This window comes from Magnolia sinica, chromosome 5 (assembly GCF_029962835.1).
Source record: "Magnolia sinica isolate HGM2019 chromosome 5, MsV1, whole genome shotgun sequence".
Classification (NCBI taxonomy): domain Eukaryota; kingdom Viridiplantae; phylum Streptophyta; class Magnoliopsida; order Magnoliales; family Magnoliaceae; genus Magnolia; species Magnolia sinica.
Window position 1 is genome coordinate 28,576,814 of NC_080577.1, and position 144,179 is coordinate 28,720,992.

Consider the following 144,179-nt stretch of genomic DNA (forward strand, 5'->3'; position numbering starts at 1 on the left):
GGGTGGTGTTTTAAAATACCATCCCAGGTGGGAATGAGTAGCTAACTCAGTGGTTCCATTAGTTCTAAGTTACACATGTTATCAACCTAATCAACGCAATTGATGATAAACAACCAAACAAGCACTTCCTAAATACTCTTGTTAAATGCGCATATGAATATGTGACATGATGCATGCTCTCTTTAAACAACACTCCCTCAAGCGACTCCATCTATACATTCGTATATGACTAACACTCCCTCAATTGGACCTCGACTGCCGAGCCACCAACCTAAACTAATGCGATGAAAGTTCATATTAGCCTAATAATTATTAAGTTTTATTCATCTAGCATATTGGAGAAGCTAGGATATCCTCATTTTATCATGGTCTCAACTGAATCACTAGGCTCGGGGCGGCCGAAGTGGCTCCTCACCTATGTCCCTTGATCCATATTCGGGTTTACCACCCAGACGACAATTCCCCAATCTATGTGAGGTTAACACTGGCCTGACCAACTGGCCCTACCGATCACTAAGGACCCGAATGATACAGTCTTGATGCACAGGGTTAGGTGGCCTATCGACGGGTGGGTATACTAACCAGACGACAACTCCTCAATTAATGCGAGGCTAACATTGGCCCGACCAACTGGCCTGACCAATCCCACTTCAAGGAATCGGATGACACAGTTCGGACGTATAAGGTTAGGTGGTGTATCAACAAGTGGAGGGAGCCTACAAATGATATAAGAATCATCTCCCAAATACAAATGTGGAGCGGTCGTTGCATCATTACAGTTCGATGTACTAGGTTTATAGCCTTCTTAGTTGTTCATTGGTCACTACGAGGAGGCTCGTCACCCCAGCGTAGACCAACAGCTCGAACACGGTATCCCATACCAGCATGCCAGCCCATGAGTCTTATGGATTGTACCACTAACATTTAAAAGTAGACTCATTAAATGGAAACAAGGTATCCTAGATTCTATTCGTTGTTGTCATACATTACGAATACACATGGTCAGTCGACTATTAGGCTAATTCGATTGACTTGGAGAACTCCGTATAGTCCATATATTGTCGGTTGTGTGTTTAACCCAGGTCAATCGAACAAGCTTAGGGTGGCCGACCTAACTCAGGCAACCCCTTAGTTCGGGCGGTTAGCCGACTTTCCCAACGTTGTAAGTAACCTAACAATTCATCATGTCATCATAGTATGGATTTAACAACATTGCCATTTCGGCACTTCATCAAATATGTGAGCATCATTAGCACAACACAACTACTTAGGCAATTTATTAAACACGTAAGCATTGATAGAACCACACATGTACTTAGGCATTTTTATCAAACATTTGTGCATCAATAAAACCACACATCTACCTAGGCATTCCATCAAGCATGTGAGCATAAATAGATCAATACTTTCAATCACTTAGACATTTTATTAAACACATGAACATTAATAAATGACTAACCATACATGTTGCAATCATGTAACGCCCTGAAATTCGGGGGTCGAGCATAACTCAGCTCCCGAGTTCCAAAACATTACTTATGCAACATATTTAATGATGAATGTATGTTGACCGTATTAGTGCATAAAACATGGAATAGATTAAGCCAAAACACAGATATGATTCAGGGATAAGTGAATAAAGCAAGCGGAAGACTTATAGTAAAATGTGTACAAGTGTAAATCCCTGAATTACATATACAACCAGATCGTGTAAAAGTGTTATTTATCAAAATTATAAGTACAAGTTACATCATTTCAGTTCCCAAAATAGTAATCCCATAGATCCCGCGCAACAGACCGAGGCTCGCTAGAACCCGTCTGAAAACTGCATATAGGAGAAGGCAGCCTCGTCGTCATCTAGCTCCCGCTCTGCCTCAGACGTCGCATCCACATCTGCAACATCAGGGCCTAAGACAGAGTCTGGTGGGTGTGTAACACCGTCCCAGAAACGTGGGAGTGAGTGATCAACTCAGTGGAACAATAAAGCACTGGTTAACATGTTATCAGTTCAATCAAACAGTAATGATAAAGCAGGATAAGTAATTAAATCCTAAGTGCTCTTGTTAATGCAAGTATGAATGTAATATGATGCGTGCCCTCACGCGTACACCCTCAGCGTCTTTATCTTACGTCACGCATGACATCGCCTCAAAGTGCGCCACATCTACAAAGCACATGCAAATGCGGTGCATGGATATGATTACCAAGTTGTTATTAGTCCGTTTCACACAACAGGATTGGGAAGCTAAGATACCTTCCTCATATCACCATCCAAACAGTGATCCATACTAGGGTCGTCAATCTTAGACATCTCATACGATTTTATGTTTGAGGTCGTAGCAAAGGGCTCGTCACCAATCAATGCACGCCTTTCATGCCCTTACTACCACAGATCGGCTCGTCACCTCCTTGCGGTATCCAGGTATGCTCGAGGTCACTAAAAAGGGCTCGTCACCAATCAATGTAGGCCGACAGCACGAATATAGTGTCCCATACCACCATAATCGGCTCACGAGTTTAGTTGCTCATTGGTCACTACGGGGAGGCTCGTCACCCCAGCGTAGGCCGACAGCTCGACCACGGTGTCCCATACCACCATGTCCGGCTCATGAGTCTTGGTGGATCGTGGTACCAAGGTTATTAGGATTTCACTGGTAAGTTCGGTACCCTAGATTCAAGCATAGCGTCCATACATGGTTAACATACATCGGACAATCGGGTTACTTGACGAACTCGACTAGCACGGCGCACGTTGAGTTTAAGCGACATAGAGTGCGCAAACACTCGCGTGGCCAAACCACTGCCGCCAACTCTAATACGGCTCGGGTTCGTCTAATACGTCCTACGTGGCGAAAGCAATCTCAACCACGAATATAGGGTCAATTACCGATCTCCTGGACTAAGGCATAGTCCCAAATATCCTACACTACTACAGATATTCATATGGAATGTAAATCAGTAATGGAACAATAACTCAAATCATGTTGCATACACATCTGAAGAATATCAACTTAACATAACTGTAAACATAGGAGATGCTTGAATTTAAATAACTTGGAATGTAAATGCATAAAGGAAATCATGCGCATCCATAGAAGTATTGAGAACCACTTCTCAACGCCCACACTTAGTGTAATCAGTTACACTTAGGTCATTCATGCATTTCTACAAACACTTAGCATACAAGGAATAACATACATGACGTATGTTGGAATACATGCACTTAGACAATTCCCTTTACCAAGGAGTTGTCATACATGCATCTAGCATACATACACGACCAATAATCATGGCAAGCACAAGTGCGTATTTTATACGTATACGGTACTTTATAAATACACTTAAAATACACAAATCTCAATATAGCACATGCATATCAGGAAAGCAATGTAAACATAACATTTGACATGTGAAATCTCATCCATAACAAGAATAAATCACTAACTGGGATTGAAAGCCTTGAAAACCATAACCTATACACTTAAAGTCCGCACCTTAAGCAAAGAAAGAACCGCCGAACTGATTTAGACGAGTTGTCTTCGTCAACGGCGCTAGAATACCCTAAAATAAGGATAGAAATGAGATACAACAACACCAAGTCGACAGGTTAGGGTTAGGTTAACTTACCCCAAAAGAACTCAGAATCGTCAGAGGAACGATTCAAAGTAAAGGTTCAAAGGTGAAGAAGAACAAGGAAGAATCAAGATGATTCACCAACCAATCTCTCTCACTAACTCTCTCTTTTCCACTCTCTTTCCAAGCTAGGGTTAGAGAAAATTCGTATGGAAATGAGAGCTAGGGTTTAAGGACTATATATAGACCTTAAAATGATGGAAATAACCCGGTCAAGGTATACTTAGGTTATAACCAAAGTACGCCTTTCTCGATCCAACGAAGCACTTCGGTGGGCCTATAACCACGAAAGGTCGGACTTAAGCTCACTGACCATGGATCTAGGTCAGGTTGAGTTTTCGTCCCGATCGGCTTTCAGATCAGGCGTGGCGGACCACACTCAATTCAACGGTCACGGAAACTCGATCGGTCCACAAGCTAGGATATGCAGGGCCAACCATCCCGATCGAGAGGGTGAAATTAGGTCGAATCCAACGGTCGGATAGCTTAAAATCGTCGCAAAAGGACACGACTCAATTTCATAAAAGCTTATTAAATTCCAACCGTTCTCACACTCTTCACTCCGAGCTCAACCAAATCGACCCAGAACATCAGATCGACTTGATTTTCGAGGTGAAGATCAAGCCCAACTCGGTGACCGCAACAGCCTAAGATCATCGCCATCGGACTTTCGACGCGCGGTCTAGGTCCGATCCAGATCTTCCAAAAAATCCCCAGAACAACTGGATTTAGCGATGGATCCCAGATTTCAGAGTAACGTAGCGCTCACTAATCTACAAGTTTAGAGCCATGCAGATACAATTTAAAGTGATTGATGCGAATTTCACAAGCAATCAAGTAAAGCGCTAATTACCCCAAAAACAACTACTTAAGGAAAGATAAGCACAAAAAATTCCAAGGTCGTTACAAATCAAACTCGGAATATGAACATGCTAACAATCAATAAAACATTCACCACAAAAAGATCGTTAACTGGGACCCTCAAGGGTCGATAAAAAGTAACCTAGGGATAATGGTCTGCACCTTTACAATAATTCGCCCGACTCAAAGCGCTCCTACGATTAGGGTGATAGGAAAAATCCACCAAAGCCTAAACAATTATACAAACAATTATAAGGATTAGAAAACCTAACCCAAAAGACTAGATTAAAGAGTAAAATCTATTTCTTATCTTCAATCACCGCCGAGAGAACTCCGCAAATGATCCATGAGTGGTGAGGTGGCTAGAGAGGGGATGAGAGGATGGAAGTGTACTAACACCCACTCCCCAAGCTCTCTCTCTCCTCCTTTCTCCTCTTTTTTTCATCCCCCTTTCTCCCCTTTTCTCTTGTTGAAATTTGTATGAGATGAGGGGGTGCCCAAATGAAGGCTTTATATAGTGTTAGATTTTGTGTAAATGGCCCTAGGGGATGAGTTTTTACTATACTAGCCCAAGGGGAGTGTTTTTCTAACTTCTACGGCCCATTACGTATACACTGTAGGATATTTAGCTCTAATAATGATCTATATATGGATATGATCGGCCTGCCATTTGAATGTGCCGATCAATAGATATGATCAAAAGTCTATTCAACGGTCACCGATGGTTGATCGGGGTCGTGGCTATACGAATATGTGTGGGAAAATATCTTTAATTAGTACCTCGAAATTTTACCATGAATCGACGGTCCGAAAGTTACAACTTCGCGAAAGACTAAATGGACTTATTTCACTTAAATTCCATATTTTTATATAAGGTATTCACACAACCCAAGCACTCGACTTGCGAGTCCAAGTTGAACGATTCGAGACGCGATCTCAGCTCGATGTCCCGCGATGGATGTCAAGCCCACTAAGAAAAATATTTTTTTATAGCCTCAGGTTTAATGGCCCACTAATGAGTGGTCTATAGCTTATTTGAATAATCAGGGCATTTTTGTAATGAATTGGGTAGCGAGATTTCTCGTGTGTAATAATTATGTTCTAGATTAGCTAAGTTCATAGTGTGGCCTTTTCGCAACTAACGGAAATAATAATTTGATTATAATCATTATAAATCATTGGTTTTGGGCTTAAAAGATAACTGGGTCAGTTTAGTTTGTTGATTTTGATCTGACCCCTACTTGTCTCGACTTTCTGTAGCTCTTTATTTAGATGCGATTGTCTTGATTAGTCAGTGGTAGGTCAGCTAAATTCAAGCCCTAGATGAATAAATCATGAGGCTAAATTCGAGGTTTATGTGATCGGGCGGATTTGTTAGCTTCTTACGGTTGATTAATTGGATTTATGTGGTTCTTCACTGGTACCACTGCTTATAGGCTAACATTGAGTGTTAATAGTCAGTAAGTAACAATTGTTAGCGCACAAAATATGTATGAAGTTTTTATCATGCAAAGGGATTAGAGACAAAGAAGAAAGAAGAAGAAAAAAATAGAAGAGAAAGGAAACTACAGAAGGAAGGAATGAAGAAAAATAAGAGAATGAAGGAATCCATGGTGTTGTGCTAACTCGCGCAAGGTGTACTAATTGCGCGGGTCTGCACAAACCCTCTCATTGGTTGCGTGCACCCGCACAATGTAGGTATGATCAGGAAGAATGGGATGGCTGGGATTTGATGAAAGGTGGGCCCCATGGCACAAAGATCGAAGGTTCACATATGTGGAGGCATATAAATACGCCACTCCCCCTCTCATTTCAGGGGTCAAAGATTCTGAAGAAGATCAGAGCTCTAGAGAAGAAGAGGGATCTGAAGGTATCTAGAAGAGAAGGGAGGAGGAAGAAAGAGGAGGCTTAGTGTCAGACTGCGCCACAACATGGCATTACAAGGCAATAAATCCAAGGGAGTCGGAATGCTGCCGAAATGGTTGAAGGGAATTGGATCTTTCCTCCATACAGGAATATGATCTTAAGAAAGAGATAGAGGATGATCATATATGTACAACATTCCTCTCAATGAGATGAACAAATCACAAGCTGAAATGCTGTCGGATTTGATATCCGGACTTGATATTCAAATTCTTTCAATACTTGTATTCTGGATAGTCTATCTTATGATCAAGGGAAATCAGAGGATGTAAATGAACTTATAATGAATAAATATGATGAATGTTCTTCTCCTATTTTCTCTTTGTTATAATTAAATGAGATAATCCTCCAAACCAAAATACATTTGTTTATTGTCGAAACAACAATATAAGTTAATTATATAAAAAATAAATAAAAAATGAAGGATTTTTGAAAATTCAAAACAACGAAAATCTAGGACGTTACACTTATTTATAGGTGAGGAGAGGCAGTGTCATAGAGGGCTCTCATCCCGATTTGGTAGTCATTTGATTATAGTGGGATTCGGATTCCTTGCACAACGGATCTTTCTAAATCCTTGGCTAGAATCTCGAGGTGATCCGTGTGGAAATCGGTGTCCGTGATCATCGGCCGAGAACATGGACAGAGCTGGTTGAGGTTCAACCTGACCTCGTGGAGGGCGGGTTCAGTCGTCCCGGGGTGGTTTGAGCTAGGTCACAGCCAGCGGCCGAGAACATGGACAGAGCTGGTTGAGGTTCGACCTGACCTCATGGAGGGCAGGTTCAGTCGTCCTGGGGTGGTTCGAGCTAGGTCACAGCCAGTGCCAATGGCAATACTGTGTTCATCTAAGGATGGGTCTCGTCGACCTAAGGTGGGATAGTTTACATCACGTTGCAGTTGACTAGCGAATGCCTCATCCTTGTACAGAGAGGTTGAGCTCACCTTTCCCCATACTTAGTCAAGGAGGTCGAGCTCACCCTTTCCCTATACTTAAGTCGAGGAGACTAAGGTTTAGCCACTAGATTACACCGGTCGCTTGTTTGAGTTGTGGACTTGGCCCATGATTAGTTGGTCGGTCTGTTTCCCCCATAACAGGTTTTATTGCTCATCCAACAATGATCCAAGAGGCTAGGTACGGTTTTATTGACAGTTTGCCAGCTGGTTCAAGAGTAATGTCTTTGTGATGGGGGTGGGGTGTCTACAATGTTGGATTGTCATGTAGACTTGGAACTTCCTAACTTTATAAGTGTAAAGTGAACCTGCGAGCTATCGAGCTCACACTTAATAAACATTTTAGGCACATGATTGGAGTATTACGAGGATGTCGGTTATTATTGTTAGTGCTTGGACTGTTGGGCGTGATTAGGCTTTGCATAATAGATTAATTTTCATTTAGGAATAGTTTAATTTTCTTAAAGTCATTGAATGTAATGGAATTGTCCCATACTTTGAGTTAATATTACTTTTATGTTTAAGATTAGTTGATGTTTGGAGTGGAATTAATAGAGGGCCTAGAATTATTTCATAATAGTGCATGATTGGTTTAATTTTACAAAATATTGATGGAATGTGAATGTGTGTGGAATGAAACGATATTTCTTTGCATTAAAAATTGAAATATTTAATTTCACGGGTATGGAATTCAGGTCTCAAACTACTCTATTTAGGTACCTGAATTTCAAGGCGTGACATTTACAATGGTCGAAATGGATCTTGATTAGATTTTATCCAGGAAGCTACGATAAGCACTTCTTAGCGATGAAGATGGTGAACAATGATGGCGAATTTTCACCCAGTGCTGATCTCGACGTCCATAACTTATGTATAATTCTGATAGGTGCAAGGGAGCTTGAGGAGCATAGAAATCAAGGGCCTAGATTGATTGATCCAATGGGTTTCGAGGTTAAAGCCTCCGCACGTTATAGACAATTGCCACATAATAGAGCTTGGAACATTGTTTTATGGTTTCCTCACATTATGTCATAGTTTTTTAAGGTCATATTGATGGAATTTGGATGGTCTGGATTATTTGAAATTTCCTGTAGTTTCTAAATGCAACGTGTAGAAGAAAAGGAAAGAATGTGTGCATAATGATATTCAATTTTCTTGGCGTCGTCCGATTGTTTTGAGTGTTGAGATCTCCCATACAAACGGTGTAGATCTGTCAAGACTAATCTCTCATGGATAGTGGGCATATTGAATTTCCAAAATAAGAAAAATGGGGAAGAAGGATTTTATGATTTTTCAAAATGAGAAAAACGGAGAAGAAGGATTTCATGCGAACGCTAGGGAAGACAGTTTACACACGTGTGTGGTGGTTGTTTCCTCTTGTTGATGCTTACAGTCAAGATGGAGTTTGGACGGTCTTAATTGATGGGATCTTAATGTAGCGAGTTTTCGTGATATAGTTTATATCTTGTAAGGAGAAGAATTTGACATTGATTTTCTTGACATGTTGTGACCTTCAAAATTGGGAACGGATGGATGGCTAGGATCGAGAGATCCTGAAGGATGGTCTATATGAGGGGTTCAAGCCTCGTTGTGATGGAGGGTGTGGATCTGTAAACACCCCACCTCAGGCCGAATAGCTTGATTGAACATGAACCCTAATCCATATACTTATCCCTGATCTAAACCCCTATCCATACCCTTAATCCTGATCCAAACCCTATAACACTAGAAATTGACCATAAAACTAGTCCTAAACTCAAACTTTAAAAAAAACCTAAATTATGGAGTCAACCCCCGAGTCAACTCACTTAGTCCGCCTATATAGCCTACCCAGTCAACTCACCTTGTCAAACCAAGTCCATAAACACATTTTAGCTCAAGCCCATTCCAAAGCCCAATTCAGAGAAAATGGGAGACAAAAAGGCAACTTTTGTGGACCAAACATGTCCACGTGTATAGGGGGAGCCTCCCTCCGAAGATGAAGCAAAAAGGAATGGCAAGCGGCACATAAGGTGTCGCTCGCCATGTGGCACTGGCCATACTCCACTCAGTTGCTTACTCATGTGCTACTATCCTCCATGTCTACTTCATGCATATGCAAATCTCGACAATTACTCCGATCCCCCCCCCCCCCCCCTCAATTGAGCCAAAATTACACCTTATGCCATCAAAACCAATACATGAGATCTTGCCACATGGCAATCTCAAATCTTAGCCATCCAAACCCTTCCTCTCAAGCCTTAGCTTAGCCACTCCATCCCCTCCACCAAGGAGGGAAAGAGCTATGGGAAAGAGTCCAGCCCAGGTCCAGTTAAGTTCAATCAAATCTAAACACACTTGAGTCATCCAGGTCTCGATCTAACCCTTCTATCCCAACCTTTGCGACACTAACGTCCATCCAACTGTTCAATCTTCAACTGAGCTTCATCTAGCCATAGCATTTGCATAGTGCAACATTTATCTCATTATAGCACACTGCACCTAATTGGCTTGGAAGTATGCTTTGAGGCTTGCTGATTTAATCGGATCCCACCCAACAGAAAACCTGCCAATTACTTCATATTTTGTCACAAGAATTGCCATACATTGATACATGAGAATTGAATCCCAACCCTCAAGAACAGACATATCCTGTGAAGTAGGGACTGTACACATGTACAGGCAAAGTGGGTGCCTGATACCTTCCCTCTCTGTAACCACGGTCCCTTACTCGAAATCTCTGATCGCAAAACCAAAGAGTCGTATTATGGTAAGAAATAATTGGATCTCTAACCTAATGTTTTTATAGGGTTTTGTTGACTGTAGAGACAAATAAATTGGCTAGTGGTGGCTCTACTTGAACATAATCAACCAATCACGTTGCAAAGCTCTCGAAAGAGGCAACCCATGGAGAAAGCGGCCCTCGAGTCGATTCCAGCCCGGGATCCCAGTGTCCACAGAATGATGACTCTGCTGGGGATGTTCTAGCCACACCAGTAATAACCCGACTCAAAAAACAAGATCTCACTAATTCACGAGGATTAACAGTTCTTGTGCATTCGCATAAGCATTTAACATTCATCTCATCTAAAAAATAAAAATGAAACCAAAACCATTGCTCCCGGGCATTCTAAAGCAAACCTTTCCTACCACAACTCGATCCATAACAGTCATGGCTCTCTCCTTCCTTACCCTTGAGATGCCTGAGGCCACTTCTTCACAATCACATCTGACCGAATTGGTGCTAGCTGCCTGCATCAAGGAGTTAGCACAACACATGAAAGCCATGCAATAATAACTTCTACAAATTATACAAAGCAAAAGTGCTCCAATTTCGGTAGTCAACATTCAGGTTGGTCCATCTCAGCAATAACACCAACTATTGTGTTTCTCCCGACTTCTAATACAGTCCAACCACGACCATCAAGATTCATGCAAGACTTTCGATACACTCCCAATAGAGACCTTCAGCTAAAACGACTATCTACCTTAGGTCATCTCTTCTAAGTATCCTCTCACAAATGGGAGCCAATTCCAGTCACATCTCGCAGCAGGGAATCCCAGTCAATGTCAACATAATTATGCAGCTGGAATTTCTTTGCATTCACAATCTCCCTTCACAGTTCTAGTCCAGCAAACTCATAGGGGCATTAATAAGGCCAATTATTATGAGAGGGGGCCAATTATGACTTGGCAAGGGGCAAAATCCCTCCCACCCGGTCCATCTGAAATCGAACAAATCCGAGAAAAAATACAGGAGATGAAGAGGAAGCAATAGAAGCAACAGAGGTTAGATCTTCCATCCACCAAGTTTTGGGACCTTTGTCCCTTTCTTGATACAAAAGCTACCTTGAGGCTTTGATGTCCGAAAATTTAAAAGATATGATGGTACAATGTGTCATATAGACCCCTAAGAGCATTATGTGGAGAGCTTAATGCCGTGGTAAGCAATGACGGAGCATTGATCCATTTGTTTCAGAAGAAATCCTTGAAAGGCGACGCGTTAAATTAGTATACGTCACTAGATTACCATCGAATCAGGACTTGAGAACAACTCTCTCAAGTATTTGTTGATCATTTCGCATATAATCTTAATTCAGCACCCAAAAGGGCGGATCTTGCTCCTTTAAGGTAAGAGGATGATTAATCATTATCAACTTACATTGGATGGTGGCGGGCCATAGATGCCAGAATAAAGATAATGGAGCGAATTTTCATAATTGTCTATTCGGCAAGCCCAGGTATATCTGGATAACTTGTCTCGCTCCATATGCGAACTTTACCCAACTCATCCGTGCTGGGGAATAATTTGAAGTCAGAATAAGGGTGAGAACAATCTTCCCTTGGTGCCCTCATCAAGCTTCCCTGGTACAACCAATAGTAGAAAAAAAGCCTACTGGATATAAGAATAGTGATGAAAGTGTTCTCATCCCCCACTCAATGGAAGAATATAATTTGGTCGCATCCGCTGAAGGCATACCATTCACTCATCAACAAGGACAACCCAACAACATCTAACCTAAGATGAAATCATAGTATCCCAATCACAGTTAGCAAATGGAACCCATAATACCCCCAATCCATTATGTCGTTACATACCTTTATCATCAATTATCTAAGAAGAGCTTCCTCTCCATGTAGTCCAATTTATTCATCTTTTTGTCCATCGACCATCAACTATCGTTCAGAGTTTAATTTATTCATCTTTTTGTCCATCGACCATCAACTATCGTTCAGAGTTTAAGCCTCGGCTTGCAGTGGACACCCTGGGAAGTTCAGTGCATGCAACCATAAATATTCAGGGGCATATGCGGTTAATGTAATTTTCAAAATCCCACGTAATATGCTCAACATAGTGGGCCGGCAGGTGTAATTAGGCGAACAAGCAGGAACGAGGTGAATGGCAGGCCAATAAGCTTATTTCACATGGACTTCTCAAGAAACGGTCTCATTTAAGGAGAGATGAATGAATCACCATTAAACTTTTATAAATCCTGATTTGGGTGGCTATGATATTTCAATCGTGAAATCTTCTCGGCACAGTCAATCTGCGACGAGGAGCAACATACCAATGGTCCGGATTACTCAACCATGGCCCCGGTGGTCATAATTGGATTTCAGGTGCTGCATAAGGCCCTGTTAGCCATTTTGGCTTAGAAGGGTATTTAGGTAATTATGACGCAGGGGTTTATTTCTCCCTCCATACATCAAAGGGTTAACGAGAAGCTATAAAAACCTCCCCACTCAATCCAATCAAACTCCGCTCACTCCAATCAGTCTTCTTCTCTAGAGAAAAATCCCCACCCATAGAAACCCTAAAGAAGATGCAGCGATGTTCGGGAGGAACGGTCGATCTCTCTCAGCTCCAAGCAACCATGCAAGCAATCGAGCAAGCCTGCAGTTCGATCCAGGTCCTTGTTCTAATCCCCTGCAATCTCACTCCAATACCTATTAAATTGATTGAGTTTACCTGATTTTAGATTAATCTGCAATTATCCTGTTTTGGATTTTCAATGAGTTCGCTTTCGAATTCGTTTAGTTGGATTATGCCAAAGATGGGTCTTTTACTGATCCTCAGGGTTTTATTTTTCAAAATTTTTGGTTGACTGTATACATTTGGATTGGCTGTTTTGTTATCTGATTCTCAATGCATTTGCATTGTTGCCGACAGACTGTGAGGTTAGAGTGTAGCACTGCTTATTTTCCAATCTTCATCAGAAGTGAAACTAAGCTGTCTTATGCAGTCAAATTTTGAATACCCACACATGTGTGTATATGTATATATGAGTAGGAGAATGCTCGCATGGTACCCGTATCAGAGCTATTGTGGTGGGTGACACCACGAGGAGCAGTTGGGAGGGGACGCCCAACCAATAAATCTGTCCAAATTTGTTTTGCGGCCAACTGTGTTGTGTATGTGTCATCCAATCCATGCATCTAACATGCCCCAGCAGGATGAATGTATTAGCCAACCCGCGATCCACTCATTCAAGATCCCTCTCAAGATCCCTCTAAGATGGGAAGATCAGCTCAAGATCTATCCAAGAGAGAAAGATTATCTCCCTTAGATGGTTTTCTTCTTATCACAGACTCAGAGAGATAATATCGGTGGAAGATATTGATGCTGATCTGTACATTGTAACTGACTGTTCTACAAAAAAGTTGAGAGAGAGAAAACCGTATCCTTGTGTGTCTCTCAGTTTATAGAACGGATATAATTCAGGCCATTTTGATACTTAGGTGGGCCATACCATATGAATTTAGCGGTTTTATGCATGATTTGACATTGTTCCCCACGGTGTGCTTGATTGAGGCTGGACTTGCTTGATTCTTGGGTTCTATAGAGAACATGAGGGGTTGAACGTGATGGATGGTGTGGATCCGATGCACACATAATATGGGTGGTGGGCACCATTATCTCCCTGTAGCATCACAGGTTTTGGTGGTACCAGTACCATTGGAGCATGCATTCACCTTCTTACACACTATTGCGAATGTGGGGCCCACCGTGTTGCGTGTATGCCATCCAACCTGCACATTAAGTGGACCCTACATTGACGATGGGATGCCCCCAAAATCAAGCATATCCAATAATTATGTAGGGTGCATTCACTTGATACTGGAACAAACCAACCCACTGCAACTTGTGGTGGTTCCGGGCTATTGTTGGGCCCACATGATGTGTGCGTCTGATCTGCTCCATCCATCATATTAACCCCCTCATGTTTTTTGTAGAGCCCAAAAATCAGGTCAATCCAAGTCTTGGGTGAGCCACACCATGTGGAGCATCTTCAAATCATGTGTAAAATGTCTAAGTTCACGTGGTGTGACCCACGTGAGTTTGCAATGGCCTTTTTTGTGTTCCTTCATCCTGGTGAGGCGTGTCTGATGAATGGCTTGGATGACATACACACAACATGGTGCTCCCCACAAACCTCCAGGTTGGTTTTATTGGTCGCTTGCCCCTCTCAATTGCCCCCTATGGTGCGGTTCACTTGAGTTTCCATTTAGGCCAAATTTTCATCCCATGGCCTAAGATTGAAAGGTGATCCCAATGGATGAGGCGGATTTGATGCATACATCATATGGGGCCTCACAATGGCCAAGTAGCATCACTAATAGTGGTTGTACTGAATCATGTGAGCATTTTCTATGGGTGCATGCATGTGATCATCATCATCATCATCATCTTACAGAGACAAAAATTCATGGAGAGATGGAGAAATCACACCAATGTGGAGAAATGTGTGTACGTTTGTGTGTGATCATCGTCATCATCTTACACGTATACACAAGCACATGGAGAAATGGAGAAATGACACCAATGTGGAGAAATGTTCACATAAATGATAAAACGCTGTATGTTAACATACAATGTTTTTATTGTCTGCTGATATGTCACTTGAGCTTAACATTCAAGCTGTGAAATGGTGGACAAACGTGGAGCTGAAATAGGGACAATCCACTCATCAGGTGAGCCACATGCAATATGTCTAGTCAGACCATTGGCTGTCAATTTATTTCAACAGTGCAGCCCTACTGGTGAATGGATCATTCTGGTGTTTGGTCCAAGTGATGTTTATGATGTGGCCCACATTTTGCGTGCTTGGATGCCATACAGAAGTGACACTTCTTCGGAAAATAAAAACATTGTATGTAAAGTTAGCATACAGCATTGTATGTGAACATTTCTCTTATATCTATAAAAATAATTTCATGTAATTAGACATTGCATCCATTTTCGGATGTCAAAGTTCCAGCAACCGTACCAAGAAAAAAAAAGTCCGAGTGAGGAAGCATCAAGCACTTGCTTCAAGCTCAGGTAGTCAGGTTATATATGTCTGTAAGGCAATGTTTGGATACCATGAATTCAATGTCAAACGATGGAAAAGAAAAAAGATTTTTCTTTAAAGTGATAATTTGTGTCATATGGATGGCAAAGGAAAAGGTGGATTCCACAAAATAATCATTACATTTTTCTATGATTTGAATTCTTGGCACCAGAAACTAGGTGACTTTCCTTATTCTTCAACCAAAAAAAAGGTGACTTCTGTGAGAAGACTATAAGATTCCCAGTTGCTATCCAAACAAGAACTCTTAAATGGAATCCATGTTTTGATTAGTGCTCATGGAAATCATCATTGAATTATTATAAAGTTTCCTTCTTTTTTTTTTTTTTCCCATACCAAAGAGGTCCTAAGGGAAAAATGGTGTGGTAGGTTTCATCCATGCGTATCTGCCCAAAAGAAGAAATAGAAAGACAACAAAAACTTTTGTTGCCTGGGTTGAGGTGATTCATAATGAATTTTTATTTTTTTTTATGAGTGAGACTGAAATGCTTTTCAAAAGGACAAGGAAAAATACGAAAGAGAGAAAAAAAAAAAAAACAAGGATACAACGAAGAGAGCCAAAAACTCAATCCCTCTAAGAGATAAACACACAACAAAGTCCCTTCACTAACAAACAACAACTGAAAAGTTTCAAAAAGTAAGATCAACTCTCTCACCAACAGTCCGGAGTTCCCTCCTTGAGACCCTATTCTTAGCAAGCTCATCAGCCTCAACATTAGCCTTGTTTGGGATGTGCATGAAACAGACCAGCTTAAGAGCTCCACCACTTCTTCTATGGATCTAGGAGGCTTCAAACATCTCACATTGCATTGCATAATAAGAAGATGAAATCTCAGCGAATCTGGGATCAGCCTTGGCCCGGTACACCATATTGTGTGGTAAAGGCAAAAAACAAGATACATAAAGGATGGTCCAAAGGGAAGGGAGCACATCAAGACCAAAGCTATCTCACACAAGGGCCAAGGTGAACTCAAAACCTTCTAAATGACTAGGTATCCTTAAACGAAAGAACCGACCCAAAGAAGAAAGGTAACAGAACACCTAAGCTATCAGAGGCTCCCAAATGGTATACTTCCAGTGGCTAGCACTAGAAGAGAGACCAACTCAGCAACCCAAAGCTCCAAAAAAGAGACAAGACGGAGTCACACCACCAAACAAAACGTGCAATGCAACCAAAGGCCAGCATAAAGTAACAACCCAAGACATGCGGATATGATTAATATTGGATGTCGTGTGAATAAGTTGAAATTATGTTTGATGTTAAATGATGAATAGTTGCATATGTGTTTCATATCATTTGCTACCATGAGGGATATGTCATTTTCTCTGATTGCTCAAGGCTGCATTCGGGCTCAGGTCGTGGGAAAAAATAATGCATGATTTTGGGGTTTCTACACTTGGTAGAATATCCGTACCAAGAAATGTTGTTCATGTGGATACGAAAGATTCCTTCCTTTCCGGTAGAACATGGGGGCCATTTTTCTCGATTTTTGGAGATTTACAATTGGTAGAATTTCAAAACTTACAATTTATTTTTCTCTGCTTCTGAAATTGCCATGAGCCAAATTCAGCCTAACTTCGTAGCTCCATATGGTCTATAAATTTTTGATCTCACAAGAATTTGACAGAGTAGAAATTTTGACTCATCCTTATTTTTATTTTAATGTTTATTTTATATTTTTGCAGATGCATATGAATCCAGCAGCAGCTGAGGCAACCATTTTAGCTCTCCGCCAGTCTCCTCAGCCGTATCAGTCATGCCAATTCATTCTTGGTATGTCAAGATTCGTTGAAAAGATCTTAGTTACATGTGTGGGCAGTTATTATTATTTGAGCTTAATAAATTTCTATGACCAATGCATATGCCTTTGAAAAGCAGAAGTACTCTCTCTCTTTATAATTTTCTTTTCTGAAGAAAAAAGTTAAGTGTGAATGGTAACTGGAAGAAACTTGTTTGCTAGTGTTGCCAAAAGAAAAGATGCTCCATTCAATGCATGGGAGGTTGTGTTCCGTGAATTTGTGTGTATCCTTCTTTTTGTTGCTTATTTATCTTGAATACATTTTTTACATGCCCTTCAGAAAAAAATTGTGTTCATCCTTCTTAGTTAGATCGATGGCCAGGTGAAAAATTCTTTGAAATTCATGGATTAGTAGAATTGGATGCTTTTGGAACAATGGAAAACAAATAAATTTGCTTGCCTACTTGTCCTAGACTAGTTACTGGCTTACCACTATAATGGGCATGCTCATTTTTGGTGAAGAGCTATTTAAAAAGTTTAAGTATTGGAAAATGCAACAACAGTGACTCCACTCTTCAGTTTATACCTGTATGTTTAGGTCCAGGTGCTGATGTTTATTGCTTCTTTTGTCTGAGATTGCTGCGATGGGATTAAGAATGAGTTGTTGTAACAAGTTTGAAAACTTGAATTGACCTGGAAACTGGTTAGATGGCTTTTGACTTTTGACTTCCCTGAGTTTTGAACAATCTGCTTAATAGCTTGATTTTGCTGATGCACAAGTATTAAAACATAAAAATATAGAGAATATAGTAAGGAAGTTGGTGTTTCTAAACCAAAACCTTCCAACAAAATCTGAGGTTATGCCCACCGATTCTTAACAATTACCGACAATGGAGATGTTGTTGCACTGTTTTGGGCTACATAGGTTTCAGCTAAGATATCATACTTGAGATTTGGGAAATGGTATTGCTTGTCAGATATTTGGAGAAGTGACTGCGAAGATACATGTAATTAAAAGAGTTAGATGTCTTGTTGGCTCTTGGGTGGAGGTTTTGGAAGTCTTTTCTAGATTCTAATGCTAGCATTGAGGGTGCTCCTTTTTGTTGGCAGGATCTTCTTTGCAATGGCTTAGCTTTATTATGGCCCTCGGGCTTTCTTTTTCTAATAAAGCATCATTTACTCATCAAAAGAAAAAAAGGGATAATGACCAAATAAGCCCTCAGTTATACTCCCTGGACCATTACCAGCTGCCCAATCCTTTTATTGTTATTATTATTTTTTTTTGCAGCCCAGTCCCCGTTTTCAATAAGCAATCTCATCTGCCCCCTACTGCAAGGAAATGGCAAGACGAAGTGAGTTTTTCATCTTCTAATGAAGATGAGTGTGCTCACATGTGCGCTTGTGGTAACTCACGTTAAGGTGGACCCCACCACATGGGTTTCGTGGAGCCAAAATTAGATTGTCCATCTAGTATTTTAGATGTCTAATGATTCTAAAGACACATGGATCAAATGATTCTACCCATCTGATTGATGCACATCAAATCAAGGGTAAAAAATGAAAGTTATTAACCATCAAATATTTAAATGGTAAAATAAAAGAGAAATGATGAATTTACTGTTTAGTGGTTGTGATTTTGAAAAATATACCATCCATGATAGGGCCTATTAAGTGGATGAATCTGATTGATGCATCATTTAGAGATATAGTAGCACAATAGCGTGAAGCGAATTGGCAACAGATTTGGGCGTGGGAGTGGGGAAGTGTCTATTTCAAAATGTAAACGAGTATAAATGGGTGAGCAGCGGGAGCTAGAGCAAGAGTTTGAAGTGTGATTCGAAGTGAGAGTGACACCTAGTTAGAAGGATCCTGCAATTAGAGATACATTGGAAACAATTATCTAGAGAAATGGATGAAATAAGGATATAAGAACTCAGCCTACTTCCATAAGATTGCAAACGCACATATGCTTGGAGGAGATCAAATCTTTTCTTTTTTTTTTGAAAGATACTATCAATTTATTAAAGCCAAAAGGGATGATAAGGTGTCATCCAGAAATAAGAGAAACAAGTCCCCAGCCCCTTACGTCAATCAAAGTTGGTGAAGAGATGATTCATGGGAAAGATGATATCTGTTCCAGTTTTGCGAACCATTTTAGAGATGCCATCTCCAAGGAATTTCCTGTTACACGGTGATTGGGTTGGATAGTCTTCCATTATATTTTGGATGATCAACGGGCTCTTTTAGAAGACCCTTTTAATTGTGAGGAAATTAAGTCTATGGCTTCCAATGCTAAAGGCGATTGGGCTCTTGACCTCTATGGTTTTCTCTGGCATTCTTTCAACAATGCTGGGATGTTGAGGATGATTTTTTGGCTGTGTTCAAGGTGTCCCATGATCAGTGTTCGAGTTGTCGGTATCGCTACAAGTTTCGCTGGCCAGAGATAAAGATATAATATCGTTATCGCCGATAATATCGCCGATAACCGGAAATGCAGGAAAAAAGGGGGAAACATGGAGAAAATGGTAGAATTTTTCAGTGAAACTTTAGGACATGCATGAAGACATATATTTACATATTCATGAATGAAAAAATTGCAAAAAAAAATAAAAATGCATTACATGATAAGTTTTCATTTAATGGAACACAAAAAGCATGCGATCCCATAAAAAATCACTTTAATAGCAATCAAAATGAGTTTATATATTACAAATGCAACTGGCATACAGTAATTAAGACATGTAAAAGTGAATGAACTCAAAGAAACCAAATCAAGGATGGATTGGATTATCCAATTAGGTGTGGTTTTTGCATGATAGAGATGTACGTAACAAATCCACTCCTACCATCTGTTTTGAAAGGCCATAATAGGACAATGTTCTAAAAGTTAGGCAGATCCAAAAATCTGGTGGTGGGCCATACCACTGTTTTTAATGGTGGGCATTTAATCACCACTGTTTCCCTTAGTGTGGTCCACCTGAGATGCAAATATGTCTTATTTTGGACCCATGCCTTAAAATTATCTATCAAAAATAAATGGACGACATTGATAAAATATTTATCATTATGATGACCCCACAGAACATCGACCCATTAATCCACAGATACAAACGAGTGACACATGTGCACTGTATAAATCAATATGCTTATCGTACTGAATCAACTGTGTGGGACCCATTGTGATTTATGTATTTTATCCACCCCATCCATCCATTTTACAAGATAATTTTAAGGCTTGATCCCAAAGATGAAGCATATCCAATGCTCAAATGGACCACACCACAGGAAACAATGTGAATTGAACATGCCTAACGTTGAAAAATCATTAGGGGCCACAAAAGTTTTGGATCCATGTCATTTTTGTATTTTACCTTCATCTATCTCCGTGTGATCTTATGAACAACATGAATGACAAATAAACACCACTGTGGGCCATAGCTCCTGGGAAGGTTTCAACTTGGATGACAAATAAACCTCCCTGGTCCACGTGATGTTTATATACATTCAAACTGTTCATGGTCCCATTCCTGCTGGGATGAATTGAAAATAAATAAATAATAATAATAATAATAATAAAAAATAAATAATACCCCGCGTATTGACTCCCACCCACTTAGTGGTGCAAGGAGTAGAGTGGATTATGTGCAACTTTAGCTTGACATAAGACAGTACAACACTTACAGTGGGGCCACGTTGATATATTTATTGTATATCTATCCTGTTCATCTATTTTAAAAAATCAATTTAGGGTATAATCTCAAAATTGGAGCAGATTCAAATCTTTGGTGGACCTTTACATAAGAAACAGTGGTGATTGACCATTAAAACCTTCTCATGGGTTACAAAAGTTTTGGACCAACCTGATATTTGTTCTTTTCCATTCATAAAGGTTTATGTGACCTTATTAATGGGTTGGATGAAAAATAAACATTACAAAAACATTAATGTGGGCTTGAAGAAGTTTTTAATGGTGGAGGTTCAACCACCACTCTTCCTTAAAATATGGCCCAACTTAGTTTTCTATCTGCTTCATTTTTGGGCTAGCGTCTTATAATGATCTGGAAAAACTTATGGTCAGCATGGATAAAAAATAAATACATCAAGGTGAGCCCGCCGTGAGAGCCGCACCATCATTTGTAAAGCGTAATTGCACCGAGTTCACGCTCTCAAAAGAGAGCTTTCCTCTGCGCTGGTGTACCAAGTAGTTGGGTGCATTGACGTTGGCAAGTTCTGTGGGTCCCATCATGAGGTATGTGTTATATCCAAACCGTTCATTTATTTTATGAGCTCGTATTAAGGCTTGATTCGAAAAATAACACAGATATAAAGATCAAGTGGACCACACCGCAAAAAGCAATGGGGGATTGAACGTATACCATTGAAACCCTTTTGGGGGTCACAGAACTTTTAGATCAATATTATATTTGTTTTTCCTCTTAATCCAGGTATTTTTGACCTTATGAACAGATTAGATTGAAAATAAACTTTATGGTGGGCCTTACGAATGTTTTAACGGTGAAAATCATTACCCACTACTATTTCTGGGGTGGTCCATTTGAGCTTTGGATATGATTTATTTTTTGACTCGTGCTCTAAAATCATCTTGAAAAATGAATGAACGGTATGGATGTAATAAATACATCATTTTGGGGCCCATTTAACTTTGATCTCCTTTGAACCGTTCGTACAACTCGGAGCTCGAGAAGCATTAGCGCTTGTCATCGCATGACACGTACCCAAGCTTGCCTTCCCTTTCGTCTCGTCTTCTCCGGAAAACTTCAATCGTTTTTTCCGCATGAAAAAAATCCCAAATCTTTCCCAAAACTTCTCTCGTTTTTCAAATCCTAACCCAAATCCCCTTCAACCTCGCTGGAATTGGGGTCGAATCTATTCTTTTCAAAGAAAAAAAAAAAAAAAAAGGAGATTTCTTACCTCTGAAAATCCGGCGCTATCGACCGTGATTGGCCCACCAAATCCATCCGAAAGCCACTCCCGCAGGCAGATTTTGAGAAAAAAATGGTAAGAGATTTTTTTTTTTTCTGCATCTATTTTGTTTTTTCGAAATAATAGGAAGAGTTGTCGCTGATACTATTTTTTTCCCGATAAAATCGAAAATATCGCCGATATTTCGTCGACATTAGGAAGAGAAACGAATTTTTGGTGTTTCGGTATCGCCGGTCCAGCGACACCGATAATATCGACGATATTATCGATTTTTCGTTGACAATGGAAACACTGCCCATGATTGGGTAGATATCGGCAGGTCTTATGGGACATCTTTCATTTCATTAATTCCCAAGTTGGAGAGGGTTGAGGCTATTTCGGAGTATAGACTGATTAGTCTCGTCGAGAGAGATAAGATGATTGCAATGGCTCTTGCCGTGAGGTTGGGAAAAGCTATTAATAGGGTGATATCCAATTCCCATTGCTAAAAAAATGGTGATATCCAACTATCAAATTGGCTTCATTTGGGGTAGAATGGCCTTGTGACGCCCCTTCTCTGCTAATGTATTGGTGAATTTTCATTTTAGAAGTGGTCGCCTGCCGCCTAGGTTTTCTTTTCAAGGTAGATATGGCTAAGCATGTGACTGCATTAATTGGGTGTTTTTCTTGTATTAATGAGTTGCATGGGATTTGAGACCAAATAGCAAAGTTGGATTACTGCTTATATTTCCTTTTAAATTGTTTTCAATGATCATCAATGGCTCCCTAGAGGGCTTCTTCAAATGCAAATGTGGTATTCTGCAAGGGGATCCTTTATCTCCTCTTCTTTTCTCGATGTGGCCGCAACCTTGCTGAAACTTCCCAGGAGGAATGTGTTCCAGCAATGAGGAGGCAGTGATAACCCATGCCCAGCTTGCAGTGGACACACCATGCTTTTTGGAGATGGTACGATTGAAGAAAATGTTGCTTTCTGTGATATTCTTTTATGCTTTGATGTGGTTTTGGGATCAAGGGTAAATCTTATCTGACCAAAAGCTCCATCACAGGGATCAACTTGGATGTCACTGTGGTTGCAGATATGGCAATGGAAGTTGGTTGCAAGGCCGTGACATTTCCAATTAAACATTTGGGAATTGCAATTGTTTCATGCATGCCTGGTAAGGAGGCTTGGGATGGGGTGATTTTGAATCAGTGGGGGACGAGCAGAAAAGGTAGATTACTTGCATTTGGGGGTAGAATTTTCTCATAAAATCAGTTATAGAAAGTCTTCTAGTGTATTAGCGATGCATTATTGTCCAGTCAAAGTTGCCACACAGATCGAGGCGATTCAGAGAAGTATTTTGTGGAAAGACGATGAAGATAGCCATAAGTTTTACTGGGTTGCTTGGGATACTGTTTGCAAAATGGTGCTGGATTTTGGGTAAATGTGGTGAAGACTCTGTTGTGAGGAGCTTCTTGATTGCAAGATATGGTACATTAGACAATGGTTAGGATATCAATCAAGCTTCGTGGAGGGAAGAGTCAAATATTTGGCAAGCTATTTCCTATGCTCTGCTCTTTTGCCACAATCTTGTTTGCTTTAGAGTTTGTTGTGGTGACTAGGTGCATTTTTGGGAAGATACGTGGCATCCAGGAGGACCCTTTGTGACAAATTTGAATCCCTTATTCAGAAAGGGGGATGATTTTGCCCAATGTTTGTTTGTTTTTTTGGGAGGTAACAACAAAAAATTATAAACAGGAAGTGGCAGTAAGCACAAGAACTACACAACAGGGAGCAAGCCAGCCAGCTAAATTTACAGAAAAATTCAATCAACACCCCCCCGCGCACGGAAGCAATAACCATGCCCCTTGTGCACATCTTAACCCACCCCAAACGATGACTCAAGTTTCTAAAACATCTTCCTTTTCATCTCAGCCTGCCCAATAAACAGTGCCACCAAGTGCTTTTCATCTCCTTTCCAACCTCCATCCCATGCCAAACTCAGGGTAGCCCGAGAGACGTTGAACATGTGAAGAAAATAGTTCCATTAACTACTAGCAAATGGGCAGTGAAGGAATAGATGATTAACTGTCTCCATATTGGCCATACACATGACACGAACATTTGGAAGCACCATCCCCCTTCTTTGAGGATTATCCATAGTTAATACCCTCTCCCTTCCAACAAGCCACGCGAAAGCAGCTACTCTTGGTGGAGCTCCATAGGTCCAAACATACTTAGTAGTTTTGATGATCCCATCTGTTCCATTACTGTGCAATAAATTATATCATGACCACATGGAGAAGCAATCAGACTTCTCACATTGTCAAAACATCCTATCTTTTTCCCAGTGACTGGGCGACAAACATTAATGAGATTTAGTAATGAGACTAATTCATCAATCTTGTCCTTGGACAATAATAACTGACATGGAGGCGCCCACAACCAAGATTCGCCACTTCTGCAAAAGCAAAGAGCTATTGAGACTTTTCGATCCACAGAAAGGCGCGCAATTCTCGGGAATAAAGATAGCATATGTTTCTCCCCAACCCACACATCTTCTCAAAAACGGATATTTTCCCCATCACCAAACACAAACTCCACCTCTTGAGTAAAGTGGCCTTTTACAGAAATAAAGCCTTTTCAAATTGCCGAAGCCCTATACAACAAAGGATCCTTAATGCACCATCCACCTTCGCTACATCCATACTTGCTAGATACAATGTCCTTCCTAAAAGCACCTTCCTTCATCCCAAAATGCCATAGCCATTTAAACAATAACGCTCTATTCATATTTCCCAGATCTCTTATACCTGCCCTGCCTTCATCATATACCCTTTACAAACCATCCTTGCTGTTTGTTTATTGTGTGGGGCGGATTTGGAATCGGTCAATCACCTAGTCCTCCATTGCTAATTTTCCTTCAAGGTGTGGCTTGATGTTCTTTCCAGATTCAATATCTGTTGGGTTATGCCAAGTTCTATAGGTGAGTTCCTTATGGCCTGGCATGGTGTGGACGTTGGGAAGGATAGGAAGGATTTGTGGCAGCTATGTGTGTTGGCAAGTCTATGTGCAATTTGGGAAGAGGGGTACAGAAGGTGTTTCCTTAATATTAGCCATTGCGTTGATTGGGTTTTAGGAAGGGTTTGGGGTTTTGTTTGGGAATGGGGCTGATGTGTTTGTGGGAAGCATTTTAAAATTGTTGGTAGGTTTTTGGCTTTTTGTTCTTGTGGGGTTGCTGTTTTTTGTGAGTTTGATGTAATTGTGGGTAGGTTTTGGGTTTTTTGTTCTTGTATTTTTTGTTGCATGTTGACGCCCTTTTTTGGGGGTGTGGGTGGTGTGTGTTTTAGACCTCTTTTATCAGAGAGTGGAGATTAGCATTTTAGTGAGGTTACTGGAGCTGTTACAATGGTCTATATTCTCTATTGTGGGTCAGATTGCCACATCGATATCCGATGTGATGGGTTTGTTCTTATTTCTTAGCGAGATCTTTATCTCATCAGTTATCTGGATGCAACAGCAGTGGATCTGCGATTCCCTTCAGATGCTCCATGAGCTGCGCTGACAAAGAGACAGTCAGCCACTTGTTGATTCACTGCTGTGTTCTTAGGGAGGACTGGACGTGCGTTATCAATAGATTTGAAATGAGTTAGATGTTCCCTGATTCCATAGATTCACCTTTTTGTCTCCTCCGTTGGGTTCTTTAGATAGTATGTGTACTTAAGGGGCTCAAGTTGGAGACTATGATGTGCTGAAGGGGGGTAGAACTGTTTATCACCTCTTTCTTAGGAGAATTCTTAAAGATGGGGAATTGGTAGGCCAATGGACATATTGGATAGATTAAACTAAGTCTATTTGACATTGATTATGCAGGGGTAAAAAAGAGTTTGGTTTTGAGGTTGCCATGGGTGTTTATGGCTGAGTAATTATTTTTCCATGTTACCATTTCTCATGGGGTCATGTCTCCTCCATCTAAGGTGTTCAATGCTCTTGCTTCTCTAAAAATTTCATCCTTTTGTTGGACGAAGGTGACTGGTCCTAACATTTGATCATCTCAGTAGACGATGTCATTCCTCTAACACTTGCTTTTTGCATTGAAAAGAGGAGTGGATTAACCTTCTTAATCATTGTATGCAGTGTTCGTGTTGTTGACGATTTGTCGATATTATCGCCGATAATATTGGTGTCGCTGCACTAGCGACACCGAAACCCCAACTTTTCGTCTCTCTACAGAATATCATCGAAATTTTCGGCGAGAACTCATTTTTCGGCGATATCATCGATAAAAATGGGTTCTCGCCGTGAATATCGGCGTGGTGTGGCTGAAATAAAGGGAAAAAAAAACTTCAATTTCACGATTTTCGTACCTGATCGGAACTTGGAAGAACAGAATCCCTTTGGCCTCGATCAATAGCCCTGATGGGTAAGAAAAACCTACAAATTTCCCCTCGATTTGGGTCTGATTTAGAGTTTTGAAACCCTCGGTCAAAAACCCCTCAGCAAGAAATACTCTCGCTTTGATATTTTTGTGTTTTTTTTTTTTTTTGAAAAAAAAACAACTTTGAGCCTGGGAAGTTGATGCGGTTGCGTACCAAGGAAGCGGATTGGTTGGTGTACCTCACACTAGCTATATAGCTATTGTAGGTACGTGTCGTGTGAAGACGAGCACTGACACTCCTCAAGTTCCGAGTTGTACGAACAGTTCAAGGAGATCAAAGTTACATGGGCCCCATAGTGATGTATTTATTATATCTACACCGTTCATCTATTTTTAGATATCATTTTAGAGCATTATGCAAAAGATGAATCATATCCAAAGATCATCTGTACCACACCATAAATAGCAGCGGAGATAATGATTTCACCGTTAAACAATTTTTAGGGCCCACCATAACATTTATTTTACATCCAATCTGTTCATAAGGTTAAAAACACCTGAATGAAGAGGAAAAACAAATTTCATATTGTTCCAAAACTTCTGTGACCCCAAAAAGGGTTTCAATGGTAGACGTTCAATCCCCACTAGTTTTTGTTGTGTGGTCCACTTGATAGTTAGATCTGTCTTATTTTTTGTCCCAAGCCTTAAGACGATCTCACCAAATGGATGGACGGTTTGGATATAACACATATCATGGTGGGCACAAGGAACGTTGACCAGTAGCACCTCTTTACTGGCAACATCAGTAAGCAATATGCATCCCCCGCGAATTGCCAAAGGGAAGCGGATTGGGTACAACCCCGACAACACCTAGCTGTGGGGCCCACCGTGATGTATAATTTTTATCCATGCTGTCCATCCATTTTGAAAAATCATTTTATGTGATGAGCCCAAAAATGGGACAGATTGAATGCCCAAGTGAACCACACCATAGGAAACAGTGGGGACTGACTGCCTAGTGCTGAAAACCTCTCGGGGGCCACAAAAGTTTTGGATCAAGCTCACGTGTATGTTTTTCTCACGATGTGGGCCACCTGAGATTAGGATCTACTTCATTATTGGGCCGTGCGCTCAAATGAGTTGGCAACAAAGATGGACCGTGTAGATATACAACGCATACATTGAGGTGGGCCCATGGTCAGGGTCCCACCCACATCCCTATCCTTGGAAAACTTGCTAGGTCCACTGTATTGTTTTGTTAACCCTTCGAACCGTCAATAAGGTGTCATAAACTCGGAGGAACAAAAATAAAAAATAAAAAAAATAAAAAAATCAGTTTGAACTAAAACTAATGGTAGGCCCACCATAAGTTTTCAATGGTCAATCACCACTGTTTCCTATGGTATGGTCCACATAAGATTGGGATCAACTTCATTTGTGGGATTGTGCGTTAAAATGATCTAGAAAAATGGATGGACGGACATGGATATACAACACATTAAATGGGCTCCATTAAATGAAAACTTATTATGTAATGCATTCATTTTGTAATTTTTTAATTCCTAAATATGCAAATATGTGTATTTACGCATGTCCTGGAGTTTCACTAAAAAATTCCACTATTTTCTCCATGTTCCCCCCACGTTTTCCTGCATTTCTGGTTATCAGCGATCTTATCGGTGATAACGATATAATATCTTTATCTCCGGCCAGCGAAACTTGTAGCAATACCGACAACTCGAACACTGATTGTATGATGAGACGTAAAAGTGGAGTTTCCTCCTTGTGTCTATTCCGAAATGCATTTTTTGGAAAAATACTTGTTTTGTTCGTTTGGCAAGAGAACCTTTTAGTGGAAGGAGGAGAATGTTACTCTAGGTTACTAATGGGGTATATTGAACTAAAGAACTGGATCTTTAGGAATGGAAGTTTTAACTGTGTCCAAGATTGTAGAAAGAATTATGAATTGCATCATTCATAGGGCTTGATGTAAGAAAAGAGTTTGTGGGGTTAGTCTTCTTCTTCTTCTTCTTATTTTCTTTTGAAATTAGAATCTAGAATGCCTTTGATGCGGCTAATCCCATTCGTTTGAACTGAAGTTAAGTGGAAGTAGAAGGTAGTGTAATTAAGTTGATGTTCTTTCGTTTGTCTTGCAATGGTGACTCAAATGATGTGGAGTTGGTGGTGATCAAAACTGGAGTGGAAATTTACTCAAAAGGACTTCTTTGGGACTTACACTTTGTTAGGCCTTTGATGGTGGATGCGTTTTGCAAACTTGTTTGGTCCCATGGAAGCTAGCTTTCTTAATAAATGAGATTAGATGGTTGACCTCTTTTATGCTTATTTCATTTACTCATGTGTATATGGGAGTCAATGCCATTGCAATTCTCTAACAAAGGGTTGCTTTTTGGAATCCTTAGTTTGCATTAGTGATTCCTATCCCTTACCTTGATTGGTCTGTGGCCCACCCTTGTTAGTGAATTCTCTCTTCTGTTCCATGTGAGAAAAAAAGTTCTCCTTAAGGGATTAGTCCTTTGTTGGATACCATTAAATTATATTAGATGGTAGCTTGAGGAGTTACCTAGGCTGGTTGGAATTCTTGGCGTTTTTAGCATGACAGGAGTGATTGGGGTTGCTTTCTTGGACTTTGTTGGGGTAAGTGATTCCAATGAGGCGGAGGTTAAGTTGATGCTCAAGGCCTAAAAGGAGTAAGATATTTTTGTAGGATCATTTGGGGGGTCATTTGATTTTAGGAGTGATATGTGGCAAATGCTAGGCTTTAGCGGTAAAGGTGAATTCATGTCCTTGGAGTCTTGTTTGGATTATTGACATTTCCCGTACAACTAAGATTTTAGTCTTTCTCCTAGTGTGACTGTTGCCAATGTTAACTTAAGAGGAGGTTTATAGGGTTACAATTTTCTTTATATTGAGCAATCTCTACCCAAATGAGCGAGGAAATTAAAGTATGTAGTATACTTAGTTTTTATGTGCTTATGTGCTCTTTGGTGTGTAATAACGCAATTGTTACACTTCAGGTGTATAGTTTAATATTTGATCTTACTTGTTCCCACTTCCAAAAGTTGGTGTGGATAACTTAAAAGACTTTAGTCCTATAAGTCTCATTGGGGTCTCATATAAGATTTTAGCCAAAATCCTAGCCTCTAGGTTCCAGATGGTCCTAGAAATGTCATCTCCAAATCCCAAGGCTCTTTTGTAACGGGGAGATAGATCTTGGATTGCACTCTCGTAACTCACAAGTGTATTGACTTTCGGCCCACAGAAGGCAAAATAGGCATAATCTGCAGGCTGGATATTGAGAAGTCCTTTGATCATGTTGATTGAGAATTTCTTGATTACATGTTGAGGGGGTTGGTTTGTGGGCAAAAGGGGAGAAATCGGATCTAGGAGTGCATTCGATTTGATTGGCCAGATTCTTTGATTTCGTAAACTAGTCCCCAAAAGGCTTCTTCAAGGTATTGAGAAACCCGCTCTCCTTGTTCCTCTTCATGGTGATTGTAGACCCCTTAGCAAAATGTTGGATAAAGGTGTTTCGACTAGCCTTATCAAATAGTACAAGGTGGTGAACATGGGAGCTCAAATATCTCTCTAGTTCGCCGATGGCACCATTTTGTTTTGCGATGCAAATGAAGTCTTGGCAAACAATTTGAGGAAAAATGTGAGATGTTTCAAAGAGGTTTCTAGTCCAAAGGTAATCTATTTAAAGCGAGCTTTTGGGTATTTGTTTGGAATTTGTGAGACTGGTGGGGATCTTGAGGTGTGGCGCGTGTTCTTTCCCCTTAACTCGGCTTGCTCCTTTGCGTTGGTGTACCTATAAAGCACCTTTGGTACAAGGTCATTGAAAGAGTAGAAAGGAAACTATTTATGTGAAAGAGTAGATACTTCTTCTAGGGTGGGCGGTTAACGTTATAAAAGGTCATTATTAAACTTGCCAATATACTTTTGTCTCTCTTTAGATGCCCAAGATCAGTTTTGGATAGATTGTGTAGACTAAGACAAGACTTTGTGTGGCGTGGAGCCGAAAACAAGCATAAATTTCATCTTATGAAACGGGATGATGTGTGCAAACCTTTAGCGAGCATGTATAAGGGACTTGTCTATCATGAACAACGCCTTTCCTGGAAAATGGATTTGGAGTCTCAACTTGGAAGAAGGAAGCTTGTGGAGAGAAATAATCACTAGAAAATATAATGTCCAGGATGGGGGATAGTGGGTTAGAGATTCTTCTCTCTACAAGGCATCCGGTTTATGGAAAATGGTTGCCAATGTGGCTCTGATGTTCCAAGAAGGGATCTTCTCTCTTGCTGATGGTTTGCTGATCCGGTCTTGGGGAGACTTGTGGAATGGTGACATACCTCTTCAGTTGGAGTTTCCAAGGTTTGCTTGGGTCCATACAGAAAAGAACATCACTTTGGCTCGCTGCTTCTCCATTTGTGGAGGTGCTGTTTTGTAGTCCCTCCCTCGAAGGAACCTTTTGGATGAGGAAGTGGATGATTTTATTAGGCTCTTAGAGCATCTTAATGGATGTTTCCCCTCCTTGGGTGAAAATGATAGGCTTGTGTGGATTAAAAACTAATCCGCTCTCTTCTTGGTCTGCTCTTTTTATGAGATGCTTTGGGGACCTCTTCTGGGAGAGATGAGGTACTAGCAGTGTTCGAGTTGTCGATGTCGCTACAAGTTTCGTTGGCCGGAGATAAAGACATAATATAGTTATCGTCGATAACCGGAAATGCAGGGAAAAAGGGGGAAGCATGAGGAAAACGGTGGAATTTTTTAGTGAAACTTCATGACATGCCTAAAAATACATATTTGTATATTCAGGAATGAAAAATTTGCAAAAAGAATGCATTAAATAATAACTTTTCATTTAATAGGGTCCAAAAAGCATGCACTGTCATAAGAAATCACTCCAACAATAACCAAAATGAGTTTATATAATACAAATGCAGCTATCTTACAATAATTAAGACATGTAAAAGTAAATGAATTAAAAAAGTACACCTTTCTAGCCATATTTCATCCCCACATGAAGTGATGAGGTGGCTCATAGTAATCATCTGGATCCGTTGTAGTTGGGCGTGGTACTGTTGCCTAACATATTGGCAGTACTGTTCCTAGGTCATCCTCTGCTCGTATCAATTGATGAACTCCCTGATGTACCTCTGATAGTCGTCCCCCTGCAACTGTACGAGTACGCCCAGACGTGGTTACTGCTTGACATGGATCGACGACATTTGTTGAGTAGGGTCCTGAGGGAATAGATCAAGTCCAACTCTGACTCCTTGGTAGTATTGTTGCTAGTCATACCGGTACTTCGAATATCCTCCTGTCAAAGGTTCATAACTTGAAGAAATATCTACCGGTTGCTCGTATCTATGGGTAGATAAGTGTGACTGAATATCTGAGCCGCCATGCCCATACCCGTGATATCCCCCATGCGCATAAGGTGGGACAGAAGCGGAGCTCCCCTGCTTTGAATTGATGTTCATAGATGACAAGCTGCGTGCAAGAGCATCAGCCGCTGCACGTCCGGCTTTCTTCTTCGAATGATGCTAAAAAATATATGTGGGCTCTGATGCTCTCACCCTTGATGGTGAACGAGATCCATGGTCTTCGTCTTGAGTGGTATGGTCAAAGTATTGCTCCTCAGTGAACTGGCCAACTGACTCTGACCTGTTGTGTACCTCCCACCACTGCCACCTTTGCCCCTAATAGTACTACCTACATTAGTGCCGGTGCCTCCATCCCCTCATCACTGCTATCGTTGCTGCCGTCGTCCCCACGACTAGTGTTGAGTCGGGGTTAAGTCTCATCATCATCACTCACTACGACTTGATGATGGGGAGGGGGCCGTGAAGATGCTTCCTCACCCTCATTGGAATGTGCCAAACTCCTCACAAAAGGATCAAAGGAGTCTGTATCTGCCCCCTATTAGCTTACTACTTGATCGACATCGATATCAAGAGATGTTGCTCCCTCTGCTACCTGTAGAGTAGGGGCTCCCTCCGCATAATCTAAATCAGCTGATTTAACTCACTCATAAAGTGGGTCCGCATCATCATTACTTATCTGTGCCATGGTACCTATAGGCAATAGGTTGAGCGGGTCCAAATTTTCCTCCATGTCTCAGTCTGCCGCAACTGCCTCTCTCTTAACTTCATATTGTAGTGGCAGTAAATGAGTTTCTGCAACTTCTCATATGCCAGCCTGTTTCTCTTGCTGGTGTGTATGAGTGACCATGTGCTTCAATTCCTCTCACACGGTGAAGAGGATACAGTCTGTGCGAGAACACATACTACCAATAACTGCAGTGTGGGTGTGTCGACTCCGTACATCGCCCACTACTCACCTATATATTTATGAGAAGCTTGTTTTAGTTTGGAGTTTAAACAGAAAAATCAGTTACCTAATTATATTACCATACTCACATGGCAATATCGTTTCTGTCGATGCTTTTGCTAGTGCGGATGAGAACGTACTCGTAGCATCCCTAAACTACAACAACTGTAAACACGGATTCACAGGTTACTATTTTTAATCACTCATATTTCTAGAAACTATAAGGAAGAAAATCTAATTTATCAATTACCATTAGCGAAATCTGCTCAAATTGCAATACCTGGTTATCAAATTCTGCTTGCGCTGTTGATTCTGGAAACAATTTTTTGAACACCTCGTGGACGACCATCATCAAATCATTATTCTCATGGAGGTAGCGTTTGTGATGGAATTTGTGATTTGTCTAGTATGCTGAAACCCAAATATTATTTACTCAGTTGCATTAACATGCAAACCGAAGTAATGCTTAAAGTGCAAGTGCAAGTGATAAAAAATATGGGTAAACGTAACAAACTTACCAGCTTGGTGGAGTAGATGCTCGAGGGTCCTGGTCCATCATTCATTGATGATATCGATCACCCACTGGTGCGAATTAGGGATTGCAGTCTTTATCCTTTCTCTCATAATTCTCATAAGCTCGTACATTAACCCCATCGAAGGCCACATCTCATTATTTACGACTCGTAGGATCTTGTAGATCGGATGCAGGATGGAAACGACGATGTGAACCCTATCCCAGAAGGAATCGGAAAGCACCATCTTTGAAACCTTCTTTGCACCCTCAGTCTTCCTTTGGTTCTACTCCAAGTATTTCTCAAATCCGAACAAATTCCGGAGACCTACACGGTGCCTATATAATCTGTCTAGTGCGATGGAGTTCATGGCGAACTGTGTCGAACCTGGTCTAACGATGTCCCCTCCATAACACTCATGCATTGCAGCCAACAACTATGAGTTATTGTATATAAAGTTCGTCACTCTCCTCGCATCCTCGATGGTCTTCCTGACAGAATCCCTCTGGCCTACCCCCTCGAGCATTAAATTAATGCAGTGTGTTGCACACGGGGTCTAATAGAGATTGTACCTCCTCATCAATTGCTTCCATGCCTTAACGAACGCACTGCCATTGTCTGTCACAACTTGGACGACATTCTCGGACCCAACATCTTTAACCACTTCTTTCAGGAGATCATATGTATTTGTGATATTTTATTTTGGTTGATGCATTAATAGATTTGAGGAAAACTGGTTGCCCTCTGCAATACACCATGCAATTGATAATGAACAATTTCGTGGGTCCCGTCCACCCATCACACATGATTGTTACTCCATATTGCTTCTAGTTCGGCTCGTCCACATACCCAAGCCCGCATCTCCTCGTACTCCTAATTGAGGTATACCCCAAGAATCTCTTGTGGTGTTGGAGGCTTCATGCTGGGCCCAACACTCCGCCCCTCCTTGATCATATTTTTGAAGTGAGGATTGGCTGCTGCATTTGCTAGTACATGGCTTGAGATGAACCACCAAGATATAACGCCTCCTACTTTCTCCTTAAGCCCCTTGTTCTACATTTTTAAATCTCTTTTGATTAACACCTGCAATGGGTGCATCTATGACACAAGCACGTTGTAAGCATTGTAGGGCATGCTCGCTAGAACCACTACCACCCATACTACCTCCCTCAAACCCTATGCTGCTCCCACCAGCATCATTGTGGGACTTCCCAAACGACGACCTACTCTCATCAAGTTGTCTCCTTTGCTCCCCCTCCCACCCCGATGCTCGAGACTCACGAATCACTTGTTTGAACTCCCTCTTATCCCGAGTCGTAACATAGTCATCGGGATATGCGATCCCCTCGCCGTCGTCGTCATCTTGCTCGTTGATAGCACCTCATAGCTCCTCCCTCAGATCTCTCTCCCTACTGTTGCTTGTGTGACTTCGCTTCAGCCAAGACTCTTCTCACCTCCTCTCTCATTGGCTTTGTTACACTTGGGTAGTCTTTCACATTCTTGTACTCCCCAGCCAAATGCTCCATCAGCCTAGACACCCCCCCACTCCGTATCACTTGGTCACAGTATTTGCATATGGCTCCATATTTATTCCCCTCCACTGGCCGTCTGTGTTTCCACCCAATGTCCTTTGCTTCCTTTTTTGATCTAGACGACATTTTGCTCCTGATTGATACTACATACAGGACGGATTGGATTGTCAAAATATTTTGCTTCATTTTTGGGATAATGCCTAGAAATGATTTGGAAAAATATATGGACGGCATGGATACAAAATAAATATTGCAAAGTGGGCCCCAGAGTAAGGGTCATGCCGTCTTGAGATAGTCCAGGGTCTCACTAATTGCTCCCATGAAAGGGACGCATTTTGGCTAGTGATGCTGCTAGTGACAATTGATGACTACTGGTCACTGCTCTGTGGGCCCCACCATGATGTATTTGTTTCATCCATGCCGTCCATCAATTTTCCCAGATCGTTTTATGATATAATCCCAAAAATGAGGTAGATCGAAATCTCAAGTGGACCACATCACAGGAACAATGTTGATTGAACACCCACCATTAAAAACTTCTCGGGGGCCACAAACGTTTTGGATCAAGATGATATATGTTTTTTTCCCTTCATCCAGGTCTGTATGACCTAATCATTAGGTTGGATGTCAAATAAACATTATGGTGGACCCTATAAAAAATTTAATGGTGGGTATTCAAGGAGCACTGTTTCTTGTGGTGTGGTCCACTACAGATATTGATCCGCATTGTTTTTTGGCCCATGCCCCAAAATAATATGACAAAAAGAATGGACGGTGTAGATATATAATGCTTACAATGAGATGGACCCTATAGAACCAAGTGTGCACTTAACACAAGGAGGGAATAGCTGCGAGAATTCGAATTGCGTACTGAGTTACTCTATCGTAACAAGTAAACTTTGTTGGGCCCATCATGAATGTATGTGCTTTATCCACACCGTCCATCCATTTTACAACTCATTTTAGGGGTTGAACCCAACATTAAAGCATAAACAGTGTTCCAATGGACCACACCAAAGAAAACATTGGGAATGATGATTTCCACCGATGAAACTTTCCTAAGGCCCACTTGAGCTTTGAATATACTTCATTTTTAAGCTCAAACCCTATAAGTATCTGGTAAAATGGATGAATAGAGTGGATAAAATAAATAAATCACAGTGGGCCCCACAGAGTTTACTCAGTACAGAGTGGACAAAATGCTGGTGCACCACACAACACTGATCTGAATGGTGTGGGTACATGTCGTGCGAAGACGAGCATTGCTGCTTCTCGAGCTCCTAGTTGTACAAACGGTTCAAAGGAGATCAAAGTTACATGGCCCCCAAAATGATGTATTTATTATATCGACACCGTTCATCCATTTTACGAGATCATTGTAGAGCATAATCCCAAAAATGATTCATATCTAAAGCTTAAGTGAACCATTCCACAGATAGCAGTGGGAACAATGATTCTCATCGTTAAAACATTCGTAGGCCCCACCATAACGTTTTTTTTTTTCCAATCCAATCTATTCATTAGATTACGTGGACTTGGATGAAGAGGAAAAACAAATATCATATTGATCCAAAACTTCTATGGCCCCAAAAAGGGTTTCAATGGTATACGTTTAATCCCCCAGAACTTTTTGCAGTGTGGTCCACTTGATTTTGGATTTGTCTTATTTTCCGGTTCAAGCCTTTAGACGAGCTCGCCAAATGGAAGGACAGTTGGGATATAACACATACTTCATGATGGTACCCACATAACTTGGTGACGTCAACACACCAGCCAGGTCGGTGGTGCGTGGTACACAAGCTAATCTGCTTCCTGTTTTTGGTCAAACGCTTTCGCAGGAATTTCCTGCATCGGGATGATAGGTGGGGCCCATCATGATGTTTTTGAAAAATCCACCTTGTCCATCTGTTTTTTCAGATCATTTTAGGACATGAGACCAAGTGTTAGGTGGATCCAAAACTCAAAGTGGGCCATACGAGAAGGAAAACTGGAGAAAGAGTTTCTTACCCTTGAAACCTTCCTGGGCTCCACCTTGATGTTTATATGCCATCCAAACCGTTTATAAGTTCATTCCCATTGGGATGAAGTGAAAACACAAAAAAGATTAGCCTGATACGAAACTTTTGTGGCCATATGAATGTTTAAACGGTGGTCATTGAATCTCCATAGTTTCCTCTCATGTGGCCCACTTGAGTTTTAGATCCACATGGTTTTTGGGCTCATGTCTTAAAATGATCTGGAAAAAGGGATGGACAGGGTGGATTTTTCAGAAACATCATGGTGGACCCCACCTAGCATCCCAGCGTAGGAACTTCCTACGAAAGCCTTTCGTAGAGTGCTTTTGTAGAGTGGATTAGGTGAGATCCCGAATCCACCGAGGTGGGTGGGACCCATGACTATGGGGCTCACAGGGATGGACCGTATGGATGTATGTGGCTAATCCACGCCGTCCATCCATTTTCCACTGATTTTAGGGGTTCGGCCCAAAATTGAAACATAGACAAAGCTTAAGTGGACCACACCACATGAAACAATTGTGTTAATGATGTCCCCCATTGAAACGTCCCTAGGGCCCACAATGATGTTTAATTGTCATCCAACCCATTCATAAGGTTATAAAGATATGGATGAAGGGAAAACATAAATATTAGCTTCATCCAAAACTTTTGTGGACCCCAGAAGTTTTCAACGGTATACATTTAGTTCACACTATTTCCTGTAGTGTAGTCCACAAGATCTGGATATTCTTGAATTTTGGGACCATGCCGTAAAATGATATGGAAAAACAGATGGATGGTGCGGATATGGCACATACATGATGGTGGGCCCCACGGAGTCTACTCAGTACGCTAAGGGTACTAGGTATGCAACCCAATTCGTAATCGGCTCCCTTAATAAGGGTTAAAAACGAAAACCCATCCACATTTTCCTCTACAACCCGAAAATCCCTCTCCCTTGATCCAAAATTTTGAAATATCCTCCATTTTCCCAACAATCTCCGGATTTTCGTAGCCCTACCAGCACGTTTCGAGGTTGGCAAGCCGATTCTTTTTGGAGAAGTTGCCATTGGAGGATTTTTCGACAGAGAATCCGATTTTTTTGGAGGTTTCATTCTTTCCTTTTGAAGAATGGTTGCCAATCTGCAATCAACAACTATCAAGCTCTGAAATTGGCATCCTCAAACAGATTTGAGCGAAAAAACAAGTATTTTTTTTTCTTCTTCTTGGATTTCAATGATTTTATTGCTGAAAATGTTGCCCTTTGATCTGAAAAAATGGAGGTAGTTGGCTAAAGTCCCCACCCATGGTTGGTGGGAACATGGAATTATCGGCGATTTTTTGAAAATATTAAAAAAACGATATTATTGGCGAGATTTCGGCGATATCCAGCAGAGAGATGAAAAAGGGGGTTATATGTTTCGATACCCACCTATACCGATATTATCGGCGACAATTCGATATTGTTGCCGATAATTTAAACACCGGGTACAAGACTTCCTTCACTTGATTCTATGGTGCCCCTAAGGTTGCGCCCTTTGTGTGGTTAGTGGGTAGGATGAAAGTGCTCACAGTCACACCTCCAACGAAGGTTCATGATCCTCCCCAATGTTTGCTTGGTGTGCATGAGCAATGTGGAGTCCATAAATCACCTCTTCATTCACTGTCCTTTTGCTTCAAAGGTGTGACCGGCCTGTTGAACATCCTTCAAACCTCGTGGATGATGCTGAGATCCATAGCAGACCTCCTTTGGCCTTGGCACGGAGGAGGGGTCAGGAAAGAAAGGAGAGTGGTTTGGTGGCTAGTTTTAATGGCTGCTTTATGCACTATTTGTGGAGAAAGGAACCACTGATGCTTCCGGAATTCATGTGGTTTGGAGCTGGGGATTGTCAAGGTCAAGTGAGATGTGGTGGATTGGGCCTCTTGTTTAAAGGCTGTTGATATCTGTAAATTATCTTACCTTTTTGGGTTGTAGTTGCTTCCTTTTCAGCTGTATTCTTTGCCACTTATGTTCTCCTAGGCCTTAAAAAAAAAAAAGAAGGTTCCATTACTTTTCAAAAAAAGAAAAGAAAGAAATCCTGTTCCCACACTCTTCATGGCTCACCATGAAAAAATCAGGTGATTGGAGGATGATAACCTTCCATGTTCCAAAAACTGTCTTCTCTTTTTTTTTTTAAATTTATTTGCCAACTCATGGATGGGATGGTCATGGTCATCTAATCAAAATAGTTCTGTGGGGTGGGACATATATTTTACAAAGTGGACTCCGTTACTAACCACTAACCACGTTGATCATTTGACCTTCTTTGATCCAGACGATACATTTGTATGGTATTGATCAGTTGGGAAGGATATGCATTTTAAATGGTGGCTATGAAAAGTGCTATGACCTAATGAACCATCCAGATTGACGATTTTGGCGATCCATGTGTCTAATAGCACCAGTGTGCAGCAACTCTCCACGTATAGAGAGACTATTTAAACTTTGAAATTGTGTCCATTTCGGCATGTGTTCTCCTTCATTCTTACTATGATATAAAATGATTGGTCTACTTCACACTAATGATGCTCAGACTTGTTTCAGAAAATTCTCAGCTTGCAAATGCAAGGTTTCAGGCTGCTGCAGCAATCCGAGATGCAGCAATACGGGAATGGGGATTCCTCACACCTGAGGATAAGAGAGGCTTGATAACGTATGTTTGTAAGCTTACAAGTCTTTCATACAGGCATAACATTCATATATGCATCCTACATGCTACACCTGTGTTTAACACAATGTTATTATTATCAACATTACAAGGAAAAAAAAATGACAGTTGATTTTTTTTTTTTTTCCAATATATTAATATCTCTTGAAAGCATGAGCTAAATATTTTGTAGATTATGTGAACGACTAATTTTTTTTTTCTTTGTTTTTTTTTTTTTTTTTTTCCCCGGTGGTCCAGCTTTTGCCTTTGCTTTGTCATGAAACATGCAGATTCAACTGATGCCTACGTACAAGCAAAGGTTTCTGCTGTTGGTGCTCAGTTGATGAAAAGAGGCTGGTAAGTTGTGTTTCACAGCATTTGAATTTAATTTATGGTGGCCACCACATGCATACATGCACATTTATAAGAGTTTTATAGAGTAGGTTGTGCAAGGGTTTGTCAACAGTTTTGAATTTGAATAACTAATTGTGGGAACTAATGAAAGAATTAATGATGTGAATATAGGTGCCTTAAAGGGATGTTACTTCAACCATGGTGGCTTCAATGTGCCATATTGGTTGGGAGATTGAAATCTTTAATGCGAAGCATATGGCTGAGTTGTCGATCATCTAATTATGGAGTAGATTGTTACTTGTTTAGAGCTTGGTTTCATATGCCCTGCATTTACTGGCTTGGCTTCTCTCCATCTAGGGTCCTCTTCTTCCCCCTTAGTTCTTGTAATAGAATCGCCTTGCAGTAGATAAAGTATAAGCATGTGAAGGATAGGTAAATAAATCTGAAGAGCCTTTATTTATCGTGGAATTTAGACTGTGCAAAACTTGTAGAACTGCTGCAAGATTGATTCTTTTCTTATATACCCATTGGTGCTATTTTGGATTTGAATCAGATTTGGGATCTTTATCTTGATTGACTGCCTCCTTTATGCTGTTGCTAGCAAATACCACTATTTTTGGTTTTGGATCATTCAAATCATTCCCACAGGAGATCAGGACTGTTTTTTTCCTGATCCTTGGATAAAAGGATTCATTCTCTTCATTAAAAAAAGTAGAGCTGATAATGATTTCTTTTTGACTCATCCTTGGAGTTGAATATCTCATTCAAGAATTTTTGGATCCAATATCATTGTTGTCATCTAAGCCTTATCCCAACGAATTGGGGTTGGTTACATACTTTGGTCCAATATGTAGGTATCAATAGAAAAAGGCAAATCCCTTAGGTAATTTCAAAAAGAAAAATGGCAAATCCCTTTCGATTCACCAGATCTGATTTATAAGACTTGCAACCCTTTCAAAAAAAAGAAAAAAGAGTCTTGCATGCTGTGAATTTGCCTAACCAAAAAAGAAACAAACTAGCACCACAACCGAATTGGATCAAGGTTATGAAATGTAGTAACCATCCTGTATGGGCATCATGTGGGGTTTGTGGAGGGAGAGAAACAGAAGAATTTTTGAAAGCAAAGCAATTTTGGTTGAAGCAATTAAGCGAAGTATCACCTTGGTGAGCATGGGCTCGACATTTCCTAGACTGGATTTTAGGGGTTGCTTATACAAGGACATCATGTGCGAATGGAGAGGGGTTGTTCCTGATGGGAGCACCTAATGAAGGCACCTGTATCAATAATAATAATAATAATTTTTGGAATATTTTCTGGGTTAGTTTTGTTTTTGGGGGATTCTCTTGGTAGTCGTTAGCCTTGTTCGAGGAAGTGATGGGAGGGTCACTTGTTGGTGGCCTGCCCTTGCCTTGTCTCTGCTTTTCATTTGTTTTTCACACCATCCCTCCCCCCACACCACTTAAAAAAAAGAGGAAAAAAGAGGGGGAGAGACCATCCAACACTAATGTTTGCAAGTAAGCTGTGTTGTGAATTTATCCAAGTAGCTGATCCAAGCTAGAAGATTCATACTTCGCTAAGGCTGCCTCTGTGTGCGGAGTCTAAGGTTATCGGTCAGACATAATTGGAGTCCGTCAGTGGATAACGGTGATTCTAAGATCGTGTTAAAATGGATGAACGCAGGTTGTGGTCCTTGGAAGTTATCCAATGTAGTCGATAAAGTGCTAGAGCTTCTCACTAGTATCTTGGCTACTTCTTTTCACATCTTACGTGCGGCTAACTCTAGGGCAGATGTCCTAGCTAAAGGAGTTCATCTGCTAGAGCTTGTGATTTTTGAGTTAGTTAAAGTCGTCATCATCATCTTTGTCCCAATTAATTGGGATTGGCTATATGAATCCCTTTCTGCCATTCCACTCAATTAAGGGCCATAACTTCAGTTAGACCATAGGTCATCAAATCTTTTCTTATTACCTCCACCCACGTCCTTTTCGGCCTTCCTCTTGCCCTTTTAGAGCCTTCAACTTGTACTGACTCACTCCTAACCGGCACCGTTCTTTGTCTCTATTGCACATGGCCAAATCATCTACGTCTACTTTTCCTCATCTTATTACCAATTGGTGCAACTCCTAAGTTCCCTCGAATGCATTAATTTTTAATTGTATCCTTGTCTTGCGACTCGTCCATATCAACATCCTCATTTCTACTACACTCATCCTATGAACATTTCTTTCCCTAACTGCCCAACATTTTCTACCATAAAGGATGGCTGGTCTTATAGCTATCCTATAAAATTTCTCTTTCAGTTTGAATGGTACACAACGATGACATAGAGCTCCAGAGGCAGTTTAGTAAAGTGCCGAGTATTTTTTTGGCTTGTTTTCGCTGGTGGCAGTTTTGCCCTTCTCTATTATTGTTGTTCTCTCATTCTTCTTAATATAGTTTAGTGCCATTCGTTTAAAAAAAGAAACTAATACAAGATGGAAAGACAACAATGTGTGTGATGAATATGTGGGTCAGAAGGGCTGAAACTGTAATTCATATGGTCCATCCTGTGGATCCTGCATGTGCTAAAGATGTTTTTCCTATGCCCCAAACAATGTGTCACAAAGGCCCAAACTGTGATTCTTATGGCCCATCCTATGTAGGGTTGTACGCGAACCGAGTTAGTTCGGTTAGCTCACTCGACTCGACTCGAAAAAACTCAATTCGACTCGGTTCGAAACTGAGTTTGAGCCGGGTCGAGCTGATTTTTTGAGCTCGAAAAAATTTCGAACCGAGTTCGAGCTTGCCCGAGCTCGACTCAACTCGGATCGAATCCCAAATCGAATCGAACTCGGATCGAACCAATTTGATGACTCGGTTAATTTGATATTGATGTTGCTCACCAAGTGTTTGATGAAATGACTCAACGAAGTGTCGGCTGGTGGCAAGGAAGGTACAAATACACTTTTCTTTATTTTGATGTTGCCTACAAGGTGTTTGATGAAATGCCTGTAAACAGTTGTTTCTGTTTTACATGCAATAAGAAATTGAAAATGCACTCCATGTGTTTGTGAAAATGCCGCACAAGCTTGATCTTGGCTCGAACTCGGCTCGAACTGGCCCTAGCTGCTGATCGAACCGAGCCGGTGAGTCAGGCTTGAGGACCGAGCCGAGTCGAGTTTGAGTTGGGGTCAGCTAGTGGCCGAGCCGAGTCAAGCTATGCCAAGCTCTACTCGGTTCAACTCCTGTACACCTCTAATCCTGTGGGTCCCAAAGTGTGCTAAACATGTGTTTAAGTCCAAAAAAGGGTTGAATTTCAGTTTTCTAATGTGTTTCTATAAATAAGGCAGTGCAATGTGCCATTATACTAGCTTATATTGCTTAAAAGTACTGTGCAATACATGCTTCAATACCCACTTTAGCACCGCTGTAGTATGCTACATTTTTTTTTTTTTTTCAACAATAAAGGGCTAAGGTGCTGTTTGGTAAAACTTAATTTCAGTACTTATCACTGAAAATTGCCATTTTCAGTGATTTTGAGGATTCAGACCATTTGGCAAAGATAAATGAATAAGCACATAATATTAAAAATCACTTAAAATTGGTGGTTTTTTTTTTTTCCGCCACTTCACATATCACCACTTCACATATCACTTATCCTTTAATGCGGTTAGTGATTTTCCTTTAAGTTTTTGGTTGACTGTTGACAAAAATATCCCTATCAACATTTTGAAAGACAATATTACCCTTCCATCCTTTGAAAACATATTACTGCTTATGTGAGAAGGGAAAGTTCTGTGGGGCCCCACCATGATATATATGTTATATCCACACCGTCCATCGATTTTGCCAGATCATTTTAGGGCATTATGTAAAAAATGAGGTAGATCCAAAGCTCAAGTGGACCACACCAAAAAGCAATGGGAACAATGATGCCCATCATTGAAACCTTCCTAGGGTCTACAATGATGTTTATTTGCCATCCAACCTGTTCATAACGCCACACGGACCTGGGAAGGGAAAACACAATTATCAACTTCATCTAAAACTTCTGTGGCCCCTAGGAAGTTTTCAATGGTAGGCGTTTGATCCCCACTTTTTTTTTTTTTGTGGTGTGGTCCACTTGAGCTTGGATTTGCCTCATTTTTGGGCTCATGTGCTAAACTGATCTTACAAAATAGATAGGCCGTGTAATGCATGCATCATGGTGGGGCCCACAAAACTTTTCCACGTCAACACGGTACTGACCTAGTGCCGTGTTCTAACTAGCGGAAGTAGATTGCGCGGTGTGCCACACACCACTGACCTCGGTGGTGTTTTGACGTCACCAAGTTCTGTAGTTCCCACAATGATGTATGTGTTACATCCATACCATCCATTTTGCGAGATCATTTTAGGGCATGAGCCCAACAATTCGGTAGATCCAAAGCTCCAGTAGACCACACAACAAAAAGCAGGTGAGATTGAACGCCTACGATTGAAAACTTCTTGGGGGTCTTTGTTTTCTCTTCATCTAGGTCTGTGTGACCTTTTGAATAGGTTGGATGGCAAATAAAAATCATGGTGAATGTACATTGAGGGGTTAAGATATTTTTTATTGACTTGTGATTATAGAGCAGGCCAAACATGCGTTAGAGATCTATGCATAAGGCACATGTTGATCTGACCCATATGCCATGTATCAAGGTAGCAACAAGTGAACTAGTGAGCTGCACATGCACATTGATTACAAGTGGGTTATTTTTTTGTTCTAACCATCCATTTTGTAGGCCATGGAAGAGTCCATTTGATGATCTAATTGGTGCGATCTTTTGTAGGCGGCACTGCCATCCACTGTGGAATGCATTCTCTTGCTAGAATGCATAAGAGAAAAATAATAAAAAATCAATGCCTTGGACATAGCTATGACGAATTTGGTAGCATAGCAATAGCAGATTCCGTCTCATACCCTACAAAAGATATTAATTGACACAATTGGGGCACATATTGCAATTTGCCAATTTTCAGACATTTGTGGTCCATGTTTACCAAACAAGTTTTTGTGAAAGGAGTGCTTATTTTCAGACATTGATGCTTTTTTTTAAAAATATTTTTCCAGGCAAATTAACAAATAGATTTTTCAGTACTTTCTTTTTTGAAAGATGAAATTTTATTAAGGCCAAAAGGCAAAAAGCAACTAGAAAAGCAAAGAAACAATACAAAGGAAAAGAAAAACAGGAAAATAAAACAAAAATATCTTAGAACTACCAATCGGTGAACCCACTCCCTGGCATACGCAACAACCTTGCTAGAGACACTCGTAGGAGAACCACGATTACAGAAACAATGGCTATTACGCTTCAGCCACAACGCCCATAAGGAAGCTAATAGGGCAACTCTCCATTTCTTCTTGTTGAGGGGACCATTGTTAGAAGCATTTCGGGATAAAAAAAAAGGATTCAATCGACGATGGCATCACCCAACTAGTATCAGCTTCCCCGAGAATGCCGGACCACACAACATGAGAGGAGTAGTGAATGAAGAGATGGTTGATAGATTTCTCCGCTCGAAGACACATCGGGCATTCGTTAGGAATGATCAACGATCTTTTGTGAAGATTGTCAATGGTAAGGATTTTATTGTCCCCTGATAGCCATGCAAAAGCAGAGACTTTGGGAGGAGCTCTGTAGGACCAGATATAGAAGGTGTGGCTGACTGTGTCAAAGCGGACAAGATCGAGTAGAGGGATCAGACTTTGAACACCTCGCTTTTAACATGATTCCAAAGCAGAGAGTCCTTTTCACCTTGAATAGGAACAATCCTCTGTAAGAAGGAAAGGAGAGGTGTGTGATCATTAAATTCGGAATTGGAAAGGTTTCTTCTACAAGGGGGAAGCCAAAATAATGTAGGGGCATTTTCACACCGGGCTCGAGTGGGGTGTCCTGTGGGATGCAGGGGCACACTTGAGGCAATAGGCTCGTGTGAGGCGCGGAACCCATGTGATGTGGAGCCCAGGAGAGGGGTTCGGTCGAGGTCCTAACCCATGCTATGTAGGGCCTAGGCTATGAGATAAAGGGATTGATTCGCCATGCTCTATCAGTTTAAGCTTTTAGAGCAAGTGATTAATTGTCTAGCATAAAAGTGGTATCAGAGTGGGAGGTCTTGTGTTCGAGACTACTCATCGGGAGTGATTAATGCAGGGGCATTTTCACATCGAGCTCGAGTGGGGTGGCCTGTGGGATGCAGGGGCACACTCGGGGTGGGCGGCCCGTGTGAGGCGGAATCCATGTGATGTGGGGCTTACGAGGGGGGTTTGATCGACATCCTAAGTCCTAACCCATGCGATGTGGGGCTTGAGCTGTGAGATAAAGGGATTGATTCGCTAGGCTCTATCAGTTCGAGCTTTTAGAGCAAGTGGTTAATTGTCCTGCATCACAAATTCCCCCACTATCTTGGAAACAAAAGCAATTCGCCACGAAGATGTCATTGTGAGAGGAGAGGTTCACGATGGAAGGGAAAACATCCCTGAGACGAACATTACCACACCAAACATCGTCCCAAAACTGCACCTTGGAACCATCCCCCAACGTGAAGCTGATGCCACAGACGACCCTGGGAGCAGCCCCCGCTTTGGATTTCCACGAGGCCGAGGCCCTGTATAAGGATGTCCCTAGTCCACCACCCAAAGGGGGAGGTCCCATATTTAGCAATGATCATCTTCCTACACAGGCTATTTTCTTTAGTACCAAACCTTCAGGCCCATTTTCCCAATAAGGAAGAATTAACCAAGCCTAGACGTTTGATACCAGCTCCCCTTTCCGAGAGGGCTTACAAACTTCAGACCATTTCATTGGATGGAACTTTCTTATTGGATGCTCCCCCTTGCCATAGGAAGTCCCTTTAGAGCTCGTCTATACGATTTAGTACAGACTTGGGGCTCTTAAAAAGGGATGGAAAGTAAGCGGGGAGGTTTGAGAGGCATGCTTTGATGAGAGTGAGGCGGCCACCAAGGGTTAATAGCTTGCATTTCCAGGAGGAAAGCTTTATGTCCATTTGCTCCACAATATTGTCCCATAAGTACTAAAAATTCAACACTCAATTTAATTTTCATAAGGTCTTCACTCTTGAAGACAAGTCCAAGCCTAGCTGGGAACCTATGTTGGAGGTTGTCAAAGAGAAACGCTGGATTAGGGAGGCCCTTGGTCATTTTGGGAGATTGATCAATATGTCCTCTGGAGATTGCCCAGAAGATTACAATGCTCTGTTTCAGGTGTGGAAGAACGTGGCCATCCCAGAAACAATTTCAATTCTCCTAGGAATCCTATCAGAAATGCCAGCGGTTGCAGGGAATTGATTAGTTTAAACCCTGATATGAATCTTGCCTCTGGTGGACCGGGAAGAAGGAAGGGGATAAGGGGTAGAGCTGTTCCCAAATGAGGATAATTTCTTGGAATGTGTGGGGCCTGGGGAATAATAAGAAAATGGCCCAAATTAAAGATGTGTGCAAGGGGTATAAAGCTCAGATGCTAACTGATGCAGGACGTGAATTTAGATATGATATGCAAGATTTCAGGCTTACATCACACCAATTCAGAAACAATCATACAAATTTCACATCCCACATGAAAATCCAAACATTCAATTAAAGGGGAATCTATGCGGGTCTAAGCCGACACAGGCTAGGACTGGACCAATAAAAATTATAAACCAAACGATGTCAAAGGGAAATAAAATCAACTACTCATGCATAAAAATCAGTCCCTAATCCAAGGGATTCCCTAATTTCAATTCAAGGAACCCTAAGGTGATAAAAATGGGCAAATCAATTAGGAATCATGTAATCTAGGGTTAAGATTTATGAAAAAAAACGGCTATGAGAGGATAAAAGAGGATAAAAACCTGAGCCAAAAGATGATCCTGCGTGTGGACAGCAACAATGGCCCAGACGGACGTGCGTGTGATCTCGGCCGCACGTGTGTGGGGCCCACTATTTAGAAAAAGGCCACCTTGGCCCTAGTTGGCCAGGGATGGACTCCAAAACTCCAAAATCTCAGCTCGATCCGATGTACGGTTTGTGCGTGGTGCTCCGCCGAAGTTTCAGCTCACCTGCGGGCCAAAATCTGGAAACCTGCTGTAATAAAGAAATCTGATGCAACAAAAGGACATTCGAAGTACGGATGGTGGGGGAAGATGGAAAAAAAGATGATGGAAGATGGGGGTGAATTGGGATCGATGTAGCTTCGCACCACGGTAGTTAGCCCTTCGAAAAGGGAGGGCTTCGCACCCACTTTTGAATTCTTCCACAGCTCACGAAGAGAGCAGAAAAATAAAGCAGGAATTTTTTTATTAACTTCAATGAATGAAAAGAACTGCAAGGGGTGCCTATTTATAGGGAGAACCCTATACCCAAAAACTCGCACCATGTGTGACACCTATTACTTGGCGATGAAGTAAACTAAAATAAAAACCAAACAAGGAAATCTAAAGCGTTCACAATGTTCTAAATAATAACAATAAGCAAAACCTAAAATATAAAACCAATCCGACGAGTGGGCCACGATCATGAGATCCCATGGTGGGCTTTTCTTGACTATCGGGCCACTTTTCTGAACCAAAACTTGACTTTTAGTTAGGAGGCCCTCCCTGGACGTCATCATCGAGCCAGATCAATGGTGAGGTCCTCTTTCTACGTATGTACGTGCGTAGGGGAGGAGGCGTGAGTGCGCGTGATGTCCCCATCAATTCTCTCCAGCTGCAAAGATTTCGTCACTGGCGAAATAAAACTCCTGAGCTGCTCCAGGATGTAAGGATCAAGTCTCTGAAGCTCCTCCTCAGTGAGCCACGTGCTGTCTGAAGCTGGGCGTGACTTCCATTTAACCACGTACTTCTGAGACCCGCCGTCCGACGTTGAAACTATCTGATGGTCCAGGATATCCTCTATTTCCTTTTTAGGTGTGTGAAGGTTAGGCATGGGATATAGAGGTTGGGAAAATGAGTCGGGAAGGATAGGTATGGGAGGTAGAGGCTGGAAAGATGGGTCGAGACGGGTAGGTATGGGAGGTAGAGGCTGGGAACATGGGTCGGGACGGGTAGGTATGAGACGTAGAGGCTGGAAAAATGGGTTGGGAAGGACAAATATGGGAGGTAGAGGCTGAGAAAATGGGTCGGGACGGGTAGGTATGGGACATAGAGGCTGGGAAAATGGGTCGGGAAGGGTAGGTATGAGAGGTAGAGGCTGGGAAGAAAGGTTAGAAAAAATAGATATGGGAGGTAGAGGCTGGGAAAATGGGTTGGGAATGGGCCATGGTTCAAGGGATAAATATGGGGAATCAGGATGGGTGGACGAAGGGCCGGACAAAGTATCAGTGGTCCCCTAAAAAGTAACTAAATCCTCCACATCGGATGTGAAACTAATTCCCATGGAAGGTGGAAGATCTACCTCATACACATTGAGACCGTTTCGTTTTATAATTTTGACGGGTCCAGCGCTACATGCGTGTAACTTACGAACGGCCCTCGAAGGATACCGCTCGGGCCTGATGCAGACCATCACAGTCCCCAATATTGAATCCTTTGAAACATTTGTACTGGTCTGTAGAAAATGTGTAATGTTCATTATTAGTCATGATCTTTTGCCTGATTTCTTGATGCCATGAATGAATGTGATGCACAAAAGACTCTGCAGACTCTGACGGCCTATGGGACAATGACATAGGGACAAGATCAATAAGTTTCCTAGGGTTATAATCAGTAACGACTTCACGAGGACTTAGACCTGTGGACCTATTGACAAAATTATTCAACGTAAACTCGGTTGTAGGTATTACGGTGTCCCATGTTCTGGTGTGCTCTATATTCCTCCCAGGGGACTCATCCGGTAGATCATCAGGACAAACATCATGAAACTCATCGACTATCAGAATGACCTCAGCGGGTAACTCTACACTAACATCTGGTGCACTCTCTCCAGTCACAAGGCTGCACATGTTGTACCCCTTAAAATAGTGGTCTTGATGTCCCTCATGGGGTGGGTACATGGGTGCATACACATAACTGATTCCTTGGCCAACTCCATTCATTGGTCTATCCTTCAGGCCACTTGCCTGAGATTGGACATCTACTCCAATGGTGGGGTTTGTCCTGGCGATGGTCTTTAGTCGGGCAATGCGTTCATCAAGCTGCTCAAAGCATTGGTCCATTTCCAAGCGCTTAATCATAAACTCCAACTCCTGGGACAACTTGTTTAATGACTCTTGCAATTGTTCCATGTTTAGTGTAGGGTGCCAACCAAAATTCAGCAATATAGTTGTCAAAATATAAGAGATTTTTTTTTTTTTTTTTAAAAGAATCGACCTAGTTTCTAAAAAACGAAAAAGGAAAGTTTCTAAAGAAACAAATTAGGAAAGCTTCTAAAAAAATAATAATAATAAATTAGAAAAGTTTCTAAAAAAAGAAAAAGGAAAGTAAATTAGTTTCTAAAAAAGAAAAAGGAAAGGAAATTAGTTTCTAAAAACAGATTAAGAAAGTTTCTAAAAAATTAGTTTATAAAAAAACAGAAAAGTAAAGTTTCTAAACCTAGAAATAGAAAACTAATTTAATTTCTAAAATAATTCAAATAAGGGGATAACAGAAAATTTCAGCAGCTTATTTCAGGGTTTATGGACCTCTAAACAGCCATATATGATGAGAATTGATGCGTAATGGACATAAACAACCAAACCCTAAACATGTAATGAATTCCCCTACAAGAACCCTAGGCTCTGATACCAAATTTGATGCAGGACGTGAATTTAGATATAATATGCAAGATTTCTGGCTTAGATCACACCAATTCAGAAACAATCATACAAATTCCACATCCCACATGAAAATCCAAACATTCAATTAAAGGGGAATCTATGCGGGTCCAAGCCAACACAGACTAGGACTGGACCAATAAAAATTATAAACCAAACGATGTCAAAGGGAAATAAAATCAACTACTCATGCATAAAAATCAGTCCCTAATCCAAGGGATTCCCTAATTTCAATTCAAGGAACCCTAAGGTGATAAAAAGGGGCAAATCAATTAGGGATCATGTAATCTAGGGTTAAGATTTATGAAAAAAACGGCTATGAGAGGATAAAAGAGGATAAAAACCTGAGCCAAAAGATGATCCCGCGTGTGGACAGCAACAATGGCCCAGACGGACGTGCGTGTGATCTCGGCCGCACGTGTGTGGGGCCCACTATTCAGAAAAAGGCCACCTTGGCCCTAGTCGGCCAGGGATGGACTCCAAAACTCCCAAATCTCAGCTCGATCCGATGTACGGTTTGTGCGTGGTGCTCCGCCGAAGTTTCAGCTCACCTGCGGGCTAAAATCTGGAAACCTGCTGTAATAAAGAAATCTGATGCAACAAAAGGACAAATTCGAAGTACGGATGGTGGGGGAAGATGGAAAAAAAGATGATGGAAGATGGGGGTGAATTGGGATCGATGTGGCTTCGCACCACGATAGTTAGCCCTTCGAAAAGGGAGGGCTTCGCACCCACTTTTGAATTCTTCCACAACTCACGAAGAGAGCAGAAAAATAAAGCAGGAATTTTTTATTAACTTCAATGAATGAAAAGAACTACAAGGGGTGCCTATTTATAGGGAGAACCCTATACCCAAAAACTCGCACCATGTGTGACACCTATTACTTGGCGATGAAGTAAACTAAAATAAAAACCAAATAAGAAAATCTAAAGCGTTCACAATGTTCTAAATAATAACAATAAGCAAAACTTAAAATATAAAACCAATCCGACGAGTGGGCCACGATCATGAGATCCCATGGTGGGCTTTTCTTAACTATCGGGCCACTTTTCTGAACCAAAACTTGACTTCTAGTTAGGAGGCCCTCCCTGGACGTCATTGAGCCAGATCGATGGTGGGGTCCTCTTTCTACGTACGTACGTGCGTAGGGGAGGCGGCGTGAGTGCGCGTGTGCACCTGATGTCCCCATCACTAACGCTCCAGGAAATTAAAGTTCAGGGCTTCAGTCAAGCGTAGTTGGGAACTATTTGGGGTATTAGTTATGTGGAATGGATTCACCTGGATGCCACGGGAAGATTAGGAGGAATTTTGATTGCTCGAGATGCTTTAATATGGTCGAAAACCAACTAGTGGCATGGAACCTACTTTGTCTCTCTTGCTTAAAGAGAAGCTTCAGGCAATGTCTGGATGTTCTCCTCTATGCACGGTCCTAGTTGGGAAGATCACAGGGTTGAATTCTGGGAGGAGATCTTTGACATTCGATCGAGGTTTCAGGGTCCCTAGTGTATTGGAGGGGATTTCAACATTACCCAGTTTGCTTCGGAAAAATCTACTAGCAGACGGGTCTCTAATATTATGTGCAGATTTTCCGACTGGATTGAATCTTAAGAATTGGTGGATGGAGCCAAGTTCACGTGGTCCAACAATCAATCTAGCCTGATTATGTCCAGAATAGACCGATTCCTAGTGTCGCCGGAGTGGTTGGACTCTTTCCCATTTGTTCATCAAAGAGCCCTTCCGAAGCCAGTTTCAGATCATGTTCCGCTTCTTCTTGAAGTGGTTGAGGAGAATTGGGGACCGAAGCCCTTTAGGTTTGAACTCAGCTGGCTGGATATTGATGGTTTTAAGCAGAGCACTAAAGTCTGGTGGCTATCTTTCTAAAAGGAAGGATTTTCTGGATTCAAATTTTCCAGAAAGCTGATCCTTTTGAAGAAAAAAAACCAGCAAGTGGGAAAAAGAAATCCTTACCAGTCGAGACATAGAAGCGATAAATATTCTCGACAAGATCCAGTCTTTAGATATCAAAGCGGGGGTAGAGGAGCTGTCCCTTGTTGAACTCTCAGACAGATTCAACCTCTCCACAACATTGCAAGTGCGGTGTGCACGTGCTAGGATTAACAAGATCAGCAATGTGGTTATTAACGGCTGCTGAATAGAGGGTAAGGAAAATATATATGCAGAAATTCCCCGGGTTTATGGGAATCTTTTGAAGGGGGGAGATTGGAAAAGACCTTAGTTGGACTACCTGGCTTTCAAGCGTCTCTCTGAGCCCCAGGCTGCCTCCCCTGAGGCTTCTTTTTCGGAAGAAGAGGTCAAAGCTGCAATCGATGTGCTAGGAGGGGACAAAGCGGCAGGTCTGGATGGGTTTCCGCTTGCCTTCTTTCTGATATTTTGGTATATGCTAAAGGATGATGTTGTGCAGTTCATAATTTCATGAAGGGGGTCGCTTATCTTTAGGATTGGGTGCTTCCTTTATTGCTATCATTCCTAAAATATCAGGTGCGGATTCTTTGAAGGATTTTCGACCAATCCGCCTAATACGGGGACTGTATAAAATCCTGGTGAAAGTCTTGGCAACGAGGCTTTGGAACATTATAGGAAGTGTCATTTCGGCGAATCAAAGTGCCTTTACCCTGGGGCGTCAGATTTTAGATTGTGCCTTGATCACGCATGAATGCCTTCATTCTAGACATATAGAGGGAAATAAAGGCGTCATGTACAAGTTAGACATCGAAAAGGCTTACGATCACGTAGATTGGAGCTTCCTTGATTAGACGTTGATGCGGTTGGGATTCGGCTTGAAATGGAGGTGTTGGATCTGGGAATGCGTTAGGTCGGCTCATTTCTCGATCCTTGTCAACGGATTCCCCAAAGGCTTTTTCGGAAGCTCCCGAGGCCTTATACCTGGAGATCCGTTGTCTCCTTTTCTTTTTCTTGTGATAGTAGAGGCGCTTGGCAACATGCTTTTGACAGATCAAGAAGGTCTATTTTGCAGTTTCTTGATTTAAGGTATGTCATCCCCCATATTGCATCTTCAATTTGTGTTCAACACCCTCCTTTTTTGCGACACGTCTCAGGACATGGTGGATAAATTATGACTATTGTTAAATGCTTCGAAGTTGTATTGGGTCTGAAAATCTATCTGGCTAAAAGTAAGATGTTTGAAGTGTGGATGGAGCCCCAAGAAGTGGAGAGGTTGGCTGAGTTGTTTGGTTATGCAGCTGGCTCGCTTCCGGCTACCTTCGTGGGGCTCCCTCTTTGTGTGGGCAAACTGCCTAAGCATCTGTGGGATAGTGGTAGAAAGAGTTGAGAGAATGCTCTCTAGGTGGAGAAATAGATATCTCTCCCTAGATGGTCATCTTACTTTGATTAAAGCGGGCTTAGCCAATCTCCTTGTGTACTTTATGTTCCTTTTCAAGTGTTTGGGTTCGGTGATAGCAAGAATTGAAAATCAGAGGTGAGATTTTCTTTGGCAAGGTGCAGAGGATAAGAAGAGAAGAAGTTCCATCTTCTCAATTGGGGAGAGGTTCGCAAATCATATGAGGCAGGAGGGGCTGGTATCGAGGATCTCAAAACTATGAACAAGGCGTTGCTCAGTAAATGGATTTGGATATTTGGGGAGGAACATGGATGCCTTTGGAAAGAGGTTCTCTTGCAAATATGGTCTTTCGAGAGAGGGATGGTGGCCTAGGGACTCGTCCCTTTATAGGTCTTCTGCCTTGTGGAAAGGTGTGTCCTCTATTTGAGAGGCATTCTTGGAGGGAGTGGGATTCGCTATGGGCAATGGTGCAAAAATCAGATTTTGGGAGGATGAGTGGGTGGGCCTGTTCTCTTTAAAGAATGAATTCCCTTCCATTTTCAACTTGGCTCCGGATCTTTCCATTCTTGTTGCTAATTGTTTCTCCCGCATTGGTGGGACGGTGGTTTGGGAGCTCCCTTGTAGACGCTATCTCCATGACGAAAGTGGAAGCTTATGCTGCCCTTCTGGATCGCATTCATTTCTTTTCCCCTAATGATGCCGAGGAAGACAAATGTGTTTGGAAGACTGAGGCTTCAGGTTGGTTTCCTTTTTCTCTTTATTGGCCAACGCCTCTTCTGCTTGTGAGGAGGGATTCACTAAATTTATCTGGAAGTATCCCGTCCCCAAAAAGATAGCAGCGTTTGGGTGGCTAGTGGGAAGGAAGAGAGTTCTCACAATTGACAATCTGAGGAAAAGGTTCATGTTTATTACCAATGTCTGCAGCATGTGCTTGGGTAACGGTGAGTTTGTTGATCATCTCTTCTTGCATCGCTCTTTCTTGAACCCGATTTGGGCAGACTTTTTGAATCGCTGTCAGATCTGCTGGTCCATGCCGAGCTCAGTTGGCCCTTGTCTGCTTGCGTGGCATGGAGCCATTCCTCCTAAACCCACGAGGATTCTTTGGAGGATGGCGCTCCTAGCTATTGGGTGGGTGGTTTGGGAGGAAAGAAACGATAGGTGTTTCAATGATTCTTCCAAAGCGATGGACAGAATCTTCTTGAGGATCGGGTTGTTGTTGTCTGAATGGGCGGCTTCTGCTGCTAACTTAAAGGGATGTAATCAGGATTTCTTGCATCTTTAGCTGGGTTGCTGTCTCGGCATCCTTGCCTTTCTTTCTTTCTGTTCTTGTTCTTCTCGTTTTTTTTTTTTTTTTTAAATTTTAAATTTTAAAATAAAATTCTTTATCTTTCAAAAAAATAAATAAATTTTCAGACCTTATTTTTCAGTTTACCAAACGGCACCTAAGATTTATCCGACTTAAGATTTAATAGCATCTAGTGGTTGAGATTCAGTTTAGTTTCAGGTTTCTAATACATATAAATGGCTCTTGAGATCTCATTCAAGTTCGGAATATTAAAGAAAGAACAGTAGTTTCTTTGCGAAGAGATTCTCTTGCAGATTGAGAGAACCCAAAAAATCATCCTGACGCAGGACAACCCTAATTATGATGCATGCTCATGGAGATAATTAAACAGCGGAAATAAAAAGAATAAATGATCTAAAATTCTAACAATAATCATCATAACTGAGAAAATCATAAAGGAAACATGCAATGGAGCGGGCCATCACTACAACCATGGAGTATGGAATTCAATTACTACTTAGGTTGGATCCGGCGAGGGATGAGACCTCCTGATCTTGCATGGTCACACCCAATCGATCAATGAAGATCACTAGTCCGAAGAACCAAGAAGTTTCTCGGATTAGGGATTTGAGAATTTGGGGATTTAGGGTTTAGATCGGTTCTCAAGATTTTGATCGAAGAGGAATTAGCCAAAACAAAAAAAATAGAAGAAAGAAAGTTATTACCTTGAGGAAGTTGGAGGGGCACAAGAAGAAATTAGAAGAAGAAGATCAAGGGGAGAGAAGAAGCACCATTAGAGAGAAGAGAGGAAGGAGGCAACCAAAGGGTTTGCTTTTCATTCATCAATAGTTGAAATTCGTGTTTAGGGCTTTACCCCACTTAAATAAGCACATAAAGACATAAAATTACTAAAATACCCTAGGATAAGCAAATAAAGATATAAGATTACTAAAAGACCGCTAACTAAGTCAAAAAACGTGCAAATAACATAAGTATGGGAAAGTTTGGGCGCTCGGTCCTCTTACTCCAATCTTCCTTCACATGTGTCTTCCCTAAGTGGGGTCTTCTATATGTCCAATCACATGTGAAAGGTCTTCAGCTCCTGAATATTCGCCTATCCACAAGGACGGTACTTGTGGTTGGCCCTTTCTTCATTGGTACACCTTGAATGCACTTGTGTCCGCATCAATTCCCCTCGGGTGAGAAAAACTCGACTCCGACGAGTTGAAACTTTTGTAGCGCTCGAGTAGATCTGGATCAATACCCTGCAATGCGTCGCCCGACAGCCACGTAGATTTCGACGATGGTTTGTTCTTCCACTTGACAAGATACCTTTGGAAACCCCCATCTCTCGTGGATACTATCTCGTCTTCCAAGATTTGCTCAATTGCTTGTTTAGGGGTACTGGGTGGAGGAGGGGGTGGAAGGGGGTGGGTAGCAAACTCAGAAAAAGGCCATAAAAGGGATGATGTATCAACAATGGGAGTATGGGCACGGACTAGATCTTCCACATTAAAAGTTGGATTAATGCTCATTTCAGATGGAAGGTCAACCCGATACGCGTTGGACCCAACCTTTTGTAATATCTTGAATGGTCCAAAGGACTACGCGCTTGTAATTTCTTTGCAGATCCTTGAGAGAATCGCTCTGGCCTTATTCGCACCATTACATAGTCTCCTTCTTGAAATTCTTGCACTCTACGATGATAATCAGCTGAAACTTTATAATCACCATTGCTCTTATTTAACCGCTGTCTAATATGTGTATGCAAATCATGAATATGGCGTGCGAATGCATCGGTTGACTCAGAAGACTTTGGGTAATAGACATAGGTAAGAGATCTATGGGCATTCTAGGTTTATAACCACTTACAATTTCAAAAGGACTCAACCTTGTAGATCTATTAACTGACCCATTATAAGCAAGTTCAGAGTTGGTAAAATTAGGTCCCAAGTCTTAACATGTTCACCCACTAGACAACGTAGAAGATTTCCAAGGCTACGGTTTACCACTTAATTTGACCATCTGTTTGTGGGTGGTAAGCAGTAGAAAATTGCAAATGAGTTCCCATAATGTGCCACGGTGTCTTCCAAAAATAGCTAGTAAATCGAACATCACGATCAGACACTATGGTTTTAGGTAACACATGGAGACGCACCACACCATCAAAAAAGATACGAGCAACATGAGACGCATCCGACGTCTTCGAACATGGGAGGAAATGCGCCATTTTAGAAAAACGGTCCACAACGACAAAAACGGAATCGTGCTTTTTATAGTCTTGGGAAGCCCAAGCAAGAAGTCCATACTAATGTCCTGCCACGGAGCATGTGGCACTGCCAATGGCGTGTAAAGCCCGGTATTTTGCTTTCTTTGCTTTGCCAGCTGACATGTTCGACACCGCCCTAAAACTTTGGCTACGTCTCGCTTGAGGCTTGGCCAATAAACGATCTTCCACGAGGGCAATGGTCTTATCACGACCAAAATGGCCAGCTATCCCTCTTGAATGAAGCTCCCAGATGAGGAATTCACGAAGGGACATACGGGGAATACAAAGTCTGTCTCCCTTGAAAAGAAAGCCATCTTTAAGAACATATCCACCCATAATATGCTGGTCACTAGAGAGCGACGTGTAAGTACCCCCAAAATCAGGACATATGGGGTATTCATCTTTCAGTTGCTCAAATCCGACTACCTCTACACTCAAAGAGTTGAGCAACGCCACTCTCCTACTAAGGGCATCCGCTGGTTTGTTTTCAACCCCGGCCTTGTGTTTCAAAACAAACGAATATTTCTGAAGAAACGCTACCCACTTGGCATGCCTTGGGTTGAGTTTCTTCTGAGAATGCAAATATCTGAAAGCCTCATGGTCAGAAAACAAAACGAATTCTTATGGTAGGAGGTAGTATCACCCATGTCTCGGGGATTGCACTACCGCATAAAATTCTTTGTCGTAAGTGGAGTATTTTTGTTTTGCCTCATTCAGTTTTTCACCGAAATAGGCCACTGGGTGTCCTTCTTGACTCAACACTCCACCTATACCGACACCGGACGCATCGCACGCTACTACAAAGATTGTAGAAAAGTCAGGTAGACGCATGACAGAGCTTCCACCATCTTGCCCTTAATTTCTTTAAAAGCCTTGACGGCGTCTTTAGACCACACGAACTCTCCCTTTTTCATGCACTCGATAATGGGAGCCATGATCGTGATAAAACCCCTAATTAACCGACGATAAAAAGTTGCTAGGCCGTGAAAACTTCGCACCTCATGAATGTTCCTGGGTTATGGCCACTCAACTATGGCCCTGACTGTTTCAGGGTCAGCGCATCCCTTCAGATGACACTATAAATCCTAAGAACACAACTTGGTTAGACATGAATGCACATTTCTTAAGATTAGCGTACAACTTTTCCTTCCTAAGGACACTACAGACCTTCTTTAAATGTTCAAGGTGTGATTCCTTAGTGGTACTATAAATAAGAATATCGTCAAAGTACACCACTAGGAATTTTTCCATGAACGGCCTCAAAGCTTGGGTCATCACCCGCATGAAAGTACTGGGTGCGTTAGTCAAGCCGAAGGGCATGACCAACCACTCATACAACCCATCTTTCGTCTTAAACGCCGTCTTCCACTCATCTCCTGGGCGTATATGAATTTGGTGATATCCACTCTTGAGGTCTATCTTAGAGAATATAGTGGACCTGGCCATCATGTCAAGCATATCATCAAGTCTAGGTATAGGGAACCTATACTTGACAGTAATTTTGTTTATGGCACGGCTATCCACACACATGCGCCACGTGCCGTCTTTCTTTGGCGTCAACAATGCAGGCACGGCACACGGGCTCATACTCTCTTGGATGAAACCCTTTTGCGAAGCTCATCAACTTGCTTCTTCAACTCGGCATGCGCTGAGGGTTCATCCTGTGGTGAGGAAGGTTCGGTAGAGTAGACCACTGGGACAAGATCAATGGCATGCTGTATGTCCCTCATAGGTGGCAACTCATTCGGTAAGTCTTCAGGAAATACATCACTGTATTCCTTCAGGACCGAGGTCACCTCACAGGGCAACTCTAATGGAACCTCAGGTGTAATTTCTCTAGCCACAAGGGCATACACCATAGAATCCTCCTTAGCCTCTTTTTCAAACTCTCTTGCGCTGATTATATGTAAAGACTTAGGTTTGGATTTCCCCATTTCTCTAGGCTCACTTGCCTTCTCATCCTTCTTCTTTCCTAGTGTATTCTCAGGTGGCATGGGATTAAGTTTGATCTTTTTACCATTATACATAAAAGTACACGCATTCGAACGGCCAAAGATCGTGACATCATTATCGAATAGCCACGGTCTACCTAGGATAACATGCCCCACATCCATAGGTAAAACATCACACCACGGGACTCTTTGTATGACCCAAACTCGATGGGGACTAGACATTACTGGGTGACAGTAGGGATGTCTTGTCAACCCAAGAAACTTTATACGGGTCTGGATGAGGTGTGGATTTCAGTTTTAAGCGATCTAAGGTGCTAGTGGAAATCACATTCTGACAACTTCCACCGTCCACTATCACCTTACAATTCTTTTCACCACACTTGGCAATAGTGTAGAAGATAGTGCTTCGACGCCGGTCAGCACTACTTCTAGACTGAGCTAACACACGCCTGACTACTGCAAGCGTTGCTTCTCCATCCACTTCTTCATCAGTAAGTCCTCCTTCAAGGTGATACTCTTCAACTTCATAATCACCCTGGTCATCTCCACCCTCGTGGGATTCGCCTATAACTAAAGCTCTCCCACGGCTCTTCGTAAGACACCGATTAGACATGTGGCCAAGGTTGCCACACTCATAGCACCTCACTTGGCTCATGTTACTAGGACCGGCACCAAGAACCACTTTGCCCTTGTCCTCCCTTGGCCTAGGCGGAATGGTCGCCTGTGCCCTAGGTTGATTACCAATATTAGGTCTAGTTCCTTGGGAACTAGATCTAGTATTGGAGTCTCGAGACTCAAAACGACGAACGACAGGAGCCTTCAGATACTGCTCTAACTCCAGCACGACTTGATATGCTTCATCTAAGTCCGTTAAGGGCCGAGTGATAAGCTCGCGCTGAAGATTCGCACAAAGGCCCGTCTTAAAACGCGAGAGCGTTACTAAAGGGTCTTTTCGGATATCACATCGCATCACATACTCTTCAAATTTAGCGATGTAGTCAGCGGCAGACATTGACCTTTGGCGTAAGGATTGCCATTGGTCAAGGAGCTTCTGACGGTATGAGAGAGCAAGGTACTTCTCCTTCAACTTCTCTTTCATCTCATACCAATGTGTGATAGGGGCTCTACCAAATCTCTCTATCCTACGCTCGGTGTTGGTCCAGAAGAACTTGGCTTGACTCACGAGCTTCATCTTAGCAAACCGCATTTGACGGTTTTTCGACATGCCATTCCACTTAAAGTAGTGGTCCATGTCAGCAACCCAGTCAAGGAACGCCTTAGGATCCAAGCGCCCATCAAAACTCGGGGCCTCAACTCTCACACTCTTCATCGCACGCTCATCTGGATCATAACGGTCTTGATAACCACATGTGGTTCGTGCCTCTCGCACCACACCACGACCGTTACCACGATCTCTATCCTCACTACCACCACGTGTGGCAGCACGTTCTTCAATGATTCCTTCCACTTGGGAGTGCGCATCTTCCCCTACAGCGGGGTTTTCCTTTTGGGACGCCTCTAGTTGCTCCACCTTAATCATGGTGGTGGTAATTTGGTTCTCAAGGCGGGCAAACTCACGCCTTTGACTCGCTTCTAGGGCGGTTATCTTTTGTATCAATTGAGCAAGTTGCTCAGATAACTGCTCGTTATTCATGGTAGGTTGAAGTTCGAAACCTCTACCTCTTCTCGTGGGCATACAATGAAGACTTGAACCAAACTCTACCTAACTAGACTACTAGGTGTTATGACTTTCAAGATGAATGCGATGAATGCAAAACTACTATGAACTGACACAATTAAGTTGAAACAGGAAACAACTCAAATCTGAAAATTTTCCAGATTAGAAACTTTCTAAAATTGGAAAGTTTCGAAAATTGAAAACTTTCTAAACTTGAAACTTTCCCAAGTTAAACCTAAAAATCAAAACCCTAATTTGATAACTCGATCTAGACAAAAACCATGCAAGCCTAGGCTTTGATACCAAATTTGACGCAAGACAGCCCTAATTATGATGCATGCTCATGGAGATAATTAAACAGCGGAAATAAAAGGAATAAATGATCTAAAATTCTAACAATAATCATCATAACTGAGAAAATCATAAAGAAAACATGCAATGGAGCGGGCCATCACTACAACCATGGATTATGGAATTCAATTACTACTTAGGTTGGATCCGGCGAGGGGATGAGACCTCCCGATCTTGCATGGTCACACCCAATCGATCAATGAAGATCACTAGTCCGAAGAACCAAGAAGTTTCTCGGATTAGGGATTTGAGAATTTGGGGATTTAGGGTTTAGATCGGTTCTCAAGATTTTGATCGAAGAGGAATTAGCCAAAACAAAAAAATAGAAGAAAGAAAGTTATTACCTTGAGGAAGTTGGAGGGGCACAAGAAGAAATTAGAAGAAGAAGATCAAGGGGAGAGAAGAAGCACCATTAGAGAGAAGAGAGGAAGGAGGCAACCAAAGGGTTTGCTTTTCATTCATCAATAGTTGAAATTCGTGTTTAGGGCTTTACCCCACTTAAATAAGCACATAAAGACATAAAATTACTAAAATACCCCTAGGATAAGCAAATAAAGATATAAGATTACTAAAAGACCGCTAACTAAGTCAAAAAACGTGCAAATAACATAAGTATGGGAAAGTTTGGGCGCTCGGTCCTCTTACTCCAATCTTCCTTCACATGTGTCTTCCCTAAGTGGGGTCTTCTATATGTCCAATCACATGTGAAAGGTCTTCAGCTCCTGAATATTCGCCTATCCACAAGGACGGCACTTGTGGTTGGCGCTTTCTTCGTTGGTACACCTTGAATGCACCTGTGTCCGCATCACATCCTCTTTGAATTATGTGGTGCGATTCTTCTTTTCTTCATCTTTCTATTCCCTTGCTACAAAATCTGTACACCCTTTGTAAACTGAGGCCTTCTTGCTAGGCCTGCATTCACGAACTGGGTGGATTCAATCAGACTGCAAAATATGAACCAGATCTAAACCTAAACGATGATGGTGGTGGTGATTTTTCTTGAGTAGTCATGAAATTTTATTGATAGGCATGAAGAGGATTCCTCACAAAGAATTACTAACAGGACCAAAAAGAATGAAAAGGCAGCAGGAACAGACAAAGGGATGAAGAGACAAATTCCAAAGAAATGACATCCAACTTAGCTTTCCTAAAGACCTCATGAGATCTCTGGCAATTGCAGAAGCATCGCTCATTGCGATGGATCCAAATTGACAGCAACGAAACCATGAAAATGATCTTCAAAGGGTCTCCCTCTGTGGCCTATCTCTCCCCCATCACACAATGAAAAGAGAGCTTCTGTGGATCCCGGCATCACCCAGCAACACTGGAACAACTCGAGGAAGTGGACCCAAATTGATTCGAGAAGGTGCAATGGATGTACAGGTGGTCCACAGATTCTGCATCCCGCATACACATGATACATATGTTGGGAATAATCAGATATTGGTGATGATAATATGCTGTTGTTGGTGATGGTGATGGTGATGATGATCCAAACTTAAATGACAGGCAAACCAGGAGTCCTTATAATCTCACTGTTTGGTCCTAGGATCTGTCTCTGGATTCAGCCCTGTATGCAACCTCTGTGCAGCCTTTTTCAGAACTGTATCCTCCCCTGTTTGCACACCAGGAATGTGTAAACATCGCTATCAGTTAATTCCTATCTTTTCCTTCACTAACGTTTCATGCCTGTTAATTGAACACTTGGAGTAACTTATCAACTCAGATTTTGTTGATCTGCATAGTTATTTGTTTTCACTTTACATGGAATATGCACCACTCTAAAATAGAACAGCTTCTTGGGTAGCATTTTGATATTTGTTTCTTCATGTAGGCCAGACTTCACTGTAGCAGAGCGAGAGGCCTTTTTCGCTGAGGTATCCACATATGTATCTTAAAAATCATATTTTTAACTCTTCCGATTATCTATCTTCCTTTTAATTTTCTTCTGGCTATTATCTCTCATTTGCTCTTTCTATGACATTGGGTTGTGAACTGGTTCTTTTCTCGGAAGGTTCTCTATTATCCATTTGAGTTCATTTTTAAACTTAAAAAACTATTCACAGTTGGCCAGATTATGGCAAAATGTTTCAACGTGCAGATAATGTTTAGACTAGCAATGGTGACATTGGAGCCATTGCTTTTGCATGCTCCGGATTTGGTATAGAAAAACATAGGTATGGTGTTGTATATAGGGTGCACCAAGAATTTTGTAAGAACGTAACGGGAAGGGATGGTACTTTGGAGGCCCCAAAACACAAGCAATATTGGCACTATGGAAGAGGACCGAGAGGTTTTTTAGTAGTGTTTCTGGACTCACGTTTCTTGTGGGTTTTTTTTACTACTAATGCGTGCATACTTAAAGGCATTGTTTTGGCATCTAATAAGATCCAAACGGAAGCTTCATAAGTTTGGTGAAGATGGATATGTCACGAATGAAGCAGAAATCTCGTTGGTAATTCATTATCATTAGGTACTTGACACCCACTTGCGCATCATAGCCTTAACGATACATTAAGAAAAGGATGATTTAGACGCAACGGAATGAAAGACCAGAATTGTCCCTAAAATTAGGATGCAGAAATGGCGTATCTTCTAGAGGAAGTTGTTTTGAGCAATAGTAGTTGGGGAATGTTAACTCAAGTAGTTCAAGGTTCTTTCCTAGGCAAGTGTTACTAGATTAGGCTGGTTCTGAATTACTTGGAGGTACTGTTGACTTCACTTCTTTTAGGGTGGTTTGGAATGATGTTGGAAGGCATTGCCAGTAAAGGATGCCCTACATTTTCTGGGTTTGGAAGGTATTAAGAGATTCATATGTGTGGTTCCATGCAGTGTTCATATTATTGGTGAAAAATCGATAATATCGCCGATATTATCAGTTTCGCTGGAGTTGCGACACCGAAACTCACTTTTTTCGTTTCTCTTCCTAATATCGGCGAATATTCGACGATTTTATCGATTTTTAATGTAAAATACAGTTGTCGACCAAAAATCGCAGCTCTGTCAAGGGATTACTGTAGCCGACAACTTCTCGACGATAAAAGGGACGATAATATTGGGAGCTGCGTAAATTCAAAAAAAAATCAAGAAAAAGAGGGAAAAAAGAAACTTTTGGAAGTATGTACCTGTAGGATCGTTGATCGGAATTAATGGGGCCAAAAATATGCGAAATCTTAAGAAATTTGGAGAGATTTTTCGAGTTTTTAGGGTTCCCTTCTGGAACCTCTTCTATCGGCGACTTTTTCCTCGAGTTTTTTTTTTAGGGTTTCGGGTTTTGAAACCCTTTTACAGAATCGGATTGCGTACTGAGTTACTTAGTACACTTTTATCCTGCTGAGTAAACTCAGTTGGGCCTACTGTCAATGTATGTGGGTTATCCACATCGTCCATACGTTTTTCCAGCTCATTTCAGTGGTTGAGCCGAAAATTGAAGAATTCCCAAAACTCAAGTGGACCACACCTCAGGAAACAGTGGGAATAATGACTTCCGCCGTTGAAACCTCATTAGGGCCCACAGTGATGTTTATTTATCATCCAACCTGTTCATAAGATCACATAGACATGGATGAAGGGAAAACACAAATAAAAGATTGATCGAAAAGTTCTATGGCCCTAAGAAATTTTGGATGGTATAATTTCAATTCACACTGTTTCCAGTGGTGAGGTCCACTTGAGATTTGGATGTACTTAGAGCCCTAAAATTATCTGTTAAAAAGGATGGACGGAGTGGATAAAATATTTAAATCATGGTGGGTCCCACAGACTTTACTCAGTATGCAATCCGCGTCCCCTTTCATTGCGTCCAACCCCCGCTCAAACGGTAATCCGTCCGAGCAGGGCTCTGTGGGGCCCACCATGATGTAAGTATTTTATCCACACCGTTAATCGCTTTTCTTAGATTTTTTTAAGATCTAATTATGAAAATGAAGCAGGTCCACAGCTCCAGTGGACCACACCAAAGGAAGATACAGTGATAATGACACCCACAGTTAAAACCTTCTTAAGGGCCACCGCTATGCTTTTTTACCATCCAACCTATTCATAAGGTCATGTAGATGTTGATGAAGTGAAAAAACAAATATCAGCTTGATCCAAAACTTCTCCAGCTCCAAGAAGTTTTTAATGGTGGACGTTCAATCCCCAGTTTGTGGTCCACTTAAGCCCTATACCTGCCTCAGTTTTTGGCTCATATGTTAAAATGATCTAAGAAAAATGATGAACGGCATGGATAAAACACTTACATCATGGTGGGCCCCGTAGATCCTGCCTGGACTGTAATCCGTTCGAGTGGGGGTAGGACGCAATCCGCGTCCCTTTTATAGGGAGTGAAAGCGGCGGGCGTGCCGACCTCGGTGGCTTGGATGTCACCAAGTTCCGTGGACCCCACCATGATGTATGTGTTATATCCATACGGTCCACCATTTGGCGAAATCATTTTAGGTCATGAACCGAAAAATTAGACAGATCCAAAGCTTGGGTAGACCACACCATAGAAAGCACTGGGGACAATGATTCCTACCATTGAAAACTTCCTAGGGCCCACAATGATCTTTATTTGTCATTCAAGCTGTCCATAAGATCGCATAGTCATCGATGAAGGTAAAAAACAAAAATTAAATTGATCCAAAACTTCTATGGCCCCTAAGAAATTTTCAACGATAGACGTTCAAATTCACACTATTTATTGCGGTGTGGTCCACTTAATCATTGGATATGCTTCATCTTTGGAATCAAGCCCTATAATTATATGGTAAAGTGGATGGACGGAGTGGATAAAAGTTTAGAAATCAGTGGACCCCATAGAGTTGACTCAGTCCACATAAAGTATTATATGAACTCATTTTGATTACAATTGGAGCGATTTTGATTACAGTGGGCCCCATAAAGTATTATATGAACTCATTTTGATTATAATTGGAGCGATTTCTTACGGCAGCGCATGCTTTTTGAGCCCCATTAAATGAAAACTTATTATTTAATGCATTGTTTTGTAATTTTTTGTATTCCTAAATATGCAAATACGTGTATTTAGGCATGCCCTGAAGTTTTACTGAAAAATTCCATCATTTTTCCCATTATTAGCCATTTTTCTTCGCATTTCCGGTTATCGGTGATAACGATATTATATCTTCATCTCCAGTCAGCGAAACTTGTAGCGATACCGACAACTTGAACACTGGTTCAATGTGACGTGAAATTTCCTTGAGTTTTATATGACATAGGCTACACCCTTAATTAAGGGGATTAATTTTTTTCGCAATGTTTATTTTTGGCATTTTTGGATCTAGAAGACACATTCGGAGCTAGTTTGTGGATTCAATCGAAAGTTACTCTAGTTTGGAGGCTTCAGTTGTCTGTTTGGGAGATTTTGTTATTTCTGGTGGATGGTATGATATTCTGGTTTTGCACACACATCAGAGGCCTATTTGATTGTGTATTGGTTGGCTTGGAGGGTATCTACATTCACATTAAAAATGTTTTTGTGAGATTCAATTAGGTCAACAATCTTCTAGGAGAATTGCTAAATATATCATAGCAAAAGAGTCTGACTGGGCTGTGTTAACCTGTAACTATTGGCATGGATGTGTACAAAATGGCTTGACAATAAAGCTCTCCATCAATAATTTTTCAGAGATCTACATCTGCAGTTTATTTGGGAGGTGCTTGTTTATAACAGTCTGCTCCCTCCATTCACTTACATTTTGCACTTTGTTAAGCTACCTCACATAAAAAAGAAATGGTAATCTTTATGGAGAAATATGGTCAATAATTCTTTTTTTTTTTTTTTTTGCAAAACACTGGAATTGGAATAATGTTGACCAATTTGTTACCTTTTCTAGGTATCTTAATTGTTGTTCAGGATAATTTCTTATTACTTTCCATTAAACGTTATAAAGATCAACGTTGAATTGCCTTTCCAAAAAAGAAAAAAAGAGGAAGAAAAAGGGAGATAAATGTCGAATTGAAGTAGTTTCAATGGGCTTTCTTGCAGATATCTTACACTTTGTGACGATTGCAGGTAAAGCAGGCTGTTCTTGGCATTCATGGTGTAGACGCACAATCCACAGGGATCAATTTTCTTGAATCCTTGGTATTTACTTAGCGGGATCATGGTTTTTCGTAATAAAACCTCATCAACTATGCATTGCTTATTGCTCTTTTTTGAAATATGAGGATTGTGTTATGCAGGTGTCGGAATTTTCGCCCTCTACTTCTACTGCTATGGGCCTCCCTGCAGAGTTTCACGAGCAGTGTCGGGCTTCTTTAGAGCTGGATTATTTGAAGGTTTTCCCAAAGCCTTTTGGCACTCTTTTGGCAACCACGAGGGTTTTTGCTATTACTTTTGGCATTCCTTTTCACTGAGTTGTGGCCATTGTTTATACGCAATACTCTGTTTCTCCATGTGACAGACTTTCTATTGCTGGGCCCAAGATGCTGCACTAAGAGTTGCAGATAAAATAGCAGGATGTAATGCCACTGTCTCAGAAGTTAAAGTTTGTTCGACTGCGCTGCGTCTCATGTTTCAAATCTTGAATTGGAATTTCCAATCCACTAAAAGTGCAGCTCAGGGTACCAAGAGCAGAATACATCCATTTACATCTGGAGTTAGACATGATACCATGTTGCTAAAGAAGTCTGACTGTGTCTTGGTACAGGTAAATCCTTCTAGCTCGTCCATATCTTATATGATGATTATAATAACTTGTTTTTCCTCTCCTTCTATTCTGCTTGTAGCCAGGGCCCGCGTGGCATGATATTTTGATTTCTAGTGGCCATGTTGCATGGCTTTTGGGTTTATATGGGACACTGCGACAAAAGCTTTCGCATGATGGTAGTTGGATTGATTCTCCTCTTGCAGTTTCTGCTCGACAGCTTATAGTACAGTTATGTTCCTTGACTGGGAATATATTTCCTTCAGGTAATCTCTGCACCTAAAGTTCTTGATCTTCTTCTCTAAGAAAAATGCATATTATACAAATAAAATTAAAGAAAACATACATGATCTTTGGTGAAATACATGCATTATGGCCTTCTATTGGCATGCTTTAGTTCTGTACAGCATGACATTTGTTGCTCTATTGAAATCAACATGCATTTTAGAAAAACTAAGGAGGATATGTTGGTAATTAAGGATATGTTGGTAATTAAAGTTTTGTAGACTGATTAGCATGGCTACTAGTGTGTAGAAAACTATTTCTCACTGCTAAAGTGCCTTTTCCTGAACTTCCGATCTTTGGTTTTGTTAAACCACATGGACTACGTTGTGGAAAACTGGAATTTTCATTTCTATGAGAATGACATGAATATATAGAGGAGATAAGAGGTCATCTTAACAGATACCAATCTAAACAAATATGGAAATATCCTATTTATACTCTAATATACTCTAACATCTCCCGTCAAACTCAAGGTGCTCTGAAAGGAGTAACTTTGAGTTTGAAATGTATGATGAATAATTATTCCAACACAAAAGAAAACTACAATTGTAGCGTGGGACAAGCATGGGGTGACGAAATAACGAATGATGATGAAACAATAAATAGCTTCAAGCGAGCAAACACTTTTGACGATGTATGAGATGTGAACCAATAGTACTTCGAACAATTGATGAATGATCTAGCAACACTTCCAGAGGCTGGAATTTCACCCTATTGCTCTTCTAGTGGATACACACTTTAGGTAGCTGGGAGTTTAACTGTTGCTCTTTTGGTGGCTCTAGATGTTTTTAAAACAAACAAAACACGTCCCATCATAACGACGACGGGTAATGAGGTCTATTCCCTACGCCCGGTACCAACACAAGTTTGGTCTAATAGCTCGACAAAAAAATAAAAATAAATGAAACACATCTTGTCGAAATGCCCGATTCAGAAAAACTATATCGTTGAAGGAGGTGGTGGAGAAAAGGATAGCCCGTGTCAGATAGTTCCAATACATACAGGCTAGTAATGATGCCCCAAAACATGAGAATGGGCATAAATTAGAAAACAACAAAAAAAATTGGCTTATCAACAACCGGCCCATGACATTAAGTTGGCCCACAGTATCAAAATGGGCTAGTCCAAAGGCAGCATGAGAAATGGGCCAGCAACCTGAAACACCACATTCAAGGTGGGCCACACTTGTCATTAACACTAGCAGGAGGTATATCATTCAACAATGAGCCACAAATAAACAAATGTTCCAGCAGACCAGGCCAGATCAGTACAGGCCTATGATTGGATGAATGTAGAGATCAGAATGACCCACGCAGGCCTTAAACAACGATGTAAAATTAGGGCCCAAAATAAATGGCCCAACAACGTGGGTAAAACAGAAGATCCAAAGGAAGGTGGGCCACAGTGACAAAGATCGACAAACTGTGCGATTGAGGATTCAATGATGACAACTGGCGATCTCAAGACAGAAGATTACGTTGGTCTTCTTCCTTAACAATAGGGATGATTGTCAGATCAATGTTGTTGTAACGTGGTGGGCTAGCAAGGTTGTCAATCAACAACAGATGGCCCGAATGATTGGCAACAACACTGTAACAAATCTGAGAATGGATGGCCAGTGTCTTCAACACATTCAGTAATAGATATAAAGTAGATCCTGAACAGAGGGCATTGGTGATGATGTAATGGGGGTTAGAGAAGGCGGCCATAATGAGTTTCATGCGCCAAAAATGGTCCCTGGTGGAGATGTTGGAGATGCAGGTGATGTGCAGCAAAAGGGTGGGTCCGGCAGAGGAGAGAAGATTGCTACAGTTGTTGGAGAAGAATATGAAGATTTGACAAGTAGGGTGGGTTCGTAGTGTGTTAGTCCATCAGGGGGATTCGGCTGGAAAGCGGCCAAAGGGAACTAGAATGGAGAGAGTGGAGAGGGAGGCGCATCAGGATGTGAATGTAAGGAGGAGATGCCGTAAGAAGGGGAGGTGGGTGGGTGGGTAGAAGTTAGAAGAAAGAAGCAGGAGTCAGAGAAGAAAGGGTTGGGCAAGGAGTTACCGGAGCTCCCAACACTGTTCTTAGTTGGCTTCCCTGAGGGTTGGCTTCCGATTAATTTCTCAAAAGTCTTCGGTAGGGTGGGTAAAGTCATTGAGGTGATTATACGTCGAGATCGAGTTTTTTTGTTCTATCATGAGCTTGCCTTTGTTTGAATGAGTTCAAAGGAGGAGGTGGTGATGATTGTTAAGCTACTTTATGGAGAAAGTTCGGGAGGGAAAAAGCTTCAATTCCATAGGGCCCAATTTGGTCTTGAGGTAAAAAATAGAGAAGGGGAGAGAAAGACGGTAAACAGGGAGGAGGAGAGCAGAGGGGAGAAGGTGAAAACCAGGTCGAAATCACTTCAAAATGAAAAAGAGAAATTGGGAAATTAGAGGAGAAAGATTTACTTTCGTTAGGGATGCAGTGGTAGGGGAGAAACATCAATAGAAACCACAAGGGGTGGAGAAAGCAGAGGGGGAGAAGTGGGTATGGATAGATGGCTCCGACGAAGAATGGATGGTTCGTGTTAGACGAGAACTAATCGAAAGGCATGGACCAATCTTTAATGGTCGTTGGTAGTAGAAACCTTCGAGGATGCCACCATATGAAAGTTGTTGCGGTTTGGTGGAGGAAGATCTCACCATAAAGCCTATCGACTCGAATGAGGTGTGAATCCACGTTGAACTTGGGGTGAATTTGGACCGAGTGGTGGTTGCAAGAGCCATTTTCAAGGACGGGCCCATACAGTAGATGAGGAGATGGTTGAAGAGATCCTACTTCGAATGGGAGGAGGTCTAGTTCCTAATATGGGGAATCCCTCTAGAGCTGTGGTTCTGCGAAGTGTTCCTGACACTCAGATCGTGCTTGGGTGGAGTGATTGTGATTGAGCCAACGACGGAAGATGGAGAGGAACTCGAGGTAGCCCAGGTATGTGTGAAGAAATGGCCATTAGTGAACCCAACTTTTGTTAAAGCGGTGGTTGGGGAAGTGAGCTTGGAGCTAAGGGTGGAGAGGGAGAAAACAAGGAGGAATCTGCACAGATGGGGAGAGATTTGGAGAAAAAGAGAAAATGGAAGTCCGCTAGGGAGTTGCTTCGGCAGGCAAGAGAGGGAAGATGGAGAACAATCTCTATGCTCCAACGATGCACTAGATGAAGAGCTCGATACGTGTGCTCTTCCTATTGGTGAAGAGGGAGTTGGTGAGGGGGCAATATGTGAGATGACATGTGGGATGGGTTTGTTGTGGGAGCATTGAGGCCATATTTTGCTTCTCTGAGCTTGTTCGTGACAACAAGTGTGACCGCCAAACCTATAGTTGGTGAGACATTTGCCCCATATGTTGGTAGCCTTGGGTTGGTTCGATAGCCACCTCGAGCAATGTGGCAGGCATAGAGGAGGGAGGGGGTGGACGTGTTGACTACAGTCATTTATGAGGTGCCTCGTTCATGGATGGCTGAGGCAATATGAGGGTTGTCTAAGCAAAAGTGATGAATGAGATCAATTTCCTGATTAATACAGTTAAATCAAGTATGAAAGAAATCTGTACTCTACCACAAATTAGAAACTTCAAGTTTAACTAGCTAGGTTCTAACCAAAATTGTCATCCCATCATGCATAATCAATATAAAGTTATGAAAGAATGGTCCCTACGAGATATGGGAATCCTGTTCTAGCATAGGATAGTCCCAACCCTCTGCTAGATTATTAGTTTCAAGTTTAAATACAATTTAGGGCTAAATGTTCAAAATAGGAAACCCAGGGTTAGGGTTTAGGGTAAGATTATGGTTATGGTTTCAAAATGGGATGAAATAAGGCATTAGAGTTAGGGTTTTATGGGAGAAACAAAGAAAAAAGAAAAGGGGAAGTGGCTGCCCATGTAGATAGCCTTGCACGCTCATGCGTGTGGGCGTGCACACCGCCACGGGTAAGGGCCATACGGCCTAGGGTTTCGATGGATGGATATTTGGATATTTAGGAGTAGAAAAAGGGAGAAAAGGGGGGAAAAGGAAAGGGATTCTAGGGTTTGATGAGGAAGAGAATGAAAAGAGAAGAAGAAAGGAACTTACCTTTGAAGAAAAGGAAGAAGGGATAGATGAGGATCACCCTTGAGGCCTCGCTCCTTCTCTCAAATCCCTGGAGAGTCTAGAACTTCACCTGCAAATCTCATGCAAGAAGAAAGAGAGAAAGAATGAGCTTTTCATGGGCTAGGGTGTGGACGCCCCCTCCTCTTATTTATAGTCTCAAAAAACAATATTTACAATAATGCTCCTAGTACTAAATAAAATGTGTAAACTCAAAAATAATGAATCTAAACTATCAAATCCTAAACCAAACCATCGATCATGTCCAAAATAATGTAAAAATAAAAACGCCTATAAGTAGGGACCCATGTGGTCTAAAATCTGAGTGGACCAGTGGTCTGATGGCTTGTAGATGATGATCTAATGGTCAGATAATCCAATGGTCAAATGCTCCTATCATAGCAACCCACATGCATCTTTCCCAATGTTTTAAATATCAACGATATTGGCCGATATATCCCACCTTTGTGATACGAAACACACAAATAGTGCTGATATATCTCACATGTTCGATCCGGTGATCATTTTCAATTTCTGATCCATTTTTTTTGTTTTGTTTTGTTGAGATTATGTTAAATCAGTGTCAAATTGTTACAAATCCATTGGTTCTTCATGTTTTGCATGAAAAATCATGTAGTTGGAGCTTTGATTTTGATATCCATTTGTTCTTCATGTTCTCTATGTTTTTTTGTTTTTTTTTTGCAAATTTCCTTCAACTAGCTATCAATTGAGACTAATTTCGAAGTATTTAGGAGTATCCAATGAAATGATCATTACATACACTCTAATTTCGATATTTGAGTGTAGGTGGTCCAATTTGGGAAAATTTGGGGAAAATTTGAAATTTCCCCAATTTCTCCGAAATTGCTTACAATTTTGCACTCCAAACATGAAATCAAGCATGTAAGAGGGTTGATCTATTGATTTGTTAAGTCTTTGACAATTTTCGAAAAGTAAATATCATTTTTAATTAAAAATATTAAAATATTATTTTTTTTTCGAAATTTCCCTTTAACCAGCTATCAATAGAGACTAATTTCGAAATATTTGGGAGTGTTTAATGAAATGATCATCACATATACTCTAAATGTTATGCATTCAATTTGAATATAGTTGCATTAGTTCAATCAGACAACGCATAGCTTAAGACCCTATACAAAGGAAACCTATTATGTGCATTTCTTTTTTGAAATGCTATGATTTAAAAGTGTGTATTGAGGTCTTGTTTCACAATCCCTGAAGTTTCATTGAAAAATTCAACCATTTTCCCAATGTTTCCCCATGTTTCTCAACAAGTGTGATAATTTCCTCGATGCAAACGATATATCCCGTGCAATAGCCGATACATATCTGTATCCCAAGGGTGCGATACGTAACGCGATACTGATATTTCAAACATTGATCTTCCCAATATGGGGTCTTCTAGATGCATGATCCATGCATGTGGGGTCTTCAAAGTGGCCCGCTGGGCCCCATATAGATGTTGTCCATCCATAAAGAAGCTGAGGTTTCTGTCTGGGCCCTCTTCCTCCGGTAGATCCTATATGATGGCCCAATGTCCTCATCAATGGCTTTTAATGTTGTCAGTGCAGTGGAGAGGTGTTTGGGATAGAGTTGAGAAGACTTCAGGGATGGTGACACGTGGTGGGTATGGGTCCCATCCTCCCCTCGCGCTCGTATTATCTCCTACATGAGTGGCTGAGGCCAGTTCCCGACACGAGTAATAAGTGGTCGCATGTGGGAACCTCTCCCTTTATTTATCGAAGGCAAGAGGCAATATGTCTTTTGATGGCTGCCAAGGTCGAGGAGGTCTTTTGTGAAGAGCCTGAGATGACTTTCGGTCACTTTGCGGATGAGAGCTGCATGCAACACTTTACAACAAGATTGAACGACAGCTTGGTGGAGCTTCGAAGCGAGGAGAACATCCATGGGGACTTGATCTCAGAGGAGAAGTGGGATGGTTAGGTAATCTTTGAAAGAGGGATGGCACTGGATAGATAAGGGAAATTGGATGTCGTAGGTGTTGGGAACTCTAGATCCCAAGGTGGGCATTTTGGAGGCAGCTTTGGTCATAACTCTGTTATGCAGTACAAAGATGAGAGATGATGCAAGTGTTATTTGTCAGATTGAATTAGCCGCAGCAATAAGAGGGCAAGATGTTCCCAAGGGGAATAATGATCTCTAATTGAAGAACAACTACGCTTGTCCGAAGATGTATTGGAAAGAGTTGAAGGTTTGGTGGGGTTATCTTTTATGGCTTGAGATGAATACATGTATGCATTATTTCAATTTGTCCAAGGTAGAGGAGCTCAGAGACAACTGGAAGTTTAGGCAGCGAAAGCCAAATAATCTCCCAGATGCTGGAGAGAGCTTCTCAACTTATAATGCTTAATCAACTACGACTCTGCAGGCAAAACCAGTGGAGGGAAGAGGGCAAGATGAGGTAAAGTAGGTGATTAATGATAGTTTTGTCTTGGAATGTTAGGGGATTGGGCTGCAAATTCAAAAGAGCCCAAGTTAGGAAAATGTGTAAGAAGTTGAAAGCGATTGTTATTGCGCTGATGGAAACTAAGCTTCAGTCCATGGACAGAGGTATGCTTGATTCTTTTTCTTTTTTTTTTGGGGGGGGGGGGGGGGGGGTGGGGTTATGTAAAGAATAAGGAGTGGGCAACATTAGATGCTACTGGTTTTGCAAGGTGTATTGTTGTGGCATGGAATTAAGAGATTTGGAGAAAGGAAGTCAACTTCTCTGGTACATATATGTCATCGATAGTTTTGCCGCATATTTTTGCTGGATTTCAGTGGGTATTTTCAGCTGTGTGTGGCCCTTGTGTCCCAAGTCAAAGAGAGCAGTTTTGGGTTGAGCTCAATAGTGTCAGACAAGTGGGGTATGTCGTAGTGTGTTAGTGGCGACTTCAATTGAGTTCATTTCTTGTTCCAAAGGTTCAAGTTGGCCTCGTTGGAGACTGATGGCTTTAAGCAATTGGTGATTGATTGGTGGGCATCATTTGCGATGGATGGATTTGCCGGTTTGGGCTAAGCCAAAAACTCGAATTATTGAAAGAAAAGATAATAATTTGGAAGGAAGATGTTGTCTGTGCTCGGGTGGTAGAATTCGACACCATTTTGAAGGAGATTCATCAGTTGAATGTAAAAGAGGAGGCGGGGCAATTGTTGTCGGAAGAGCGTGATAAGAGAGTAGCCTTAACTTTGAAATATGCCAATCGTACAAAAGAAAGGGAAATTAGGTGGCGTCAAAGATCAACAGTGTTGTGGCTTAAAGAAGGGGGCGGAAATAAAGTGATTTTTTCATAGCATAGCTAGCACTCGGGCACAAGTAAACATAATTAGTAGTTTGGTTGTGGATGTCATTAGGACATTAGAAAAGGGGTAGAGTTGTGACTCCATTGTTCAATATTACAAGAATTTGTTGTCCTGTGATTAGTGGAGGAGGCTATGTTTAGATAATCTGAAATTTCCTCAATTATTGATTGAGGAGGCAGCTTCTCATGAAAAGTTGATATCATAAGAAAGAAAATTAAGCTACTCATAACTCGATGTGTGGAGACAAGGCCCTAGGTCTTAGATGGCTTCCTGATGACGTTCTTTTAGAAAATTTGGCAAGTTGTCAAAAGAGACGTGATGGATTTTGTCTCTAAGTTCTACGAGTGAAGTCGTCTTTCAAATGATCTCGGGGCATCATTTATAGTCCTTATTCCTAAAATTGAAGGGTCGAAATTGTTAAAAGGCTTTAGACCCACTAGCCTAATTGGTGGCTTGTGCAAATTCTAGCCAAAGTCTCCGCCTTAACATTTTAGGGTGTTCTTTCGCAGATCATTTATGAGAACCAGGGGACCTTTTTTGCGGGCAGACAAATTCTTAATAGTGCTCTCATTGCTCATCAATGCATCGATTCAAGGAATAGGGAAGGGGAAAGTGGGTTAGTCTGTAAGCTTGACTTAGAAAAGGCCTATGGTCATGTGGATTGGGAGTTTTTAGATTACATGCTCGGGAGCTTGGGTCGTTGTCAGAAATGGAGGGGTTGGATTTTGTCTTGTGTGTAATCAACTTATTTTTCTATTCTGGTTTATGGGTTGCCAAAGGTTTTTTTTTTTTCCAAGGTGTCTAGGGGTATCAGACAGGGTGATCCCCTATTCCTTTTACTTCTCCGTAGTGATTGGAGAGGTGCTTCGAGGTTGCTCCTTAAAGGGGAGGAGAACTGTTTAATTAGTAGATTCAAAGTGGTAGATGCGGGGATTCAAGTTAGTCATATCCAATATGCAAACCATCGGAAAATAATTATTTGCTTTGAGGCATTTTTGGGGTTAAACATTAATGTTGCTCAAAGTGAAATGTTGGGATCAATTTGGATCATGTCGAGGTCTATTGATCAAATTTTCTTGATGTGGCATGATATTGGTATAGGGAAGGTGGGTGAAAAAAGTTTGGAAGCTTTGTCTAGTAGCGGGAATTTCGTTTTTTTGGTTAGAAAGTAACAATCGATGCTTCAGGAATTGGGTAGGGTGAGTTTTGAAGGTCTTCAGTGAGGGTAAAATGCTTGTAATGGAGTGGGCATTTTCATTGAGGGTTATTTGCTCAGTTCCCTGATAGTTGGCTTAAGAGTTGTAATTGTTTTCTTATTCTTTTTTCCTTTCATTCTTTGTATTCTATAGGGTGTGGCCTTTTTTGAATAAAATTGTTAATATCTAAAAAAAAGTGAAATTTTGGGAGTTCGTGTCGATAGTGAGGAATTATCACGGTTAGTGATTGTGTTTGGTTGTAAAAAAGAGTGTTTCCTTTGACGTATCTAGGGCTGCCCCTTTATCTAAAGAAGTTGGCAAAATACCTATGGGGTAATGTTATTAAAGGGGAAATTATCGAGTTGGAAATGCCTCTATCTTTAGGAGGACAGTTAGCTTTCATTAAAGCGACCTTCTCTAATATTAATATTCCAGTGTATGTCTTTATGTCGCTTTTCAAATGCTCTAAGTGGTGTTGGATAGGTGGGAAAAGTTGAGAAGAGACTTCTTATAAAGATGGGTTGAGGAGAAAAGGAAGTTTCATCTCCTCAAGTGGGAAGAGGTGTGTAAGCCGATAGATGAAGGCGGAGTTGGTCTAAAGGACTTGATATCCAATGAATTTGGCACTCATTGGGAAGTAGCATTGGAGATTTGGGACCGAAACGGGAAGGTTATGGAGGGAGCTTATAGCAAGTATGGCATGCAGGTGGGAGGGTGGGGTGTGAAGACTTCCTCTCTCCATCGTGCCTCTAGTCTTTGGAAAGCAGTAGCATCGGCGAAGCATATCTTTCGTATAGGGTTTACCTATTCGCTTAGGATTGGGAATTAAGTTCATTTCTGGGTGGATGTTTGATATGAAGATCGAGTGCTTCAAGAGTTCTTTCTTAGAGTTTCTCGTCTTGTTCCGGATCGGTTCATCACTATGGACCATAATTATTCTACCTGCACGACTCCATGGTGTGATCTCCCCCTTGCTGTAGGAATTTCTTGGTTGAGGAGATAGTGTATTTGGCTAGCTTAATGGATTGCCTAAAGAATATGGTTCTCTCATCATAAGAGGAGGATTCCATGGTGTGCCTTGCGCATCTCTCGGGTAGCTTCTCTATTCGCTTGTTCTATATATTGATTAGTGAGTCTCCTCATATCTTTGATTCTTCTTATCCATTCCATCATTGGTTTTACGGAGCCCCTTCTAGAGTCACGGCCTTTGTTTGGTTAGTGGGAAGAAAGAGAGTGCTTACTATTGACAATTTGCAAAAGAGATCCCTTGTCCTTCCTACTATTCGTTTGATGTGATGGGTAATGAGGAGACGATTAATCTCCTTTTCATTCATTGCCCTTTTGCTCGTAAGGCGTTAGAGCACTTCTTGGTTGTTTTCCATATCGCTTGGGTGATGTGAAGTCATTGGAGGACCTCTTGTGGGCCTGGCATGAGGGTGGGGTAGGGAAATTTGGGAAAGCAGTGTGGAGACTTCTTATTATGGCGATTTTTTGGTCTGTTTTGGGGGATTAGAATAGCTACTGCTTTTGGAACAAGGGCTCTTCTATGGAAGTGATTATTTGCAAAGTTAAGGGTTATGTTCTAGGTTGGGCATCATGTTTAATGTATCAAAGTCTCTAATGTATCTTTTATTTTTTTGAGAGTTGTAGAGTCAGGTTGTATTTTTATTTTTTTCTCGCTTTTTGGTGGGGTGTTTTAATAAAATTCAGTTATCTCTCAAAAGAAAAGAAAGAAAGAATTTTTTTATGGTGCCAATGCTCAAAACTAGTTAGCAATTCTCTTCTTTTTATTTTGAGTGGCTTGATCTTTGGTTTGGTCTAATGGAGTTGACAAATGGATGTGAAATTCTAGATAATGGGCAAGTGCAAGAAAAACACCTGCTACAAATGCTGTGTGGAATTGTCCAATGGATCGATCCTCCAGATGCTATACCAACTGCGATCAAATGTGGAAAAAGCGAAAGGTCATCACTTGGAATTAATTCTTTTGTCTGAATGTGCACTTCGCAATTCACATACAATTGCTTCACTCAAATAGTGTATGATTTTTTTTATTTTTTTTAGTGAGATGCTTGATGGCTGCCGTGCATTGCTTTCAATTGCAACTCTAGCTACTCCCGTGGTGTTTGACAATCTTCTGAAATCTATTAGGTAAGCGATGAAATTTTCTGCTTGGTATTTTCAGCATGCTTTATTTTTAATTAGATTCTTGTGAATGTATTCTATTTATCACAATACTGCACTAACTTGTTGAAGGTTCACTGGTTCACGCCCCTCCACATCTGCCTCTACATATGGCCAAATTTATCAATCTGAAATGTTAGTTTGACATCTGAGTGTTTCTCAGGAGAGATTGTGTAGACCATCCAGTGAAAAAACCAGGCCACTCAACTATCAAGTGGGCCACACACGGATGAAAATAAAGGTCAGTCTAAAAACCTGCAGGTTTTTCTAGGCAGTCCAGTTCTTCTGTTGGCCTATCTGATAATTGGCTGGTCTGATTTTTAGCCCAAATTATCCAGGGTGGCATATCTAGATGTGTGTGGGGTTAGCAAACCACATGTTTATTATGTGGCAAGAACAATGTTTTTAGTCTCTCTCTTTTTTTATTATTGTTTTTTTTTTTTTTTATTATTATTATTTTTTTATTTTAAATCTCAACTAATTCATTTTACAATGTTGTATGTGAGTTGCAGTATGAGTTGCCACCCTGACTTTACACGTGAATTTTCAGGCCCTTTGGTACCATTAGTCTGTTATCTGCCTTGACATGTGTAGTAGTAAGAGCAAATGCAGCTAATGATAATGAAGAAGAAACATGGAATTCAGATGCTCTGGATATCTTGTTGGATACATGGAATGTCCTTTTGGAGGTATTTCAAAAAAAAATTATTCTGTTTCCCTTTTCTGCTTCTGAGCATAATCTTGTAGGTGCACGCTGGTCATGTTCTTTTCCAAGCATGAAATGAATAAGGCATTTTATTGTTAATTCAATGGAACATTTGCCTGGATATTATTATTATTATTATTTTTAAATACCAGCATGCATATAACATCAATGAGATTTTCATGTGATTCACATAGCGTGTGATTTGATCGAGGGCAAGATATAATATTTATTGTAAGCTTGTGACGACCCCAATTAATTGGATAAGGCTTAGATGATGATTTTTATTGTAACCTTGTCTGATATCAGAATGATTCAAGAACTTGTACTATTTTCTCTACAGCCAACAGATCTTGGCAAGAACTCCCTTTCACATGAAGGAATAAATGCTGCTGCCACTGTCTTCAATGTGATCATTGAATCTGAGTTAAAGGGTAACTCCAGCCTCCTTGCTTATATTGACTATTCTATAAAATCTGGATTGTGTGTCCTCTATCAGGTATTACCATTAGTAGAGGTTTTGTTGCTTCACTTCTTTAGAATATAGGCTACTATGTTCTCAGTCAGATTGACATTGGGGGTCTTGCAATATAGCTGCTGCCGATTCTGCTTTTGATGATGGTGATGACTCCGATAATTTTCAGGCCTCAATTTCAGGTAGCTTTCAAGTTTACAAGTATTAAGTTCTATTCAAAATTTTCCTTACAATATCCATTTCTGGTTCAGTTTCGTCTTTCTACTCAGATTAGATGTGACATATATTTCTTTGTATCTATCTGCACTTTCCAGCAAGAGATGAAAGGCTAAGCTCCTATGCCCTTATTGCACGAGCAGCAGCTGCCTTCACCATTCCGTTTCTCACTAGGCTGCTTTCGGAACGCTTTGCAGTGCTTCATCAGGTGCTTTATTAATATTTTGGCTTGTAAGATTTTCCATCATCATATTTAGATCTAGATTGGAGTATGGGTTTTTTCACCCGATTTGTTCTGCTCTCTCATTTGGGTCAGTTACTTACCCCGGACACTGGGGAGTCGTATCAAAATTCTATATTACTTTACTTGGTTACTTTCTGTTGCCTTTAATATGTTGGGTGTATTTTGTTTTCTTCACATTGGAAACCACATCCAATGGCCACACGCCCTTGGTTTTGGATGACCTCCCGCCATATTTTATGCAGCTCGAGCCATGAGCTTGCCTCCTTCAGCATTCCTTGGACCACCATATGGTTTTTTCTCTTCCTATTCAACTGATGTCATTGTGATCAATTTAATTGCATTGGTGATTGTCCGAAGTGGATGCAAGAAAACTTGGTCTTTCAATCAGCAGGCACCGCTGTTGGTGTACTAAGTAACAAAGTTGATGTTCCATTTTGGCTAAGATTGTTCCCTGAAGAAAGACGGAAGAGTTCTCATGAATTCCTTCACTGCCTGACTTGTTTCGAGTTTCAAATCACTAAAGCAACATTGGGTCATAGTTTTTTGTTAGAAATTTCACTTTGAACCTTATCTCAAGGTGTTATCTTCACCTTCCTCTGTCTTCGCCTTTGCATCTGTAATTGTTTCCTTCTTGCAGAAGCATTTCTCTTTTAGATTCAACTATATAATAAGTTTCATTTATAGGTTCTCGATCATCCATATAATATAAAAAAGCTTTTGGCAGTGGTTAGCCAATCGTGGAACGCCTTGATATGGAGCTGCTGATTGAACTTTGGAAGATGGGCCTCAGAAATCTTGATTTACAGTTAGACTCCTCTACCATAAGAAAAACCTCAGCCTTCTCGTGGATCACCTTCTTATTGCTTGATGCTTCCTTCAAAGCACAACAACACTGAGTGTCAGGGTTCCTCTTGGTTTCTGATGTTCATATAGCCTCCAAGCATTCCCAATCAGTTGTATTCATCTATCATACCTCTTGATTTGGTTATGTAGTTCTTGACCTTTTCTCCTTTGGACGCTTGGATAATCCACAATGTCCGGAGCATCATTTGAGGGTACCATTCCCTCTTATCGTTTCTAGATTGTTGATTGTCTATTTAACTGCAAAAATCATAGAATTGAGTGAAGCTTGTTACCAGTTGGGGGAAAGAAGTGTATAAGAGTAATATTTTGAGACGAGCAGAAAATTTAATTGAATTTCAGCAAATCAGTCCACATGATTTGATGGGGGCCTTAAAGTCTACCAAAGGAGAGCCAAGGATGGGGTGGGGCCCACGGGTCTCCTCTAGGCCCCACAGGTCAGCGTACCACATGTCAAAAGCCAAGATAGGTGGTGCAATTGGGCCTCTACCACATGTCAAAAGCCAAGATAGGTGGTGCAATTGGGCCTCCATGATCCCAGCAAGTGTACATGTGCTTTTTGTTAAGAAAAGTTATTGCAGGGTGATGCAGGACAGATGGCCTAGCCTAGAATGATGCAATGAGATCATCAATGGATTAGGTAGAACAATTTAAAGCACAAAATAATGGTAATCGATCACAAGCTTAATGAATTCAAGTATTTAACTATGCTCAAATTCAAGACTAAATCACAACCCGTTAGTTAGATCTTATAAAATATGATTAGATAGGACCTATGGAAGGTAGGACTTCCATTTAGCATAGGAATTGATCTAATTCTAAAGGGATTCTCTTGATTTATTAAAGGGTTTAAGAACTAGGGTTTGGGGATTTTGAAAAAAATTGGGGGTTTTGTGAAATTAAGGAATTTTGGAGAAATTAGGATTAGGGTTTTAGAGGGTTTAGATGTGGGGTTTTTAGGGTGAGTGTTTGTGGGAAACTAGGGTTGGGAATTTGGGGATTTAGGGATTAGGGCTTGAATGGAAGAAACAAAGGGCAAAAGGGAATGGGGATTTGGTCTGGTTAGGTTGAGGGTGTATAGGTTGGGAGAAAGAAGAACAAGGATAGATGTGGAGATTGTTTGTTGATGGGAAAGAAGAGAAGAAAACTAGAAAGAGAGAAAGAGAAAGAAAAGAAATACCTTTTGATGGAAGAGAACGAAAGAGAAGGATAACTTGGAATCACTCCATGGCATCACACCAAATTGCTGCAATCACAAGAGGTTTTACTTCATCACAAAGCAAAGTGAAAGATTTTTATTTTTATTTTTATTTTTTTCCATATGCAATAATGGCTAGGGTAGGGACGTCCAACCCTTATATAGTCTCAAGAAAGGCTTTTTAGCGCTCTCAGATAAAATGTTTCGCATAAAGATGATCAATAAAATAGAAATTGTTCCTGACTTCCTAAACTCAACAAAAGTATAAGCTAAACAAAAAATAACAAAAATATAAACAACTAAATAAACTAGACTATTTCGTGCCTCACTATCAAGATGTCCAATGACGATGATCCAACAGTTAGAATGGTCCAACTAAGTAGTCCATATGCATCTTCCTAGTGTGGGGCTTTCAAAGATGCATGATCATGCATGTGGGGTCTTCAACGGGTTAGGCACTCGCACTGACAGGTCTTACCGTGGGAGATTTATGGATGAGCAACGTGATGACATGCTTGCGCACATGGTGGATCAAATTGACTACGTACGTTGCATTGACGCCTTGGAGAGGTAAGCGGAGCGATTGGAGTCAAGAAATGATGGAGATCGTGCACCTGCAAACCCTATCCATGACATTGGAGATGGTGAGACTTCGGGACAACAAGTGGCGGAGGAAGAAGGCGAGGTCGATGATCTTCCTCGAGAGCATCCATTGGCACCCGTTGCCTTAACCGCCAATAGAGTTGCTAGGGAGCGGCCATTCCTCCAAGAGGTGCAATTAGGGAGACTGTACTAAGGTATTTCGAAGGGGACTGATTGGAACGCGACTAAGTGGCCGACGATATTATGAAGACAGTGTGAATAGACATACTTGACTTTATTGGCAAGTTGGAGCCGAATCAATTTCTTGATTGGTTGATAGTGTTGGAGGATTACTTCAATTGGTACGACATGAATGATGATTGTCGAATCCAATTTGTGAAGATAAAACTTAAGGGGCATGCTCATGCTTGGTGGAGAAGTGTGGAAGATCGTATGTATCGACATGATCAGCCATCGATTGTTCATTGGGAAGAGATGAAATTAAAGGTGAAAGAGAAGTATCTTCCTCTTGATTATGAGGATATGCTTTATGAACAATTGGTCAAAACTTCGGCAAGGGAACATGACCATGAAAGAATACATGGAGCGCTTCAACGAACTCACGATCCGTTGTCAAATTAATGGGGAACGCCATGTTCTCTCGCGTTTCAAAGTAGGCCTTAGATATGAAATTCAAAGAGATATGATGACCGTGAGGCTTTATGGGATAGATGATGCCTTCCAATTAGCTTTAAAATTTGGGCAACAACTTAAACAGGCTGTTGGGAGAAGATTTGGCACCGTTACCAGGGAGTTTGAGTCGAAGAGGTGTTGAGATTAGTCGGATAGCAGGGGCTCCTGATAATGCATCACCCAACAAGCTTGCAAGTTCAAGGCCACCTCGTCTGGTGGAGAATAAAGGCAAGGTTCCTGCAGGAAGTGATTCACGCAGGGATATTAAAGACATGGACTGCTATAGCTGCGGTGGAAAGGGGCATTATGCAGCACGTTGCCCCCGGAAAGTTAATGTTATTTGTCAGAAGAAGAAGATAATGAATTTGAAGGATAAAAGGATGCATCTGAGGCTAATGAATAGCGAGAAGACACCTATGAATGTGGCCTAGAAGATGCAATATTGGCAATTGTTCGGAGAGCACTTGTGGCCCTAAGAAGGAAGAGACTGAAGATTGGCGACGGACTACTCTTTTCTAAACCAGAGTTAGGTGTGATGATAAGGTATGCAACCTAATTATTGATGTGGGAAGTTGTTCAAATGTGATGGCACGATAGTTGGTTGGGAAGATGCAATTACCAATGGAGGCACACCCCCAACCCTGCAAGATTGCATGGGTCAATGACACGACCATTCCAGTATCTAAGAGGTGATTGGTGAACTTCAAGATAGGCCACTGCGAAGATTCCATTTGATGCGATGTAGTTCCCATGAACACTTCTCATATACTTATTGTGAAGCCTTGGCTTTATGATCGAAAGGTGTTTAGTGACGGAGGGGCCAACACATTTACCTTCAATTCAATGGCAAGAGGATTCTTTTTATGCTTATAAAAGCAAGTGAACCAATGAAAAAGAAAGTTGAGCCAAGGAAGTCATCTAATGTCTTATCTATAAGGCAATTTGAGGAAGAGAGCAAAGAGGGGGGTGTTATGTATGCTCTAGTGACGCAGGAGGTTAAAGACAAGGTCTCGACAAAGGGGCAAGTGATGAATCCCCAAGTAGAAAGGTTGATGTCTAAATTTTCAGATCTGGTACCGAGTGAATTGCCGAATGAATTACTGCTTATGAGGGACATTCAGCATGCTATCGACCTCGTCTAAGGGTTCGTGCTTTCTAACCTACCAGCCTACAGGATGAATCCAATTGAATATGCCAAGTTAAAGGAGCAGGTTGATGAATTGTTGCAGAAAGGTTTTATCAAGGAAAGCCTTAGTCCGTGTGTTGTCCCGGCCTTGTTGACGCCAAAGAAAGATGGAAGTTGGCGAATGTGTGTGGACAACTATGCCATAAATAAAATATCTGTCAAGTACCGCTTCCCAATACCATGACTTGATGACATGCTCAACATGTTGGCTGGCTCCAAAGTCTTTTTGAAGATCGACTTGAGAGGCGGCTACCATTTGATACGGATCAAACCTGGGGATGAGTGGAAGACAACATTTAAAATAAGGGATGGGCTCTACGAATGGTTAGTTATGCCTTTTGGACTGACCAATACTTTTAGCACCTTCATGCGAGTCATGACTCAGGTACTACACCCCTGTATCGGTTGCTTCGTTGTTATCTATTGTATTTATATACTTGTATATAACAAAGAGGCTTCTTAACACATTAATCACCTTCGACAAGTTATCAGAGTTCTCAGAAAAGAAAAACTCTACATTAACTTGAAGAAGTGCACTTTTATGAGTGCAAGTGTGATCTTTCTTGGCTTCGTGGTCTCTTCACACGGTGTAGAAGCTTACCCAGATAAAGTAAAAACAATGTTGGACTGGTCTATTCCTACTAATGTGTACAAAGTGCAAAGTTTCCATGGGTTGGCTACCTCTTACAGGAGACTTATCAGAAATTTCAGAACATTATGGCGCCGATTACTTTGTGTTTGAAGAATGGGCAATTCATGTGGACCAAGGCAGCTACTAAGGCTTTTGAAGATATAAAAGCTAAGATGACTGTGGCCCTAGTTTTTCAAATGCAAAACATCTACAAGGTATTTGAAGTTGCTTGTGATGCTTCTCACGTCGGCATTGGAGGGATACTTAGTCAAGACAAGCACTTGGTGGCTTTCTTTAGCGAAAAGTTGAATTAAGCCAAATAGAAGTACTCAACATATGATGTGCAATTTTATTCAGTGGTGTAGACACTGAGGCATTGGCGGCATTACCTCATTGGCAAAGAGTTTGTTCTTTACTATGACTGTGAAGCACTCAAGTATTTCAATTCCCAGAAGATCTTAAGTCATAGGCATGCCAAATTGAGTGCTTATCTCCAAGAATTCACCTTTGTCCTGAAACATAGGTCAGGAGTTGAGAACAAAGTAGCTGATGCATTGAGTAGACAAGCCCACTTGTTGACAACAATGTCAGTTGAGTTGATCGACTTTGACTAAATAAAGCGTGATTACAAGGGAGATGGTGATTTTGGATAAATTTACACAAATTTCCATACCAGGTAACAAGCACGTCACCCAAGGCTTAGTGTGCATGATGGGTATCTCTTCTTTGGAACTCGTCTATGTATACCTGACACTTCTCTACAGGAGCATGTGATGCGAGAATTGCACTTGGGTGGCCTCGGCGGTCGTTTTGGGCATGATAAGATAGTTGCTTTAGTAGAAGATAGATTTTATTGGCCATCCTTGAAGCGAGACATGGCGAGATGGGTACAGTAATGTCAAACTTGCCAACTAGCCAAAGGACGGAAGGAAAATACAGGTTTATACAAATTGTTGCCATACCTCAAGAACCATGGCAAGACATTAGTATGGATTTTGTTTTGGATTTGTGAAGACTGCACGAGGTAATGATTCCATCTTTGTCATAGACTCATAGTAGATTGCTTTTCTAAGATGGCTCATTTTATTCCTTACTCTATGATCTTGGATGCTCTGAAGATAGCCACCTTGTTCTTCCGGGTGGTGGTTCGCTTATAGTGTGCCAAAATCCATTATATCCGATGGGGACATGAGTTTGTGAGTTACTTCTGGAAAACAATGTGGAAGATTATAAGCATCAAGCTTAAGTTTTCGGCTGCATATCATCCTCAAACAGATGGTCAGACAGAGGTAGTTAACCAGAGCTTGGGAAACCTACTACGATGCTTAGTTGGTGATCATGTTTCGAGATGGGATTAGATTCTTTCGATGGCTGAATTTGCTTATAACAGATCAGTTAATTGGTCAACTGGATTGTCATCATTTGAGGTAGTGTTGGGAATGAAACCAAGGCAACCTAGTGGTTTGATTGCCCGACCTTTAGATGCGCGACCAAGCGGTAAGGCTGAAACTTTTGTCCGACATATGCATAACATCCATGCATGACATCCGATAACCCCACACACCCCTCGGACCTTCTCCAATGCATCCCCAATCTTATATCCGACCACATCAATGCTATGCTTATGCGTCCCCCAACCTTAGAGGAGGTTAAAGTTGCAACTTTCTCCATCCCTACAGACAACGCTCCTGGCCCAGATGACTTCTCAGGAGGTTTCTTTACATCGTGTTGGGACATAATTCAGCACGATCTCCTTTTGGTAGCCATTGATTTTTTTATTTTTTTTTTCCAGGGAGGCCATATACCCAGATCCTTCCATTGCACCTCGATCTTCCTCATTCCAAAAACCCTAATCCAGCCAGCTTCCCAGACTTCAGGCCCATTAGCCTTTGCAACTGTGTGCAAATTTTTTTCTCCAAGATCATTGCTTCCGGCCTATCCAATATCCTTCCAACAATCATATCTAAGGAACAAAGTGCCTTTACCAAGGATAGATCCATTGCAGAAAGCATATCCATAGCATCAGAAATGGCATTCGCTATAGACAGGAAATCCGTTGGGGGCAACATTATATTCAAGCTGGACATGGAGAAGGCATACGACAAGATAGAATGGGTTTTCATCGAGAAGGTTCTCCTATCCTTCGGTTTCAACACAAGGTGGGTTCGCCTAGCACAACAATGTTGGGAGGGCTGTTGGTTCTCTATAATCATCAATGGAAAACCTTTTGGCTTCTTCCAATCATCTCGGGGCCTCTGCCAAGGAGATCCATTATCCCCGGCCATATTCATTATAGCGGCGGAGGTTCTAAGTAGAGTGCTGAAATCCCTTTTCCAATCTGGGGCTTGCCTTCACTACAAACTCCCCAGGGATAGCCCACCAATTTCTCGTTTGCTATTTGCCGATCATACAATTGCCTTCCTTAATGGCAGGATGTCTTCGATTCATGCCTTCCTCTCCTTCATTCACTCCTATGAGAAAGGGTCGGGTCAGAAAGTCAACGCTTCAAAAAGCTGCTTCATCCTTCCAAGAAAGGCCCCTACTGGAAGGACGAGATAGATTGCACAACTCACTGGCTTCCAACCATCCTCTTTTCCACTCACCTACCTAGGAGCTCCGCTAGTCAAAGGGAAGGTCCGATATCACCATCTTCTGCCTCTCATACACAAGATCAAACACAGGATAGCGGGTTGGAAGGCCAAGCTCCTTAACCAGGCTGCTAAATTGGTGTTGATAAAACATGTCCTAAATAGCATCCCTATACATATCCTTGCTGCCCTTCATATCCCAAAAAAATCCTGCCATCAGATTGGCCAAATGCTAGCATCCTTCTTTTGGGGTAGCTTGGAAACCGGCAACCGTCGACATTAGGTTAAATGGAGCGAGTTATGCTATCCTACATGCGAAGGAAGGCTAGGCATAAGAAGACTTGAGGATGTAATGTTTGCCTTACGTTGCAAGATGGCTTGGAGACTTCTCGAGGGAAATTCCCTATGGGCCAAACTATTCCATGCGAAATACTTTGCCAAATTCATCAGCGTAAGAAATCAGACTATCATTGGAGGATCGAGCATATGGGTACAAGTTAGAGACACGTTCCTGTTTTGCATTCTCAATTTGAGATGGCTCATTGGCAAAGGCAACATCAAATTCTGGTTTCAAAATTGGACTGGTAACGGGCTGCTTATCGGAGCGGCTCTTGCCCACCCCCCCCCCCCCCCTCTCGGCCCCTCCAAAGAGGCTCTGGTGAAGGATTTCTAGAACCAAACAGACGGTTGGGCTGGAACCTATCCTCCATTGAAACCAATCTCTCGGCTTCTATTTCCCGGATAATCAAAGATAGCGGCATCTCTCTATTAGATAGACAAGACAAGCTTATCTGAAATCTCTCGCCATTAGGGAAATTCACCTCAAAATCAGCCTGGAATGTCACCCGAGCTTCTCGCCCAAGCAGCCTTGGTCCTTTTGGGCCTGGAACAAATTCCCCCCTCCAAAAATTGGTATTTTCATGTGGAAAGTGATGCATGGAGCTACCCCAGTTGATTCCTCAGTCCAGAAAATAGGCATCAACCTAGCATCTAAATGTGAGTGCTGTAAACACCCCATCCCATCTATCTTAGGCTTCCATCAGCCCCAGCCTGCCCCATTTCAACCCTCACACGCGCAGGCCATCTTCCCTACCTTCATCCCTCCCACCACAACTATTCCAGCTCATATCCCACATCCATCCTCCACGATCTTAAACCAGTCAGCCTAGGTCCAGCCATATTGCCAGACTAATTATCTGTTTCATCCTCCCTCCTCCTACAACATCGAAGATCTCGATCACCTTCTTTGCAATGCCTGGGTAGCGTCCCAAGTTTGGAGCTTCTTCGCTCAACTCCTCAAAGTCCGTCTCATATTGGGACAATCCATATCCAACCGTATCCATCAATGGACAATGGCTGCCAGAAAATCCTCGTCTTGGAAGATCCTTCGTGGCCTCACTCCCCCTTTCATCATATGGGAGCCTTGGCTTGGTAGAAATGCCGCCAGATTCGATAATCACTCTTTTACAGCAGCCGCAACCATCGCCAAAATCTCTAATTGGATCAGAGATATTAATGCAGGGGCATTTTCACGCTGGGCTCGAGTGGGGTCACCTGTTGGATGCAGGGGCACACTCGGGGTGGGTGACACGGGGGAGGTCTCATGTTCGAGACTTCTTACCAGGGGTGATTAATGCGCATTTCACACCGGGCTCGAGTGGGGTAGCCTGTGGGATGCGGGGACACACTCGGGGTGGGTGGCCCATGTGATTTGGGGCCCCACGAAGGGGCTTTGGCGGAGGTCCTAACCCATGAGATGTGGGGCCTGGGCTATGAGATAAAGGGATTAATTCGCCATACTCTAACAGTTCGAGCTTTTAGAGCAAGTGGTTAATTGTCCTACATTAGATATTCTTCCTCAAATGCTTCAGATGGACATCTCCTCAGATCAAGGTTTGAAGATTGGGCAAGCTTTGGGTATGAACATTCTATCCATCCCTATTTCACATAGGACTCAAATCATCACTTGGTGCAAGCCTCCATCTAGATGGGTCAAGCTGAATGTGGACGGTTCAGCTAGGGGAAACCCAGGTGAAGGGGGTGGGGCGGCATCTGCAAAGATCACCTGGGTAACTTTATCTTTGCTTTCCACAACAGATATGACCCTACTTCAAACACAGTTGCTGAGGCCCATGCTCTTGCTGATGGGCTGACCATTGCAGAAATAGAGGTCTGTCTCATATTATTGCTGAAACAAACTCTCGAGTGATTTTTGAAGCAGTGTCTGATCCCAACAAGGTTATCAGCTGGAACATCTGGTATCATTTGGGTATCATTCAACAATTGACCTAGGCCCTCCACATCTAATTTTGCTTCACATACAGAGAAGGTAATGCTGTAGCTGACAGTCTCGCTAAATTGGCAAGTAGGGGTGCCCTGAATAAGCTCTTCCTCCATCAAAATGATCTTCCAAGGCCCATCAGAGGCTTCATTCTTCTGGATAGATCTAATCTTGGCCACGTCAGGTTATCCAAATCGAAAACAGGGGTTGGCTGACTCATCCGCCCCCATTGCTCATTACTGCGTGCGGCTCCCTCCATTGTCTTGTCCTCCCTGCTTACATCTCTTGGGAGCCTCCCTCTCCCCTGGACAGGTTCCCCTATTTGGCAGCCATCTCAATGCAGCTGTCTTATTCTTCAACTTCAGCTGATTCCCCTGTTATGCTGTTTTTTTTTTTCCCACTTCTTACACTTTTATCTTGATACGATAGGTGGGGCCTCCTCTCTGTAAGGCCCACCTAAATCCCCATATTGTACATTTGCCTATATCAATACATAGCTGGTTATTATTATTATTTTTTATTAAGAGGAAGATATCAACCAACAATGAAAGATATAAAGCGCAAGCTGACTTGCATCGATGCTTCGTGGAATTCGAGGGTTACCAAGTGATGGTGCATCTCTGACTAGAAATATTTCCTAGAGGGAAGTAACAAAAGCTTCACTCCAAGTGTGTAGGTCCTTTCAAAATATCGAAGAACATCAGCGCTAATGCTTATGTTTTGGAGTTGCCTGAAGATTTTCTCATCAGCTCAACATTCAATGTTGAAGACTTGACCATTTATCATGGCCACCATGAAGATGAGGAATATGAAGAACAAGCCATAAAGTTGCCTCCCATGCCTACAACAAGTGAAGAGATAGAAGATGTGTACGACAATCAATTGGTGTCCACTAATGATGGTGGATATCACAAGTTCCTTGTCAAATGCAAAGGTAGACCAGTTTTCGATTGCACATGGATTACGACTTCCGACTTTCAGCGTCTTAATCCAGATTTATATGAGAGGTACCAAGCTGCCAACTTGTCAGGGTCGAGTTTTTCCAAGCTGGGGAGATGATGGGGTGATGGGGGCCTAAAGTCTACAAAAGGAGAGTCAAGGTTAGGTTGGGGCCCACGAGTCTCCCCTAGGCCCCACAGGTCAGCCGACCACTTGTCAAAGCCAAGGTAGGTAGTGCAGTTGGGCCTCCATGAGCCCAACAAGCCCACATGTGCTTTTTAAGTAAGCCTGGTGGCTTTATTTAGGGTTTTCCTTGTGGGAAAAGGGGAAGGATTGTAACTTGGCTTTTGGAAGAAAGAAAGGAAATTTCTTTGGGCTGGTAGAGGTGTCAATTCCTCTCCCGCATCTTGGTGCTGATTCCTAGACCTTCGCAGGTGTTGATTCCGATGAACCCTACCTCTTTCTCTCCGCTAATCTCTTATAATCTTCTCCTTCTCTTCTTATCTTCACATCTTCTTCTTTAAACCTTCAAATCCCACCTCCGTTATTTCTCCTTTCCCTTGAACCTTAGACCTATGACATCTCTGAATTTCAGATTTCTTTATCTATTGTTATTCTGTATTGCCCGTCCGCTATTGTGATTTTTGTCAAAAGACCTCTTTTGAATGCTATGAAGAAGTGTCAGTTTTCTATTTCCAAATTCCTTGAAAATAACGTCTGTTTTCTGGTACTTTTTCTTCTTTCCTAATCCTAGTCAAACTCCAACAATTGGAGACAATTTCCAAACTTCACAATATTCCCAAGTCAAAGAACTTCTTTCCAGCAAAATCAGAGTCTTCTAAAGCTCTACACCGTTGTCTAATTCCAAAAGATGTAATTACAAGAGTCGAACTAGTTCTCTTTTATGAATCCAGAAAAAATCCCTCAAATTCATTGTAATTCTGTTGGGACCTTCCAACCCAAACTGAAGTCGATGTTCTCAACTGCAGACATCAGTGCAGCACCGAGTTAATGTCAGCAGCCACAGGTTGATTTGACTGTCCTTTAAAATCTTCTCTTCTTTTCCAATTTTGTTTGGAGTCACAATTTTAGGCATGTGGGCCCCCTTTGGCTGCATGAGATAGAGTTTCCATCAAAACCTATTTTTGGAACTTGCTCTTCATGTTTGTTTGCTGGGTGAAGACACAGGGTTCTACTGTCTTCTGTTGTTTTTCTACCCGAAAGTTAAATATTGTCAGCCGAACTGATAGGGAAATGATCCATTGCAGCAACCCTTAGTTTCTGTTCCTCACAAGTTTAGATGAACAGCATATCAGAAGTGTTGGTCGAGGAGTTATACCTCTTAGGGCTTGCAAGTAGAATATTCAACAAGAAGTCGAACAGAAAAACGGCAACTATCTGTTATCCGGTCTCTGGTCTGGAACAATAGAAGTTTCAACAACAAGTTGGACAGCAATGATTTGGTTCTCCATTAAAAAAAAAAAAAAACACTTTTGGTATGCTCACTTCTGCCAGTTTCTCCCTAGAGTGGCTATAAGAGGCTCCAAGCTCCAATCCTTCAGTCAGTCCATAGGGATTTTTACAGTTTGAGAAGGGATAATACGTCACAACTAATGGAATTCATTTGAACTTCTTCATGAATTTCAAGAGTAATGGTTTCTTTTGGTTTGTGATGGATGACTCTGATTCCCTTAGTATAAGCACATCACTTTTAGGCTCACACAAATTCATTTAATGCTTAAGTAAACATTATTAATCTGTAAAGCTATCGAATAGTTGGGGCCAGAATTTTGCAACAGATGTCAGTTGTTGTTCAAAGATATGAAGATCATTGGTGCTTATAGATCTATTTAGCACAAGGTGTGCTTGAAACTGTCAATTGAGGTCAAAGTTATCCTTCAAACACTTGTGGGATGGTTTAGTTGCACAACTCAGGATCATGTCTTTCAGACCCCATGCATTGAATGCTCCTTTTTTCTTCAGTTCTTTGTTTTCCTATATTAGATATGAATATCTGAATATGGTACCTTGCTGCTAAACATGCCGTTTTCCTTGTGCAAATCTGAAGTTGTATGTGTTATTTTGCAGGGCAGGGGAAAAGCTGATCCCACTCGCACGCTGGAGGAACTTTACTGGCTCTTACTATTAACTGGGCATGTTCTCGCAGATGCAGGGGAGGGAGAGACACCACTGGTAATTGGTTTCAAGTTTTTCTCTATGATCTTGCATTAAAGATTCCTGTTTCATTTTCATTCCAGCATTAAAGTCTTTCTGGTGGCAAGGCTCCCAAAACGTCTCTTTTTGGTTATCTCTACAACTTGTAGTGTTTCTTTCCTCTGAATTTCATTTTACAGTTGTTATATGATTTTGTGAATACATTCTGGAAGGTCTTTCAGAGGGGCACTAGAATATGATCTTTGGTCACAGTAGAAATTTACTAGCTCCTACAAATAGCTATTCATCATTATCATATTTTCCCCTCACTATTGCTTTATATTTTGATGAAAAAAGAGAAAGTCCTACTGTATATTGGTAGCTGCATGCATGGATTCCTTGTTGACAATGACACGAGTTTTTTAGAGGCCTACAACTGAAGCTGCTTTTCAGAAACTTAGTTGCACAAACCTTCTACTAGGTGCCACTCCCGCTTCAAGTTGTGCTTTGGGATCATGCTTCTGCTGCAGCTTTGTTGCTGCTTATAATTGATCACATTTTGAAAAAGATCCTTCCCTGCTTTGTGCCCTTGCAACTTTATTCAGAAGTCATGCTTCATGCTTCCAATTTCATTGTTACTTATGGCTTAAGCTCTGTAGAATTTAGGAATTATGCATCTAATTTCATGGTTACTTGTCTCTCTCAAAAATAAAATAAAATAAAAAATTCATGGTTACTAATGGCTTAAACTATGTAAACTTCAGGTACCGGAGTCACTACAAGTCCAGTTTTCGGATGTTGTGGAAGCAGCACAACATCCTGTAGTTGTACTTTCTGGGTAAGGTTACCTTGCATACTTTCATGCTTCTAAATTTTGTGTTTTTTTAATATCCCTTATCCATAGTTGTCTTGTTTGTTGGTTATATTCTGAAATGGAATTATAGGATACGTGAAACATAGCATTGCATGATAGGGATTCCAGTTCCAACAACTGGGGTCCATGCTTCACTATTCTGGACCATTGTTCTGTGTGCTCCACCAGTGGCCATGCCCCAAAAATCTTTATGACTGGAAGATCCTAGCCGCAATATCTGGACTCTTTCAGTTAAATGTGAACCATTCATTGTTGTGTTTCTATGCTTAATCATCTATTTGCAGGCCACAGATTTCAAGGCTACAGGCATCCATCGAGGAGATCTTTTGGGCATGATCCATCTCCATAGGAACGCAGCAGACATGTGGTCTGCATTACCAAAGCCTGGGCTACTTGCGAAGGAAGTTGCTTTCTCATTGTTTTAGATGGCAAGTTGCTCGGTTGGGCCACATTAGTATGAATGCTTGAGTGCTGGATATCCTTGCTTCTCAGGCCATATGACCTGCACAGTATTAGCCTAATTCTTAATATTCTCAAACTTATCTAATGTACTTTGCATGATACTTGTAATTGCAAAAGTAACAACACACCATTATTAGTTATATATTTTTTAGCCATTTTGTTGTCTAATAACGGATCAACTATGTATTGAGTGATTTTGATCAATAACACAATTTACTTGGTGGCTCTTGAGACGATTGCAAGATCATGCCTTCTGCACATTTGTTGTGTTATGGTCCTTGTCATGAAAGCATGAGTCTCACTTAAATGCCACACTATTAAGGTTCCTCTCACAATGAGATTCTCTTGTGTGGCAGTGTGTTACCCTAATACATGGCATGCTGATGTTGAAATTTTCGTTTAGTGCGCCTGACATGGCTACCTCCAATAGTTAACGGATGGAGTACGTATTTGTACCATTGCAATTAGACTGGGTCTTGCAATTAGCCAAGTACCTAGGCCCTGGCCTGACCAATTTGCTGGCTATCACCCAGACCAAAGCCTGCTACCAGATACCGAGGCCAGCACTGTTAAATAAGTTTTGGTGTGTAGACACCAAGGAACCTTTCCATGAGTACAGCAGTTAATTCATTTAGAACAAGTGCGAAAATGTAGTGGTTTAGGTCAGATCCCTGACGAAGGTGAACTGCAAGATGGAACTCAAATTGTCTCACCACAAGCTGTTCTCATGCTTGTAACAACACCATTGTACAGCACCCCATCATCATAACCGTCATCATAGCATTGTCCCGACAATTCGGGGTTGGCTTTGTGGATCATGTTCCACTAATCCATCCTATTGAAGGACCTAGTTTCATATGTACAACACCCATACACAAAAAATGCAAATTAGGGCCTATTCGTTTCACCAATTACCATGGTAATGTAAAGGAAATTGCAATAGTTACAAATTACTTTATCCATCTCCTGACAACATATGCGTTTGACTACCAATTCCTGTGTTTGGTTTATCACTAGTAAAATCTCAAGGATGGCATTTTACATTACTTTAAGGTAAGATCATCACCAAAATACACTTATGTTGTTATTTGGTTCAAGATTTTCATGGTAATGACATGGAAATTGAGTGATGACAAATTCTTTACTTCTCTTAAATACTCACATTTGACTGACGATTCATGTGCTTGGCAGTGGTAAAATCACAATGATGACACTTTTCCTTTCAATGACTAGGGAAATTGGCAAAACAAACAGGCCATTAGTAGAACTGAACAAAACCATGAAAATTGAAAAGCAACAGAGATGGTTCCAATCCAAATCAATTACCAAATCTCCAGATTGCGAGTAAAAAAGATGAAATAATTTTTTTTAAAGAATTATTATAAAGATGAAATCATGTGATAACTATTAGAAGAAATGTAGTTTATTCGAACACTGTATGATCATCATACAACTCGACCCATGGAAATATTTCAATTCCAAATAAGAAAGATGACATGAAAACGAAAAAGCAAGAAATGTGATTCATTGATATGTAAGCCGTGGTGCCTATGGTAGAATTTGAGGTAAATTATGGAGTTTGACAGATGGTCTCTAAATATTTTCTCTTGATAGCAATTGAATGGAGGCCAACTCAAGTGCAAGAATGGAGTGAGAAACCTCTAAATTATATTGATTGGTTGGTGAGTGAGGAGAAGATAGTAAAATACAACGCTTGCTTTCTAAGAATTTCTTCATAATGAATGGCATTGGGTTAAATTGTCGTTTTCAAGAACTTTTTTATGGAGTTGCTAATAGACAAAAGATTTGCATTGAAGATCATTATCCCAGGAGTTTGTTAATATCTTGACCCTTGTTTTTTTTTTTTTTTTTGAAAGCTAACGATTTATATTAAGAGAGAAACAAGAGAAAAACAAAAGAAGAAGTGAGAGCCTGCTGAGAAAGCAGAAACAACTACACCTCAAGGAAAAAGAAAATCAAAATCAATATCTTGACCCTTGTTCAATGTAAATAGGTGTTGATCAATGGTGCAACTTGAGATACTAAAGAGAATAAAAATTAGTTATCTGGGGGCCAAAACTGTTTAGATTCTTGTAATGATATAGTGGATCTTCTTTTGGAAGGGACGAAGTATAATTGGTTGAACAGTCAACAAGAGGCAATTTTATCTAGGTTGGACAGATTCTTAGTGTCATCAGATTGGATTGAATCCTTCCCATTGGTTTCTCAACGTGGTCTCCCTAGAATCATTTCGGACCATCGCCCCATAATTTTGGATGTGGGCCATGTGGTTGTGGTTAATTGGGGGCCAAAACCATTTAGATTTGAGGGGGCTTGATGGCTTTATGCAATTGGTGTTGGAATGGTGGACTTCCTTTGTGGTAGATGGTTTTGCAGGATTGCCAGGAAACTCAAACTCTTAAAGAATAAGCTAAATTCTTGGAAAAAGGAGGTTTTGGGGTATCTTGAGGCAGAATTTGATAGAATGTTACAAGAAATTCAAAGCCTAGACACAATTGAAGAGGGTGGGGGGACTATCTTCAACTGAAAGGGATAGAAGAGAAGCTATTCAGTTAAAATATGCAAGTCGTGCAAAAGAAGAGGATATTAGATGGCATCAAAGATCTAGAGCGATTTGGCTCAAAGATGGGGACAAAAATATGCGATTCTTTCTTAGCATGGCCAGTGCTTGAGTTTAGGTAAATAAAATTTTCAATCTGGTTGTTAACGAAAGGAGAACACCAAATAAGTCCCAAATAGCTGAGGCAATTGTCCAATTCTACAAAAACTTGCTCTTAGTTGATGAGTGGGAGAGGCCGTGCCTAGAAAATCTTAAATTTCAATTTTTGGCGAGCGAGGATGCCTCATTACTAGAATTAGAAATATTGGAAGAGGAAGTTGAAGCCTCTCTTAACCAGTGTTCGTAATATCGATACTATCGGCCGATATTATCGTTATCGCTGGCCAGCGAAACGAAACCTTTCGAAACCCCTCGGAAATTAAAAAATATATATAGATTTCTATTTATCGTGCGATATATCGCACCATATCACACAAATTTTTGCGATATCACCAAAAAAATCGAAACAAAAGAGGGAAAATCATTCAATCCAGAGGATTTCGGTACCTATGGAAGAACATTGCGTGATCGAAAGCAGAATTTGGTGGGCCACTCGATCGATCCATAGCGGTGCGTTGTAAGCTCCACGAAATCTCGATTTCCCTTGATTTTCTTCGAATAGATGCTCCATTTACGTTGTATAGGAGATTTCGGCAAGAAATCTGCGAAAGCCCTAGAGATTTGGGTTTAATCGAGAGATTTCCCTTGATTTTAGGGATTTTTTTCGAGAGATTTTCCGAAATCCTCTCTGTTTTCAAGTTTTCTAAAATTGGCTTTTAAATCATTTTACCAACGCGGGTGCGTCGCGCTAACTGAAGACGGACGATCGTATCATGGGCTCTGTGGGGTCCATCTTGATGTATATGTTTTATCCAATCCGTCCATTCATTATGGAAGATCATTTTAGGTCATGAGTCCAAAAAAATAGGAATTTTTAAGGCTAAAATGGACCACACCACAAGAAGCAATGGAGATGAACGCTGACCATTGGTAACTTTTTGATAGGGATAGAAGTTTTGGATCAAGCTAATATTCAATCTTTACCTTCATTCTGGTCCGTGTGACCTTATGAACAGCTTGGATGGCCAAATAACCATTACGATGGGCCCTACCACGTTTTGAACAGGTTGGATGGCAAATAACTTAATTACCACTATTTAATGTGGTGTAGTCTACTGGAGCCTTCAATCTGCCTCTTTTTTCAGATCATGCACTAAAATGATTTGTCAAAATGGATGGACAGCATGGATAAAACATACTTAATATGGCGGGCCCCATATAGTTCTTGATAGGTCCATCCATCCCTTACTATGCACAGGTGGAGGGAGCGGATTAGCTGTTACTGGATAAGAGCTTAGTGGGCGTTAACCTTACTGTGTGGGGCCCACCTTGATGATTTTTATCCATATCCACGATGTCCATCTGTTTTATTAGCTCATTTAAGGACGTTTTCACAAAATTTATGCAGATCCAAATCTCTAATGGACCACACCACTGGAAAAAGTGGTAAATAACTATTAAAAGCTTTTTGTAGGCCACACAAGTTTTGGATGAAGCTAATATTTGTATTTTTCCTTCGTTCATTTCTGCTTGAACTTATCAACGAGTTGGATGGAAAATAAACATTACGGATCTGCTTGAAGTAGGCCTTGGAAAGTTTTTAATGGTGAATATTCAATCATCATTGTTGGTCCACCTAAGATTTGGACATGCTTAATTTTTAGCAACTTGTCCTAAAATATTCTAGAAAAACGAATGGATAGTGTGGATATACTAAATGTCATCAAGGTGGGCCCTATAGTAAGGGTAACACCCAAAGAATTGTTACCCAGATAACACCTAATCCGCCTCTGATCGCAACTTGGATGAGTCCCCCAAACCAGCGATGTCTGTGGGACCGCTGACCATAGGGCCCACCTCGATGTATGAATTATATATCCACGTTGTTCATATGTTTTTTTTAGCTTATTTTATGCCATGGTACCAAAAATGAATAATTTAAAAGTTTAAGGTGGACCACAGTACATGAAACAGTGATTAATGACCACTCCGTCCACCCATGTGTATTATGTATCCACGTTGTTCATATGTTTTTTTAGCTTATTTTTGTGTCCACTCCTTCCATCCGTTTTTCAGATCATTTTACAGCATGATCCCAATAATTAAGAAAATCCAATTATCAAGTGGACTATACTCAAGAAAACAGTGGTGGTTGAATATGGTACTATTAAAAACTTCTTAGGGTGCACCTTAATTTTCCCTATATTTTATTAGGCATCCAATCTGCTGATAACTTCACATAAGTTTGAATGAAGAGAAAAAACAATTATCAGATTGATCCAAAACTTTTTGTGGTCCACTAATGGTCAATCACCATTGTTTCATATGGTATGGTCTACTTGATTATTGGATTTGCTTCATTTTTTTGGATAATGTCCTAAAATGATATGGAAAAACGGATGGACGGGGTGGAAACTGAATATAGTTGTCTTAGTTCAATGGGACAACGCATAGCTTAGTCCCTATACCAAGGAAACCTATTACGTGCACTTTTTTTTTTGAGATTTTATTATTTAAAAGTGTGTATTAAGGTCTTATTTAATAATCCCTAAAGTTTCATTGAAAAATTCAACCATTTTCCCATTGTATCCCCATGTTTCCCAAAAAGTGCGATAAATTACGCGGTACAAACGATATATCCCGTGCGATAACCGATACGTATCTGTATCCCAAGGGTGCGATACATTGCGCGATACCGATATTTAAAACACTGCTCTTAACTCAATGTATGGGGAGAAGTCACTAGGCACGAATGGTTTTCCTATGCTCTGTTTTTTCAGAAGTTTTGGCTCCTTAAAAAAGACATTATGGACTATATTTCGGAATTTTATGATCATGGTTGTCCATCTTGTGATTTAGGGGCAACCTTTATTACCCTTGTTCCAAAATTAGAAGGTGTTGAACAGTTAAAAGATTTTAGACCTATCAACTTGATAGGGGGACCTTATAAAATTTTCTTTAAGGTTTTGTTGCTGAGATTCAGAAATGTGCTTGGCAAGTTTGTCTTGCAGAATCTAGGAGCATTTGTTATGAGAAGGCAAATCTTAAATAGTCCCCTTATTGCTCATGAGTGTATCTACTCCAAATTTAGGGAGGGGAAATCCGGCGTATTGTGCAAGTTGGACATAGAAAAGGCGTATGACCATGATGCAGGGACATGTGATGACCTAATCCTAGATGCATGTATAATCAGGTTAAAGAATGTTCAAGTAAATACATGAATCAACTAACCTTTTCCAATAAAAGGGATTAGGTAATTTTCAACACAAAATGAGGTCATTCCGTCAAGATCATGCCTCTTAGCATAAAATCGCGTAAACAATAAAAAGGGAGGACCTAGGGATATGAGGATATCCCGGATCTAGCATAAGTCATTCCATGGTCAAGTTTGGATCTGATTCTACTGACTAACCATCTCTCTTTTTCGTTCAAGCTAGAAAGGGGGTATTCAGAGAGAAACGAAAGGGGTGAAGAATGAAGGGTTCGAGATGAAGAAAGTATGGGTCCTTTTGTCGTCAAAAGAAAAGGAGGATGATTCTTACCTTTTCCTGCACCTCGAAGATCTAGAATGAATGAAACCTGAAATCGGGGTGGAATTCTCAACACCCCAGGGCCAATCCTGAAACCCTAATCTCTTGAATAAAGAGGAAGAAAAGAAACGAATTTCTATTCATTCAATAATAATGAAAATAGGGTTCTCACAATGTATATGTAAGCTATGGGAAAAGTAAAAGTGTACTAAAGCTCCTGAAAATAAGAAAAATAACAAGAAAAAACAAAAAATTAAAGAAAGTGCAATAAAACCCCTGAAATAAGAAAAAAGAACAAAAATGCCTAAAACTAATACACCCGTGTGGTAGGGTGTGAAATTCGACCCATGGATCTATGGTCAGGGTGCGGTCATGCCGCTCCTGCACTCGGAGCGCGTCAGAAAATAGATCCGATGGACCCAATATCCATCCACATCAACTCCTCCGCTCTGGTACTTTGTCGGCGACGCCTCCTCCTTTGGTACACTCTGAAGGGTGTACCACTAATGTCCGCATCAGACCACATGGACCAGAAATTTCTAAACTATATGTTGGATAAGTTAGGGTCCGGCGAAAGGTGGAGAGGCTAGATGAGATCTTGTGTGCGCTCCGCCTCTTTTTTCATTTTGATTAATGGGTCTCCAAATGGTTTCTTCAAGGTGTCTAGGGGATTAAGGCAAGGGGGTCCTTTATCGTCATATTTATTTGTGGTCATTGGGAAAGCATTTAGTAGAATGCTCAAAAGGGGGGGGGGGGGCGCGGAATGGCTTAATAAGTAGGTTCAAGGTTGCTAACGACTCTGTCCTCTTCACCCATCTTCAATATGCAGATGGTACTCTCTGAAGTAAACCCGTCTTCCATGGACAATCTTCAAAAAATCATGGTGTGCTTTGAGGTTGTCTCAGGTCTAAAGATCAATGTAACCAAGTCAGAAATGTTATGAGCTCATATCGACAGTATAAACCGTCTCTCGTTAGCTACTTTCTTTGGATGTAGAATTGGAGATTTCTTGATGACTTATTTGGGCCTTCCGCTGTGTATAGGTAAACCTCCAAAGCATCTTTGGGACAAGGTCATCGAAAGAATCGAGAGAAAACTTTCAAGTTGGAAGACTCGATATCTCTCTTACGGAGGCCGGTTAACTCTTTTAAAGTCGGCTTTTGCTAATATGCCGATTTTCTATCCATCACTACTTAGATGCCTGAAATCAATTTTATAGAGATTAGAGAAGATGAGAAGAGACTTCTTTTAGAGAGGCAACATGGAGGGACGCAAATTTCATCTCCTAAAATAGGAAGACGTTTGCAGGACAATTGTTTCGGGTGGTGTCCTATTAAAAGTTTGGATTAGATGAACCTTGCGCTTCTCGGTAAATTGATCTGAAGATTCAGCTTTGAAATAGGGGGGATGTGGAGAGATCTTATTGCAAGTAAATATGGTAAGCAATTTGGCAGGTGGTTTGTTTGAAGGTCTTCTTTATATAAAGCTTCCGCCATTTGGAAAGTGATCGCAATAACTTAGCATCTAGTTCATAGAGGGATTGTTTTCTCACTCGGCAATGGTTGTCAAATTAGATTTTGGGTCGATTCCTAGTGTGGTGATAGTCCCCTCCAAGCATTATTCCCTAGGCTAGCTCTCATCTCGACCGATTGCTTCATTTCAGTCGCGGACTACTATTCTATGTGCAGTGGGTCTATTGTTTGGAATCCTCGGTGTTGTAGGAACTTAATGGATGCAGAAATTGATGATTTTGCTGAATTGCTTAAATACCTTAAAAAATTTCTTCGTTCTTCTCAAGAGGCAGATTCGATGGTGTGGTCAGTGCATAGTTCCGGAAAGTTTTCGGTGTGATCGTTTTATGGTTTGATCTTTGGTTCTTCCCCTTGTGTGCCCCTCCACTCCCCCTCATGTGGCTGTGTTTGTTTGGTTGGTGGTTAGGAAGAAAATCCTCATAATTGACAACCTTCAAAGAAGATCCCTGGTTTTGCCTAACATATACCTTTGTGTATGCAAGATGGGGAATCAATCGATCATCTTTTCATTCACTGCCTATTTGTGAAGAGGATTTGGGATTATGTTTTGGGTCTTTTTGGTATTAGTTGGGTTATGCTGAAAGTAGTGGAGGATCTTCTTTGGGCATGGCATGGAGGAGTGACGGGAAAATTTGTCAAGGCTAGGTGGAAACTTCATATTATGGTCATTGTGTGGGTTGTATGGGGAGCGATAAATGCTTATTATTTTTGTAATGTATTCATGTGTGTTGAACAAGCTATTTCTAGAATCAAATATCTTATTTCAGGTTAGGTAGTTTATGTAAAAGCAGGCTAATCTGGCTCCTGGGCTTCTCTTTTCTGTTTCATTTTGGCTCTGTATTCTTTTCTCACCTTTTGGCGTGCTTTTCAATAAATTTACTGTTACCTCTATAAAAAAAAAAAATTAGTTACCTGTAACTTTTATTTGAACCCTCCACCAATCCTTTATGCTTTTATCCTTGCAGATCAATCATAAGTTTTGCAGAGCAGAGTTTAGATCAAGAAATGAGAGCATCATTTTTCAGTCCTCGAGTCATGGAGGTAATTCATTAAAATTTTATTTCTTTACCATATATGGTCTTGTTAGCTGTGCATGACATGCCTTATTTAGATATTTCTTTTGTTTTTTTAAAGGTTATTAAAGTTTACTAAAATCCAAAATGAAGCTAGAAAGGGATAAGGGTTCGGATAAGATGATTGGAAGCCATCTATCTCCTGGCAAGGAAATACCCTCTCCCTGGTCCTAATGAAAATGCTATCTATGAATATTTTTTTTTTTTTTTATTTTATTTATTTATTTTATTTTTAGAACCATTGCCTACTCAACAGCTCTGCCCCCTAGCCCTTTGAAGATGACACCCTAAGTTCAAACTTTATTTACAGAATGCCTTATTTTTATGTTCCTTCCCTATTGACCAAAGACCAGCAAGTAAGGGGAGATGCCACCAGCTTTTTGTCCTTTTTCCCATAAAACCCCTTGCTAAGCCTGAGGAAAACCCTCTATTGCTCCTGGCGTTAACCAGGACATCACAAACAGATCAAAGAATGTTCGCGATACTTCTCCTTAAAACAAAAAATGCATGACGAGATGGTCTATTGATTCCTCATCCCATAGGAAAAGAATACAAACATTTGGGATGGACATGCCTCTGCTTCTCAAGCAATGAACAATGAGGATTCCGTCTTTCCCAACAAGCCAATTCCCTTATCTGGGACTAGTGTTATAAATAGCCTCTCTATGTAACATGTAGCTTACGCTACCTAGCGTAGCTTAGCCTTAATGCCACATAGCTCATGAAAATATCTCAAGTCACATGTAGCGTATGCCACATGCTACATAGCCTATGCTACATGCTATGTATCTTACACTACAAGTTATTTTTCATTAAAACATTAAAATCAATTAATGTTTTCAATCATTTGTTACATTTCTCATTTTTAATAAAAATTAGTTCATCTTTTCAATGATTTTAGTAAAATAATATTAGTAATAATATGAAATCAGTTAGCTTGCTCTTTCTTTACCTTCATACTTAATCTTTGCATACTTTTTCTATTATTTTAGGCTGTGTGGTTGCACCAAATGGCTTTAAATTTCACTATTAATCAGACTAATGTGGTGCAAAATATTATAAAATTTCATGATATTTGGTGCAATAAAGCAAAGCCTCCATTAAAATTCTAGAAGTAGCATGTAGGTTATCCTACATGCCATGTAGCTTGAGCCTCACACTTCAAAGGGTTGAACACAACGCTATACGCTATTCACTATTTAAAACACTTCCTGGGACTGCTGGATGCCATCTCTGTTCACAAGGTTCTGGAGGCTTAAAATTTCCTCTCTTTATTAAATCTCTCATAAAAGATCAATGCTACCTGATCCCTGTGCTACTGAATACTTCGGAAACTACGATCTATTTCTCAGGAACAACCTGATACAACCTGAAATGGATTTGACCTCGTGGTCTGGTACCACAACATGCATCCTCCCGGGATCTAACTCTCAATCCATCTCAATTCTCAAATCTTCTGCACAACGACACTATTACTGGTATAGATGGCCTCACAGGGATGCCTGGACATTCCAATTGATTGATCTGGACTGTCCACTATGTCTGGCACACATTTCATGGGCCACCATGCCAAAATCACGCCAACTGGATGATGTTAACCATCTTACCAATAGCCTATAAAATGCATAATCAAAATCATTTATATAAAAATAGGTCCAGTCAACAATCTGTGCCACTTGTTGATCTCTTCGTGGATTGTTTATGTTTCTAGAGAACCACTTCTATGAGACAATTCTAACCTTCCTATACATGGCTTGGGAAATGGAGGGCTATAGAAAACAAGGTCAACGTATGGATGGATTGGATCATTCGATCTGCATGATTTTCGCACGATAGCCAATAAGTGTATGCTAGACCAAATGGACATTCCAGATCGGTTGATTGGACTGTCTAGGTGTCCTGGTAAGGTTGATTGCGCCACTAATAGTGTAGTTGATTGCATGAGATTTGTGAGTGCGTGCATTTGCATGTGTGATATAAAATTCTGGGCACATTTAGTAATTTTGTGTCTAGAGCTTATTGCACAGTTAATTCATAACTTATCATTCTATACATATTATTGAAATTTACTGAGCTTACACATTCACCATTGGGATTAATATCTGATAAATGCAGCATCATTTCTTCACCCCCAAAATATTAATAAGCCTGCTTTGCACCAAGCAGGATTTTCACGAAGATCTTGCAAATGCTTAGTATTTTTTGTATTTCCGATTGTTTAAGTTCAGTTTTAAGAATTCCCTTCCAGGATATGCTCAGGAAGCTTAGATCTGTTGTTGTAATAGAGCTTTATGCAGGTGCCTTCTGAACAGGTTCAATTTTTGAACATAACCTACAAAATAATGATTGTTTATAAATTCATGAACAAAGGGATCAGAACTTCGGATTACAGAAATGATTTTAATGATGCCTATTCAGAAGTTCGCATGGCCATTAGTTAAATTTTCCTTCTACATTGGCCATCTACTTCTACTCATTAAGTCTTTTGATCTGCACAGGCAGTGGTGTGGTTCCTTGCAAGATGGGCGGATACATATCTAATGCCCCTTGAAGCTGGTAAAGTACATAATTGTACTGCAGAGAATGAATTTGAACAGCTACATGAGTCACATCTTTCCAGAAAGGCTCTACTTAGTTTTTGTGGAGATCATGATCAGGGGAAACGGGTGCTTGACGTTATTGTTCGTATTTCCATGACAACACTTACTTCATATCCTGGAGAGAATGATCTGCAGGTATAATACTTTTTGGACTTTTAACATATTGGTACATACAAACAGGAAGCAAAACTCTTAGCCTTTGAAGGAAGAGCTGTATTGGGTGATTCTCTCGTCACTCCCTCCTTCGCAAGGGTGTTGACAGTCCCGCATCCCTTGAAACAAAAGAAGCAGATGCATTAAGATGGGGAGCAAATGCTCTAATTTTCCAAAATAAGAGTAGCCATTTTCCAGGGCCCTATCTGTAGATCATAGCCATTTAATAACATTTCAGTCCTTCATACGTCAATGGTCCCAGAAAGGAATTTGTAGAAATTCTCAAGCTCTTGTGAAGAGAAACAATCTCTTCTTCATGAGAATCAACAAAAATGTGGTCTAGAGAAGGGCATGATGAGATATTCTCCGTCATTTCTCAACATGCCATCCCATCCCTGATGGATCCAGCCTGCTAAGAGAGCACCCATGGTTGTTGAGTTCCTGATGTCGGTTGGGGGTGGAAACCTATGAAATTTAACCTTGGGATTCCTCCTCTTGGAACAAATGATCCCTTCCAATCATGGAGGAAATCATTCCTGAGTCAACCGTCCCCTATTAATCTGTGTATCAAATGCTTCATCAAGAGCAAAAGAGATGACCCTTCATTTGATTACTTTCTCCTCACAAGATAGCATAAGGAACCATTCTCCACACTATGGCACCTCTCACCACAAACAGCCCATCTGATCATCATCTGACTAATCCCCCAAAGATCCATATTGGGACCAGCTTATTCCCAAAAGATCAAAGAAATGGCCCCAGACTTCGTTAGCTAACTTGCAATGGATGAAAATATGATCAAACGATACCTCATCCTCCTAACAAATGAAGCAAGATCCAAAAAGGCCTGGGAACGAGGGGGCAAGAGAATCCTTGCCAAGCCATGTCTCTTCCCAAACTCTCACTCTGGTACATGATTTTGGCAGTATCATAATTCTGTTCTTTGTTTATTAGAAAAAGTGGAAATAGCACACTGCTAAAAAAGAAATACATTTTTTTTTTGACTAGTAGAAGTGGAAATACATTTACAACTACTGATTGCTCGAATTTGTGAATTCAAAGTTGTATTATATCAATGGCACTGATTTTACTAATTTAGACCATGAAATGAGTCTATGCTTCAGCAGTAAAAAGAATAAAAAAAGAAAAAAAAAAAAAAAAAAAGAATAAGAAGAAGGAATCAGCATGTTATGCAAGGCTGTTTTCATGGTTCATTAATTCAGAAGTTACTTTTTGGGAGCTGAAGTGTGACAATTAAACTGTTTGTTCATCCGTGTTTCATGGAGATCCTTTTTGCTGGCAGGCACTCACTTGTTACCAGCTACTTCCCTCGCTTGTTCGACGAAGAAATGTCTGTGTTCACCTTGTCGCATTGGTGAGAGTTCATGTAAATCTATGTTTGTAACTCTGTTTGGTGTCATGTCATTGCACGTTAAAACTTTTTTCCGAAAAAGAAAAAAAATTAAAAAAAAATAGAAAGAAAAATAAAAAGGGGACAATACTTGTTAGAACGACATGCCATGGAGTACCTCCTGTGAACATGGAGGATCATATAGACCATCAATTATTCTACTTTTATATTTACTATTAGAGTTGTTATTGGCATGCCTCATGCATGCATAGATGATGATATATGTCAATAAGAGCCGCATTGTGAGTGGGAGCACTATTTTTTGTTTTGCTTTTTTTTTTAAAAAAAATAAATTTCTGTTAAATTTTTGCATGATATGCCATGCTTCAGGTAGAACTATATAGGTGCAATGCATGCTTTGACTTGAGCCATGCTTTGGCTGCACAAGACGCATTAGCTCATCACGTGCTTTGGCTTGAGCCATGCTTTGGCTGCGCAAGACGCATTAGCTCATCACATGCTTGGCTCACGCCTTATCTTGGTCACTATTTTGAATGTAGATTTAGATAATATACGCTCTCTTGTTGTTTAGTTAGGCCAGTGTTTTAAACAGTGCGTAGCATATTGCATAGCGTTCAACCCTCTATAGCATGTAATGTAAGCTACACAATGCTTCTAATTTTTAATTAAAAAATGAAAATATGATAAACGGCAAGAATAAATATATAAAAATAAAAGAAAAAATTAAAAATTAAAAAACCTTTAAAAATGCTTCATTATTTTAACTAAAAGCATGCTGAAAACAAGTTATTAATTATCATTTATCAAAAGCCAATCCACTTGTAGTTAAACCTATAGACTTGTGTAGAGATGGAAAAAGAAGAAAGAGAGAGATGGGGTTAGGGTTCCACTCCTCCACTTCCTCTATTATATTCAAGTGATAACAAGCAATTATGATGAAACTACCCCTAATACAATAGACATAATGTCTAGCATATCCCATGACAAAAAACACTAAGAAATAAGTGGGATGTAGGCCCATACCCATAACTGTTAACAAAACCAAATCAAATCACTATCATAACAAAGTACACTAGTCACAAACTCACAAATCGCAGTAGATGACAAATAATATATTAACATTTAAGTATTTAACCATAGAGAACAATGGACAGCCACAACAAAGAAAACAAGAGCACAAGACCCCTACTATGCTACTGAAGACTGCCTCTAAAAAAACCACCACTACAGAGTGGTGGCCCACATGATGGACTGGACAGATTGGATTTCATGCCATACACACACCACAGTGGGCCCCATGCACGTGGGCCACACCATAGTAAATAATGCACAACCACGCAAACACCTCCACTTAAGCATGGTGGCCCATGGGATGGTTGGATGAGTTGCACGCATGCCATACACCACAGCAGGCTCCACATGGAAAGTAAACAATGCACAACCACCCAAACACCTCCACTAAAGCATGGTGGCCCATGGGATGGTTGGATGGGTTGCATGCATGAAATACACACACCACAGCAGCCTCCACATGCAAAAATGTTGCAGAACAAGTGTATCTTACAACATTGCATAGGAACTGGCCTCATGAAGCTCAAAAACAGGCTCCACATGGAAAGTAAACAATGCACAACCACCCAAACACCTCCACTAAAGCATGGTGGCCCATGGGATGGTTGGATGGGTTGCATGCATGAAATACACACACCACAGCAACCTCCACATGCAAAAATGTTGCAGAACAATTGTATCTTACAACATTGCATAGGAACCGGCCTCATGAAAAAAAAAAATCCCACAAGAAACCATAAATCTTCATTTGAAATGAAAAAGAACTCATTGAAAGATATTAAGGGGAAAGAACATGCCTCTATCAAGCTGAAGAAGAGATTCAATAAAATAAAAAAATAAAAAAACTGATTTTTTGAATTCCCCCCCTCTGTTTGGGCTCCAATGCTCTTGAAAATGCAGCAGATGGACCTTCTTGCAGGGTCGATTGATCGCCCAAAATCTCCTCTTCAACGGCTTTGTGGATCAAGAGAATCGAAAAATCGAATTTGGGGGCCAGAGGGGTGCTTGTGTCAAGTCGAGTATTAGGGTTTCAAAACCCTTTAGTTTTAAGACATTTCTTTAAATGTGAGTTCTACACCATTTACAACAGAAGTCCTCAGCCGTACACATGGAGGCCCATTTAGAGATGGTTAAGATTGTCTGAAATTGGTACACATACAAATATTCTCCTTCTACCATAGGACCCGCTATTTGGACGGTCTAGATAGCTCTACATCATTGTCACGAGTGAGAAGGATGGGTCACTGCCATTTTCTGTTAACAGTTTAACTAACAACACGTAAAATCTGTTATATATATATATATATATATATATATATATATATATATATATATATATATATATATATATATATATATATATATAATTTTTTTTTTTTAAAAAAAAAAAACCAAGTATGGTGTACGCTACACACGCTACAGTCCCTGTAGCATATGCTATGGGAGGAATATAGATTTTTTGCACTACATAGCGTACGCTACACGCTACACATAGTGATGCTATTTAAAACACTGATATAGGATTATCTCTGTGAATGGTACCTTTTAATGTCACTATTTCATCTATGCTGCAGGACTCATGGCATAGCATAGCAAATGCTTTTGCAAATGATAGGACTTTGTTCTCACTAACTGCTCCTTTGCAAGTAAGAATCTGATTTGGTTAAACTCCACATTGGTATTTTTGTTATTCCCTACTAACTTATTGAAACGATTTTGGGTTGTCCTAATCATTTCCTTACAGCGTTCACTTGCAGAATCACTATGTCGTTCAGCTTCAGGCATGAAAACTTCAGAGGCATCCAATCAGTGAGTTATTTTAGCATGTTGCTTCCTTTATTTTATGGTTGAATTTGCACTTGATAACTAACCCATTGTGTATGAATTTCTTATAGGTATGTGAGGGATCTCATGGGACAGATGACAGTATACCTAATAGATATATCCACCAAGAATGACCTGAAAGCTGTCGCTCAACAACCAGATGTTATTCTTTTGGTAAGGCAAGGCTAGGAATTCTCAGTCTCTGTTCAGTTGTTCTACCATTCTCCTAAGAGCCGTAGCAGACACAATAACATTACAAAATCCTGTAGGTCAGTTGTTTGTTGGAGCGGTTGAGAGGAGCAGCTAGAGCCACTCAGCCTCGAACTCAAAAGGCTATATTCGACATAGGTGCAGCTGTAATGAGCCCCATTTTGACTCTTATAGAAATTTATAAAAACGAGGTACTAATAGCATCCGTCCTTGTACTGGCTTTCACTCCATTTCCACATTCAGCACAATTGTCCACCTTTCCATCATTCTTATAAGCATCATCCTCCATTTGATGTTGTCGTCTATTCTTTTTTACTGTTAATTCTTTTTAATCACATGACTCCAATATTTTGTTAAATGATGCACTTATTGGCACTGATCCTTACCTGACCTTCTGTCTAGTCTGCAGTTGTCTACGTGTTACTTAAATTTGTGGTCGACTGGGTGGAAGGGCAAGTCGTGTTTCTGGAGGCTAAAGACACTGCAGTTTTAGTTAGTTTTTGCATGCAGTTACTACAAATCTACTCCTCTCACAATATTGGCAAGGTGCACCTCCATCTCTTTCCTGCAGTTCCTTAACCTTGACTCCCAATTGCAGTAAGAATGAATGTGATATAGATTGTTAACCACCTCGAATCATGTACTGCACTGTATCAAGAAATGGAAATTAAATGATCAGAACTTTTACTATTGCAGCATGTAGTCATCATAGTTGTACCTTGTCCTGGCTTTTTTTTTTTTTTGGGGGGGGGGGGGGCGCTCCCTTCCCAAGAGGTATTTCCTGTGATTTAAGAAATGGGAAGTGTTTGTTTTGCACCAAATTCTTCCTGATAATTTGACTTTTTAAACCCAACCACTTTAAACTTGCGCTAACACCCTCTTGTTGCATTTTGGTTCAAAGCAATAAGGCTCAAAGCAAGTACTGTATTTTCCTCCAATGTGATATCTTCATCTTGGCACTGTTTTTTTCTTGAGAGGAGCTGTTTAAAACATAAACAGTCTTTAATGTTTTATTTGATTAAGCTGCTTCAATTATGGCGTTGATCCGTGGTTTAGATATATGGCTACCAAAACTACCTTTTTTTACTGTGACTATTATAGTCATAATGGGGGTTTAGGAGGATCCATCATAGATATTCTCCACTTATGCTAAATAATATCAAGGGCTGACTTTTATGAGTGAGTGATTATCAGCTACAAAGGGATTGAAACCATTCTTTTGTCTCACTCAACTTGTTTTTGTACCCTAAGACCATGTATTTTTTCCGTCTTACCAGATCTCATTGAGTCTTTCAAGCAGCTTGCTGAGCGAGGTGAAGACTGAGAAGTATAAGGATTTGCGAGCACTGCTTCAACTCCTCACAAATCTCTGTTCAAAAGATCTGGTATCACATTTTTCTTTCGAGGGGAAAAAGGATAGAAATGGCATTTCTTGTACAAAAACCTGAAAGAGAAAACTTACTGAAATGCAGGTTGACTTCTCTTCAGGTTCTGATGAGGTCGAGAAAACAGATATCGGTCAGGTAAGCTCATGTTATGCATTCTAGGATTGCTTTCTTTGGCCAGAAGCTTTTCTAATCACATTTGTCTTACAGGTTGTTTACTTGGGCCTGCACATAGTTACCCCTCTGATATCTTTGGACCTTCTGAAATACCCTAAACTCTGTCATGATGTAAGCTTTCTTTCCGTTCTCGATAGAGCAAACTCTGGCTTTTATGGTGAAGAGATGCTCATTGTGCCTTCTCATTTGCAGTATTTTGCACTGCTATCACATATGTTGGAGGTCTATCCTGAAAAGGTTGCACAGTTAAATACTGAATCATTTGCGCACACAATTGGAACTCTCGACTTTGGTCTTCGTCATCAGGCATGCTATTTTCCTCTGCGGCTATCCTTCTTTCTTCTTCTTCTTCTACATGTGTTTGTTTATGCATTATGCTGGTTATGTAGGCCATAAAATGTGGATGCTAATATCTAAATTAAAGATCAACTCAGAAATCAGCATGTTGACTTCTGGGTTTGACTCCGCCAGAAAACTGAGCTCACTGATACAATGGAGAGTCTGTAGTAGAACCAACCAAAGGAAAAAAAAAAAGAAGGAAAAACTTGAACAAAACATCTACAGTGTGTAAATAGGTTGGATTAAGTCAATATTGTGAGGTGGATTTGGTCTAAGATCAAGTCATCTCTTACATTATTCTTGGAGGGGCCGGTTGATTTTGAAATGCTTGAGCAATGTGACTATAATGAATGTTTTATGTTTACTGTATTTAACACCCCTCTAGATCATCATCATTATTGCCATGTCCAAACTATTGGGGTTTGCTTTCGCGATTGCTTTGCATAAGTTCAACGACCGTTTGCTACCTAACTCAACCTTCCTTTGCCCAGACATGGGAGCTGCTGGTGTACTGCTGCTATGCTGAGTTTATTAATCTGGATATGAAGAAAAAAATAAAATAAAATCGTGTTCATCTCTTCATGAACGCAGCTTAGTATATAAGACAAAAATCCGGAAGCCTATTGTTGCCGACCAATTAAAACCATTGTTCTTTTTGGGAATCAGTGCTTAGTCAGCCAAAACCCAGCTGCCGTATGATGTGTTTTTTAACATTTATCTATATGGGTAGGTAACTCTGTGAGCATTATATACTCACCTGCCTAATTTGTGGTATCATGCACTCTCTGCATGTATTCATGAAAGTTCATATACATGCAGGTTGATATGTTATCTATTTGTGTGCTTGCATGAGTGTGCCTGTTCCATTTACATGTCAATATATGTATGTATGGGTATGGAATTATGCATGGTACCCATACAGGTCAGTATGTTCTCCATTTCCATGCTTGCTTGGGTGTTGGTGTTCCATATGCATGTTGATAGATAGGTTGCATGTGGTACTAAATAGGTGCGTGACTGGTATACATACTTGATGGGGTGTACGCCTGCATGCCTGTGTCTTTTGTTGTAATACGTGAATCATTCTTTTACTGCAGAAAGCATCTGAGTTTATCCTTTATGCTGCAGGACACTGAAGTTGTTAACATGTGCCTGAGTGCCCTAAACGCACTTGCTTCCTACCATTACAAGGAGAGAAGTGCTGGTAGAGATGGTTTAGGAGCCCATGCAGCAGGTTTTGAGGACCCAAATGGAAATTTTCATGAAGGCATTTTAAGCCAGTTTCTACAGTCACTGCTGCGGTTACTTCTTTTTGAAGATTACAGGTTAGAAATCCATTTGATTGATTCATAGTTGAAAGAAACAAAAATATTCACATTTCAAATCTTCACTTTGGCTGAATGTGGATCCAAGCAATTCATTGAGTACTTCACTGACTTTTCAAGTCCAAAAAATAAAGGGGGTTCCAAGGCAACCTGTTTTCTGAGTACCAGAATGGGTTTTTACTGTCGTAACTCTTAAGATTGACCTCTATGTCAAGTCTTGGTTAGTTTCTCAAATGCTCTGTTGAGATGTAAACATGAGAACTGATCCCCGGTGACCGGTTGTTCCAGCAACACATTTTGCTTGATTTTAGATTTTAGAGTCTTTCTTTTTTTTTGTTTTTTCTTTTTCAATGTTTGGCCCTGCAAGCATTATATATTTTCAAGAGCAAACTTCTTTTAAAAGTTGGCTATAGGTTATGTAGGTGATGAGTCCTCTCTAACTGTTGGGAGCAAAAGTAGAGATTTCACGATTAGAATTATCCGAGAGAAGTATAATAAGTTTGAATTGTCCCATTATTCTTTTGCTGCAACTATGCTATGTTTCGCTATTAATGTGTTGCTGTTGTTTCAGCACTGAACTTGTTGGTGCAGCGGCGGATGCTCTCCTTCCATTGATCCTCTGCGAACAAGGTCTATATCAGGTACTCACCCTCTTCTCCATTCCTCTTTTTAGATGATCCAATTGATTCCTTAGTTTCTCAAATTGAGCAAAATAGTTTTCATGTTCTTTAAGTGTCTATGTTTATGGTTTGGTTTCTCTAGTTTTCCTCTATTTCTCCTAGGCATCTCACAATGCCAAATACCAATGCAACATTATTTGCTTGCTTCCACCATAATTCCTAACTTTGGGATTGGATCCGCTTGCTTTTTATGCTATATAGACTTGTTGCATACCAGTCTCTCTCTCAAATTCATTTAATGAAGAGGTACATCAGCAGTCTTGTAAGTTATTCACGCTCGTTTTTCTTCACAGAGGTTGGGGCACGAGCTACTAGAGAGGCAGGCGAATCCCCCAGTGCGGTCGAGGCTGGCTAGTGCATTGCAGTCTCTTACAAGCTCAAACCAGCTCTCTTCTTCACTTGACCGGATGAATTACCAGAGATTTAGGAAGAATCTCTACAACTTCTTGATTGAAGTTCGTGGGTTTCTCCGGACTATGTGATATCGCGGATCTGGAAAGTTCCATTAAAGAAAAAACACAAATCCATTTGCTATCATTTTCAGTGTCACAAAGTCTGTGAGTCAATAGAGGGAAAGGGTTTTGTGGTTCACAGTGATGAAGTTGTAGACAAAGTGGCCTTCCTTGTGCATATATACACAGATCTCGTGATTGGCTAGAGTGCTACCGACCATGTTAGATCTCCCTGATGCAAATGCATAAGTAGCCTGCCATGGCTTTCGGACATTCCATTCATGATCGATGATAGTCAACTGTCCGGATGCAAAGGTTTGGGTCTTGCCGATCAATCGCTACATGCAAACAGACCCTTCTCAATAGGGTTCTTGGATTTGTTGGCTTTGAGATCTCTGGTCTTCCATGGTATTTGATGTGAGATTTCTTGTTCTTTTTCTTTTTCTTTTTATTGAACAATGCCCAGATACTTCTTCTGAATACCAGCTCATAGATTACAATTTTTGAACCGTATCAAGGCCGGTGTCCTCTGCTATCTCCCAAGGTGCAAAGGAGCAGCACAGTATTTGGGTAACCTCGGTTCGGACATGAGGAAATTTTTTCAAGGATTTTTCAGCTCCCAGGGGGATTTTTAGATGCAACTGTAATGTATATTGAAATGCAATTTTGGTGTTGATTGTAGCAAGAGAGATGACGTTATACCCATCTTTGTTTTCCTACACTCAGTGGTAAGGGATCCATCTCTAATGCCTTAGTTATCAAGCATTCAATCTAACATGCATGATATATCTTCCATCTATTGGGCTCTACTTCATTTGGACCAACCAAAAAGAAAAAAAGGACACTGGTCATGAAATAAAAATCCCTTGGTTCTAGGGCTGTCAAAGGGCCCGGCTGGCTTGTCAGGCTTCAGGCATGGCCTGCTTCATGCTGGGATTGTGCTGAAATATTCCTGCAGGCTTGGCCAGGGCCTAAATTTTAAAGCTTGTTTATTAATCAGGCTTTCTAACAACCCATAGGCATGGCTTGGCCTGTTTAGAGTTTCATTTGCATTTTTGTTTTAAATTGCGTGGTGGGGCACACTTGATGAGCGACACATGTCTTTCATAGTTGGTTTATGGCTGGGACATGGCTTGGGCATGTTTCCTTTGGCCTGTCAAAAGGCTAAAGCTTGGGGTTGGGTTTTACTTTGTAGGCTGACCTTGGGCAGACTTTTGCTGGTCCAAGCATAGCCGTTGACAGCCCTTGGGTCATTTCATTTAGTTTTCCATGTTTCCTGCTAGTGGGACCAACTAGATTAGCAGCTCGCCCAATGTAATTGGCCCACATTAAAAACTGCACATCTAGTACTTCTCATGCCAGAAGTGGATGGCCTGCACTAAAGCTGCAAAAGGGCCCCAAATCAATGACTCTCCAACCAATAATTTTTAAGGAGCTACAGTTTGAAATCTTGTAGAAAGTCTAGGATCATCAGGGTGAAAATTGGTTTAGGTGGACCGTCCATTCACAACGGCTATTATCCATGTTATTTATCATGGTAACTGATGGGCATAGCTAATTAGCTATGGTGTAGGACACGCTGATGATCATCCAAAGTTTTTTATCCTTAGTTTGTTAACGGGTGGAGATGGTCTCTCCAAACCCCACCCTCAATAGTAAATCTTAGCTCCGAGCCGTAACCAGGCCACGGTCCCTATCTTGGCTCGTGAAGATTATGCATGACCGCAGTCTGAAGCCTATTCCAGGCATCTACCTTTTTGGGGATCAGGTATGTTCGTTAGGTGTGCTCCACAATTATTATCTAATGGCCAAGAACCTTAGAGGGCAACCTCCCACGGCCTAAAAGGCACGGACTCTGAGCTTCGTAAGAAGTTCGAAGGAATGCACTTTAGTGGCCTATTCGAACTATTGACCAGGGCCACTTGTTACAATTGAATCTTCCATAAGGAGAGGCTCTGGATGACTCATTGCAGGGAGCGTTTTATCGTGACGCTAATTATAAGTTTGTCATTGCAGAAATAACTTGTACACGGCTGCATGAAGACCGTGATGCTAACTATGAAATGGTCATCACACAGCTGATAGGCAAATGACCATACGAATGTCCGACCTTGAAATGATATATGATCAAAACCTCCGCTGACCATCGAAAAGGGTATCCCCGAGGAAGTATCCCCAATTCCTTGAAGCAATACTTTTTCGACATCTCTAAGGTTGATAAGATCTTTGACTTCCTGTTAGAGGACAAAGTCATCAAACTCTCTGACTATCAATAGCCAAAGAACTGAAAAATGAGGAATACTACAAGTGACACCGTTCCAAAAGACATTTTACCTAAGAATTATGTCATTTTTAAGAACATCATCCGATAAAGCCCTTCTTAAGTTCTACAAGAAAGACTATGGGAATCAAACGAGACATCTCCCAAAATGACAAATGCTAACATAGTACAAGCTAATATAGTGACGATCAGTCGTCCTGAAAAAAAGTAGGCAACAACAACACAACGTCCTGCGGAACGACCTCCCCTTTCGACGAATCAACAACCGAATGTTTCCACTACCGACGTCACAAACCGAGAAACGACCAGTCATTATCAAAGACAAAGGTATCATCGACAACTGTCACGACTCAGGGAATCGGGGCCGCGAGCCCCGCCCTCATCGTGAGCGAGAAGTCATCCTCTGTATCAGGAGCCCTCATTTGTCAATCGACTCAACTTAATGATAAGGAAAGGCTTCAATGGTGGTTCTTGACCCAGGAAGTTCGAGTGTTGGTAAACCTCCATCAAAGGTTACTGGGCATGAACTTCTCTTGTGCCACATCTATCACGCGAGGGCAACTCATGAAGGAAGGCGCTTGCCCTGAAAAGCGGGACGTAAAGCCCGGACACCATCAGTCAACATGTCAAAGATATAGGCACAAATGGTTGCTCCACATCAGCCGGGGCCAAGGGACAAACACCGTGACAAAAACCAAAGTTCACCAGGACTTCCACTACTGGAGTTAAGAGTGACGGTTGGCATGCTGACTCCTCAGCTCACAAACATGGGCTCATTCCACCTTTGGGGAAGACGTGGAAGAAAGACCAATTATGACCATTCCAGTATGAAAAGGGAGAAGCTAAGCCCAATCCTTGATTTCAAACAGTCGGGTCATTGTCCTCCAAGAGTAACAATGGGATGAACACGGTTGCAGTAGGCAAAACTACGTTGATACAATCCGGCCAGTGTTCAAAGTATCCCCGATATTATATTAATCTCTAGCTTAGCGATATTGATAACACTGGTAGCGACACTGATAACACTAGTAGTATCATAAATTTCAAGTATTAGCAATGTATCGCTAAGTATCGACAACGTATCAATATCGCTAATGTAATTGCCAATATATTTAACTATGTAAATTCTAGGTGTCGCTTGTATTGCCAATACACCAATATCGCTAATGTATCACCAATATTTTCGACGATGTAAATTCTAAGTAATGCTTGTATCATAAGTGTATCAACAATATTTCAATAATATTGCTTACGTATTGATAGCATCAAGATTTTGTTTATTAGAAAAAAAAATTCAATTTTTTTCCATGGGCATATGGTTGTATGTAATATTCAATTTGTTATTGATAATATCTTGATAATATCGATATTACAATATGTGCGATATTAAGATCACAATCTTTCGTTTCCTTTCCAATTGTTGATGATTATTTGGTGAAATATCATGTATTGTTAATATTTTGCAATATCAATGGATGTTTGGATGGTTAAATAGGCCAGATGGGATGGTTGGACTAATTTCTTACAATAACACATGCTTTTAAGGCCTCATTAAATGGAAACTTGTATGTATGCATTCTTTTATAATTTTTTAATTTCTAAATATACAAATATGTACATTTTAACATCTCCTGAAGTTTTGCTGAAAATTTCACAAATTTTCTCATGTTTCCCCGCATTTTCGATTATCAGCGATATCAATATTGTTTTCGTATCTCTGGCCAGCGAAACTTGTAGCAATACCGATACTTTGAACAATGCATCCGGCCTAACATCGAGAAGGCCCAGCCACTCGGCCAACAAATGTGGACCTTGGTCGAATGTAATTACTACGAGTGCATCCAGTGCATCAAGAGTATCATATTATAGGGTGTACTTCCTAATACTATTACCTAAATCCTGAATGAGCAGCCTTTTGAGCAATTGACTAGGACACAGAAACACGGTTTACAAAGGAAGAGGGCTGCAGAAAGGAAAAGGCAAGAGCAACTTATAGGTAATTGACCGAAGGGGAATAAGGCAATACAAGAAGAATGGAGGCTGAAACCTTTAACTGCCCCTTCAACTTAATTAGGAAAGAAATAGTAAAGGTGGTTGAAAGGATGACCAACCTCCAGAAAAGATAGCCTGAAATTTTTTTATAATAATAATAATATACGGCCAGCTGACTATGGTCTAATCACAAATATTTTGAAAATAATATTAATAGTAAAACAAATAAAAGGTTTTAATGCATCCAAGAGATATAAAATGTATGAAGATTAATAATGTTCATTTAAAATATAGCGTAATTAAGTTTTGGCCGAAAAGACCCATTCGACCTAACCTAAGGTGGCCCAGCGCTAACCCCACCTATGTTAGAGTATAAATTAAAAACAAATTTCTTCTAGTCACCACATAATAAAAAAAGATATAAAATAACAATCCTCAGGGCCCAAAGCCTACTTTCTAATGATCCAAGAAGCACCTCCTAGCGTCACTTATCTCATCAGAGCCTCCTACCCAATGACTTCTTCCTCCATACTTTCCAGCTCCCTCAACATGTGTCCCACTTGCAAGAACCCTATCCCACTCTCCCTCTCATCATCAGCTTGATCATGCCGATTTTGGAGAGCCGTAATTTCCACCTCCAAGAGCATTGCTTGCCTCAATAGTACTTGGATTCTTTCACCGAGCCCCGGTATCTACTTGTCTATCTATGCGATTTTGCTTCCTAGCTCATCGCTTTGGCCACCATGGACGCTGCAATCCCTTTTCAGTGACAAGTAGACCTCAGCCATCCTCCTCTGAGCATAAAAAAGGTGGTTGCTCCTTTAAAGTCATCCCTGGCGGTGCGATAATCAAGCAATGCTGACACCATCGCTTCCACATGATCCAATCTGGAGGCCCATCCATCATCAATACTAAGTACCCTATGAAGTTCCTCAATGGCAACATGAATCTCAACAAGCTCCCTAGAAGAACTTTGTTAAGGAAGATTAAGTCTGAGGAATTTCTCTACAAATTCCTTCAACCCTTGTATGATTGGACTCTCCAAGTGACTATCAAGAATCCGGCAAGAACAAAAGAGCTCCTCCAAACGAGTGAAGGCATTACGATCAATGGGATTTTGTGAGCTATACGTGCCTCCTACGTCCGTAGTAGCTGTTCCGGAGGATGACACAGGAGAAGGATCACATTCCTGCTCTTCCATCCTATGAGGAGGCGATCAAGAAGTTATAGCAGTAACAGATGGGATCTCAAAAAATATAAGGGGACGATGAACGACAAGTGCGAGATTTACCTTTACCCCAACGGTCATCCTAGTTGCTGCCCTGATTGGTTGCTTTCCCTTGATTGAGGGATATCTGAACCATGATCTTCAATGGCCACATCATCCATCAGGATGTGGCCAGCTACTGTGCCCTAACTTGCGTTGGTCACAAGAGGATCCTGGGAGATTGCTCTCTCACTGATGAAGATCCCAGTTGAGGAAGGACGAAGCGTATTAGTAGCCTTTTCAGGGAAGGATTCGGTTGTCACCAATGATCATTTTCCTTGGTTAGCTTCCCCTTGCGATGAAGGTCGAACCATGAACCACCGAGGGAGGTTGAATGACGAGAAGATCACGGCTAGGAAGCATCTCGCCTCCACCGCGTGTCCAACAAAACCACAAGTAGGCTACAATGCTTCTATAATTAGGGATGGCCTGGTAAGATCCACACCACAGGGAGAATAGCATATGCCAGTAATAGGACCATGCAAAAGGTGCAACTGTTCATGGGATTGGACCACGACCTGGATGAACAATCAGACCCCGAGCACAGGGAGCTCGAGGAGGAGAGAATAGACACACCCGCTCATTTACGTATGGAAAATTATAATTACGGAATCCTCGAGTGACATATGATTGGAATAACAGAGCAGAAGGAATGGAAAGCCGACAGACCCCAGTCTCAAAATCCCGTTAAATTGGCAAGATTTCTTCGGGCAGATGAAACGGCTCCCTTGACAGTGGGTGGGCAGGAAGGAAGAGGGATGCTTTGAGTCAACCTGAATTATCGGGAGCATAAAGAGACGAAATAGAATTTAGGCCCAATCTTGGCATTTAAGTTATTGATTGGAAAGGCCCCACTATGTGGGAGGTCTTGGGATATCAAATGGTTGGCCCAGAGTCGGTGTAAATGCCTGACATGATCAGGGTTGGGGGGGTACTCCGTACACCCATGCAGGGAGGGACTATGGGGGACATATCCTGAAAAGGAAAGCATGCGCATGGATATTTAGTTAGATGAGAAAGGAAGAAATACAAGCACAACCTCAAATGACTAGTTATGGAGGTGATAATAAGATAAAGATGGTGACCATAAGTAGGGGAAGGAGAAGGGGACAACTCAATGGCTTCATGACAAAAAAGTGAAGAATATTCATAATACTACAGTTGGAGGATCCAAAGCGAACCCCATTATGGTGGCGATTCTTTTTAGTGGGCTCGTGAAGAGCTCGAAGGAGTTGGGAGAGAACGAAGGGAGCAAGGGCAAGTTTCTGGCCCCAGACGAGTGCCTCGACCAAAGCACTATACTCTTTGGTCATTTTATCACCCTTGACACAAAAAACAAAGTGACACAAAAAACAAAGTGACACAACCACATCGTGAGGATGGTAGCATGCTCCTAATGGGAGACATGATCTTGTTTCATCTCCTGCTTGAGATAAGTATTGTAGATGACGCCAATAATTTGATTATTAAAGGAAGAAGATGACTGGAAATTGAAAGACTCGACATATTTGCCGATGAGCAGAAGACCGATAATGGCACAAACATCTAAAATAGTGGGTCTCATAAACCCACAAGGAAAGTGAAAGGCTCTGGAGGACCCCACACCAAAAATAGATGGCCACATCCAGCAAAGCAAGCCTCATAAGCCTAATCAGGGTGGAAAAATTGGATACAATAAATCCCGTGTCTCTCGCCCAAATGCCACTTCTACCTTGTCCAACCAGGAAATCTAATGCGGAGTCAGGTTGGCCTAGAGTTTTGTACTTAGGGCCCTCAGGATCCCACAAAGTCCAATCCATGTGAGGACCAGACAAAAGAAGTTTTTCCTTAAGATATAGAGGAAAGAAAGAAAGAGAAAATAAGTTGTTGTAAAAAAAATGGATGGAACACTGGACCAAGCACATATCAGTGGATAGTAGGTTCAATAGACGAGGTCTCATAGGGAGAGAGTATCATATAAAATATGGTCCCCTGGACTTTGGATAATCTAGTCGTTCATGTCAAGAGTGGGAACCTCCATGATCGTCGACTTGGTTTTAAAGTCATTAGAGGAAGAGGAAGCCACAAAAAGAAAATGTAACAGGCGACTAAGGAGGAAGTCGATAAAGCAGTGGACGGAAGAAGAGAAGATTACAAAGATGACAAAATGAAAGATAAAAGGCAATAGAAACAAAACTGTTCTAAAATCAAAAGGATTGTCGGTCACATCTGCATTAAAAGTGGGCAATCATGGCAGGAGATTTCCAATGTAGCATTATTGCACGCATTGATCGAACACGAACCCCGTACAACCTCGTGTCGCGGGTCGGAGTGACCGTCCAAATTTGAAATGTCAAACGTCCCATCACATCCTTCAGATGTAAAGGGACATGGTGGGCATTGTTTACAGCTTTCTTGGTGCATCCATAAGGACTAATAAAATGCTCGCATGTGTTGGCACGTATGCATGATGGACGGAATCCTACTCGCATAACGAGGATATCTTTCACCCCATATCCTTTTGTGGCATGTCACTTGCTAAGAGCATAATATCATAATGCCATACGTACGTCTACAAATAAGACACTGGGACGAGTGACACATGGCCCTAACAAGAGCAGTGCATGTGGTCGAAGCAGCATGCTTGAAAAGTTTATAAAGACCAGCCGAGATAGGGATCCAATCACAATTTGGATATGCTCGACAAGGGTGCCTCACACAATCCTAGCAAATGAGAAGACTTCTTAGAGATGATCGATACTTTAACAGCGATTACGAAGGTTTGAGAAGCGGATTCTTCTCAAAATGAAAGGAAATTGGAAGATGTCGTGAGGAATCTGGGTTCAGCGAGATTGATCTTGTAACATCCAGGGATCCATGCGGTCATGCTAGCGAGGAGATCTAAAAACAATTTGATCCTATAATCATAAGGATCATGAACCAACAAATAATCTCGGAAGGGTTTGTCACCTCTCGAGCTATATAAGGACCATGTGATGAAGAGCTCGAGGCCTCACGCTAAACACAATCTTTCTACACAGTGTAACACTTCCTATCCTAGTTTAACTTTATAATTCTCCACTCCTATCCAGCAATGTTGTAGAATGTCTGAAGCCTAGGTTAATTTTAAATCATTATTATCCAACACCATTGTTGCAGTACACATAAGAGTAGTATAAATATCTATGGCCTACCACCATCGGATCCCCGACCAACGTAGCAGAGTCCTTGCTTAGAAGTTCACATCCTGTTGTTGACCATTTGCCCCAATTATTTGTCCACACAAGTGATCACATGTATTTATTTATTATTTATTTCTTTGCTTATATTGTTCATTTGCTAATTGTAGTGAGCTTTCGTGATAAATTAATAAAATAGGCGTTATTAGCCTTTATTTTTAATCATTTTCACCCATTAATGCACTGTTGAGAAATATAAAGCCTGCAATCACTGTTGAAAAAGAAAAGTCCTTAGCACAAGGCAAAAAGTTTTCATTTAGAAGGATAAACCATCTCCCTCTAAATCACCTTATCATTGTCGATAACCGATTTTTACTAATGTCTATCTTATTCCCAGGAGTGTTGAATCGAACTTGAGTATAACTTCGACACACCTGCACTATCCTAATCACACATATTTGATCGAATATGAGCCTTCATAACACATGTGGGTCGTGTTTAATTGAATAACAAACACTTTCTGTTGGTGCTCTGATTTCGGCTGTATGTGTGCGGGCGTGCCATAATTAGATTTTTAGCTCAATTCAAACCGAACAGTTATGACCCCAAGTGCCAAAATAGGTATACACATAGTGTATGACCGAGATCTGATGAGATCGTTCGCCTATTCAGTCACTCGCTCAATGTGTAAATAAGATCATGTGATATTCATATGGTGAGGTTTGTCCTCTGATGATGGGTTACACCTTTGCCTTCCATACAAAAGAAATTTTTAATACAGATAAAGTGAAATGAGAAAGGGATTCTTAGAGCTCGTTTGATTTTTCAGGAAGGAGGTAATTACCTGGTAAATGGGTAATAATTACTTACTAGGTAATTACCACATCGTTTCTTACGCCGGTGTTGACGGCTTCACTTTTTGGCGCTAGAACCGAGGATGGCTGCCAAATGAATGTAGGGCCCACTGTGATGTACGTGATGTATCAACACTGTTCATCCTATATGTCAGCCTCATTTAGGGCATGAACCCAAAAATGAGGCAGATCCAAAGCTCCAGTGGACCACACTACAGGAAACAATGGAAATTGCATGCTTACCGTATAAAAATTTATGTGGCCCTCATAAGTTTTGGATGAAGCTAATATTTGTGTTTACTCCCTTATCAACGTTTTTATGACTTCATGAATAGGTTAGATGACAAATAAACATTAATGTGGGCCTAATAAACAAGATAAATTTCAATGGTGGACGCTTAAGGCCATTGTTTCCTGTGGTATGGGCCAGTTGAGCGTTGCATCTGTCCCGATTTTAGACTTAGGCCCTAAAATCTTCTGATAAAATAGATGGACGGTGTGGATATGTCATGCACATCATAGTGGGGTCCACAAATTTAAGTCAGCTTTTTTGGACCAATTTTCAAGATGAAAATACATTTGAAATTTCAAACAGGGTGAAAAAGGTAATAATGACATTTTTCAAGGGTATTTCCCTTATACACAAAAATCAAACAGGCCCTTATAGTCGGTCGCAAGAGAACAACTGCCAAACACCTTTCCAATTGAATAACTAAATCCAGTGTGCAAGCATAAACTCAAATTACAACTAAAATTACCAACTATTTAATTAACGCTATGGATTACACTATGAAATGTAAACTCCAAGCTGAAAGTAAAGAATTACATTAAGAAATGTAATTAACTTGGCAGAAAAAGTAAAGAATTATACTAAGAAATTAAAATTGACTGGTAGTTGAAAGGATAATGTTTGGTTTGATTTGGTTGGTATAAGATGATTTCTTCTTGCTGAATTCTTTTGCTATTTATATCCTTAATCATGCCATTTGGATCCTTCCCTACATTCTGACTGTTGTTATAACTGTTTATCACTACTTGATCTTCTGGATGCTTCCCACATTCTAACAGTTACTAGTTTAGCACTACACGACTTTCTAGAGACTTCCTCACTACTTGTCCTAGTAATTGTTCTAGGCCTCCTCGCTGACTCGACTGCATTACACTTGGCCACTCGATCGAGCTCTTAGATGACTATCGGCCACTTCATCGAGCTCTTGAATAACCATCGACTGCTTAATCGACCTCCTAGATGAATATTGGCTGCTTGGTCGAGCTCCTGGATGACTATAGGTCGCTTACTTGACCTCTTGGATGGCTATCGGTCACTTGCTCGACCACCTGGATGGCTATCGGCCGCTTGGCTGACTGCTTGGTTTACTCTTGAATTCCTCCTAATTGCTTTCTGTCTTGTCATCTGTCGGTCGTGATTCCGTAAAAAGCACTCAAGCATCCTTGAAGACTTTTAGCCTGCAATTTTTTTCCATTGCTATAGCACGTGTCCTTTTCAATTAGGTTTCGTAAGAATAGTTATGAACATGTTACAACATTACCCCCACGTCGCTTCATCTTTGGTAAAAGGTGAATGCAATGTTAATTCGTTGTTTGGTGCAATAAGTGTGATTGTTTGGCCGTGTAAAAACATTAATTTTAGCCATCTTGGTTGAACTCGACCATCTTGATCGAAGACATCAAAGTTGGCAAACTTAGTCGAACTCGACCATCTTGATCAAAAAATGGCAAAATCGGTCATTCTAGTCGAACTAGGCCATCTTGATCGAGAAACAACAAATTCAGTCGTCTTAGTAGAACTCGGCCATCTTGATTGAAAAACGGCAAATTCGGCCGTGACAATGGAGATTGTCGGTCAATTCATTCCGAATAAAGGTTACGATTGATGGAGGTAGTAATATTGTTACGAAGTTGGCCTGTTACTTCCCGAACCATTTGAATAATTTGATCATGTTTCAAACGGTGCAATTTGGCCATTGAAAGTGGTTTAGGGCCTACCTGGTTTTGTCTTCCATGATATAGTGGATTCCCAAGAATGACTTCCCCCCAGGTATATCCTGGTTTCCTTCAGGAATAAAATTCATGACCTCCCGCTTTGGTCTCTTGAACTCAGCGGATAACAGAGCATTCTGTATCTCCTGGATTTGAACAGGAAGGGTGTTTCGATCTAATGAGTGTTATCAGTCAATCCATTCAGCATACGACTTATGGTATACCGGGATAATATTGCGGCTGGGGACTTGGCCTGTGACTTCTTGGACCATCTGCATGATTTGGTCATGATCCACCCGTTGAGGTTCAGCCATCGGCAGTGAATCGAGATCTAATCGGTTTGGTCCCTCTTGGAGCAATGGGTTCTTGAATTGTTGGAGATTATGCCCTCCCTGATTCTGAACTTTAGGAACAAAATTCCTAACCTCCCGCTCGAGTCGTCTAAGTTCTATAGGAGGCGGAATATTTCACATTTCTTGAACTGGGACTGGTGGTGGATTCCTTTGTGGAGGTGGCATAGGTGGCAGTTGATCCGCATTGCCAATAGAACTTCCTTCGGTATTATATTACATTGTCGATGACGTTCATTCGGCGATTATAGCCATTAATCAATGCACGGCCTCAATCTGGTTGGCCATGTATTGATTAGTATTTTCAGTTTGAATACGAAATTGCTCAACTTGGGCTCTTCTATTTTCCTGAACATGTTGAATACTCAGTTGTACATCTCAAAGCACGACCGTTATCTCGTCCAGGAAAACGGTTCGAGAGGTCGATGCTCCTTCCCGATCCTCAATATAAAGTGATAAACTGTTGTTTAGATTTAACGCTTCAGGGACTACTTGAACCAGCACATCGTTGGTTGGAGGTGGTGCGGTAGGTGTAAAGAGATCGCTCCAATGATTCGAGTACTTTTTTTATTCATAGTTGGCAGTATTATGCCAGTAAATTAGAGATAAGGTCCCACAGGGCATGCCAAAAACTATCAGTGCTCTGTTTTTTGTTGTATGTGTACAGGCGTGCCAGAATTGGATTTATGACTTAATTCAAACCGAACTGCTATGACCCCAAGTGCCAAAATAGGTAGACACGTAATGTACGGCAGAGATATGATGAGATCGTTCGCCTATTCAGCCACTCGCTCAATGTGTAAACAGGATCAGGCGATATTCAGAGGGTGGGGTTTGTACTCTGATGATGGGTTACACATTCGCCTTCCGTATGAAAGGACTTTTCAATACAGATAAAGTGAAATGAGAAAGGGATTTTATAGTTGTTCGCGAAGAACAACTGCAAAACACCTTTCTAAGTAAAGAATTGAATCTAGGGTGTGAGCGTAGACTCAGATTACAAATAAAATTGTCAGCTACTTAATTAACGTTACGGTTTACATTACAGGTTGAAAACTACAAACTGAAAGTAAAGAATTACACTAAAAAATGTAATTTACTTGGCAGGAAAAGTAAATTATTATATAAAGAAATGTAAATTAACTGGTAATTGAAAGGATAATTGAAATGATAATTAAAAGACAATGTTTGATTTGATTTGGTTGGTATGAGACGACTTCTTTCTGCTGAATTCCTTTTGTTATTTATAGCCTTAGTTAACCCATCTGGATCCTTCCCACATTCCGACGATTGTTATAATTGTTCAACACTACTCGGCCTTTTGTCTGTGTTTTAACGGTTGCTATAACCGTTCAACACTACATGGTCTTCTAAAAACTTCTTTGCCACTTGTCCTAGTAACTGTTTCAGGCCTCAATTGTTGACTTGATTGCTCGATTGAGCTCCTGGATGACTATTGGCCACTCCACCAATCTCCTAGATGACCATCGGCTGCTTGCTCGACATTTTGGATGACTATCGGCTGCTTAGTCGAGCTCTTTGATGTTTATCAGCCGCTTGCTCGACCACCTAAATGGCTATCACCACTTGGGGTGGACTGGTTGATTTGCTTTTGAATTCCTCTAACTGCTCCCGGTCTTGTGATCCTGTTAACTGTGATTTTGTAATAAACACTCCAAGCATCCTTGGAGATCATTAGCCTCTGTTCATTGTTGTAACACGTGTGATTTCTAATCGTGCTTCCCAATGACAGAAGGGAATGCGGTACAACACTTTCAAGTCGCGGTATATATGGGCATGATCCATCAGCAATTGAAATGAACAGACCAATGGTCCGGATCACCGAGCCATGGCCACTACTCGTCAGAACCGAAAATCGGCATACACTGTGCAACGGCAAGAGCCAAGTACCATACAATGCGACATTTTTTCATGAGAAATTTACCATTGTGGATCCCACCTTTTATCCAACGTTTTTTATGAAGCATACAAAACTTACTAACTTAGACTTGCACATACGGACAACGAATTTGAGGACAAAAATACCCTTGCTTTTTAATGTAGACTTATGGCTACGGATTATAACCGTAGCCATAGGTACCATAAGCCAGTGTATGATGATTCGGTGGCCCTCTATGGCTACGGATTATAACCGTAGCAATAAGTACCATTGGCCAGTCTTGCAGCCTCCCCCACTCCTTTTTTTTATTTTTTTATTTTTTTTCTTTTCTTTTTTTCACACACACTCATCCATTTATTTTGATGGCTCATTTTAAGGCATGCTTCAAAAAATGAAGTAGATCCAAACCTTAGGTGGACCACGCCACAGGAAACAGTGGTGATTGAATACTCACCATTAAAAAATCTTGTGGGCCACTGGAATTTTTATTTGCAATTCATCCTGTTGATAAGGTTAGAAAGAAATTGAGTGGGGCAAACATGAAATTGAGCGGGACAAACATGAAATTGAGCAGGACAAATTGGAAATTGAGCAGGGCAAACTGTAAATTGAGCGGGGCAAACTAGAAATTGAGTGGGGCAAACATGAAATTCAGCGGGACAAACATGAAATTGAGTGGGGCAAACTGGAAATTGAGCGGAGCAAACATGAAATTAAGTGGGGCAAACATGAAATTCAACGGGCGAAACTGGAAATTGAGCAGGGCAAACATGAAATTCAGCAGGGCAAACCAGAAATTGAGGGGGGCAAACATGAAATTGAGTGGGGGAAACTGAAAATTGAGAGGACCAAACTAGAAATTGAACAGGGCGAACTTGAAATTGAGCGAGAGAAACATGAAATTCAGCGAGGTAAACTGAAATTTGAGCAGGGCAAACATGAAATTGAGCGGGGCAAACATGAAATTGAGCAGGGGAAACTAGAAATTGAGCAGGGCAAACATGAAATTGAGTGGGGCAAACTACAAATTGAGCGGGGCAAACATGAAATTCAGCGGGGCAAACTACAAATTGAGTGAGGGAAACTGGAAATTGAGAGGGCCAAACTAGAAATTAAACATGGCGAAACTAGAAATTGAACAGGGCAAATATGAAATACCCCTGCTCTTCAAGACACATACCTTTCTCACCCCATTTCAAAGAAAAACACTCGTAAGCACGTTTTTCTTCCCATTTTCCTTACTGAAATCTTCGTTTATCATCTACATATTATCATTCTACATTTGCCATTTTCCATCTTGGGTAGGGTTACGTGAAATCCTCCAAACTGAATGCAACTGCAATCTATGAAAAGGTTCAAAATATTCCCTCACCCCAAAGCACCCTTCCTCAACTTGCATTTGACTGGTACTACGGTTATTAAAGGTACAGATCTTTAAAAATAAGACTAGTGGGGTTTATAGTTATTTCCCTTTGTAGTATTGAACGATAATGCAATGACAATTCACTGACTACCTGTGGAAATTCAGCTAAGTTTAGTTAATTTTATGCGTTGATCATTCAAATTCATGTGAAACTCGCTCAGTTCCATTTGAAGCTCACTTAATTTCATGTTAGGGCTCACTCAATTTCATGTTAGGGCTCACTCAATATCATGCTAGGATCGCTTAATTTAATGTTTGCCCAGCTTAATTTCATGTTTGCCCAGCTCAATTTCATGCTAGGATCCCTCTATTTAATGTTTGCCCAGCTCAATTTCATGCTAGGCTCTCTCTATTTAATGTTTGCCCAGCTCAATTTCATGCTAGGCTCACTCTATTTTCAAATTGCCTCGCAGAATTTCATGTTTGCCCCACTTAATTTTCAGTTTACCCTGCTGAATTTCTAGTTTGCCCCGCTTAATTTCACGTTTGCCCCGCTCAATTCCACGTTTGCCCCGCTCAATTTCTAGTTTGCCCCACTTAATTTTCAGTTTGCCTGCTGAATTTCATGTTATTCTTACACAATTTTCAGTTTGCCCCGCTCAATTCCCAGTTTGCCCCGCTCAATTTCCAATTTGCCCCGCTCAATTTCATGTTTGCCAGATCAATTTCTAGTTTGCCCCACTCAATTTCATATTTGCCCCACTCAATTTCTAATTTGCCCCGCTCAATTTCATGTTTGCCCCTCTCAATTTCATGTTTACCCTGCTCAATTTCTAGGTTGCCTTGCTCATTTTTCCAGTTTGCCTCGCTTAATTTCGAGAAATTATGGAAATTTCAGTGTTGGCTGCTGGACAGTTTACAGGTAAAGTCGATATTATCGAGTAATACTCGATATATCAAGTTTTGAATCCCAATATTATCGAGACATGCTCAATATATCGAGAAATTATGAAAATTTCAGTGTTGGCTGCTAGACAGTTTACAGGTAAAGTCGATATTATCGAGCAAAGCTCGATATATCGAGTTTTGAATCTCGATATTATCGACACATGCTCGATATATCGTGAAATTATGCAATTTTCAGTGTTAGCTACTGGACAGATTACAGGCAAAGTTGATATTATCAATCATTGCTCGATATATCGAGATATATTGAGTTCAATATTATCAAAGGGTTGTCAATATATATCGATACGAGTTTTTCCATTTACCTCAATGGACATAAATCATTAGTTATCGATACTATCGATCCAGTCTCGATATTATCGATGACTTACCATCGATATAATCGACTATAGATTGATAATATCAACGGCCAAATTTTTTCTTATATGGCTCGATATTATCAACAATGAGTCGATATATCGAGAAATTATGCAATTTTCATTGTTGGCTGCTGGACATTTCAAAGGCAAAGTCGATATTATCGAGTAACGCTCGATTTATCGAAGATTGAATATCGATATTATCAAGAAACTCTCGATATATTGATAAATTATGAAATTTTTAGTGTTGCTTGCTGGACAGTTTACAGGCAAAGTCAATATTATCGATCATTGCTCGATATATCGAGATCTATTGATTTCGATAATATCGAGGGATCGTCAATATATGTCGATACGAGCTTTTACAGCTACCTCAATGAACATACATTATTAGTTATCGATACTGTCAATCCATGCTCGATATTATCGATGACTTACTATCGATATAATCAACAATATATCGATAATATCAACGGCAAATGTTTCGTATAGGGGATTGTATTGGCTCGATATTATCGACAATGAGTCGATATATCGATGTTTACATGTCAATAATATCGAAGAGTTCTAGATAATATTGAGCAGCACTTTTTTCAAATTTAGGGTATTTTTAGTTTTTTTAAAAAAGAAATTTAAGCTATTTTTAGGGCCATCCTCCATCCACAATAGGGGCCCTAATTTGAGTGAGCTGATTGGCATGAATGCATACCATGTTTATGCACATGAGTGGCTAGTTGATACAGCATACTTGAGCCATGACAGATGAACATTGTAGCCTGTTTCACAGTCAAACCTTAAGACAAGTGGGTTTCCTCAATTTCATGTTTGGATGTTACCAACTTCTTAATTATATGAAATAAAATTTGGGAAAATAATGTCGATACGAGGGAGATTGGATTGTAAGTAACTTGATATAAGCTACCTATGCGTTAAGTAGCTTATCTTGGTTTCTACTTCTTAAGCTGAAGTGATTAAGTAACTTTAAGTTAAAAAGTTACTTATAATTGATCTTAAACCGAGCTTACTTATCTCGAATAAGCTACATATCTACTGCTGTAGGTATACAAAGTAACTTATTTCGGGGTATCCAAACAGGCCCTAAAAGCCATACCTTACACCAGCACAAGTTAGTGACAAGTAAACATCATTTCAAGCTAGCCTTTGAGAAGAGTTCTCTTTGGTTGATGTGTTTCGAACAGTGGTTATTGTGTTTGTCAATACAATCTCCAATATCTAATGAAAGACAACAATTTCATTAGAAGTGATAGAAGGGATATGTCAAGCTAAATGAAAAGAATTTACAGTACATAGAGATTGTTTCGTGGGTACCTTAGTGAGCATTGCTTTTATGATGCAACAAGGATCTATTGCATCAGAGATGATCAAATACTACCAATATTATCTAAGTAGCCTAAAATTGAGTGAGGGAAAATGAAAATTGAGTGAGCCTAGCATGAGAAGGAGCAAGAAAAATTGAAAACAGAGCGAGCCTAGCATGAGATGAAGCGAGGAAAACTGAAAATTGAGCGAGCCTAGCATGAGAGGGAATGAGGAAAACTAAAAATTGAGTGAGCCTAGAATGAGAGGGAGCGAGGAAAACTGAAAATAGAGCGAGCCTAGCATGAAATTGAGCGGAGCGTACATGAAATTCAGTGAGGCAAACTGGAAATTGAGTGGGTTTTCGATTGAACACCAAGTTTTAAAACCAAAGGCCAAAGGAATACAGCTTTGTGCCTCCCTTTTACTAGCATAATGATTTGAGGACCGGCAAAATAACTCAATATAGTTTTAATCAGCCCTTTTACAATCAACTCATCCCTCGGATCAAACCTCCCAAGGTTATCATGATTAGAGAAAGAAATCGAACTGAAAAGCGACCAAGAATTGGAAATTTTCTGCACTCCAAGATAACTATAAACCTCGTACAATTTTCTTTAGTTGTAGGTCATCTGTTATAAAGAGTTTATCCTTCTCTACTAACCGAATTTCATCGCCAAAGGCAGTTTAGGAGGGCAACTTGGTTATTTTCTCTTTGAGAATCTCTTTAGCGGGGGAAACATGAAATTCAGCGGGGCAAACTAAAAATTGAGTGGGGCCAACATGAAATTGAGCGGGGCAAGCTGAAATTTGAGCGGGGCAAGCATGATTTAGCAAGGCAAACATGAAATTGAGTGAGGCAAACATAAAATTCAACGGGGCAAGCATGAAATTTAGCAGGCCAAACTGAAAATTAAGTGGGGCAAACATGAAATTGAGCAGGACAACTTGATATTTGAGCGGGGCAAGCATGAAATTCAGCGGGGCAAACTGAAATTTGAGCGGGGCAAGCATGACATTCAACAGGGCAAACATGAAATTGAGCGGGGCAAGCGTGATTTAGTGGGGCAAACATGAAATTGAGCGAGGCAAGCATAAAATTCTGCGGGGAAAACTGAAATTTGAGCGAGGCAAATATGAAATTGAGTGGGGCAGACTAAAATTTGAGTAGGGCAAACATGAAATTCAGCGGGGCAAACTGAAATTTGAGCGGGGCAAACTGCAAATTGAGCGGGGCAAACTAGATATTGAGCGAGGCAAGCATGAAATTGAGCAGGGCAAACTAGAAATTCAGCGAGGGAAACTAGAAAATCAGTGGGGCAAACTGAAAATCGAGTGGGGCAAACATGAAATTGATCAGGGCAAACTACAAATTGAGCGGGGCAAACTGGAAATTGAGTGGGGTAAACATGAAATTGAACGGGGCAAACTGAAAATTGCGCAGGGTAAACATGAAATTCAGCGGGGCAAACTGGAAACTGTATGTTTAAGCTTGCCATAATACAGAACTCGATTAAATAATAGAGGACCGAGTGCTCACGTTCCATAATAGACGAGAATGATAAAGAATTTAAGGAAATAAAGAGTAAGCAATGTGTTAATTTTTTAAATAAATAACTAGAGAGAGTAAGTTTATATGGATCACGGTTTCAAAGATATGAATGACTTCATGTGGTGCTCGGTAAATTTAACGACGCTATCTATCATGGAATTGCGTAAGGCAAGCATGAAAATTGAGCAAGGTAAGCAAAAAAATTTAGCGAGGCAAGCTAGAAATTGAACGAGGCAATCATGAAAATTCAGCGAGGCAAACTAGAAATTGAGTGAGGGAAGCATGAAAATTCAGTGAGGCAAGCTAGAAATTGAGGGAGGGAGTATATAAATTGATCAGGGCAAACATGAAATTGAGCAGGGCAAACTAGAAATTCAGCGAGGCAAACATGAAATTGAGCGGGTGATTGTTTGCCTCCAAGTGCAAAGGTTCGTAAGTAATATCCTATGAATACAGGGTCGATCCCACAGGGAGATGAATTGCGAGAATAAGAAAATCAAATGCAAAATAAACTAAGTAAAAAAAACTAAACTAATAATTTGATTTTAGGAGTTTTTAATGGATGTAATTCAACTGAATTAAAACAACACCCGAGCTTCAAAGTTTCACACATAAGTTAATGTTTCAAAATCATGATGACTTGGATAATACAACTAGGATCTAAGCACTATGGTCAGCCTAATCGAAAAATAAAATAGTTTAAATATTTTTAAAAATGATATAAAAGATTAGAAAATCATGGATTTGCACCATTGATATATATTCTCAAGCGTAAGTGATTTTAAGAATTCAATATCAATGAGATAATGAAAATCCAAGAAATATAACAGGTTGAGAACCTCTCCTATCTAGGAAATCTGATTGATCTAGGGTAAGCCTATCCATCAATGTGGATCTCATATGATGGAAATATATGGATCTCACAAGAGGATAAAAAACAAAACCTAAATAATAGATAACATAGATACACCATTCTTCTCATCATTAAAACAATCAATCATCATAACTTAAAGAATTATTAAACCCATGTGCTTCCCTTCTACCTTGAGCTAGAAGTAACTTAGAAAAATATAATTAGAATAGAGAAAGAAAGCAGTAAGAAAGAAATAAATGCAAATAGAAAAGATAAAATAATTTATAAAATTTAAATAAAATTGAAAACCCTCTAAAAACCCTAAATCTTGCTCTTGTATGCTTTTAATGATGCTTAGGAATGCCCTAGGAAGCCTAATTTATAAGTGGGGAAATTCAATTTTTGTACAAAGTTGAAAAACTCTAGAAACTGCTTCAAATTTCAATTTCTCAAAATAGACTTCTCGTTGCACAGTTTGTTTAAAATAGATTTTTCACTGCGCAGTTTTTCAAAATAGACTTAGAGCTTTAGAATACACTTTTTCAGGACGATTTCAAGATTCTTCACTTCAAATCTTTGATTCTTTTCATTCTTCACTTGATTTTCTTGGATCTTTGGTATGTAAATTCGTTAATCTTGGTCTCCTAAGATCCATCCCCTGCTTTGGTGATTCTTGAGCATCAAATCCATGCTTTTTAGCAACATTTTTCAATCCAAGTTCTTAAATTCACCTTGCAACACATATATGAGTAAAATAGAACATTAAGCTAATTTATGTTCATAAAATCAAGATATAAATGGAGAAAATTATACAATAATTTGAGTCTCAACACACACCCCAACCAGCATTTTGCTAGTACCGAGCAAAATAAGCAAAGAAAAATAAAAATAAGAATAAAAACTAATTTTAGAAACAAAATTAAAATGAAAAAAATTCTAACTACACCACTTTCACAGGTAATCTCGATTGCATTTAGCATATGCAACTAGCCTTTAAACCCCTGGGTTTCCCATAGTGAACAAGTTATAATCTCGTGAGGGTTTTCAGAAATGTTACACATAAACATTGAAAACATGAAAAATAGTTCAACACTCGGTAATTTATACAATTATGCCTCAATTTATCATATGAATTTCAAAACAAAACAATACTTACCCTAAGTCTGAAATTAGTTAGAATCTCAATTTCCTAATCCATCACATCCTTGAGTTCAAAGACCTAATCAAAATTTAGAATAGTTATGATCCAATATCCTTAGGTGCTCCGTGACACTAGTTTAACTTTGAGAAATATGCATGTTTCCTATCCTAACTCCTTTCAATCATCCCAAGAATATGAAATCTCTAGTTATCTCATTTCCTTCATGACATTTCTTCTTTTATCATCATATCCTCATTATTATAAACCACCCTTAGATGAAGATTCTCACTGGGTTTGCTTCATAACCTAAGATATCGTACTTGTAATGATATGGGTCATCCTAAAAGAAGTTCCTAACCTCGGTTTCAAAATGCTTCCTATATTGTGACTTTCAATAATATGACATTTTTTCCGTTACAAGATAGTTCACTATATTCGCATACCAAGGTAATTTGGAGATCGCAAATAATTGTTCATCAGGGAAAGTGTCCTGGATATTATAACGTCCTGAAAATCGGGGGTCGAGCATAGACTCACTCCCGAGTTCCAACGCATCACTTATGCAACATAGATAATGATGATTAAATGTTGTCCATATTAGTGCCTTAAACATGAATGTAATTATACCAAAATAGTATAGAATACTCCAGAAGTAATTAAAGTACGCTAGCGGAAGACTGTGATATGTATATAAACTGTACAAAAATAATAGTAAGCCCTTAGAGTATGACTGTCACTAGGTTAAACAATTATAAGTTTAATTCAAAAATATACAAAAATCAGAAAGTGTAATGTTCTCTATCCAAAACCCTGTAGCCCTGTCAGCGCAACTCCAGGTCTACATAGACCCGCCAGAGTATTGCATATAGGAGAACTCCTCGTCATCGTAATAGTTTGGCTCTGCCTCATAAGCATTGCCATCACCTATAGCTAAGACAGAGTCTGGTTGGTGTTTAAAATACCGTCCTAGAACATGGGAGTGAGTGATCAGCTTAGTGGAGCTATAAGGCAAAGGTTAACATGTTATCAATTCAATCAAGCAGTAATGGTAAAACAATACAATCAAACATCCCTAAGTACTCTAGTTAGTACAAAAATAATATGTATTAATGATGCATGCCCTTGTCTGCACTCCCTCTGCGATCTTCCTCTTACGATCGCAGCATGCACCCCTTCCTCTGTGCTCAATACCAACGCCAAAGGCACATGCAATGCGGTGTACGAGCATGATTACCGAGTTCTTATTAGACCTTTTCATACAGCAGGATTGGGAAGCTAAGGCACCTCCCTTTATGTTATATACCTAAACATTGATCCATCTAGGGTTGTCAATCCTAGCAGTCACATACGATAGGCAGTTTCCAAGCTGCCACGGAGAGGCTCGTCACCTCAGCATGGGCCTAGTTTATACTCTAGTTTACTACGAAAAGGCTCGTCACCTCAACGTAGTTTCTAGCATACACTCGAGGTCACTATGGGCTCGTCACCTGATCATAGGCCGACAGCTCGAATCAGTGTCCCATACCACCGTATTTGGCTCACGAGTTTGGGTTACTCACTGGTCACTATGGGGAGGCTCGTCACCCCAGCGTAGGCTGACAGTACGACCACGGTGTCCCATACCACCATGCCTGGCTCATGAGTCTTAGCGGATCGAGGTACCAAGGTTAAACGGATTTTTCACTGATGAGTTTGGTACCTTAGATTCAAGCAGTAGTGTCACGCCCCAAACTCGGAAAACGGGCTCACAAAATTCCCGATCGCCGAATCCGGTGCCGACAGCCTCCGTAGCACCCCATTCTCGGATTCCGGCATTCTCATGCCAGGTTCCGATCTTGGGATCCTAGCTCAACCACAATGTTTCCTATGATGTGGGCCACCTGAGCTTTAGATGGGGCTGATATTTGGAGGGTGGCCCACTGCCCTAAGGGCCTACAAAATGGATGGTGTGGATATATAAAACACATCACGATGGGGCCCACATATGGGACCATGGTCCCTGGCCCAGACACAGTAGCGTCCTGCTTCAGCGTCAGCAATAGCAGGTGCTGCATGCATTATTATTATTTTTAAAAAAAAAAAGTGGCAAAGCTATATGATGTAAGACATGAATGTTATCGGCCATACAAGGCCATGCGATGCGAGGCCTATGTAGCCAAATGTCATATGCGAGATGCAAAGCAAGCGTGTCAGAACTCATCAAGTACACATATCAGTATACTCACATATCAGTATACTTTCTCTCTGGATATCATCGGGGTCTAGTACACTAACACTGACTGCCTCCTCCCTAGCTGCACAGCCAAGCAAGTGAAAGAGACCACATTATCCGCCTGACCAGTAATCTGTCAATACGTACCCAGCTCATCGATAGAGGATAAGGCCACACCCCCTTCCAACTGACCACGACACACCCCCTTCCAACCTACCACGATATAGTGGGAGACACGACCTACCGGTATTCGGCACTCGGGCGTTCGTATATCCACTCGGTCTAGACGCTGGAGCACTCCTGGTATCAAAAAGGTTCCGGGACTTTCACCCAAGGACATCCTAAGTGTCCACAGTGCTAGAACCAAGCATTTCCGGTATCCGATACGGCCATCCACGATGTGTCTGTGGAGCCACGGCCCTGATGTCGCTAGGGCGTGCAGTGATCAAGTCACACATATGCGAGATGCATGAGTCATACCGTACAATCATGCAGCAATCCCGCGCGTACCACGCGATCATGTGGGGCACTCCGTCTCATAAGGAGTCCCGTAAATGTCTCAGCCCAACGGCTTATGCTATGATCAAACATTCCTCATCTCAAGCATACATATGATGCATATGGGCATGAATCATGAAAGTGCACTAAGCATGTTATGAACTATCAACAAGTATGGGCCTATCAATGGGCCTTAAGGAGAGTTACAATGCGGACATTTAACCAACATTGTACTTATAATGTGGACATCAAACCAACATTGCTCCCAAGGCATGGCCCACCATAAAATATTTACACAAACCATAGGGAATCACACATTGCAATGGACCCTAAGGACATCCCGTTGGGCCTCGACCTATGGGCCTTAGACACATCAAATGGGCCGTATCACATGGGCCTTACATTCATCAAATGGGCCGCATTAATGGGCCCCCACCAACGGGCCTTATGTACGTTGCAATGGGCCATATCCCACGGGCCTTTGAAAACATCACAATGGGCCTTTTAACATGATCCTTATGCATGTCAAATGGGCCTAATCATATGGGCCTATTCATATGGGGCCTTATGCATACCAAATGGGCCTAATCATATGGGCCTTATGCATACTAAATGGGCCTAATCATATGGGCCCTAGATATATACCAAGGTGAGCCTTAATGGACAGTCATAAGTAAATCAAGATGGGCCCCAAACATATGCCAGGGTGGGGTCCATTTGAACTACAAATCTATCTTCTTCTTTTTTTTGTCTCAAGCCTCAAGATGGGCTTTTAAAATGATTGGATGACTTGGATGCAAGACATGCATCATGGACCATGGATCTGATTCATCCTTTAGCTCATGCTCAAAAATGAGCTTGCAAAAATGGATTGACGGTCTGGATGCAACACACGCATCATGGTGGGTCCCACCTGCACTATTTGGACGGTGTGGATAAACACATAAATCATGGTGGGGCCCTATAACCACTGGACGACCGTGGTGAAACACATATATCTTGGTGGAATCCACCGTCCACAGCAGTGGACGTGTGGATAAACACATACATCACGTGGGTCCCATGTGGGGCTCACCATAATGCTTATATGGCATCCAATCTGCATAAGGTCACTCGGACCTAGATGAAGAGTAAAAACAAATTTCACTTGATCCAAAACTTCCGTGGACCCAAAAAGGGGTTTCAATGGTAGAATTCAATTCACACTGCTTCTATAATGTGGGCCACCCGAGTCTTGGATGTGGCTGAAATTTGAGGGTGGCCCTGCCCTAAGGGCCCACCATATGAACAGCTTGGATGGAAGGATATACATCACGGTGGAGCCCACCTTGGGGACCCACTGTTGCCAGACTAAGCCTCACCCAACGCCCGTACGTTCTGGCGTTCAGACAAGCAGTCAATCCGTTGGTGTTCTTATTATTATTTTATTTTGAAAAATTGTTTTCTTAAGGTTTTTCAGTGATAGGCCTGCGTCGGGGGAATCCACCCCGTCCCATTGGCCCCCATGGCTCAAGACAAGCCGAACGAGTCCGCTATTGCATATATTTTGGTGCATCAAAATGTCAGGGTGGATTTCAATGGCAGACACACTGTTTGCTACACTATGGCCCGCCTGAGAGTCAGATTAACCTCATTTGTCGGCTCAACGCCTAAAATGAGCTGGTAAATAGGGTGGACGGCGTGGATTGAATCCATTCATCAAGTTGGGGCCTAAACAAGTGGGCCATCAAAAAGCCTTGTAAACAAAGGTGACATTTATGTCTCACGTCCAGCGTCCAGGGGACGCTGGACGTTCTGGAGCATAGAACGTTTTAAGGTGGGCCCTGCCCCTGTGGGCCACCACATGGCTAGGTGGTGTGGAGCAACACATAGAAAGTGGGCCTCACCTACAAATAACTCGGATCCAAGACATGCTTCATGGTGGGGTCCATTCGGGCGGGCCACACAATCACACCAACATCACAAGAAAAGAAGAATAAAAGAAAGGGAGGGAGAGAGAGAGAGAGAGATATACACGTGTGATAGAGGGGTGATGGAGGGACCCCGGCACTATGGGCCCTCCGTTCCAAGCATCCAATCATACATCAAGTGGGTCTCATTGCATATGGGCCCACCGAATTGAAAATCAACGGTGGAGATCCTTTCTCCACCAAACTAGAAGGTCTAGATGACCATATTTATGTAAGAAAATAAACATCATGATGGGATCCATGGAGAATGGCCCCATCATGGAATGATCTTAAGCATCAAGGTGGGCCATTAGCCACATCAAGGGTCCAAAGTGAGATCCATACCATTGATCGGTAGGCCTCACTTGGCCCATCATAAGAACATGAAAATCTAGTCTATAGAAGCACCCACCGTCCGATCTTCTTGGTCCGTTGGAAAGCCGACCTCCTTGTGCTTCACTTTGATGGTGGGAGATGAAGATTCAAGGGCTAAGATGGAAGATTTGGGATGGAAAGTGGGCCACACTACTCACTTCTCTTTTTCTCTCCTTGGAAAAATGTGGACGTGTGAGGCTTATGGGTTGCTTGGAATTGGTGTGAGAAAAGAGAGAGAGAGAGAGAGAGAGAGATAAGGAGAGGTGATGGGTGTGATGGGTGAGTGATGTGAGGTGAGGGATGGGTGAAGTGAGAGGTGGTTTGACTTTGGTGAGAAAAAGCATGGGTTGCTTTACTTGTGGAGAGAGGTGATGTGTACTTGACATGAGGTGATGGATGGGATTGATTGATGGGATTGATTTGACACATTGTAGAGATTCTCTTGGGATTGCAAACGCGCGGCGTTTTCTTCGAAATAAACGCCGGCTCACATCTTCCTGCCAGGGTATCGGATCGGTACAAGAGACGCGGCGTTAGAACCGCGACGACGGTGCGGTCGCAAAGGTACAAGTCTTGAATTAAGCCGACTCAAATATACAACATACGACTTAGGGTCGATCGCAACATCGATTATACGTCACAGGATGCCAAAATTCGACAGGAAGGATCGCGGGACTCGATGGAACAGTACGGACTAGGATACGGGTCTTACAAGTAGCGTCCATATATGGTGAACATTCATGGGGCCAATTGGGTTATTGACAAGCTCGATTGGTACGAGCATATGTTGAGTCGATTGACATGGAGCGCGTAAGCACTCCGCATGGCCTAACCGCTGTCGACTAGCAGCGTACGACTCGGATTCCTTGAACATGTCTGGTGTGGTGAAACAACCTCGGCCACTAACTCGAAAATCATTACCGATCACCTGGACTACGTCGTAGCCCCAAACACATTTCATATACATTAAGCATTCATATGTACCAGTCCAAAATCGCATGTGCCAACCAAAATCAGATACAAATCTTACTTGAGCAATTTAATCACACACATACTACACATATTATCATACACAGACATTTCATTCATACAGCACATAGTAGTAAAATAGGTTATAGAAAGGGTTCTATATCCATAGTTAAGGGGATTGAGAATCTTATTTCAACACCCTCCATACATGCATTTAAATAAGCATTTTCTTATTCAGGCATTTTATCAAACACTTAGACTACACATATTACACACATGCACTTAATTAGTTTAAAATGCATATCATAGCAATTCCTTCTAAATAGGAGTTACCATATCAACAACAATCATGTATTCTCTAATGACAATCGTATCAAACATGAATCATAATTCCACATGCATTCAGACATTTCAACAAACACATGGAATGCATTTAAAACCAACATAGTTTACATATATGTGTAATTTACAGAAAATATCGTATCTAGCATCTGTGATAGCAATTAAGTTAGACATAAATCATTGTTGACATTGAAAGCCTTGAAAATCATAACCTAAATGTTTATAGTCTGCACCTTTCGTCGATAAACAAGTATCGAACTCAGTTTGTATGTCAAGTCTTCGTCTACGGCACGACAGCCACCTATAGCATGAAATAGGTTAGCTATTTCATCACTTACACTATTTGAAACCCTAAAACAGATTAGGGTTAGGTTTTCTTACCTAAGAACGGAGTCGGAATCGCTAGAATAGAGATGCAGAAGGGTTAATTCAACCCGTGGAGCGATAAGGAAGGATCCCAGGGACGGTCTCCCACTTTCTCTCTTTCCTTCTCTTTTCTCTCTCTTCTCTCTCTTAGGGTTAGGAATTCCTATGAAATGAGAGAGGGGTGGGTTTAGGCCCTTATATAGGCCCAGAACTGATGGGAATGGCCCCAGGGCCATGGTATACTTAGGTTATGGCCAAAGACTGGCCGTTTCGGTCCAACGGAGCACATCTGGAGGCCCCTTTTCTGCGTGCGGTTGGACTTAAGCTCCCTGACATTGGATCTAGGCCAGACTAAGTTTTTGGTCTGATCGGATTTACAAATCGACCGCGGAGGACCAGTTTTAGTTCGACGGTCACCGGTACTTAATCAGGGCCACAAGTACACTGACATGTGTTAGAAAATTTCCCTGATCTGAGGGTATAAGTGGGTCAGATTCTGACGGTCTAAATCCTTAGATTTGGCCTATAAGTGAACGACTCAATTCACTTAAGTTTCGGTTCATTTTCTAAAGATATTCGCGTTTCTT

General features: G+C 40.9%; 1 protein-coding gene and 1 long non-coding RNA gene across 16 annotated transcripts; one reads left to right on the forward strand and one right to left on the reverse strand.

The window, feature by feature from the left end:
* The first annotated feature begins 12,516 nt into the window (after nt 1–12,516).
* LOC131245863 (uncharacterized) lies at nt 12,517–116,246 on the forward strand. 15 transcript variants are annotated; one of them, XR_009171012.1, is made up of 33 exons: nt 12,559–12,758; nt 16,884–16,971; nt 39,221–39,329; nt 39,582–39,680; nt 63,122–63,164; nt 67,307–67,378; nt 67,477–67,572; nt 67,698–67,943; nt 68,023–68,206; nt 78,706–78,817; nt 78,918–79,004; nt 79,588–79,726; nt 80,084–80,174; nt 80,335–80,397; nt 80,530–80,639; nt 93,723–93,827; nt 94,553–94,626; nt 103,832–103,907; nt 106,438–106,674; nt 107,996–108,067; nt 110,710–110,781; nt 110,880–110,944; nt 111,031–111,133; nt 111,229–111,360; nt 111,572–111,715; nt 112,447–112,554; nt 112,642–112,692; nt 112,765–112,842; nt 112,924–113,037; nt 114,199–114,395; nt 114,967–115,036; nt 115,369–115,944; nt 116,046–116,246. XR_009171012.1 is itself a non-coding variant. In XM_058245598.1 (32 exons), the coding sequence occupies exons 1-32, from the start codon at nt 12,672–12,674 to the stop codon at nt 115,555–115,557; spliced, it is 3,513 nt and encodes a 1,170-aa protein (XP_058101581.1). In that variant the 5' UTR covers nt 12,559–12,671; the 3' UTR covers nt 115,558–116,246. The 15 variants fall into 15 exon arrangements, 7 of the variants coding, with proteins under 7 accessions (XP_058101586.1, XP_058101587.1, XP_058101588.1 ...); XM_058245598.1 differs by having other exon boundaries at nt 115,369–116,246; XM_058245599.1 differs by lacking the exon at nt 107,996–108,067 and having other exon boundaries at nt 12,558–12,758; nt 115,369–116,246.
* On the reverse strand, nt 109,265–109,635 carry LOC131245865 (uncharacterized). The gene is made up of 2 exons (XR_009171020.1): nt 109,518–109,635; nt 109,265–109,409 (listed from the first exon to the last, which is right to left on the reverse strand). It is a non-coding gene; the product is annotated as an uncharacterized LOC131245865 (long non-coding RNA).
* Nucleotides 116,247–144,179: the final 27,933 nt, after the last annotated feature.

Coding starts and splice junctions, on each gene's coding strand:
- LOC131245863 (XM_058245598.1), top strand. CDS start 12,672: ATGCAGCGATGTTCGGGAGGAACGGTCGATCTCTCTCAGCTCCAAGCA. Junction 79,005..79,587: donor AATCTTCTGAAATCTATTAG/GTAAGCGATGAA, acceptor GTGAATTTTCAG/GCCCTTTGGTACCATTAGTC. Junction 114,396..114,966: donor CTTCTTTTTGAAGATTACAG/GTTAGAAATCCA, acceptor CTGTTGTTTCAG/CACTGAACTTGTTGGTGCAG.